A 107,543-nucleotide genomic window follows, 5' to 3' on the forward strand; every position below is an offset into this window, starting at 1 on the left:
ACCCCCAGACCATCACATTGCCTCCACCATGCTTGACAGATGGCGTCAAGCACTCTTCCAGAATATTTTCATTTTTTTCTGCTTCTCACGAATGTTCTTCTTTGTGATCCGAACACCTCAAACTTAGATTCGTCTGTCCATAAAACTTTTTTCCAAACTTCCTCTGTTTGTGTTCTTTTGTCATCTTATTCTTTTATTTTTATTGGCCAGTCTGAGATATGGCTTTTTCTTTGCAACTCTGACTAGAAGGCCAGCATCCCGGAGTCGCCTCTTCACTGTTGACGTTGAGACTGGTGTTTTACGGGTACTATTTAATGAAGCTGCCAGTTGAGGACTTGTGATGCGTCTGTTTCTCAAACTAGACACTCTAATGTACTTGTCCTCTTGCTCAGTTGTGCACCATGTTATCCCATTCCTCTTTCTATTCTGGTTAGAGACCGTTTGCGCTGTTCTGTGAAGGGAGTAGGACACAGCGTTGTACGAGATCTTCAGTTTCTTGACAATTTCTCGCATGGAATAATAGCCTTCATTTCTCAGAACAAGAATAGACTGATGAGTTTCAGAAGAAAGGTCTTTGTTTCTGGCCATTTTGAGCCTGTAATCGAACCCACAAATGCTGAAGCGCCAAATACTCAACTAGTCTAAAGAAGGACTGTTTTATTGCTTCTTTAATCAGGACAACTGTTTTCAGCCATGCTAACATATTTTATTTATTTAACTAGGCAAGTCAGTTAAGAACAAATTCTTATTTTCAATGACAGCCTAGGACCAGTGGGTTAACTGCCTGTTCAGGGGCAGAACGACAGATTTGTACCTTGTCAGCTCGGTTACTTCCGGTTACTAGTCCAACGCTCTAACCACTATGCTACCCTGCCACCATAATTGCAAAAGGGTTTTCTAATGATCAATTAACATTTTAAAATGATAAACTTGGACTAGCTAACACAATGTACCATTGGAACACAGAGGAGTGATGGTTGCTGATAATGGGCCTCTGCAAGCCCATGTAGATATTCCATTAAAAATCAGCCATTCCAGCTACAATAGTCATCTACAACATTAACACTGTATTTCTGATCAATTTGATATTATTTTAATAGCCAAAAAATGTGCTTTTCTTTGAAAAACAAGGACATTTCTAATGGTAAACTTTTTGAACGGTAGTGAATATATATATACAGTGCCTTGCGAAAGTATTTGGCCCCATTGAACTTTGCGACCTTTTGCCACATTTCAGGCTTCAAACATAAAGATATAAAACTGTATTTTTTTGTGAAGAATCAACAACAAGTGGGACACAATCATGAAGTGGAACGACATTTATTGGATATTTCAAACTTTTTTATCAAATCAAAAACTGAAAAATTGGGCGTGCAAAATTATTCAGCCCCCTTAAGTTAATACTTTGTAGCGCCACCTTTTGCTGCGATTACAGCTGCAAGTCGCTTGGGGTATGTCTCTATCAGTTTTGCACATCGAGAGACTGACATTTTTTCCCATTCCTCCTTGCAAAACAGCTCGAGCTCAGTGAGGTTGGATGGAGAGCATGTGTGAACAGCAGTTTTCAGTTCTTTCCACAGATTCTCGATTGGATTCACGTCTGGACTTTGACTTGGCCATTCTAACACCTGGATATGTTTATTTTTGAACCATTCCATTGTAGATTTTGCTTTATGTTTTGGATCATTGTCTTGTTGGAAGACAAATCTCCGTCCCAGTCTCAGGTCTTTTGCAGACTCCATCAGGTTTTCTTCCAGAATGGTCCTGTATTTGGCTCCATCCATCTTCCCATCAATTTTAACCATCTTCCCTGTCCCTGCTGAAGAAAAGCAGGCCCAAACCATGATGCTGCCACCACCATGTTTGACAGTGGGGATGGTGTGTTCAGGGTGATGAGCTGTGTTGCTTTTACGCCAAACATAACGTTTTGCATTGTTGCCAAAAAGTTCAATTTTGGTTTCATCTGACCAGAGCACCTTCTTCCACATGTTTGGTGTGTCTCCCAGGTGGCTTGTGGCAAACTTTAAACAACACTTTTTATGGATATCTTTAAGAAATGGCTTTCTTCTTGCCACTCTTCCATAAAGGCCAGATTTGTGCAATATACGACTGATTGTTGTCCTATGGACAGTCTCCCACCTCAGCTGTAGATCTCTGCAGTTCATCCAGAGTGATCATGGGCCTCTTGGCTGCATCTCTGATCAGTCTTCTCCTTGTATGAGCTGAAAGTTTAGAGGGACGGCCAGGTCTTGGTAGATTTGCAGTGGTCTGATACTCCTTCCATTTAAATATTATCGCTTGCACAGTACTCCTTGGGATGTTTAAAGCTTGGGAAATATTTTTGTATCCAAATCCGGCTTTTAAACTTCTTCACAACAGTATCTCGGACCTGCCTGGTGTGTTCCTTGTTCTTCATGATGCTCTCTGCGCTTTTAACGGACCTCTGAGACTATCACAGTGCAGGTGCATTTGTACGGAGACTTGATTACACACAGGTGGATTGTATTTATCATCATTAGTCATTTAGGTCAACATTGGATCATTCAGAGATCCTCACTGAACTTCTGGAGAGAGTTTGCTGCACTGAAAGTCAAGGGGCTGAATAATTTTGCAATTTTTCAGTTTTTGATTTGTTAAAAAAGTTAGAAATATCCAATAAATGTCGTTCTACTTCATGATTGTGTCCCACTTGTTGTTGATTCTTCACAAAAAAATACAGTTTTATATCTTTATGTTTGAAGCCTGAAATGTGGCAAAAGGTCGCAAAGTTCAAGGGGGCCGAATACTTTCGCAAGGCACTGTATATATTTTACTGCAACCGCCAAGCACAGGAGGATTCAGGAGTCTGCTCCTGCCTGCTGCCACTCTGCTTTTCGTCAGATGGGGGGAGTAGAGGAGGTAGGGGGCACACGATGGTAACTGGGGGGGTAAATGATTCATAAAAAACGACAAATAAAAACTGCATAATACATCAATTGTGTGAGTCAGGGGCTGGGCCCAATCCTAAAGGGGGCCCAACCATAGGAGCCCACTGTCAATGTTCAAAATACAACAGAGAGCATAATTTTGCCACATAGGATCAATAGTTTCTAAAAACTTACTGTGGATACAATTTGATCACAAGTACATGTAGGCAACTGCTAAAATAAACACCCACATAGTGTCTTAAAAAGGGTGTTTGGCCACCACAAGCTGCCAGAACAGCTTCAATGTGCCTTGGCATAGAGTCTACAAGTGGACCTAAACCATGCCAGGAAAATGCACCCCACACCATAACATATTATTTCTCTCCCTCACTTACTCAAGTGTTTCCTTTATTTTGGCAGTTACCGGTTGCCTACAGTCAGAAAGGCTGCAATTTGGCCAGCATGCTAACAAAACATACAATTTGTTTCATTGTGGCAATAGACATATAATCAATCCATAGACGGCTTCAGATCTTCTAACCCTGGCAATTGGACTATTGAATTCAAAGGTACACTCGCAATGGCTGCCAGTCAAGACTTGAATGGGAACTGCCATCTATGTGTTACATGTCTATGGTTGTTTGCAGCTGTCTGTTTGCAATCGTGGGAAAAACGTTCCATTTGGAAAGCAAATGCTTATTGCTGAAAAGAGAGGACTTATCTGTTTTAGGTACAAATAGAAACAGCAGCACTGTTTTTCAAAGTATTTCATCTTGACATGGGCTATTTTCAAGATAAGCACAACATCCATCACCGTCAGAAATAGCCAAATAATGTTTTACTATCTTCTACATTGTAGACTAATAGTGAAGACATCAATACTATGAAATGACAGCTTTGCACATGCTTGACATTCTCTCAACCAGCTTCATGAGGTAGTCACCTGGAATGCATTTCAATTAACAGGTGTGCCTTGTTAAAAGTTCATTTGTGGAAATTATTTCCTTCAGTTGTGTTGTGACAAGGTAGGGGTGGTATACAGAAGATATCCCTATTTGGTAAAACACCAAGGCCATATTTTGGCAAGAACAGCTCAAATAAGCACAGAGAAATGACAGTCCATCATTACTTTAAGACATGAAGGTCAGTCAGTCATGAAGGTCAGTTGATGGAAAAAAACCATCAAGCGCTATGATTTAATGCAGGGAAACTTAAATCAGTTTTACCTAATTTCTATCAGCATGTTAAACGCGCAACCAGAGGAGAAAAACATCCAGACCAACTTTATTCCACACACAAAGATGCGTACAAAGCTCTCCCTCGCCCTCCATTTGGCAAATCTGACCATAATTATATCCTCCTGATTCCTGCTTACAAGCAAAAATTAAAGCAAGAAGCACCAGTGACTCTGTCAATAAAAAAGTGGTCAGATGAAGCAAATGCTAAACTACAGGACTGTTTTGCTATCACAGACTGGAATATGTTCCGGGATTCTTCCGATGGCATTGAGGAGTACACCAGATCAGTCACTGGCTTCATCAATAAGTGCATTGAGAACTGCGTCCCCACAGTGACTGTACGTACATACCCCAACCAGAAGCCATGGATTACGGGCTAAATTCGCACTGAGCAAAAGGGTAGAGCTGCCGCTTTCAAGGAGCGGGACTCTAACCCGGAAGCTTCTAAGAAATATTGCTATGCCCTCCGACGAACCATCAAAGAGGCAAAGTGTTAATACAGAACTAAGATTGAATCGTACTACACCGTCTCTGACAGGGCCTGCAAACTATTACAGACTACAAAGGGAAGCACAGCCGAGAGCTGCCCAGTGACACGAGCCTACCAGACAAGCTAAATAACTTCTGTGCTTGCTTCGAGGCAAGTAACACTGAGACATGCATGAGAGCATCAGCTGCTCCCGGAAGACTGTGTGATCACGCTCTCTGCAGCCGGTGTGAGTAAGACCGTTAAACAGGTCAACATTCACAAGGCCGCAGGGCCAGACGGATTACCAGGACGTGTACTCCGAGCATGCGCTGACCAACTGGCAAGTGTCTTCACTGACATTTTCAACCTCTCCCTGTCTGAGGCTGAAATACCAACATGTTTCAAGCAGACCACCATAGTCCCTGTGCCCAAGGACACTAAGGTAACCTGTCTAAATGACTACCGACCCGTAGCACTCACATCTGTAGCCGTGAAATGCTTTGAAAGGCTGTTCATGGCTCACATCAACACCATTATCCCAGAAACCCTAGACCCATTCCAATTTGCATACCGCACCAACAGATCCACAGATGATGCAATCTCTATTGCACTCCACACTGCCCTTTCACACCTGGAAAAAATGACACCTATGTGAGAATGCTATTCATTGACTACAGCTCAGCGTTCAACACCATAGTGCCCTCAATGCTCATCACTAAGCTAAGGTCCCTGGGACTAAACACCTCTCTCTGCAACTGGATCCTGGACTTCCTGAAGGGCCACCCCCAGGTGGTAAGGGTAAGTAACAATACATCCGTCACACTGATCCTCAACACAGGGGCCCATCAGGGGGTGAGTGCTCTGTCCCCTCCTCTACTCCCTGTTCATGACTGAATGGCCAGGCATGACTCCAACAGCATCATTGAGTTTGCCGATGACACAACAGTGGTAGGTCTGATCACCAACAACGATGTGACAGCCTATAGGGAGGAGGTCAGAGACCTGACCGTGTGGTGCAAGGACAACAACCTCGCCCTCAACGTGGTCAAGACAAAGGAGATGATTGTGGACTACAGAAAAAGGAAGACCGAGCACGCCCCCATTCTCATCGACAGGGCTGTAGTGGAGCAGGTTGAGAGCTTCAAGTTTCTTTGTTGTCCACATCACCAACAAACTAACATGGTCCAAGCACACCAAGACAGTTGTGAAGAGGGCACGACAAAACCTATTCCCCCTCAGGAGAATGAAAAGATTTGGTATGGGTCCTCAGATCCTCAAAAAGGTTTTACAGCTGCAACATCGAGAGCATATTGTTGGGTTGCATCACTGCCTGGTACGGCACTACAGAGGGTAGTGGGTACGGCCCAATACTTCCCCAGGGCCAAGCTTCCTGCCGTCTAGGACCACTACACCAAGCGGTGTCAGAGGAAGGCCCTAAAAATTGTCAAAAACTCCAGCCACCCTAGTCATACACTGTTCTCACTGTTACTGCACGGCAAGCGGTACCCTATGCGCCAAGTCTAGGTCCAAGAGGCTCCTAAATAGTGCTCTTTAATAATTTGTTATTCTTATCTCTTACTTTTTTGAGGGGGTATTTTCTTAAAACGGCATTGTTGGTTAAGGGCTTGTAAGCATTTCACTTTAATGTCTACACCTGTTGTATTTGGCGCGTGTGACGAATACAATTTGATTTGATGAAACTGGCTCATGAAGACTGCCACAGGAAAGGAAGACTCAGAGTTACCTCTGATGCTGTGGATAAGTTCATTAGAGTTAAATGCATCTCAGATTGCAGCCCAAATAAATGCTTCACAGAGTTCATGTAACGGACACATCACAACATAAACTGTTCAGAGGAGACTGTGTGAATCAGGCCTTCATGGTCGAATTGCTGCAAAGAAACGACTACTAATGGACACCATTAAGAAGAAGGCACAGCTGTCAATTTTTTGGTCCTTAAATTAAACTGGTATACTTTTTTATTTATCACAATTTTCTTGAACTAGATTAATGCTTCTTACTTTAAAAAAAAAGTGATGCAGTCGGTCTCTCCTTTACTTTTAGCCAAGAGAGACTGGCATGCAAAGTACTGATATTAGCCCTCTGATTACAGTGAAGAACAAGACAATAACCGCTCAAATGGCATGTTTTTAATGTTTCATGCTGAAATAAGTGCATAAATTCGATTTCAGTGTTCCCAGTTGTTTTGAATGCAGCATTTCTGTTACGAACTAGACCTCTACATCATTACTACTAGCACTACTTTATTTGCCAGATACTCTACATGCCCACGTGCTGGATAGGCCAAGCACAAAGAGGGACTGATTGAACAGCCAATGGAAAGGTAAAAAGCAAGAGAAAGAATGAGTGGGAGAGAGCAGCTCAGCTAGCACAGTGGATCTGGGCCGATTCCGACTGAGAGTCAGACTCGGCCTACATCATGTGGGCCGCTTTAGGCAGTATTACTTATGGCTATGATGTGGGGATTGAGCTCAGGATTCGGAGTTATCTGGCCCAAATGTATTACTTGGGTCTCGGGCCGATTGGTGCTCCTCTCTGGCAGATGATTACACGGGTTATTTATTTTTCCATATTTTCTCATTGCTTCTGTGATCAAAAAATACGATTAACATTTAAATTAAATTCTTTATGAGTCCTGTTAAAGTTGTATTTTAGTATTTTGATACTTTGTGCAAGGCATTTGATAAGCATTAAAAACAAATGTTGACGAAGCCTCCTGAGTGGCGCTGCGGTCTAAGACACTGCATCGCAGTGCAAACTGCGTTGCCACAGATGCTAGTTTGATTCCAGTGCCGGCCGCAACTAGGAGACCCATGAGACGAAGCACAATTGACCCAGCGTCGTCCGATTTAGGGGAGGGTTTGGCCAGCCGGGATGTCCTCGTCCCATTGCTCTGTAGCAACTCCTGTGCCTGCGGTCACCAGGTGTACAGTGTTTCCTCCGACATAACCTTTTTTTTGTGGATGGGTATAATTTGTATGCATAAAAAGTATAATCGTAATATTTAAAATGACTAAATTGGTTAATTTAGTATAGATGTATTTACATTTGCATCAGGCCGCTTCTGGGGGGATTCTGGTAAGATTCCGGCAAAGTCGGCTGAATTCCTGTAGACGGAAATGGCCAAGTGTACTTGGGCCAATTCTGGGAAGACATTAATTTTGATTCCCGAGTCCGACACCCGATGCCGGGCCAATTCAATCAATTCCAGCCCCGTTTATGGGCCGATTCCTCATTGCTAGCTGGGAGGGTTGTACACCAAAGTTATACATAGTCAAATTCAATACTTAAATTCCAAAATGCTGACATTTAATGATAACAAATTGCATTACCCTCCCATGGATGGAATACAAAAAATACTAAACCCTTCCCCTGAGTGAAATTGAAAAAACAAAAACACGACCCTCCACCATTTCCCTCTGGGTAATAATTGGGCAAATTTCGACCGATCCCTAAGAGGCAATCAGACTCATCGTGCACGGTTACATGTACACAATAGTGCGATTACTGTGATGGATAGTCAGGTTAATATAATAGCTCGTTTAAAACATGCTTTGCAAGAATAATGACTTCCCTAATAATCCTGTTTACATGGACACATCTGAAATCACAGTAACCATATTAGTTTTTACTAAGAATATTTGATTCTGTGTTAATTTAAAGTTTGAATGTGAAAACTATTTATAAGATGCATACTTTCAGTTTTTCTGAACTAACTTCACTCGCGCGTACAGTGTTGTGCACATGCGCAGATCAGATACACCGCTGGAACGTCGATTAAACTGTTTACATGTCCTAATAATTCGAAATATTTCTCAGAAAACTTTTTTTTAAAAATCGGCGCATGCTTACTTCGATTATGACCGTACGCCGATTAAGATGAGCAGAGTAAGGTTTTTACATGACTAATGCCATACTTAGCTTTCTGCCATAATCCGTTTAATATTGAATTATTAGTGTGCATGTAAATGTACACATTGGCTTCTATCTAAAAGGTCTGAGTGCTTTGATAGTGAAATGGCCAATGCATTTGCAAGGACTTTTCCTAACACCACTTATTTGCATCACATGGCATCCTCCATTTAGCTTGTCCCACAAACTAACAATGGTCCACGAAGATGCACGCTTGACTTTGTAGGTTTGAATCCTTTAATCAACCATTTAAATGTGACAAAAAAAGGAACATTTTGGATCAATATGGGAAGACCACTGAGTCAATCTTTACATCATTGACTGTTTTAACGTGTCTAGTCAGTGAAGCGTGAAACATAACATTACAATCCCCTGCTTGCTTCGCTTTATGTACCACAGTTAAGGGGATGAAAATGAATGTAGCCTAGTTATATACATATGATGCTTTAGGTTGTTATATTGGTTCACATGCGCTAGATTATTGATGGCTCGCTACCTTCACAATACCGGCCCATGTCTAATAATGGATTATAGTGAGCCTATTTCTCTTTCAGTTTTTGTACACCTGTGGAGTTGGTGATAAATGACATGCAGTTTAATTATTTCTGTATATTTTTATTTTACGTTCTACAGTCTGTCTGTATTTTTTGTGGGGGGAAAATTGTCATTACTTTGTTCTCCCATTTACAAAAAATATACAGTCTACATAGTTCAGTAATTGGGACAGCAACTGAAAAATGCATGATGACATGGGCAACTCAATAATCACTCATTACCATCCTAGATCTCTAAACATCAAATAGAACATCAAAACATGATTTTCATTAAAGGTTATTTAATAAATTGAATATATTTAAATTTAGTTTTGGCATTTGTGTGTGTGTGTGTGTGTGTGTCTGTATGGCAAGAACAATGTTCATTATCAGACCATAATAAAAAAAAATACTAAAGTCAATCAGAAGGTTGAGGCTTTCAATCAAAGAGCAAACAATGCTTCTACATAGTCCATTCATTCATTTAGGACCCCGCGGAAAACCTCATCGTTTGAACTTGATAAAGGCAAGTGGGGGTCTGGGTTTTTTGACGTCAACTGAATTTGATTATTTTCAACGGGTCAAGATGGCGGAGGAGAGCAGGTTGAAGCATCGGAATCACTCTCCGCAAAATTGCAAAAACAGCATTTTCGGCGAAGGTATTATTTGTCCTTAGGTAGTAAATGATATCGAAACATGAATACAATTAGGTTGTTTTGTGGGATTGACGATAATAGCCCTGTTATTTTCATTCTGAGCTAACGTTGTCATGGACGAGGGAATGCTATCGAGTTCCAGTGTAGAGCATCCCATCCCATTATTCGTTTCCTACTCAACATCACCTTTACATTTTGCGAAGAAAAAAATGAATTAACATTAACGTCTTGATTGTGTCAAACTAAATATGATATCCAAAATGTCTCGGTCAAACAAAGTCAAATCTAGCTAGCAGTTAATAATAAGTTAGCGCTACACAATAAGCTGGGTGTTCCTTTTTGTAATGCTAGCTAGCTAATTGATGTTAGCTGGCTGACCATTTTTTTTGTCTTACTTGTTAGTTTTAGTAAATCCAGCTAATCTAATTGTTTTGTTATCTAGCGATCTACCCATTAGCCAACATTGGTACCGTGCAGTATGTGAAGGCATGATCCACCTTATGTCAAAGCTAACGGTACTCTTCAGGTGTCAATGCCATTATTAGATAGCTACTACTGTTAGCTATCGTGAGCTTGTAAACGTTGAGACTGCTAGCTAACTAGTATTATTGCCTAGTTTAAAATGATCTGCCTAAGGACAGGATGACACGAGTTGCATAAGTTTTTTGTGTAGCTAGCTAATTTAGGTGGATAGCTTACTAACCTGTTAAAGGTTTATTAGAAGGTAAAGAGGCCAAGGACCCTATGCTCTAACGTTAGTCTACTGCAGTTAGTCTACTGTCTTGCCTACTTGGAATTCATTTGGCCAGCTAGACGTTAGTTAGCTGCTATAGTTGCTGGTCTTCTCTCTTACGCAACCTCTCAAGAGGATTAGCTAGCTAATTTGCCTAGCCAGTTGATCATCGATGTTGGAATACTGTGCGTACTTGTGATACTTTAGCTTGCCAACTACTGTATCATTAACTGTTTCAATACTGACTGCATACAAACAAGCATTGAAGTAGGCCATTACACTTTCACTGCTTCCACTAAGCCCTAGAGAACAAGTTTGTTTACTTGCAGCAGCTGTTCCTGCTGCTTTGCTGCACAAGTCTAGGGTCTATTCTACATGGTGTGTTTTCGAACATTGACCTAGCCAGTCATATCATGGGATTGCATGGTTGAATGGAGGAGGGGGGGGGGGCTCGAGCTCATGTTTTAAAGGGATACTCCCCCATAGTCCGATGAACTCGTGGATACCATTTTTATCTGTGTCCAGTATGAAGAAGTTAGAGGTAGTTTTGTGAGCCAATGCTAACTAGCGTTGGCTAGCAGATACCCATAGACTTCCAGTCATTGTGATAATGTTAGCTAGTAATTGTAATAGTGACTTCCTTCAAACTAACATGTATTTATATTTTAAAATATATATGGTATCCAAAAGTTCATCTGACTCTGGGGAAGTAGATTAAGGGCCTCATTGCCAAAATCCTGAACTATCCCTTTAAATTGTTTCTGCTAATTTGGACTTCTTAATTTGGACTTCTTGAAATGAGCCAAGGTCAGAGGTGTAGGAATTAAAACCTCATGGAATTGTTAGGAATAGAAATGCTCCTTTACAAGGAGAGAACTGTCTGACCATCCATCCAAGCATGGGAGATTAAGAGGATGGCAATAGCAAAGCTATTATTGGGATATTTTGCCTCTGTCTAAGAAGTAGGCTAAGCCTTGTCCGAGGCTTGCGCTAGGATGGACCATAGGGCAGGAGCCCATTTCCTGTTTCTATAGGCAACTTGAGGCTACAGTCTTCTGTCTGGCTGTCCAATAAAAATGTTCCCTATCCAATTTTTCTCCCCATTTCCACCTTTAAGACCTAGGCCAAGCTTTTGCACCTATTGGCTAACATTTTATGAGCTAGCTAGCTTAGTTGGCATAGGCATTTAGCCTAGCTTACTCTCTCAACCAACATACCTCCCCTGCAGTAATGACAGAGTATGCTTTAATTTGTGTGCTTAGACTGTCTACTGACTAGCAATAAATTGTACTTGACTGAGGCGAGTTCCAGGTGTGCAAGTTGCATCACTGCAAGGCACAGACTCTTAAAAAGGGAGTCCCGTCATCATCCTAACATGGCATGTATCTCTGACACGGCTGTCTCAGTGGACAACTGCTGACGGAAGAGATCTCTGGCTCTAGGATGGCTTGCTTTCTCTCTCTTTCTCTGAGGACCTGAGCATTAGGACCATGCCTCAGGACTACCTGGCCTGATGACTCCTTGCTGTCCCCAGTCCACCTGGTCATGCTACTGCTCCAGTTTCAACTGTTCTGCCTGCGGCTATGTAACCCTGACCTGTTGACTTGACGTGCTACCTTGTCCTGGACCTGCTGTTTTGGACTCTCTCTACCGCCCCAGCTCTCTCTAACTCTGAATGATCGGCTATGAAAAGCCAACTGACATTTATTCCTAAGGTGCTGACCTGTTGCACAACCTGTGATTATTATCTGACCCTGCTGGTCATCTATGAACGTTTGAACATCTTGGCCATGTTCAGTTATAATCTCCACCCGGCACAGCCAGAAGAGGACTGGCCACTCCTCAGAGCCTGGTTCCTCTCTAGGTTTCTTCCTATGTAACGGCCTTTTTAGGGTGTTTTTCCTATCCACCGTGCTTTTACATCTGCATTGCTTGCTGTTTGGGGTTTTAGGCTGGGTTTCTGTACAGTGCTTTGTGACATCGGCTGATGAAAAAGGGCTCTATAAATGCATTTTATTGACTAGGATCAGCTTCCCCTCTCATCCTAACCTTAACCATTAGTAGGGAAAATAGAAAACTGAACGAGAGCAATGTCTGCAACTTTGGCCTACACTGGTATCTTCGCATGCATCTGAACAGAGTGCCAGAGAACATTGGCCTAAGTGAACAACATTTCAGGGTCTAGGTTAGCTCCATTTGACCTATGGTTTCGTTTGGATTAACAGATTAACGTCCCTACCCCATTGACGTTTAACTTTTAAAGTGGGTAAGATTAGTGTTTAGGGTAGGGATGTCCCAATAATGCATCATAGCTAACATATTAAGAATGGTTGATTCCTCTAGACTGTTGGCAGGGAGTCATGCCAGCACATCTGAAGTGCCATTGAACTCTAGCCTAGATCGTTTTTTCCTTCTTTTTTTCTCTCTGATGTTGAGATGTAATACGGGTTATAGGTCTCATCTTGCCCAATATCTTGCTTCATGTTTATGGTATTTGATTATGGGTTTCTCAGATTTGTGGCGACGACTGCTGTTCAGTAGTTGCGCAGCACCCTAGAGTTTACTGCCACCACTGTATCCCTCCTGTCCTTTTTCTCCCCACCTTGACAACTCTCTCTGGTGTTGATGTGTTTTGATTGATGCCCTTTGGATAAAGGGCTTGGGGCACGCTTCCAAAGCTCACAAAACCAGTCCCGCTCTACACTAGGTTTGTCACGATTCACTGATTCAAATGTTTACGCTAAGACATTTGGATCGGTCCCAAAACCGATCCAAATGTAGCATGCATTTGTCAGAAAATCGATTTTTGAATGTTATAATTCACCGATTCACTTTCTATTGCTCATTACTTTTCTACCTTCCGAAAAGTCCTCCCCGTTTTGTGATAACTGATCGGTCCTCTCCTTCAGTATCGCACTAAGCATGTAACTGTGCTGACAGTCATTGATCTAAAAGTCATTTTGCATGCCAAACAACCCCAGGGATGATCAGTAGCCTAGTCAAACTGTGCCCAGTTTTGCACGCTGACCAACGTACTGTAGTTGGCCGGTTCCTGATCTTGCACATCTTCAGCATTTAATGCTAAAATGGCTTGCGCAATATTTGTCTTTATTAGTGACAACCTATGTTAATGATCTATGCTCTGTTGAACATTGTGTAGTAAGCTACCGTAGACACAACTCTCATCTGGCTATAGGCTACCTGCTGAACAGGCCTTCATTTTATTTTGATTGTTCAGGTTCACCATCAGCAATAGTTTTGGTAGTTTTGCATTAAGCAATCTGTGTATATAGTCATTTTTAGATATACAGGGTAACGTTGACCTTTTTTCACAACTTAAACAGCAATCACTTTGCAAGGCACTCTGCATGGCCAAAGCAGCAGGGCGAGAAAGTAAGCTCACTAAACTTCCAAACGGTCAAAACAATTTGATTTTGAGAGGGGGTGAAATCCAAGTTGCGCTATATATTCATTGGCTATGTCATAGCTTTTTTTGTAAATGATAAATATTCATACACTACTAGCTCAAACACTTAATCTGCCAAAATGAGAAGTTAATTAGTGGGTGATTTCAGAACCAAAATGGAGCAACAAAAAAAGACTAAATTGCTCCCCCTAATCTGACAGTGGTAGTGTGGTGGTAGATGCCTAATCTCCTTTTATGGCTCAGATCAGGTGCCTAGATGGTTCCTACGCTATAATCATACATAATTCACGATACACACATACACCATAGACCTACATAATTTATACACACAGATTCAGCTCATGAGCTGCATCAGCAGCCAATTAAATAATAATAACAAAAATACATTTGAATGGAAAATGAATGTTTACGCAACGTGTTAGTGCATCGACTAGGTTTTTCTCTAATCGCACCGAATCATTTCAAATTAAAACGTCTCGTTCCTGTATCAGAGCCCATGTATCTAGATGCATATCAAATCGTCTTGAAGGGGAATGATGCACGTCCCTAATCTACACCGACCAATAGAACACCTGGACTTCTTCAAATCCCTCTTAACCCTTTACACTCGTACCCGCATAGGGGCTGAAAATTGCATATTTGGAGACTGATCTTTTTTTTGTCTTTTTTTTTTGTGTGGGTTTTGACTGACTGCCGTTCTGAACTTGAGCACCGCACGAGACAAGTTGTTCCCGTCCTTCCCACTATTTGGGCGACTTTTGCAAATGTTTTGTTGTCTGAGGGAAATTCTGTACATTTAAGAGAACTGTATTTTGAAAGATGAGATGTTGAAGATTAGGCTATAATACTACATGCCACTGATGTCATTTCGGCCAAACACCCGAGAGTCCAAATGTGCACTTCACATTTCCGTATAATGAAACTTGTCATATACAGTGTCAGTGTTTATGATCGACTAGTTCCGGCGCCGACAGAGATGGCCTCCTCGCTACGCGTTCCTAGGAAACTATGCAGTTTTTTTTTTTTTTTTATGTGTTATTTCTTACATTAGTACCCCAGGTCATCTTAGGTTTCATTACATACAGTCGAGAAGAACTACTGAATATAAGATCAGCATCAACTCACCATCAGTACGACCAAGAATATGTTTTCCGCGACGCGGATCCTATGTTCTGCCTTACAAACAGGTCAACGGAATTGATTCCAGGCAGCGACCCCAAAAAACGACTTCGTAAAAGAGGGAAATGTAGCGGTCTTCTGGTCAGACTCCGGACACGGGCACATCGTGCACCACTCCCTAGCATTCTTCTCGCCAATGTCCAGTCTCTTGACAACAAGGTTGATGAAATCCGAGCAAGGGTAGCATTCCAGAGGGATGCACATCAGAGACTGTAACGTTCTCTGCTTCACGGAAACATGGCTCACTGGAGAGACGCTATCCGGGGCGGTGCAGCCAACGGGTTTCTCCACGCATCGCGCCGACAGAAACAAACATCTTTCTGGTAAGAAGAGTGGCGGGGGCGTATGCCTCATGACTAACGAGACATGGTGTGATGAAGGAAACATACAGGAACTCAAATCCTTCTGTTCACCTGATTTAGAATTCCTCACAATCAAATGTAGACCACATTATCTACCAAGAGAATTCTCTTCGATTATAATCACAGCCATATATATCCCCCCCAAGCAGACACATCGATGGCTCTGAACAAACTTTATTTAACTCTTTGCAAACTGGAAACCATTTATCCGGAGGCTGCATTCATTGTAGCTGGGGATTTTAACAAAGCTAATCTGAAAACAAGACTCCCTAAATTTTATCAGCATATCGATTGCGCAACCAGGGGTGGTAAAACCTTGGATCATTGTTACTCTAACTTCCGCAACGCATATAAGGCCCTGCCCCGCCCCCCTTTCGGAAAAGCTGACCACGACTCCATTTTGTTGATCCCTGCCTACAGACAGAAACTTAAACAAGAGGCTCCCACGCTGAGGTGTGTCCAACGCTGGTCCGACCAAGCTGACTCCACACTCCAAGACTGCTTCCATCACGTGGACTGGGACATGTTTCGTATTGCGTCAGATAACAATATTGACGAATACACTGATTCAGTGTGCGAGTTCATTAGAACGTGCGTTGAAGATGTCGTTCCGATAGCAACGATAAAAACATTCCCTAACCAGAAACCGTGGATTGATGGCAGCATTCGCGTGAAACTGAAAGCGCGAACCACTGCTTTTAATCAGGGCAAGGTGTCTGGTAACATGACCGAATACAAACAGTGCAGCTATTCCCTCCGCAAGGCTATCAAACAAGCTAAGCGTCAGTACAAAGTAGAATCTCAATTCAACGGCTCAGACACAAGAGGCATGTGGCAGGGTCTACAGTCAATCACGGACTACAAGAAGAAACCCAGCCCAGTCACGGACCAGGATGTCTTGCTCCCAGACAGAATAAATAACTTTTTTGCCCGCTTTGAGGACATTACAGTGCCACTGACACGGCCTGCAACGAAAACATGCGGTCTCTCCTTCACTGCAGCCGAGGTGAGTAAGACGTTTAAATGTGTTAACCCTCGCAAGGCTGCAGACCCAGACGGCATCCCCAGCCGCGCCCTCAGAGCATGCGCAGACCAGCTGGCCGGTGTGTTTACGGACATATTCAATCAATCCCTATACCAGTCTGCTGTTCCCACATGCTTCAAGAGGGCCACCATTGTTCCTGTTCCCAAGAAAGCTAAGGTAACTGAGCTAAACGACTACCGCCCCGTAGCACTCACTTCCGTCATCATGAAGTGCTTTGAGAGACTAGTCAAGGACCATATCACCTCCACCCTACCTGACACCCTAGACCCACTCCAATTTGCTTACCGCCCAAATAGGTGATGCAATCTCAACCACACTGCACACTGCCCTAACCCATCTCGACAAGAGGAATACCTATGTGAGAATGCTGTTCATCGACTACAGCTCGGCATTCAACACCATAGTACCCTCCAAGCTCGTCATCAAGCTCGAGACCCTGGGTCTCGACCCCGCCCTGTGCAACTGGGTACTGGACTTCCTAACGGGCCGCCCCCAGGTTGTTGCCTACCCTCACCACATCTCCTCCCCACTGATCCTCAACACGGGGGCCCCACAAGGGTGCATTCTGAGCCCTCTCCTGTACTCCCTGTTCACCCACGACTGCGTGGCCACGCACGCCTCCAACTCAATCATCAAGTTTGCGGACGACACAACAGTGGTAGGCTTGATTACCAACAACGACGAGACGGCCTACAGGGAGGAGGTGAGGGCCCTCGGAGTGTGGTGTCAGGAAAATAACCTCACACTCAACGTCAACAAAACTAAGGAGATGATTGTGGACTTCAGGAAACAGCAGAGGGAACACCCCCCTATCCACATCGATGGAACAGTAGTGGAGAGGGTAGCAAGTTTTAAGTTCCTCGGCATACACATCACAGACAAACTGAATTGGTCCACTCACACAGACAGCGTCGTGAAGAAGGCGCAGCAGCGCCTCTTCAACCTCAGGAGGCTGAAGAAATTCGGCTTGTCACCAAAAGCACTCACAAACTTCTACAGATGCACAATCGAGAGCATCCTGGCGGGCTGTATCACCGCCTGGTACGGCAACTGCTCCGCCCACAACCGTAAGGCTCTCCAGAGGGTAGTGAGGTCTGCACAACGCATCACCGGGGGCAAACTACCTGCCCTCCAGGACACCTACACCACCCGATGTTACAGGAAGGCCATAAATATCATCAAGGACATCAACCACCCGAGCCACTGCCTGTTCACCCCGCTATCATCCAGAAGGCGAGGTCAGTACAGGTGCATCAAAGCTGGGACCGAGAGACTGAAAAACAGCTTCCATCTCAATGCCATCAGACTGTTAAACAGCCACCACTAACATTGAGTGGCTGCTGCCAACACACTGACATTGACACTGACCCAACTCCAGCCACTTTAATAATGGGAATTGATGGGAAATGATGTAAATATATCACTAGCCACTTTAAACAATGCTACCTTATATAATGTTACTTACCCTACATTATTCATCTCATATGCATACGTATATACTGTACTCTATATCATCGACTGCATCCTTATGTAATACATGTATCACTAGCCACTTTAACTATGTCACTTTGTTTACTTTGTCTACATACTCATCTCATATGTATATACTGTACTCGATACCATCTACTGTATGCTGCCCTGTACCATCACTCATTCATATATCCTTATGTACATATTCTTTATCCCCTTACACTGTGTATAAGACAGTAGTTTTGGAATTGTTAGTTAGATTACTTGTTGGTTATTACTGCTTTGTCGGAACTAGAAGCACAAGCATTTCGCTACACTCTCATTAACATCTGCTAACCATGTGTATGTGACAAATAAAATTTGATTTGATTTATGTTTGATGGACAGTTACATGATGACATGGCGTCATACCCTGGGTGGTTCTGAACAGTGAGCTTGTTTTTCACTTTGTCTATTGTAAGGAACATTTGCCACAGAACACATCTGAATGCTAGGGCTGGGAATGGCCAGGGACCTCACAATATCACCGTGATACTTTTGTGCCGATACGTTAAGTTTTGAGATTCTATACGGTGATTTCTATTGCAACGTACTAAACAGGCTATTGATCACGATGTGTCTGCTGCAGAGGGACTAGGGAACCATGAGAACATCAGTCATGGAAATAAGTGTTGGAAACCAATTGGTTCTCTATTTAAAAAGATGGCAATAAGCTATCAAGGAAGTATACTGGAGTTTTGGTGAAGATACAGCCAACTAGTGCAAAAAATAATACTGCAATATTATCAAAACGATATGATGTATGTTCAAATAATGTAAATAATTGCGTAAATGGTAATTGCGTGAGGGTGGGGCTGCAGGCGTTGTTCCGAACAAAACCAATGTGCTTGCTGTAGTTCCTCAATGGCACCGCTAGGAGAGCTCAAAAAAGCACCTTCTAGTTGACTCTTCTTTTGTCACCCATCTTGGCTGGTCCCCTGACGTTTGGCATGATGACACGTTGGTATATGAGTAAAGCGCTCTAAATAATGCAGAAAGTCGTCCTCAGCCATGAGAACTCGCTCTCATCCTGTACTTAGTCAAATCGTTCATCGCTCGCTCCTCCCAGCAGCATTGACCTTCAGCTGCTAATTTGGCCAAAGGCGCTTTTATCCTCCTAGGTGGTTTGTTCTACTATTAGAACCAATGGGTTCACCAGTTTTATGAAACTGTGTCGAATCCCATCTCAAATCTCCTTCCCTCTGCTAACCCTTTTCAGTCCATCTTCCAAATCCCTTTATAATCTGAAAGCCATATTGCCCAGCCAGCTATGGCATAGGCCTAAACCCATTCAGTCCTTTCAGATCTCTGAAGGTGGAGTAGACTGCGACGGAGGCTAGTGAGTAGGCTTTCAAGTTTGGAATGCAGCCTAGCCAGATGGAGACATTGTGATTGGTCATCCTCTGGCCGTTACTCTAGATTAGGTTTCCGGGAGGGCTGCCGTGTGTGCTGGCTTCTGTTCCATTCCAGTTGTAACAATGCGACTCCAGGTGCGTTTAGCTAGTGCTGGTCACGAACAAAGGCCTGTGCACACTTTGAACCCTCCACGGCTGTGGATGCCCATTCTGGTGCTGCGCTAGGTGTCGGCCTATGCCTCTACAGACATTTTCCGGCCACAGGATTCTCCATTGAATGTGCTTTTTAGTCCAAGTTTAGGTTTGTCGGAGTTGTCCTGCTGTGCTCTGGTCTGAGACTTATGCGTTTTGATTGATTGACTTGGTCTGAGACTAGTATTTATTTTAAGCTTAATAGATGCCCATTGAGGTGCCCAGTCAAGCACCCCTATTGCCCATATTAAGTATATACAATGGGTCCGGTCATGGTGGTCAAATCCCCCCCCCCCCCATCAGTCATGGTCAGTCAAGGCCATGGATATGATGAACAGTTGCGAGTTGTGTAGATGTCTATCAAGTTGTTCAATTAGCATAGCAATTAGCACATGACTGGTTGCTTTGCCTTTAAACCCCCTTAAATGTCGCACTCATGTTGTGCTGATCCTATTGAAACGACGGGGGCTTTATTTGTCTTGTGTTCTCCCTGACTGGCTGCAGTGTCATCTACTGTAATGTGATGAGGGTGGCTGCGTGTGCCCCTCATTATGCCCCCCCCCCCCAATGGGCTAACTGTCCTTGAAAGGACAGGGGGAACCAAACCAGAGCCCACAGACTTTATTAATGAAACAATTGGGCTGGGGAGGCCGAGTTGATGTCCCGCTGGCAGGGCTGCACAGTCTGCCTGCTAGGTGTGTGTGTGTTCTAACTGCTCTAACCAATGTTTGTTTCTTACCCATTCGCAAACTTGTCAACCCAGTTCCGGCCACTTTGTTTTTTGTTTCCTGTTTCAGTGAGTGTGTGGTACAGACAGTATTCTTTCAGCTCTGTTTCACCCAAAGAGCAGCTCAACTATTCAGAGAACATCAGTATATATTGTAGTTCAACTTCATTGAATTGCATCCATCAGATGAATCATGACTAGATAATCATGAGGAGGCCTAAATGACTACTGCTCTTTTATCATTTGACTTTACATTTACATTTTTGTCATTTAGCAGACGCTCTTATCCAGAGCGACTTACAAATTGGTGCGTTCACCTTAAGACATCCAGTGGAACAGCCACTTTACAATAGTGCATCTAAATCTTTTAAGGGGGGTGAGAAGGATTACTTTATCCTATCCTAGGTATTCCTGAAAGAGGTGGGGTTTCAGGTGTCTCCGGGAGGTGGTGATTGACTCCGCTGTCGTGAGGGAGTTTGTTCCACCATTGGGGGGCCAGAGCAGCGAACAGTTTTGACTGGGCTGCGCGGGAACTGTACTTCCTCAGTGGTAGGGAGGCGAGCAGGCCAGAGGTGGATGAACGCAGTGCCCTTGTTTGGGTGTAGGGCCTGATCAGAGCCTGGAGGTACTGAGGTGCCGTTCCCCTCACAGCTCCGTAGGCAAGCACCATGGTCTTGTAGCGGATGCGAGCTTCAACTGGAAGCCAGTGGAGAGAGCGGAGGAGCGGGGTGACGTGAGAGAACTTGGGAAGGTTGAACACCAGACGGGCTGCGGCGTTCTGGATGAGTTGTAGGAGTTTAATGGCACAGGCAGGAGCCCAGCCAACAGCGAGTTGCAGTAATCCAGACGGGAGATGACAAGTGCCTGGATTAGGACCTGCGCTGCTTCCTGTGTGAGGCAGGGTCGTACTCTGCGGATGTTGTAGAGCATGAACCTACAAGAACGGGCCACCGCCTTGATGTTAGTTGAGAACGACAGGGTGTTGTCCAGGATCACGCCAAGGTTCTTAGCGCTCTGGGAGGAGGACACAATGGAGTTGTCAACCGTGATGGCGAGATCATGGAACGGGCAGTCCTTCCCGGGAGGAAGAGCAGCTCCGTCTTGCCGAGGTTCAGCTTGAGGTGGTGATCCGTCATCCACACTGATATGTCTGCAAGACATGCAGAGATGCGATCGCCACCTGGTCATCAGAAGGGGAAAGGAGAAGATTAATTGTGTGTCGTCTGCATAGCAATGATAGGAGAGACCATGTGAGGTTATGACAGAGCCAAGTGACTTGGTGTATAGCGAGAATAGGAGAGGGCCTAGAACAGAGCCCTGGGGACGCCAGTGGTGAGAGCGCGTGGTGAGGAGACGGATTCTCGCCACGCCACCTGGTAGGAGCGACCTGTCAGGTAGGACGCAATCCAAGCGTGGGCCGCGCCGGAGATGCCCAACTCGGAGAGGGTGGAGAGGAGGATCTGATGGTTCACAGTATCGAAGGCAGCCGATAGGTCTAGAAGGATGAGAGCAGAGGAGAGAGAGTTAGCTTTAGCAGTGCGGAGGGCCTCCGTGATACAGAGAAGAGCAGTCTCAGTTGAATGACTAGTCTTGAAACCTGACTGATTTGGATCAAGAAGGTCATTCTGAGAGAGATAGCGGGAGAGCTGGCCAAGGACGGCACGTTCAAGAGTTTTGGAGAGAAAAGAAAGAAGGGATACTGGTCTGTAGTTGTTGACATCGGAGGGATCGAGTGTAGGTTTTTTCAGAAGGGGTGCAACTCTCGCTCTCTTGAAGACAGAAGGGACGTAGCCAGCGGTCAGGGATGAGTTGATGAGCGAGGTGAGGTAAGGGAGAAGGTCTCCGGAAATGGTCTGGAGAAGAGAGGAGGGAATAGGGTCAAGCGGGCAGGTTGTTGGGCGGCCGGCCGTCACAAGACGCGAGATTTCATCTGGAGAGAGAGGGGAGAAAGAGGTCAGAGCACAGGGTAGGGCAGTGTGAGCAGAACCAGCGGTGTCGTTTGACTTAGCAAACGAGGATCGGATGTCGTCGACCTTCTTTTCAAAATGGTTGACGAAGTCATCTGCAGAGAGGGAGGAGGGGGAGGATTCAGGAGGGAGGAGAAGGTGGCAAAGAGCTTCCTAGGGTTAGAGGCAGATGCTTGGACTTTAGAGTGGTAGAAAGTGGCTTTAGCAGCAGAGACAGAAGAGGAAAATGTAGAGAGGAGGGAGTGAAAGGATGCCAGGTCCGCAGGGAGGCGAGTTTTCCTCCATTTCCGCTCGGCTGCCCGGAGCCCTGTTCTGTGAGCTCGCAATGAGTCGTCGAGCCACGGAGCAGGAGGGGAGGACCGAGCCGGCCTGGAGGATAGGGGACATAGAGAATCAAGGGATGCAGAAAGGGAGGAGAGGAGGGTTGAGGAGGCAGAATCAGGAGATAGGTTGGAGAAGGTTTGAGCAGAGGGAAGAGATGATAGGATGGAAGAGGAGAGAGTAGCGGGGGAGAGAGAGCGAAGATTGGGACGGCGCGATACCATCCGAGTAGGGGCAGTGTGGGAAGTGTTGGATGAGAGCAAGAGGGAAACGGATACAAGGTAGTGGTCGGAGACTTGGAGGGGAGTTGCAAGTGAGGTTAGTGGAAGAACAGCATCTAGTAAAGATGAGGTCGAGCGTATTGCCTGCCTTGTGAGTAGAGGGGGAAGGTGAGAGGGTGAGGTCAAAAGAGGAGAGGAGTGGAAAGAAGGAGGCAGAGAGGAATGAGTCAAAGGTAGACGTGGGGAGGTTAAAGTCGCCCAGAACTGTGAGAGGTGAGCCGTCCTCAGGAAAGGAGCTTATCAAGGCATCAAGCTCATTGATGAACTCTCCGAGGGAACCTGGAGGGCGATAAATGATAAGGATGTTAAGTTTGAAAGGGCTGGTAACTGTGACAGCATGGAATTCAAAGGAGGCGATAGACAGATGGGTAAGGGGAGAAAGAGAGAATGGGAGAGATGAGGATCCCGGTGCCACCACCCCGCTGACCAGAAGCTCTCGGGGTGTGCGAGAACACGTGGGCGGACGAAGAGAGAGCAGTAGGAGTAGCAGTGTTATCTGTGGTGATCCATGTTTCCGTCAGTGCCAAGAAGTCGAGGGACTTGAATGTTGTTGCTTTGGCATGCTGACGTGTCTGAAGTCAAGAACTTTTGACATCAAAACTTGTGACTTATGACTGGGACCCATTATTTTTATGACTGCAGTCTGCTGTTTCTGATGTTTTAAAGAGAAGGCTCCGACAAATTAAACTATTTTCATCTCTTTCAAGAACCTTACTGGTGTGATCGGAGTTGGCGTAACTACCTCCGACCATAGACTACCTGTCTAAACCACACCGTAGAGAAATGGGAAGCAGACAGACACCAACTCGCTGCTAGCTAACACTCCAAACATTTTGAGAACAAAACCCTTTGACATCCGGGCATCTTGATCGCCTTCACTGCAGAGTACAGGGGTTCCTTCTTTTAAAAGTTGCGAGCTCACACCACGGCACTTAGAGGTACCCAGCATCACTGCTTCATTGCTCCAGACCACCACAAGGGGGAGTTGGAGCACTCGTTATGCTTTTGGGTCCCAAGGTTTTTATATATCCAATCATATCGAGTGGTTCCAATGATAAATTTGATGCGAGCCACCCTTCCATGGTGACATTCTTCAGCAAAGATGGCTGACAAAACATTACGGAAGCAAATTTAAGTAATTATAACGTCATAACGAGTCAAGCAAAAAATGTACAATTGAGAGGAATGTTAGTTAACCTCATAGTCCGACCAAACCCGTATGCGGTAGCGTAACTACAGCCTCAAGCTCATTAGCATAACGCAACGTTAGCGATTTCTAAGATTTCTAAAAATCGCAAATGAAATGAAATAAATATGCCTGTTCTCAAGCTTATCCTTTTCTTAACAATCCTGTCGTCTCAGATTTTCAAAATATGCTTTAGAACCAGAGAAAATCACTAATTTGTGTAAGAGTGGTGATAGCTAGCTTAGCATTAGCGTTAGCATTTAGCACGCAACATATTCACAAAAACCAGCCAAGGAATCAAATAAAATAATTTACCTTTGAAGAACTTCAGATGTTTCAATGAGGAGACTCTCAGTTACATAGCAGATGTCCAGTTTTTCCTGAAAGATTCTTGTGTAGGACACATCGTTCCCTTTTGTTACTATGCATATGGCTACCGAAACTAACCGAAAATTCAGTCACCTACATGTCGAACTTTTTTCCGAATTAACTCCATAATATCGACTGAAACATGGAAAACGTTGTTTGAATCAATCCTGAAGGTGGTTTGTCATATTTCTCTCCATTGAAAGCACCGTCCTTGTAGCCTGGTTTGTTCTGAGATTTGAATGGAAAAATACCGGGACCTGACTTTTGCGCACCGATTGCCACGCAGACACCAAGCGGGACACCTGGTAAATGTAGTCCCTTATGGTCAATCTTCCAATGATATGCCTACAAATACGTCACAATGCTGCAGAGACCTTGGGGAAACAAGATAAAGTGTCCGTTCATTCCTGTCGCATTCACAGCCATATAAGGCGATCATGGAAAACGTAGCCTCAGAAATCCTGTGCATTTCCTGGTCGGTCATACATCTTGGTTTTGCCCGAAGCATTTGTTCTAAGGGACTCACAGTGAAAATCTTTGCATTTCTGGAAACGTAAGACTGTCTTCTTTCCAAAACTATCAATTCCAAGCATATTCGAGCATCTTTTCGTGACAAAATATTGCGCTTAAAACGGGCACGTCTTTTTATCCAAAAATGAAATACTGCCCCTAGAGTCTTAAGAGGTTAATGTAGAGACAAACGATTGTGCATTTTTTTTCGCCATAAATTTACAAGTTGCTATTTGGCAAGTTTCAGCCATATCCAATACCGGGAGTATCAAACTCCATTCTTTGAATGATGCTGTGTCTGCCAAGTTCTGTTGTGAGAAGAAGAATGGAAATGTCAGGGTGAACAGAAGACCTGACGAACCCGCCACGTATGTTAACTCTGCCTGTCGGAGTTGTAGTTCCAGAGCTCACAGTTGTGCCTGGCATGGATTGTGACTCTAGGGCCGCCCGGACCGTTTTGCTGTTCTGCTATTCCAAGGATGTGTAACCAAAGAGAGAACACGAGTGGGCACAGAATACATAGCCTTCCCGCTGTGGACGTCTATTTCAGCACCGTTTCGCGCTGCTCTGAGACAAGCATGGAGAAACGAATGTTCAAATATAATATTATTAAGATATGTGTTGACTGAATTTAAGCAAGTGATATCTGCTAAATAATCAAGTTGGGTTTCTCCAGAAATAAATAATTCTAAATGATAAACTGGCTTTATTTACAAATTAGTGAGTGTCTCATCCCATGTTCAAGAATTAACCTGGAGTAAGCGAGAAAAGGGCAACTGAAAACGAAATCTCCAATATCGTTACTTTTTAAACAAAGCGATTATTATTAATTAATTTAGAATTATATAAAAGCCCCTTTAGGATCTGTGAGAATATCAGAGAACATCTAACGGAAAATGCCCTTTAGATGTTAATATAGTCCTCCAATCCTTTAAATGTAACTATTGTAATCATTGAGAAAAATATTTTTAGATATACTGTTAAATGGTGTAGGTCTTATTTAAAGAGCATATTGAAGTTAGAAGCAAAAGCCTACAAATATTTTAGCATGTTTCGTGCTCCTCTAAGACAAGCATGGGGACTGGTCTTGATAAATCAATGAGATTTTAATTTTCACTTAATCTCTGTTTTGGGTATTGTTTAGACAAGAATTAGAACATGAGGGTTCCCGAAATGTTATGTTCTTAGTGTAACCTTTTTTATTTAGCTAGGCAAGTCTGTTAAGAACAAATTCTTATTTACAAGGGCAGCCTACTCCTCCGTCCTGTTGTACAGCGCCATATTTTCCATTCCCATCCTAACGGAAACCCTGATGGTTTCGTTTTTCTTTGACTAGAAACACCATAATGTTAAGCCAAATTACTTCAAATCAATCCCATATACGACGTGATTACAAAAGGTTTTAAATTCTCTGGTAATGCCGATACAGAAGACTATCAAATGCTTCTCAAAGATGCCCTCTGGTGGTCAAACTAGCAATGACATGCATTCACAGAAAAAATGGCTGACAAATAGATAACATGCTGCAGCAGCCCGCAAGTTGTGCCGCAGTATAACGCAACTTAAAGGAGGAACCACTGTACCTTTGTTTTAAAGGATACTATAGTTCCAAGATTTGGCCTAGTTCCAGTAATCCAAGATTTAGGTTTAACATGGCTACAGATTATTTTAACATTGTTGAATGGAAAAAGATGGCGTAATGGATTAATATGCCCTGAAAATGAAGTTAAAGTAACACAGTTGAATTTATATTGTCGTGAACTAGTAGGCACATGCAGGTATCTGTGTGCAATATCCACTTTATCTAACCAGTAACCACTTTCAGGTTTGAAAATGTTTAACAAACTCTGATTTGAGGATGGACATTCTCTATGAATTGAGGATCTTCCCTTTAACGATTCTACACATCTCTACCAGGTGAGCATGGGGTGGAGGGTGTGCCTCATAAGATGAGCCCTGAGGAAGAGGAGGTCCTGTTGTCGGAGGAAGAGGCCTTGTCGGCCAGGCCGGTCCAGATCGTTGTGGCTCACGAGGACGACCACGCCTTTGAGCTCGACGAGGCGGCGCTGGAGCGCATCCTGCTGCAGGAGCATGTACGCGACCTCAACGTGGTGGTGGTGTCGGTGGCCGGTGCCTTCCGCAAGGGCAAGTCCTTCCTGCTGGACTTCATGCTGCGCTTCATGTACAACCAGGTGAGGTTATACACTGTCTTTCCTTGTACAGGCTACATGAGGGGCCTAAAATCAGGGCCTAAAATTTACTTTTTGGTCCACCAGTCACTGTGGCAGGTAAATCTACCAGCCAGATTTAGTTTGACCAGCCAAAATGTTTTTTTCTCTGAAATGACACAACCCATTAAAATGGCTGCGCGTGCTTTGTAATGTTACTAAAAAAGATGTATTACTAGTAAGTAATGTGGTATATTTCATATCTTTGTGACCCTGCGGTTTTTTTTAAACCAAAAATATCAGATGAGACAAATGTTCACAGGTTACCTTGGTAATGTGACTTTCTGCCTGTGAGATTGAGTCTGACTAGTAGCTGTTTTCTTCTCTTCCCTAGCAGTTGAAATTCAAACATTTGAAAAACAACCTACCTAACAATGTAAATAGCCAAGAAACACAAGGACAAAGTCTCACTTCAGTAGACTTTAGTTTCAAGTAAATTAGACCTTTTATGCCTGTGCCAGCGCTCGCACTGAAGCCCTGACCACCCGCCAACGTGACTGGTGAAATTCACATCTTACTACCCGCCAATGTCAAAATCTAGATGGGTAGGGTTATCCTTGTCTCATCGCGCACTAACGACTCCTGTGGCGGGCCGGGCGCAGTGCACGCTAACCAGGTCACCAGGTGCACGGTGTTTCCTCCGACACATTGGTGCGGCTGGCTTCCGGGTTGGATGCGCGCTGTGTTAAGAAGCAGTGCGGCTTGGTTGGGTTGTGTTTCGGGGGACGCAAGGCTTTCGACCTTCGTCTCTCCCATGCCCGTTCGGGAGTTGTAGCGACGAGACGACAGTAACTACTAACAATTGGGATAAAAGGGGGTAAAATAAAAATGTTTAAAAAACAGACACTAACAGGATAGAAGTGATTTCTTATTTAAGTATTAATTGCTAACTATTAATATCAAACAAATCAGGTAAATATGTAATTTCTCTCAACACACCGGCCTATATGTATAACCAGGACTGTTATACATGTGACCTAGAACCAGGGGAGAGGATACACACAGGCTTATGTAGTATATGTACATAGGCATGCATCGTTACATGTAGAATTAGTTGTAGAATTAGTCCTTATTAAGGATTCCAGCTACTCTTCCTGGGGACCAGCAACATTAACCTCTTAGTATGGAAATCCCGTTAACAGCCCTACTTCATTTCTCAAAAGAGAAACATCGAACAATTTCTAGACTGTTGACATCTAGTGGAAGCCATAGGAACTGCAGTCTGGGCCCTAATAAATCAGGTCTCCCATAGAAAACCATTGGAAAACAGTGACCTCAATTTTTTTTTTCCTGGCTGGATTGTGCTCTACAACCAGTTCTGTTATACTCACAGACATTATTTTAACAGTTTTAGAAACTTCATAGTGTTTTCTATCCAATACTACCAATTATATGCATATCCTAGCTTTTGGGCCTGAGTAGCAGGCAGTTTACCTTGGGTACGCTTTCCATCTGGACGTGAAAATACTGCCCCCTATCCGGGATCAAATTCGACAACATCTGGTGTAATCGGAGCGCGCCAAATTGAAAATACAAAATCGTAATATTAAACATTCATAAAAATACAAGTGTCTTATATTGCTTAAAAGCTTAATTTCTTGTTAATCCCGCCGCTTTGTCAGATTTCAAAAAGGCTTTACTGCAAAAGCATACCATGCGATTATCTGCCAACAGCGCCCCTCGTACAAAAGCATTAAACACATTTTCCAAACAAGCAGTGGCGTCAGAAATGGCGATAAAATAAATCACTTACCTTTGAAGATTCTTCCTCTGTTTGCAATCCCAAGGGTCTCAGCTACACATCAAATGGTCGTTTTGATCGATAAAGTCCTTCTTTATATCCCAAAAAAGTCAGTTTAGTTGGCGCACTTGATTCAGTACAATGGAATCCCAAACGTTACCAATAAACTTTGTCCAAACAAGTCGAACAACGTTTCTGATCAATCCTCAGGTACCCTAATATGTAAATAAACAATACAATTTAAGACGGAATATAGTATATTCATTGCCGGAGATAAATAACGAAGTGCGCGCCCTCATCCACACGCGACACAATACTACAGTCAAAATGGGAGCCACCTAGACTAACAAATTCTAGCTCATTAAAAAAAAGAAAAACAGCCTGAAACTCTTTCTAAAGACTGACATCTAGTGGAAGCACTAGGAACTGCAATCTGATTCTCCCAAAAACAAGGATTTGAATGGGCAGACACCTCAAACTAAAAAAGATTTCCGGATGGATTCTCCTTGGGTTTTTGCCTGCCATATCAGTTCTGTTATAATCACAGACCGCTTCTTGGCCTGAGTAACAGGCAGTTTACTTTGGGCATGTCAGTCATCCGAATTTCTGAATACTGCCCCCGGCCCTCAAGAAGTTAAGGCAAATACAATTTAAAACACTTTTCACAACACATTAAGTGGCCACATGCGTGTTTTTGTGCAGCCTATACTGACCACACACCTGCTCTGACCCACCAGGTATGGAAATACACAGGTTAGAATGCAAACACAGTGGCCCTCAACCTGCCAGTCTGGAACATACTAGAATATGAGGCAGGGTTCAACATGAACTCTCGCCTGTTTTTTGTTGTTGATAGTAAACTCATGCTTTTGTAGATAGACGCCAGTAGATTTCCAAGTAGAAATTCACTTGACCAGTAGACTTCTGGCCTACTTGCCCCGACCGGAGAGAACCCATTGTCAAACCCTCGTGAGAACGGGAGCACAACTCATGTCACATGTCTGGTGAACTTTGTGAGTCTGAGTGCTTTATGACCTGTGGTGTTTCGCCGCATTGAAGAGCTATTTTCTGCAGATGCGCTGTGAAATGATCCAGTATCACTTATTGAAAATATTGCCTGTTGGGCTACCTGGCGGTGCTTTGGGCTACCTGGCGGTACTTTGGGACATCTGCTAACATGAAGTGTCCTTTGAAATTCAGTACACTATTGGCCCTGCTAGAACATTTTTACATGGACTTCAAACAGCTCATTAGATTAAATCACACAACCAACCAGAAATACTTATCTTGAGTTTGAAAAATATGAGGACAATGTTTTCAATCAGTGAAACTAAGAGCTGTGGGGAATTAATTCACTCTATTCATTGGATGCTTAGGGAGTAAACTTATCAGGATTTCTGCCATAACTTGCTAAATCTGTTTGCTGTTCATAACTTGTTTAGGGGGGGGGGGGACTAATCCATTTGAGCTGTGCTTAAAGCAGATTTTGAGCAGCACAATGCTTGGGACTGTGGCCCGCTTTTGCAAGAACTTTATTCCAGGCATAAAGGCTGCTTTTGTGTGTGTGGCCCTCAAGGTTTGAGCAGGGAATGCCATCAATATGCCACTCGGGTATGCTAACAAACAGGAGGGCCTGGGTTAGGGTTGTTCAATATGAGAGTAGGGTCCAGAGAAAAAATATCTAGCTTCTAGACACTTCAAGGATATCTGGAATACATCTGATGGGTCTAAGCAGGTACTGTAGTATTTCTTGCCCTCTAATCAAATCAAATCAAATCAAATTTATTTATATAGCCCTTCGTACATCAGCTGATATCTCAAAGTGCTGTACAGAAACCCAGCCTAAAACCCCAAACAGCAAACAATGCAGGTGTAAAAGCACGGTAGGCTTGGTAGGGCCTTGACCATATTGCTCACTTATACTGTTCAGGTTTACATTAATTGTCTCGGGGAAATGGCTAGAGGTTGTTTCTGGGCAGGGCCTGTGAGGACTGTTTCAGCCAACGAGAGTCGTGGTACTGTAGCTACATGGCTCATATGATTGCCTATCTCCTGCTTTGATGTGTCCTCTTCCTCTTCAGACATCTTGCTCCTGGCTGGGTGGGCACGAGGAGCCACTGACGGGCTTCACCTGGCGGGGGGGCTGCGAGAGGGAGACCACAGGCATCCTGGCCTGGAGCGAGGTGTTTGTGGTGGACAAGCCAGACGGGAGCAAGGTAAATACGAAGTCTCTTTTCCCTTGGAAGGGCACACGTTTTCTCCCAACTAAGGTTTGAATTGTTAAGACTTTGCACTCCAAAATCAAAGTTTGTTTGATATTTTCAGACCGCTAAAACAATCAAGATGAGTCCATATCAAACACCACCAGTAAAATGTGGAAATGTTATGCCGTTTGTTGTCTCGATTCATTTTGGATTGCGGCATATAGCTGGTTTTCCAAAACAGATTTACGAACTTTGATTTTGGAGTGCAATGTCCCTTTAAAAGACACGATTTAAGATTTCCAGTTGTCCATTGGTTAATTCAACTGATTTAATACCCCTTGATTTGGTAAAGAATGCGACTTCACTGATTTATCCTTTCCCTGCAGGTTGCTGTTCTTCTAATCGACACACAGGGGGCTTTCGACAGCCAATCGACCATCAAAGATTGTGCGACGCTGTTTGCGTTGAGCACCATGACCAGCTCTGTACAGGTATGACGTTCCCCCTCACAGTATTGTGTACCCTTTATATTAAGGTGTTCACTGCTCAAAGAAGTAGGGGAGATCTACAATGTGTGTATGTTTAATTGCCAGTATTGAACAAACAGTAGGGAACTGGGTGATTCTAGGCTGTTTGGATGAGGAATGCCACTCTACCTATCCCCCTTTTCGCCAGTAAGTATCTGGATTGAAAAATTGGCTTTTTTCCCCCGAGACTTGGTGCATGTTATTGCATGCTAAATAAACAGTTGAAGTTATACTGTCATGTGCTAGTTCTAGACTGTGATTGAATACCAGACTTTCCCTTCTCCCTGTACCAACTTTTCAATTCATGCAAAACAGTGATTGAAAATGTGATCTATGTAGACTTCAGGTTGATGTTTTGTCACCCGTTAGGTTTACAACTTGTCTCAGAATGTGCAGGAAGACGACCTTCAACATCTCCAGGTTTGTGTTTGTGTCCATGTTTAAGTCCCCCTTCCAGAACAATCCAATCTTCAACACTGCCTTGGACGTTGAACTCCACAAACAACTTGAAAAGGATCTTTACTTTGAGGTTATCACAGCCCTCCGGGGGGGGGGAAATGTCTACATGATGCTCCTTTGATGATCAACCACGCAGTTGGAACTATTGTACTTAAGTGGGTCACAATTAGAGCGCCTGTACGGAAGTATATAGCTGCTTTCTCCCTTGTTAAAGATATGGACGTTTGAAATGCTAAGTGAACGTCACATTTTGACTTGAAATGTGACTGTACCCCTTTTGACTCGAGCACCCCTAGAAGCAAAAGTTATTTATACATGGATGTGTATATGTAGCCTCTTTTAAAACCTACTCGACAGACGACTCTGAAATGAAGCGTGTTACTAACATTACTATCCTATTAGACGCCAACAGTCCTCTGCAAGACGGCTCCTTGTTATTAATAGATCGACTGACTGTTGTCCTTTTTGACAAGAACGTGGAGTATTACTCTGCTTTATGCCTGACGTTTTGTTTTTCCCCTACCTAGCTCTTTACTGAATATGGGAGGCTGGCCTTGGAAGAAATCTACGAGAAACCATTTCAGGTATAATCGCATTTCTCTGCTGCCTTTCCTGAATGAATGGCATGCAATGTCTTTCTTATTGGATAATAATGACGAGATTTTTAAGTAATTGAGATGGAGCTAATGGGCATCTCTAGAGTCTTATTCAATATGGCTGCCATTACTTGACATTTTGTGAAAAATCAATAGTCATGTAGTATCTTGTTTTAATATTTATTACTTGACTTCCACAACAGACTTTAATGTTTCTTATAAGAGACTGGAGCTACCCTTACGAGCATTCTTACGGCTTAGAGGGAGGGAAGAGTTTCCTGGAGAAGAGATTACAAGTACGTATGTTTTTCACTTGCTCCATTCTAAGAAAATAAGAGCTTTAACATCTGACATTTCAGGAACTAAAGCACTTACACACGTTCTAATTTTGCATCTGCTGTTCAAACAGCCTGGTGTCCTATGCTTGTGCAGTCTTGCCAACTCCTATGGTCATTGGCACGACAACGACCAGTAGTAGGCTATACAGCACATGGAGAGGTGATTCTAGCTACAAGGCTGCGCACTTGGGTTCTGAAGGAATAGATGCCAACACTCTGACAGCTATGCTGCCTTCGTCAGGGTTTTTAGCGCAGACAGATCTGAGACCAGGCCAATTCGAACTATATTTGTCCAACCATTTACTTGAATCAGCAAGGATATCTCCACTGTATGCAGGTGAAACAGAACCAGCACGAGGAGCTGCAGAATGTCAGGAAGCACATCCACTCCTGCTTCTCGAACATAGGCTGCTTCCTCCTGCCACACCCCGGCCTCAAGGTGGCCACCAACCCCAACTTTGATGGCAGACTCACAGGTACGCTGTCGCAAAAGGTTGCTCAATTACCCTTGTGGAAAGATTGCACACCTGTCTCTGAGAGCATGAACAGCGCCATTGAGGGCTGTCTCTATTATTAAGTAGTCAATTTCCTCTTCTACTTCTGAGTGTGTTGACAGTTGATGGCGCTGCCCATGTTAAAACAGGCTTTAGTCAATGTACCCACTAGCCAACTCTGTCAATTCCATATAAACCAGCCCCTACCCCAAGGCACTCCTGTCAATCTGAAGTGATTGGATGGGTCTAATCACTATGGTAAAATGTCTACCTAGCCAATCAGAAGGTACGGTGAAGCTATTACCATAATGCTATATCAATCATCTCAGATATCCAGGTGTGCCTAGGGAAGATTGCAGACTTGTATTTTTGGATATTAGAGGAAAAGTGCTATATAAATGCCATCTATTACAATACGAAGGTCACCTTTTCAAAGTTCTAAAACAACACATTTGCCTTTTATATAGTTGCATTTAAGGTCTGGTGGTGTTTTTAAAAGGAAAATGTCCAGACCTTTAATAAGAAATGCATTTCCCACTTGTCTCCCCCTCTAGATATTGATGACGATTTCAAGACTGAGCTCGTCAACCTAGTGCCCATCTTGTTGTCCCCGGAGAACTTGGTGGAGAAAGAAATCGGAGGATCCAAAGTGACGTGCCGAGACCTTGTACAGTATTTTAAAGTAAGTTGATTGTTTCAAGCATTCCTTCTGAGCTTATACCTTGCCATCATTAGCCGGCCAGTTACTCAACCCTGCACCTTAGAGGATGCTGCCCTATGGACATAGACGTGGAATCACTGGTCACTTTAATAATGCTTGCATACTGTTTTACTCCTTTTGTATGAAGATACTGTATTCTAGTCGATGCCACTCCGACATTGCTCGTTCTAATAGTTATATATTTCTTAATTCCATTCTTTTACTTTGCGATTCGTGTGTATTGTTGGATACTACTGCACTGTTGGAGCTAGGAACTCAAGCATTTCACTACACCCTCAATAACATCTGCTAAATATGTGTATGTTACAATAACATTTTATTTACTCTATACCTCAACTTTTATATACCCTTTTTTCCTCAATTAATATTCTTCTTCTGAAACAAATGTTGCTTGTTTATTTTTTTCGGCACAGGCATACATGAAAATATACCAAGGGGAGGAGCTGCCTCATCCCAAGTCAATGTTACAGGTAGTTCACTCTCCAGATAGTCAATGATCAATTCCCCTAACAAATAACTGGATTGTGTTCAGTAGGCACAAAATGGAATAGAATAGTTTGAGACCGGGGGTAAAACGGGGAGGCACTACCTGAATTGATCCAATTAGAAAGCTTGTTTTCTGTTGCAAAATGTTCTTGTAAATATAGCCCTGAAAGATTCTCATGTTTTCACTTGTAGTTGACCAAATGTATTGTGCCATGAACATTCTTTGCATCCCGATGCCTTTTGATACCATTTTAAGTTACTTAGTTAATGAGAGATTATCAAACTATATGCTTTTACTCATGAGTGTGGGGAGTTGTGCCCATTTCTGTCCTATGAAGTCATTTCTGACCAATATTTGTCTATTTAGAGGGCCCGTTTGGCTCAAGAATACCTCCAGAGGCAACACTCATTCCATATAGGCTCTTTAAAACTTTGAGTCGAATTTCATGTGAATGTAGGAGAACGTTGATGTACCAAAGGAACCTAATCTCAGGACGGCTGTGTTTTCCCCTCTGCTTTCTCCCGCTGTCACCTAGGCAACGGCTGAAGCCAACAACCTCGCAGCTGTTGCAGGAGCAAAAGACATTTACAACAAAGGCATGGAGCAGGTAATTGAACAATTACTTTCTGTTTTAAGCATCCAATTTAGCATCTGACTGACTAATAAAAGCAGTCGACGCGTTTTCATCTGTGTTGATGAGTTGTGGCGTGTGTTACTAGCTACATTTTTACTCAAGATTGATTTAGTCGAAAAGCTTTTTTGTTTAGTTTTTTTTGTTGTCCATTTAACCATCAATCTTCATTAGACGGCTCTAAATAAACTCTGGAAATAGCTCTGTTTTTGCTCTCAGCAAAGTTGTCCTCCTAGCTCCTACATCTAGCTATGCGCTGGCTCCTTGTAGATCTGAAAGGATTTGGTTGATTTAGTCCCGTGTATAGCACTCTTGTGTAGTCTGGTGTGCTGATGTTCACATTTACGTTGTTTCTTCTGTATTGATCTATACTGACCAAAAATAGAAATGCAACAATTGTTATGATTTTACTGAGTTCATAAGGTAAACAGTCAAATGAAATAAACTCATAAGATCCTAATCTATAGATTTTACATGGGTGGAACTGCGAGGGCATAGGCCCACCCACTGGGGAGCTAGGCCCAGCCAATCAGAATGAGCTTTTCCCCATTTAAAATACTTTATTACAGACAGAAATACTCCTCAGTTTCATCAGCTGTTCGGGTGGCTGGTCTGACTCCCACAGGTGAAGAAGCTGGATGTGGAGGTCCTGGGCTGGCGTGGTTACACGTGGTCTGCGGGTTGTGAGGACGGTTGAACGTACTGCCAAATTCTCTAAAACAATGTTGGAGGCTGCTTATGGTAGAGAAATAACCATGAAATTCACCGGCAACAGCTCTGGTGGACATTCCTGCACTCAGCATGCCAAATGCACGCTCCCTCAACTCAGCTCAGCTCCCTGAGATGTATGTGATGCTGTTGTGACAAACTGCACATTTTAGTGGCCTTTTATTGTCCCCAGCACAAGGTGCAACTGTGTAATGATTATTGCTGTTTAATCCTCTTCTTGATATGCCACGCCTGTCAGGTGGATGGATTATTTTGGCAAAGGAGAAATACTCACTAACAGGGATGTAAACTAATTTGTGCATGAAATTAAGTGAAATAAGCTTTGGTTGGAACATTTCTGAGTTCTTCTATTTCAGCTCCATGAAACATGGGACCAACACAACATGTTGCTTTTTATATTTTAGTTCAGTGTACACTACCGGTCCAAGTTTTTAGAACACCTACTCATTCAAGCTTTAAAAAAAAAAAAAAGATTTTCTACATTGTAGAATAATAGTGAAGACATCAAAACTATGAAATAACGTAGTAACCAAAGTGTTAAACAAATCCAAATATATTTGAGATTCTTCACATAGCCACCCTTTGCCTTGATGACAGCTTTGCACAGTCTTGGCATTCTCTCAACCAGCTTCATGAGGTAGTCCCCTGGTATGCCTTTCAATTAACCTCTTGACGCACCCATCCCGTTACCGGGATCATTTTCGTCATCATCCGCTGAATTGCAGAGCGCCAAATTCAAATTAAATTTTCATGAAATCACAAGTGCAATATAGCAAAACACAGCTTAGCTTGTTGTTAATCCATCCACCTGGCGTGTCAGATTTCAAAAAAGCTTTTCGGCGAAAGTATACCAACCGTTTATGTAAGGACATCTCTCTCAGCAGACAAAACATTAGAAGCAGCCAAGTAGATGGGTCACGGAAGTCAGAAAAGCAATAAAATGAATCGCTTACCTTTGATCTTCGGATGTTTGCACTCATGAGACTCCCAGTTACACAATAAATGTTCCTTTTGTTCCATAAAGATTATTTTTATATCGAAAATACCTCCATTTGGTTGGCGTGTTCAGTAATCCACAGGCTCGCACGGTCACGACCGGGCAGATGAAAATTCCAAATAGTATCCGTAAAGTTCGTAGAAACATGTCAAACGTTTTTATAATCAATCCTCAGGTTATTTTTACAATATATAATCGATAATATTTCAACCGGAACTGTAGCTTCTTCAATAGGAGAGAGAGTGAGAAAATGTCTGCTCCAAGCTGTTGCGCATGCAAAACGCTGCTGGCACCCAGCCATACAATGACGTGATGTGATCTTTCTCGCTCATTTTTCAAAATAAAAGCCTGAAACTATGTCTAAAGACAGTTCACACCATGGGGAAGCCATGGGAAAAGGAATCTGGTTGATATCCCTTTTAAATGGCGCGAAGGCAGGCAATGGAACAGAGCTTTCAGGAAAAACAGCGTGTTCGCCTGCAATATCAGTTCTGTTATACTCACAGACAATATTTTGACAGTTTTGGAAACTTTAGTGTTTTCTATCCTAATCCGACGATTATATGCATATTCTAGATTCTGGGCCTGAGAAATAGGCAGTTTCATTTGGGTATGTTTTTCATCAAAATACTGCCCCCTACACTCAACAGGTTAATTCATTTGGAATTCCTTTCCTTAATGAGTTTGAGTCACATCACAACTGACTGACAAGGTAGGAGTGGTATACAGAAGATGGCCCCATTTGGTGAACAGCCAAAATAAGCGAAGAGAAATGACAGTCCGTTACTTTAAGACATGAATGTCAATCAATACAGAAAATGTCAAGAACTTTTAAAGTTTCTTCAAGTGCAGTCGCAACAACCATCAAGCGCTATGATGAAACTGGTTCTCATGAGGACCGCCACAGGAAAGGAAGACCCAGAGTTACCTCTGCTGCAGAGAATAAGTTCATTAGTTACCAGCCTCAGAAATTGCACCCCAAATAAATCCTTCAGAGTTCAATTAACAGACCAATCTCAGCATCAACTGTTCAGAGGAGACTGTGTGAATCAGGCCTTCATGGTCAAATTGCTGCATAGAAACCACTACTAAAGGACACCAATAAGAGGTAGAAACTTTCTTGGGCCAAGAAACACGAGCAATGGATATTAGACCTCTCTGCCTCCTTCTTTCCACTCCTCTCCTCTTTTGACCTCACCCTCTCACCTTCCCCCTCTACTCACAAGGCAGGCAATACGCTCGACCTCATCTTTACTAGATGCTGTTCTTCCACTAACCTCACTGCAACTCCCCTCCAAGTCTCCGACCACTACCTTGTATCCTTTTCCCTCTTGCTCTCATCCAACACTTCCCACACTGCCCCTACTCGGATGGTATCACGCCGTCCCAATCTTCGCTCTCTCTCCCCCGCTACTCTCTCCTCTTCCATCCTATCATCTCTTCCCTCTGCTCAAACCTTCTCCAACCTATCTCCTGATTCTGCCTCCTCAACCCTCCTCTCCTCCCTTTCTGCATCCCTTGATTCTCTATGTCCCCTATCCTCCAGGCCGGCTCGGTCCTCCCCTCCCGCTCCGTGGCTCGACGACTAATTGCGAGCTCACAGAACAGGGCTCCGGGCAGCCGAGCGGAAATGGAGGAAAACTCGCCTCCCTGCGGACCTGGCATCCTTTCACTCCCTCCTCTCTACATTTTCCTCTTCTGTCTCTGCTGCTAAAGCCACTTTCTACCACTCTAAAGTCCAAGCATCTGCCTCTAACCCTAGGAAGCTCTTTGCCACCTTCTCCTCCCTCCTGAATCCTCCTCCCCCTCCTCCCTCTCTGCAGATGACTTCGTCAACCATTTTGAAAAGAAGGTCGACGACATCCGATCCTCGTTTGCTAAGTCAAACGACACCGCTGGTTCTGCTCACACTGCCCTACCCTGTGCTCTGACCTCTTTCTCCCCTCTCTCTCCAGATGAAATCTCGCGTCTTGTGACGGCCGGCCGCCCAACAACCTGCCCGCTTGACCCTATTCCCTCCTCTCTTCTCCAGACCATTTCCGGAGACCTTCTCCCTTACCTCACCTCGCTCATCAACTCATCCCTGACCGCTGGCTACGTCCCTTCTGTCTTCAAGAGAGCGAGAGTTGCACCCCTTCTGAAAAAACCTAAACTCGATCCCTCCGATGTCAACAACTACAGACCAGTATCCCTTCTTTCTTTTCTCTCAAACTCTTGAACGTGCCGTCCTTGGCCAGCTCTCCCGCTATCTCTCTCAGAATGACCTTCTTGATCCAAATCAGTCAGGTTTCAAGACTAGTCATTCAACTGAGACTGCTCTTCTCTGTATCACGGAGGCCCTCCGCACTGCTAAAGCTAACTCTCTCTCCTCTGCTCTCATCCTTCTAGACCTATCGGCTGCCTTCGATACTGTGAACCATCAGATCCTCCTCTCCACCCTCTCCGAGTTGGGCATCTCCGGCGCGGCCCACGCTGGATTGCGTCCTACCTGACAGGTCGCTCCTACCAGGTGGCGTGGCGAGAATCTGTCTCCTCACCACGCGCTCTCACCACTGGCGTCCCCCAGGGCTCTGTTCTAGGCCCTCTCCTATTCTCGCTATACACCAAGTCACTTGGCTCTGTCATAACCTCACATGGTCTCTCCTATCATTGCTATGCAGACGACACACAATTAATCTTCTCCTTTCCCCCTTCTGATGACCAGGTGGCGAATCGCATCTCTGCATGTCTGGCAGACATATCAGTGTGGATGACGGATCACCACCTCAAGCTGAACCTCGGCAAGACGGAGCTGCTCTTCCTCCCGGGAAGGACTCCCCGTTCCATGATCTCGCCATCACGGTTGACAACTCCATTGTGTCCTCCTCCCAGAGCGCTAAGAACCTTGGCGTGATCCTGGACAACACCCTGTCGTTCTCAACTAACATCATGGCGGTGGCCCGTTCTTGTAGGTTCATGCTCTACAACATCCGCAGAGTACGACCCTGCCTCACACAGGAAGCAGCGCAGGTCCTAATCCAGGCACTTGTCATCTCCCGTCTGGATTACTGCAACTCGCTGTTGGCTGGGCTCCCTGCCTGTGCCATTAAACCCCTACAACTCATCCAGAACGCCGCAGCCCGTCTGGTGTTCAACCTTCCCAAGTTCTCTCACGTCACCCCGCTCCTCCGCTCTCTCCACTGGCTTCCAGTTGAAGCTCGCATCCGCTACAAGACCATGGTGCTTGCCTACGGAGCTGTGAGGGGAACGGCACCTCAGTACCTCCAGGCTCTGATCAGGCCCTACACCCAAACAAGGGCACTGCGTTCATCCACCTCTGGCCTGCTCGCCTCCCTACCACTGAGGAAGTACAGTTCCCGCGCAGCCCAGTCAAAACTGTTCGCTGCTCTGGCCCCCCAATGGTGGAACAAACTCCCTCACGACGCCAGGACAGCGGAGTCAATCACCACCTTCCGGAGACACCTGAAACCCCACCTCTTTCAGGAATACCTAGGATAGGATAAAGTAATCCTTCTCACCCCCCTTAAAAGATTTAGATGCACTATTGTAAAGTGGCTGTTCCACTGGATGTCTTAAGGTGAACGCACCAATTTGTAAGTCGCTCTGGATAAGAGCGTCTGCTAAATGACGTAAATGTAAATGTGGAAATTTGTACTTTGGTCTGGAGTCCAAATTGGAGATTTTTGGTTCCATCCGCCGTGTCTGAGACGCGGTGTGGGTGAACGGATGATTTCTGCATATGTTTTTCCCACTTTAAAGCATGGAGGTTGTGTGGGGTTGCTTTGCTGGTGACACTGTCTGATTTAATTTAGAATTCAAGGCACACCTAACCAGCATGGCTACTGCAGCGATACGCCATCCCATCTGGTTTGCACTTCGTGGGGTTATCATTTGTTTTTCAACAGGACAATGACCCAACACACACCTCCAGGCCATGTAATGGCTATTTTACCAAGAAGGAGAGTGATGTAGTGCTGCATCACATGACCTGGCCTCCACAATCCCCAGACGTCAACCAAATTGAGATGGTTTGGGATGAGTCGGACCGCAGAGTAAAGGAAAAGCAGCCAACAAGTGCTCAGCACATGTGGGAACTCCTTCAAGACTGTTGGTAAAGTTTTCCAGGTGAAGCTGTTTGAAAGAATGCCAAGAATGTGCAAAGCTCAAGGCAAAGTGTGGCTACTTTGAAGAATATTTTTGAAATATATTTTGATTTTTTTCTTTTTTGGTTACTACATGATTCCATGTTATTTCATAGTTTTGATATCTTCACTATTATTCTACAATGTAGAAAATAATACAAAATAAACAAACCCTTGAATGAGCGAGTAGGTGTTCTAAAACTTTTGACCGGTATTGTATTTATCCCACATCTGAGTGGCAAGGAGACGTGTCTAGACTTAGAGGGTAGGGGTTGACTTGCGATTGGAATTGCGTGTATGATTTAATTGCCATTAAATTGTCTTGCATCTGTCAGATGCCCAGTCCATATGTGCTTATAAAACACTGAATATTCAATAAGTAAATGAGTTGCAGTATGTTTGTCCCTCATGGCGAACTCTCCTTTCTCCCAGGTGTGCGGAGGCGACAAGCCCTACATGGCCCCCGATCAACTGGAGTGCGGCCACGCGAACCTGCTGAAGGTGGCGGTCAAACACTTCCGCTCGGTCAAGAAAATGGGCGGCGAGGACTTCTGCCGGTGCTACCAGGAGCAGCTGGAAGCAGAGCTGGACGAGGCCTTCACTAACTTCATCAAACACAACGATGGCAAGAACATCTTCTACGCTGCGCGCACGCCCGCCACGCTCTTCGCCGTCATGTTCGCCATGTACGTGGCGTCGCTGGTCACAGGCTTCCTGGGTATCAACACAGTGGCCACGGTGTGTAATCTCATAATGGGCGTGGCACTGGCTGCGCTCTGCCTTTGGGCCTATGTGAAGTATTCCGGCGAGTTCCGCGAGGTGGGCAGTGTCATCGACCAGGTGGCCGAGACCCTGTGGGAGCAGGTGGGTGACCCGGGAGTGGAGGGTGGGGGGGCAAGAAATGACTGCCGCACGTCTGTTGATCAGTCAGAATATTATGCATGTTCTGTTTCTCTTGCTCGGGCTCTTTCACTCCTATTTGACCAACTCTTATGCCTCTTCTCTTTTCTTTTCCTCCCTTTCGCTCTTTCTTTCTACCCCCTCACTCTCTTCCCTTTTCTTTCCCTGTCTCACACCATGTTCCTCTCCTGCTTACTCTTTTACAGAGAGCGTTTGCTCCCAAGCTCTTTGTCCTGTTCTTTTCCTAACCTGTTTGAATGTGACCGAATGTGATTCTCTTTCCTCCCCCTCAAACCAGAATCTTCCCAAATCAAGTTTATTTTCCTCATCAGCCTCTCTTCCCTTTCCTTGTTCCCCATCTGCCTTTGTCTCTCTGGTTGCACCCTGATTCTTTACCCTTTCTCCAGATGTGTGCGCCCGCCATGGATTTAAAATAAATGTATTGGTGTAAGCGTTGGCTTGAGGGAATTTCAACCATTGTTAAATCCATGAGAGGGAGGGTGCAAGTGCACACTTTGGAAGGAGGGAAAGATAATTGGGACACCTCCCTCACTACTTTCCCCACTAATTAGTCTTCCCTCTTTTTGTCTTTAAAAAAAAACTTTGTGCTTGCCACAGAGGACGCCACGAAAGGTAAGAGGTGGACAGAGGGGAAAAGGGCTCTTTTCTGAGGCAGAAATAACTTCAAACGTCACTACTAATGTCATTAACACGTTCCACAATACTTTCCTTGCCTTGTTTTCAGATCTTTTCCAAACTCTTTGAGGTGGCGAGGAGTCGAGTCCAGTTGGATTCCTTGATAACGGCCCAGAGAACGAGACTGGCCTCGAACAACAATGTCAAGAAGAAAAACTAGCACCTGCCCCCCCCCCCCCCCCCCGCTTGGTTTCAAGTGTCCATTTTTAGGACCATATATAAATGTTTTCTTTTTTGATAGCTCATGGTCCCCATGCCATGCTGGTTTAGTATTTAAAAACTGCATTTTATACCTGGTTTGCACCACAAATGTGGAATACAGGTTGGCACCTTCATGGTTGATTTCTCATATGTTGTGGGGTTTAAGGTGGGTAGGGTGACATCGGGAGTGTGTGCGCTCTCATGATAAGCTGTCACCATTTCCATTTTTGGTATGGATGAATGTACGAACAAACAAATGAAGCTTGCTTTCCTTTCTTTGCTCCTTCTCTCCACCTCCAGTTGTTGGTTTTATCCTCCTTTCCCCCTCCCTTTTCATCTGACGTCTTCCCCTCCTTTTCTTTCCCACCACTCTTGTCTCTCTCCCCAAGTGTTGAAGCCTCTGGGCGATAACTATATGGAGGATAACATTAGGCTGAGTGTGGTCAACAGTCTCTGCTTGTCTGAGCGAGCCGTTGTCACAGCACGGCAAGTTAGAGTAAATGGGAGACCCACTGCCCACATTAACAGTGTCAACTCGCCCGTAGAACCAAAGTTTACAGCTTTACCCTCTGTAATTGGTCCTAGCCGCTCGTCACTTAACTTGGGCACCCAATGAGAAGGTGGCATTACGAGCGGTTGGCAGTGTGGAGAAGGATGAGCCCGCCTCCTTTTCTTTGATCAGACTGCTGATTGGATGTCTTGTGAGATGCATCTTCCCCCCCTCCAGCCAATGGAAACTGATTATTGTTATAGTGACAGGACATTTTGTGGTAGTTTTATTTAAGCGGGGCCAATTTACAGCTCAGTAGTTTTATTAGTGGTTGTCTGGGACATGCAGCGTTTAGAGGACTATTTAAGCTACAATGTACTCCTTGTCTTTAAGATCTTTCTCGTTTTCCATCCTACTTGTCTGAGTGAATGGATATTAATCAATGTAAGAACAACCACTGCTCTCTTTCACTAACACTTGTCATTGACGTTTTGCGACTACACAGTTACACACCGATCGAGGTATAGCTAGTTGTAGCCTGCCTATTAGTTCAGCGTCACTCTCCCACCTCCCACCACATCTCTCAACCAGCTGCTCTTAAGGTGAATCATTTTGTATTTCTATTGAAGTATTAGAATTATTATTCTTATTCTGTTGCAATTATTCCATCCAGACCATTACCGCCAATGTGTGCTGTTTTGTACAGTTTTTATTTTATTTTATTATTTTTTTTACTCATCCCTAATGGGGCATGTGTACGAAATATACATATATAAATACATTTTCTATACCTTTTTTGTAGCTGGGAGAACAATGGTTTCGTGGTAGGCCACTGTGCAGTTTACTGTATTTAAATGAATGCTTTCATGATTTATGTATGTCCAATAAATTCATTTTTATATACATTTGTAAAGTAATCTACATTGAGCACTGCAATTCCACCCCTGCTGGCAAAGAATGTTTGTAAACTTAATTTTCTTCTGTTGCAGTTTAAAGTTATTATCGTTAATTTATTTTTCAAGACGAGATTAAAACACTACAGTATATGAAGTAATGCTTGATTGGTTTGTTTGTACAAACGGAGGCCCTTTTTTTGCTAAAGGAAATAAAATGTAGGCAATTTCCTTTTTTGGCATCAGACCTGCCTAATTATCATTTGGAACCGTTTTTGTTTTAATAGGCAAAATTACACTTAACATCTGACTCCAGCATGATCCGTTCTTGCAATTGGTAGAAATTTTAGATTTAGATATAATTTATCAAGCAGTAGTTTGGGATGTAGTGAACTACTTTTTCAAATTGACTTTATAAAGTTTGTTTATGCAATGTTTACCCAGACATTTGTCTTCACAACACTTGTAATTTATGTGCAGAAAAACTCCATTGTATCACAACCGTTGTACGCACAGGAGGCTGGTGGGCTATACTATAGAAGGATGAGCTCATTGTAAGGGCTGGCATGGCATTAATGGAACTGCGTCAAATGTGGTTTTATACTATTCCAGCCACTACAGTGTGCCCATCCTACTATAGCTCCTCCCACCAGCCTCCACTGGTTGTACGTCATTTGTACAACTTGGCTATACCGGGGCAAGAATATTGGGGAAATGAAATTGTCTTGAATTGTGGATTCATTGTGTAACGTATAGTGAGGAAATTGATAATGGTCTCTAACTCCTCTAGTTCCACAATGAGACAGGGTGCAGGACAGGCAGCAGACTGTTAGCCATCCTGCCATGTTAGTGGAGTCTGCCACTAGCACAGTCTGTGTAGTCAGCTCCGCTATCCCTATTGAGACTGTCTGTGCCTCAATCTAGGTTGGGCAAAACTAAACATGGCGGTGTTCCCCTTAGCAATCTCACTAGAATAAAGACCTAATCCATTCCTGTCATTGAAAGAGCTTGTGATATCTCGCATCTCAAAATAGGGCTACTTAATGTTAGATCCCTCACTTCCAAGGCAGTCATAGCCACTGAACTAATCACTGATCATAACCTTGATGTGATTGGCCTGACTGAAACATGGCTCAAGCCTGATGAATTGATTGTGTTAAATGAGGTCTCCTGGTTACACGAGTGACCATATCCTGCAAAAGCAGAGGTGTTGCTAACATTTATAACAAATTATAGCTACTGATTATGGGCCTCCAGGGCCGTTTACAGCGTTCCTGACTGAGTGGTTTGAATTCCTATCGGAATTTGTAGTCATGGCAGATAATCCCATTTTTGGTGACTTCTTTATTCCGATGGGAAGTCCACAGACCTACTCCAAAAAGCTTTCAGAGCCATCGTCGACTCTGGGTTTGTCCAACATGTCTCCGGACCTATACATTGCCACAGTGATTCCCTGGATTTAGTTGTGTCCTGTGGATCTAAATGTTTTTCCTAATAATCCTGGACTATCGGACCACCATTTTATTATGTTTGCAATCGCAAACCAATCATCTGCTCAGACCCCAACCAAGGATTATCCCAAGCAGCGCTATAAATTCTCAGACAACCAGAGATTCCTAGATATTCTTCCAGACTCCATCTACCCAAGGATGTCGGATTACAAAAATCTGTTAACCACCTGAGGATCCAAATTAAACCTTGTGTAATACCCTAGATGCAGTCGCACCCCTAAAAACCAACGTTTGTCACAAGACATGAGCTCCCTGGTATACAGAAAATACTCGAGCCCGGAATCAAGCTTCCAGAAAATTGGAATGGAAATGATGCTAAACCAAACTGGAAAGCTTGGAAAGACTGTACCGTGCAAAATCGAAGAACCCTCACTGCTGCTCGATCAACCTATTTTTCTAACCTAATTGAGAATAAGAACAATCCAAAATGTATTTTTGATACTGTTGCAAAGCTAACAAAAAAGTAGCATTCTCCAGGAGATGATGGCCTTCACTTCAGCAGTGATGAATTCATAAACTTCTTTGACGAAAAGATCATAATCATTAGAAAGTGAATTACGGACTCATTTTAATCTGCGTATTTCTACAAGCTCAGTTGTCCTAAGTCTGCACAGAACTGCCAGGACCTATAGTTCTCCCTCTCCTAGAGGACCTGAGCCCTAGGACCATGCCTCATGACTAATTGGCCTGATGACTCCTGGCTGCCCACAGTCCACCTGTTTGTGCTGCAGCTCCAGTTTCAACTGTCCTGCCTGCGACTATGAAACCCTGGCCTCTTCACAGGGCGTGCTACCTTGTCCCGGACCTGGTGTTTTTGACTATCTCTCTCCCGCACTTGCTGTCTTGACCTCTGAATGATCAGCTATGAAAAGCCAACAGAAATTTACATCTGGCACCCTCTACAACCACTGTGATTATTACTTGACCCTGCTGGTCATCTATGAATGTTTGAACATCTTGAACAGTCTGGCCTTAATGGCCATGTACTCTTAATTGCTGTTTGAGGTTTTAGGCTGGGTTTCTGTCACTTTGTGACATCTGCTGATGTAAAAAGGCCTTTATAAATAAATATATTTGAATTGATTTGTGCAAAATTCATGTATCATAGTCATTTGGAGAATGTTTATGTGTAATCTCAGCTGACACTTCAGTCTTGGATACACAGTTGCTTCCAAATATATTGGCACCCCTTTCTATTTCCCTAAAAAATAAGTTGAAGAAAAAAACTTTTCTCCACACCTTGTTATTGAACTTTAAATAACAAGGTGTTATTAAACTTACGTTTAGAATTTTGATTGAGAAAATAAAGACAAATAGCATGGACTAAATTATTGTCCCTCTGGCACTCATACTTGGTTGCACAGCCTTTGGCCAAGATAACTGTCAACAAATGTTTCTTGGAACCATCAATGAACTTGCTGCACCTTTCTACTGGCAATTTTGCCCACTCTTCAGGAGAAAACTGCTCTAATTCTTCAATGTTTGAGGGGTGCCCTCCACCAACTGCTATTTTCAGCTTTCACCACAGATAATGGATGTGATTTAGGCCTGGACTCTTCACTGGTCCCTCCAGAACAGTCCAGTGTTTCTTCAACCATTCCAGGTTGCTTTTGATGCTTGTTTGGGATTGTTATCCTTCTGGACGATCCACAACCTTCAAACAGAGACCGTTTCGTTTTTTTTAGCCCAACTCGCTTAACAGCTAGGCTACCTGCTACCTCTAACGTCAATGGTGAATGTTTAATCCAACTCTGTTTACCTTAAAAAACGTATCACTTCAATAGCTACCTTCAGGACTGTCTGGAAACTGAATGATTCCACAACCCTCCTTGGCCTTGGTCAAGTACCTTTTTATCCCACAAGGGGAGTACCCCCTCTCCTGGTGAGGAATAATAAGCCATTTCTATCACCTACCTAGGAAAGTATTCAGATCCCTTCCCCTTTCCCACATTTTGTTACGTTACAGCCTTACTCTAAAATTGACTAAACATGTTTCCCGTCATCAATCTATATACAATACCCTATAATGACAAAGCGAAAACAGGTTCTTAGCAAATGTAGCTAATTTATTTACATAAGTATTCAGACCCTTTGCTATGAGACTCAAAATTGACCTCCGGTGCATCATGTTTCCATTGATTATCCTTGGGATGTTTCTAGAACTTGATTGGAGTACACCTCTGGTAAATTGGACATGATTTGGAAAGGCACACCTGTTTAGATAAGGTCCCACAGTTGATTGTGCATGTCAGAGCACAATCAACTGCCATGAACCAAGCCATGAGGTCGAAGGAATTGTCCGTACAGCTCCGAGACAGGATTGTGTCGAGGCACAAGGTACTAAACGATATCATAACCGCCATCGATAAAAGACTGTACTGTGCAGCCGTCTTCATTGACCTGGCAAGGCTTTTGACTCTGTCAATCAGCGTATTCTTATCGGCAGACTCAACAGCCTTCGTTTCTCAAACGACTGCCTCGTCTGGTTCACCAACTGCTTCTCAGATAGAGTTCAGTGTGTCAAATCGGAGGGCCTGTTGTCCTCTGGCAGTTTCTATGGGGGTACAACAGGGTTCAATTCTTGGGCTGACTCTCTTCTCTATATACAGTGGGGCAAAAAAGTATTTAGTCAGCCACCAATTGTGCAAGTTCTCCCACTTAAAAAGATGAGAGGCCTGTAATTTATCATAGGTACACTTCAACTATGACAGACAAAATGAGAAAAAAAATCCAGAAAATCACATTGTAGGATTTTTAATGAATTTATTTGCAAATTATGGTGGAAAATAAGTATTTGGTCAATAACAAAAGTTTATCTCAATACTTTGTTATATACCCTTTGTTGGCAATGACAGAGGTCAAACGTTTTCTGTAAGTCTTCATAAGGTTTTCACACACTGTTGCTGGCATTTTGGCCCATTCCTCCATGCAGATCTCCTCTAGAGCAGTGATGTTTTGGGGCTGTTGCTGGGCAACACGGACTTTCAACTCCCTCCAAAGATTTTCTATGGGGTTGAGATCTGGAGACTGGCTAGGCCACTCCAGGACCTTGAAGTGCTTCTTACGAAGCCACTCCTTCGTTGCCCAGGCGGTGTGTTTGGGATCATTGTCATGCTGAAAGACCCAGCCACGTTTCATCTTCAATGCCCTTGCTGACGGAAGGAGGTTTTCACTCAAAATCTCACGATACATGGCCCCATTCATTCCTTCCTTTACACGGATCAGTCGTCCTGGTCCCTTTGCAGTAAAACAGCCACAAAGCATGATGTTTCCACCCCCATGCTTCACAGTAGGTATGGTGTTCTTTGGATGCAACTCAGCATTCTTTGTCCTCCAAACACGACGAGTTGAGTTTTTACCATAAAGTTATATTTTGGTTTCATCTGACCAAATGACATTCTCCCAATCTTCTTCTGGATCATCCAAATGCTCTCTAGCAAACTTCAGATGGGCCTGGACATGTACGGGCTTAAGCAGGGGGACACGTCTGGCACTGCAGGATTTGAGTCCCTGGCGGCGTAGTGTGTTACTGATGGTAGGCTTTGTTACTTTGGTCCCAGCTCTCTGCAGGTCATTCACTAGGTCCCCCCGTGTGGTTCTGGGATTTTTGCTCACCGTTCTTGTGATCATTTTGACCCCACGGGGTGAGATCTTGCGTGGAGCCCCAGATCGAGGGAGATTATCAGTGGTCTTGTATGTCTTCCATTTCCTAATAATTGCTCCCACAGTTGATTTCTTCAAACCAAGCTGCTTACCTATTGCAGATTCAGTCTTCCCAGCCTGGTGCAGGTCTACAATTTTGTTTCTGGTGTCCTTTGACAGCTCTTTGGTCTTGGCCATAGTGGAGTTTGGAGTGTGACTGTTTGAGGTTGTGGACAGGTGTATTTTATACTGATAACAAGTTCAAACAGGTGCCATTAATACAGGTAACGAGTGGAGGACAGAGAAGCCTCTTAAAGAAGTTACAGGTCTGTGAGGGCCAGAAATCTTGCTTGTTTGTAGGTGACCAAATACTTATTTTCCATAATTTGCAAATAAATTAAAAATCCTACGTGATTTTCTGGATTTGTTTTTCCTAATTTGGTCTGTCATAGTTGAAGTGTACCTATGATGAAAATTACAGGCCTCTCATCTTTTTAAGTGGGAGAACTTGCACAATTGGTGGCTGACTAAATACTTTTTTGCCCCACTGGATGTCAGTGTTCTGCCATGGCCAGCAAAGAGCCCAGATCTCAAATCCATTGAGCACATCTGGGACCTGTTGGATCAGAGGGTGAGGGCTAGGGCCATTCCCCACAGAAATGTCCGGGAACTTGCAGGTGCCTTGGTGGAAGAGTGGGGTAACATTTCACAGCAAGAACGGTCAAATCTGGTGCAGTCCATGAGGAGATGCACTGCAGTACTTAATGCAGCTGCTGGCCAAAGGCCAGGGACACATTCAATTTGTTAGTCACATGTGTGTGTGGAACTTGTTCAGTTTGTCTCAGTTGTTGAATCTTATGTTCATACAAATATTTACACGTTAAGTTTGCTGAAAATAAACGCAGTTGACAGTGGGGACTTTTTTTGATGAGTTTAGTTTCCTACATGGCAACTTTGTGAATTTTCCTGTTCCGCAAGTATTTGGTCACTGAGGTGACACACTGAAATGAGAGTCCTGAGACAAAACCAGTTAAGAACCACTGCCCTATAAATTCATCAACTTTTCTAGTATCTACTACAACAGTACTAGACTCAGCTTTACCAACTCCCATCACCCCAGTCACAGCCACCTCCGCATCACATGCACCCCCATTAATCATCATCAATGACATAAAACGGATCTGGTAAATAAACTCCATATGAAACCATGGCCATATTTCAATCCAAGGCACTTTAGAGCAGTGCATTGGACAGTCAATTAAGCATTTTAACAGGTAATCAACGCTTGATCTGACAGTCGCAGGGATCCATGAAAGGAATCACTGCAAACGTCTGGGAAATTGCATTTAAATTACACCTTTGTCAGCTGTCCAACGCACTGCTCTATAACGCATATTGGATTGAATCCTGGCATGACTGACAGTTGCACCCGGAGGCCTATGGAAGTCTAAAAGGTGTGATTGTAAAGTAATTTAACTTATAAATATATCTCATGGTTTTAGTTCATCCATCATTCCCCATCAGAAGACAATGTAATTGAAAAATACTATACCCTCATAACATGGTTAAAATTATACTTTGATAGTAATAGCTCTTTCTATGAATTTGAAAGTGGTTACATATCTCCTGCCCAATCCCTCAACTGTTTAACAAAACAAAATGGTTGTGTTGCGAATTTCGTTAATTTCAAATCCCGGATTGCCCCTTTAAAAAAACAGGGAAAAGAAATCAACTGGCTTTCAAATGGGAAACAAAATGTTCTTTATTTACAAAACAACTGGAAGGTTGCAGTAGGCATTTCCCTAAGAATACAATAGTAAAGGTTGTTCCAAAGCTACTATTAAAAACAAAACAAATGAGACAAGAATTCCAACAGTAAATAAAAGGGGTCCAAAGTGTAATCAAAGCGGTCTCTCCACTTCAGTCACCACCGCCTTAGATCAGGTCAGCCACTGAGGAGAAAATATTTGATGTTAATAACAGCCATCTAATGTCAATGCCCATTTTGTAAAAGAACCCCAAGTCTTTATGGCCCTAAATCTGGAAACCCAGTATGTGGTTGAAACAAAATGTACATTTAGTTCCTCGAACCACCAAAACATCAATACTAAACATATCAACATTGTCAATTAAATATTCAGGCAGAAGATTAACAAATGCTAATTTACCGTTCATTGGCATTTCATCGATCTGTGTGGAATAGTACTGCTCAATGTCACGGAGAATACGGATGTCGTCGTTCTTCACAAAGTTGATGGCCACACCCTTGCGGCCATAACGACCCGATCGGCCAATCCTATGAAGAGAGGAGAGGTTGAAGGACAAAAACGCCAGTAAATGTTTGCCCTGACAAGCCGATTTTTGCTTGATCCGGCTATGCCGGCCAGAAGCTCCTGGAAAGAGATTGGGGAGGTAGAGGATAGATGCGGTAAAGAGGTCAATGGATTGGCCTATATTCAACCAATCTGATCTAAGTGGATGTGTCAAATCTGTTGTGATGCATTTTTAACAGGATCACAGCGTGGTTATTAAAAACCAATGTGGATATATTTGGCTGTTTTCGCTGCATAACATTTAGAAGTTGTCCCTTTCCAAGTTTAGAAAACGCGACTGCTAAATGCTAACTCCTGTTTGTATAAGCTGGTAGCATAGCTAGTATACAGAAATCTGTGGTAGTAGTCAGTCTTTTTTTCTTCTTAAAAAACAAACTAATGGAGTTGATTGATGACAAGAACATGTACTTGGGTTGATATTCAAAAAGGATTATACTCTTTTTACTTAAAATAGTATGAAATACACAAACTGCCTAAATGTAGGCACGTTTCTCTGGGAGGCAATGGGGGAGATTCAGGTGCGAAAACAGTGCAGCCTTTTTTACTTAATGCCATCTTGGCTGAGCTCCTATGTTAAGCACCGGGAAACGGACTCCAAACATCTGAAGAGGTAAGGTCTTGTCTTTTCGTTTAGCCAGTTGCTCGCAATTAGCTGGACGGCTTTGAATCACTACAAGTGGTACCCTGGAGACCAATTTATTGCATGCGTATGACAGCTCGCCGAAGCATAAGAAGTATGAATGCTCTGACTTCTGCAGAATCTGCTTCGCTGCAACCACTGCAAATGTCGGATTGACCCCAATTTAAAAAATAAATGCAAAAATGGGCTTTTAGTGTAAAGAGAAACAGCACAAAACGTACTGGACCCCTGCCACTCTCTGGGCTTTACTGTGGCACTGGAATGGAACCCACAGCTCACTGAGGACTGAGCCAGGTTACGAACAGTGCAAAAATATGATTTTCCCCCGACTTCACGGTTGACCGAATAGCCACATTGCATACTTAATATCGCTTAGTTTCTACAGTTGTTCTGGGCAGCCAGACGTACCTGTGGATGTACAGCTCTCTGTTGTTGGGCAGGTCGTAGTTGATGATGAGGGACACCTGGGGCACATCCAGACCTCGGGCCCACACATCAGTTGAGATAAGCACTCGGCTATTGGGGATGGGGGGGGGGAAGAGGAGAGATCCATGTTAGGACAAACCAAGGTCGTATTCACCTGGAACCGAACGGGCTCAAACTAGGAAAGACTATCTGAAATTTGCAACAAAAAAAACAACCCAAGTCAACCCCTGGGAGATTTAAAAGAACAACGCGTAGACTTGTTCCCAGAGAGTAAACAGAGAAACGGCACAAGACGTACCGGACCCCTGCCACCCTCTGGGCTTTACTGTGGCACTGGAATGGAACCCAAAGCTCACACTGAGGACTGAGCCAGGTTACGAACAGTGCAATGAAGAACGTCCGTTTAAGTGTTCTAGTCCACTAGTACGCTTTATCTAGTGTGGGAAACTGTCCGGTATTGTATAGGAAAGACCACATTCTATATCAGGTGGACCAGAAAGAATCCACACGATACAGTACATTGTCATGTAATAGGATCTAAATGTTTCTCCCGCTAAGAGACTCAACCAACTGCCCAAACAACTAAGCTAAACTAAGCTGTCTCTGGCATCACAAGATGGAGACGACTCTAGATTACACAGCTACATGTGCAAATTGTTGATTGCACCCTTTATAAACAGTTTTTTTAAAATGAGTATAAGACCAGCTTCTACTTTATCATAGAAGTATCACACAGTAACTACTGACACGGGAGCACATTCACTATTGATCAATATGGACCCAGTGGTCATACACACAAAATTAAAAAAATAAGCAGAAACACTCAAATCTTATTGAATAGCCTTCAAAGTTTCATTGGGCTGCTAAAAACACACTATTTCATCATTATTACCTGGCACCGGACCGGAACTCTTTCATGATGGACTCCCTCTCCTTCTGGGGCATGTCTCCATGCATGGAGGAAACGGTGAAGTTGGCTTCCCTCATCTTCTCAGTCAGCCAGTCAACCTATTGCACGCAGAGCGAGGACAGATAGAGGCTCAGGCCAAACTCATGACAATGCATTTTAGGGATCATGCTAAAAAATTATCCCTGAAATTTAGGGAATCGGGTGCCATTTAGGACTTGTCATGTTCCCAGAGCGTGAACAGAGCAACGGTACAAGACGTACCGGACCCCTGCCACCCTCTGGGCTTTACTGTGGCACTGGAATGGAACCCACAGCTCACACTGAGGACTGAGCCAGGTTACGAACAGTGCAAAGGAAGATTTTCTTGACATTCGTCGGTGTGATGGGCAAGATCAACGAGAGGTTGTCAAACTAACAATGTCAAAGCATGTTGGCCCCCGGGGAGACCTCTTCTTTCAGTTTAATTTCATAAAAATCGATTTTTAAAAATCATAATAATTACAATGGTGGGCATTTGAAAGAATGTATTTTGTTATGATACACAACTGAAAAACTAAACGTAACATATCTTCACTGTGCTTGACATATTCCACAAACAAACATCTTCGTGTTGGGACATTGCTTACAAATTACCTGCTAAATTACCTGCTAAATAGTTGCATAAAAAAAAAATAGTCAAGTACACATTACTGATTGAATACAAACCTTCAATGGCGTACTCCTGACCATCCCCATTTCTTACCAGTACATATAGGCAAAGGGAGACAGTACTCACTAGGAGGAAAAACATACAATAACTATAAACAGCTGCCAACAACCCAAGTAGTTTTTCCTGGGCACAGATCTAGGGTCAGCTTCCCCTCCTCTAATCCTAACCGTAACTATTATTGGGGGAAATGCAAAACTAACCGAAAATCAGCGTTTAGGGGCAACTAGGTTTAAGTTGTGTACAGACCTTCCGCTTGGTGTTGCAGAAGATGACAGCCTGCGTGATGGTGAGGGTGTCATACAGGTCACACAGGGTGTCAAACTTCCACTCCTCCCTCTCTACTGCCACGAAGAACTGCTTGATGCCCTCCAGAGTCAACTCATCACTGGGAGAGGGAAAGGGAAGAGGGGTTAACTAGGTATTGGATTTCTTCTGCTGCTAGAGGAACACATATAAAGGCTTTTTCCAGTGAGTGCAGGTCTTGCTATTCCAGTTAACTCTGTTCTTCCCATATAAATATTTTCTAGGCAGGGTGCAAAGGCCCCAAAAAGAACATACCTTTATAAAAAAAATAATAATAATAATAATTTTTAAAAAGGAGAGCAGTATGTAGTTTGCCATGACAGGGGGTTTTGGTTCATGTTCCCAGAGAGTGAACAGAGAAACGGTACAAGACGTACCGGACCCCTGCCACCCTCTGGGCTTTACTGTGGCACTGGAATGGAACCCACAGCTCACACTGAGAACTGAGCCAGGTTACGAACAGTGCCAAAAAGAAAGATTTCCTTGACTCGCCTATATAATAGTCAGAAATACTTCTATATAAGACAGAATATTTCGTCCTTCTCTTCTGAAAGGTCCCACAGGAAAGGTGGAGGGCATTTATCGATTTTAGCATGGTTGATTCTCTGATGACTATATGAGGGTTTGTATTCAGACTAAGTATATGTATTCAGACTAAGCTGGTCCCAAATCCCTCCCTCGCCTGCTACCCTGGGGCGGCAGGGTAGCCTAGTGGTTAGAGCGTTGGACTAGTAACCGGAAGGTTGCAAGTTCAAATCCCCGAGCTGACAAGGTACAAATCTGTCGTTCTGCCCCTGAACAGGCAGTTAACCCACTGTTCCTAGGCCGTCATTGAAAATAAGAATTTGTTCTTAACTGACTTGCCTAGTAAAATAAAGGTAAAATAAAATAAATAAGCCCTGGATGATTACAGATGTGTAGGGTCTGGATTACATATAAGCAGTTCAGGGGTGGAGCATCCACTATATTGCTTCCATCTTACAAGACCTGCAGAAACTAAGGGTTAGGGCCATGGGGTAGAGAGCAATTTAGGACCAGCTGATTCCCCCCCCGCCATATAAATTACACAATGCTGCCCTCTAGAATACACAACTTGAACAAGTCTAACTCCAGGAACAAGGTAGCCTGGTCATCATTCTCAAAACAGCGATCAGGCTGGTTCCACTAGGCTAGAAACCCGGGGTGGTACTTCCTAATATATACAGCCGAGTATCGCTTGACTCACCGTTTGACCAGGATGCGGATGGGGTCGGTCATGAACTTGTTGGTCATCTCCAGGATCTCGTGGGGCAGGGTGGCGCTGATCAGACACACCTGGGTGGCGGGGGGCAGGTACCGGTACACGTCGTAGATCTGCTCTTTGAAACCTGCCGGACGGTTAAGGGAAAGCTATTCAGTAACCCCTTCATATTACACTAGGCTTCCAGGGAAAAGTCACGCAGACCGTCAAAACGACTTTCCTGTGCAAAAGTGTCTGAGCCCAAGTGTCCCTGCCTGCCGTGGGATGCAGACAGGTAGGGATAGTAGGAAACTTGTTGATGTGTGCAGGGGGAACGACAAAGCGGCACTGAACAAGCTGCACTGTAACTTATCCTGCTTTACCATGAGACCTCGTTGTTGTTGTTTAGGAGAGAGCAGAAACACAAACAACTGGCAGACGTCTTTCGCGTCATCTCAGTAATGCACAATAGCGTGTCTGGCTTACCCTTGTTGAGCATTTCGTCTGCTTCGTCCAGCACCAGCATCTTGATGGCACGCGTCCTCAAACTCCTCCTGCGGATCATATCTAAAGAACAGAGAGAGGGAGAGCAGTGCCTGCATTAGTCAGCCTGCTGTGGGAAAATGGAGGCTACTCAACTCATACACGACCCTTGCGGTGACTACAGTGAGCCTAATTCATGATTGTCTACTCATGCATACTTTCTAGTTACCTTTCTTTGAAATTAAATGTTCTGGCATCAGGTAAATTGTAAAAAATTTGAGATCGGGAGATTGTAGTGGGACCTTAAGTCATTGATTTACCATCCTTCTTTCCCCTGTGTGTTACAGGGGGGGGGGGGGTCATGTTACCAGAGAGTGAACAAAGAAACGGTACAAGACGTACTGGACCCCTGCCACTCTCTGGGATTTACTGTGGCACTGGAATGGAACCCAAAGCTCACACTGAGGACTGAGCCAGGTTACGAACAGTGCAAAAATGATTATTTTCTTTACTTTTGGGGCGGCAGGTAGCCTAGTGGTTAGAGCTTTAGGCCAGTAACCCGAAAGGTTGCGGGATCGAATTCTCGAGCTGACAAGGTAAAAATCTGTTGTTCCGTCCCTGAACAAGGCAGTTAACCCACTGGTCCCCGGTATGGCGTCATTGTAAATAAGAATTTGTTCTTAACTGACTTGCCTAGTTAAATAAAAAATATATACTGTTGTCCTGTGTATGCAGAGTAGCCTCATTACATAAGGTACAAACAGTTTCAAGGAAGGATCAGACTGAACCCACGAAGTGAAACAATTTTGAAACAGCGAAATTCAGTTTTGATCCTGTGACAGAATTCTGATATTAAATGTCTAGTCTGCTTAGCTGGGCAGACACAGACATTCATACCTGTGGTTGGGAGATAGATACTAGAAGGTTAGGGTCCAGGGAACTCACCAAACACTCTCCCAGGGGTCCCTGCTACTACATGCTGGCCATAGTCCAGTTTGCGGATGTCCTCACCCACGTTTGTCCCGCCGATGCAGGAATGACACTGGACGTTCATGTAGTCACCGAGGGCTAGGAGCACCTGGGAGGGGTTTAACATCTGAATATTAGGAGATAATGGCTGTGTCCCAATTTTCTACCAGTGTTGCACATTCCCAGGCATGGATTTAACAATGGTGGAACCCCCCCAGCCAAGGCTTTCACCAATCCAATCCTTTGCCAGTGTTCTGATCTGGGCAGCATTCAGTCGGCATAGAACAGGAGAAACCGTTTTGAAACTGAGAGGTACTATCTGAACATAAATAAATAATAAACACTTGTTCCCATTGCACAGCGTTTTGAAGTATTTGCTACAGTGTTACCAAATGAACAGGACCCGAACCTGTCCCAATGAAAACAAAGTGTTTCTATACATGTTGCTACTGTGTGCCCTACTGAACACAACCCTCATCTTCCAAAGCAATTTTTCCCCAGTACATCAGAAGACACTTGATATTCAGTCACATACCTTCTGTATCTGTCCAGCCAACTCTCTGGTGGGAGCCAGGATCAGTGCTTGGGTTTCACGCACCTGTTACAAAACAAAAAAAGAATCACATTTTGCTCATGCTGTCCAAACTCCACATATTCAGAGTGCGCGAAAATTTCACAACACAAAATGTTGTTGGATGATCCAAAACTGCTATGTGATGATAACAGCACATCAGTACCTACAACCGGGCTTGTATTCGTGTAGCCTCTCAGAGTAAGAGTTCTGATCTAGGATCTCATCCTACGTGTCATATAAAACGATTCATTATGATCTAAAAGGAACGGATACTAGATCAGCACTCCTACTCTGAGACGCCCTAGTCTGCACATACCGACAACCTTACTCAAATACCTGAATGTCAAGACACTGCAGCACTGATACGCAAAACGTGGCAGTCTTTCCTGTTCCCGACTGAGACCTAAAAGAAAGAAAGGTGTTGCAGAACAGAGAAAGATGGTATTCAACAGCCACAATAAAACATTTGAACAAGGGCCCAAAAGACTAAATGTTTTGCAACATAATCCGACTAATGAATACACCCCTGGTGAATAGCCAAAGTTCCAAACATTTAACTATAGATTTAGTCTGTAGCTCTGGACGTTGTGGTTCTCTAGCATAAACAGTCACGACTTACTGTGCAATGACATCTCTACCCTTGATGATCTGTTTAATTGCTCTTTGTTGGATTGCGGAAGGCTTCTCGAAACCTAACAATAAGAAATAAAAGATGGTTAATTATGTAGGCCCACGACACTCTTTCCAGTGAAATATTTTAATAAACATTACATGGTCAAAGGATTACATGAATAGTAACTGGGAAATATAGCTGGTAGTACTGATTATTTTATCTGTTGTGCAGACAGTGTCAAAGTGTTTTAGCACTGGCTAGATCAGATGGCGCTACAAGAAGAGCAAAATGCTCACACAAAAATATTAAATCAACAAGTGAGGAAAATGCAACATGTACTAAATCCTAAATGGGGTGGAGTATGCCAGTTAGCTAATATCAGCTAACGTTAGTGAGTTAGCTCGGTTTAACGAAGCTAATTAACTAGCTAACGTTGGCAAGGTAGTTGGCTAACTAATGAAAAACAAAAACAGCATTCTGTCTTTTTTTCCATTACAATACTCGCAGTATGTGTTTGTTCTGGGTGTGCAACTGAGTCATGAAGCACAGAAAATGTGTCCAAATAACTTACTTGGGTAGTTGCATACATGGGCCCACTGTACCAAACCCCGGACCTACCGTATGCGTAGATCCCACGGAGGAGATCCTCTCGTAGGCCCATTGTGTCGAAGGTAGGAGTAACATCGACCTCCTCGCTGGTCTCAAACTCGATCTTGGTCATGTCTTCCTCTTTCAATAGACGCCTCGTGCGTGGTACGGTGGCTACTTCCATGGCTTTTGTGAGCGTTTTCACAAAATAAGAAGGAAATCGACAACTTCACCAACTCGAGTTCTGCTGCGGGAAGTAGAAAAAAGACCGCCGCATGCGTCGCTTTAGTGACGCCGAAAGCAAGAGACAATCATTTGCATGACGAGTAAAAGTGTACCAAAGACTTTTTAGAAGTAAATCAAGATAGACCACCACGTGTCGTTTCCAATGGAAACAAATGAGTCAGAGTGAGCAGAACAAACAAGGAGTTGGGCAGAGCCAAGCACCCGCTAGCGATATCATATAGGCGTTCTAGTATGTATCTGCATATTTCCGTTACGGAAGACCTACTCTGTGAATTGCCCGTGTGCAATAACTCAATTATACTCTGTACTCCTTCTAAACAGCGCGATTTTTAAAAACGTTTGAAAAGGGTACAGTCTACAAAACGTAGTCCATTCTGTTCATAACATATTATAGTTTACGAACATAAAACTATATTGAGATCGAATGTTTAATCGATGAGAAAATGTGCAGAATTTCGGCCAAACTACATCCCCTCCCATATTGAGTGGAGATGCCAACCGGATGCTTCACATTTATACATCCAGTGAAATATCTGTCTCATTGTTCTATGCAGAAATCGCTCCGCCATTTCCTGGTTGCTAACTAGGAACATATGCCGCGTTCACGGACTAGTCGAGACAAAGAAAACTTGAAACATTTCTGATTTGCTAACTGGTTGAACACAGCAAGTGTATAGTTACACCCAGTTAGCAAATCAGAAAAGTCAGAGTTTCGTAGTTCTGACTAGCACAGGAACGTGGCAATACAGAGAAGGAACGGTCAGATGCTTCATAATAGCTCGGAAGTGAAGCCGCACTAGGAGCCACATTTGAAATGGAATAAATTGAATACATGGAGCAGGTTGGAAAAAAATTGCATTATTACACAGTTAAACACTTCGGAAGGTCTGTCATCACCATTCATTTAATACATTAAATATATACATCAGACGGTATTGGGGAGCAATTTCATAATTTTTTTCACGGTTACATTTCCAATTTCAATCTTATAGCAACCAACCCTATGCTTGGTATGACTGTTATGGGTAGAGCAGACCATTCGATACACGCTTAATTTACATATTTATACACCCAAAATTCTAATTTCATCCCTTCCATGTATGTTTATTGGAGTTCCAATCCAAACACCCTCCATTTTATCTTGGTTCAATTTAGCTCCAGCGACTTCTTTGTATAAATTAAAATTATTGTTTCATCTATTCAACTCATCTTGATTTCTGATTATGACAGACACATCATCGGCATAAGCAAGTGCGACAATGGGCTGTCTAGAGCTGGTGATAGTACCTTGAATACGTAGATATTCTTTAATTCGCGTTAGAAGAGGGCTAGTAGCTATTACATGGAAGGCTGTGCTAAGTGGGCAACCCTGCTTCACCCCCCCCCCCTTTCAATTTCAAAAGGTTCGGTCAGGAAACCATTTACATTAACTTGGACAATAGATCGGCTTATAGTAATTTAATCACATCAATTAATGGACTTGGGAACCCATAACATTTCATGACAAACCGTCAATATTCACATGAAACATCATTAAAAGCATTTTTCTCAACAAGACACAAAATGTAGAAATCACATTCAGATGTGGATGTAGTAATATCTTTCAAATCAAATGTATTTATATAGCCCTTCTTAAATCAGCTGAATCAGTGCTGTACAGAAACCTAGCTTAAAACCCCAAACAGCAAGCAATGCAGGTGTAGAAGCACGGTGGCTAGGAAAAACTCCCTAGAAAGGCCAAAACCTAGGAAGAAACCTAGAGAGGAACCAGGCTTTGAGGGGTGGCCAGTCCTCTTCTGGCTGTGCAGGGTGGAGATTATAACAGAACATGGCCAGATGTTCAAATGTTCATAAATAACCAGCATGGTCAAATAATAATAATCACAGTAGTTGTCGAGGGTGCAGCAAGTCAGCACCTCAGGAGTAAATGTCAGTTGGCTTTTCATAGCCGTTCATTAAGAGTATCTCTACCGCTCCTGCTGTCTCTAGAAAGTTGAAAACAGCAGGTCTGGGACAGGTAGCACGTCCGGTGAACAGGTCAGGGTTCCATAGCCACAGGCAGAACAGTTGAAATTGGAGCAGCAGCACGGACAGGTGGACTGGGGACAGCAAGGAGTCATCATGCCAGGTAGTCCTGAGGCATGGTCCTAGGGCTCAGGTCCTCCGAGCCATACAGATGTTGTCCCACATGAAACGCCCTTTGCTCTTTTTCTATTATGGTATCAAGAACCCCATTTATTCTGTTAATTATTATTTTTGCTAAGATCTTAATAGTCTAAATGTATTAATGACAGTCAATGGCATGTATTCATGGATGCCAAGGGAAACCAGGCTTCCACAAAAAAAAATGTGCCCCCAAAAAATAAATGTATCCTTCGTCTCTCTGTGTTTCATAATTTTCCTTCAGCGCCCTTCTGTCTCTGTATGTGTAGCCCATCTATCTGATGCTATCTGGTCAAAAAGAGTATGACATTGTTGCCGCCCATAGCATTGAATGCAAGTGAAGCCAGCGAGCATCATTGAGCAAAACAGTGAGCTCAACTGGGAATGGTCCTGGCTCACCAAAAAAACAAAAGGTGGAAGCCAGTTTGGATTTAGCTTCACACCAATCACATCACATCAAAAGCCAAACATCATAAATAAGAACATTTTGAATTGTTGCATCTCGTTCTGTTGTTGTCCTCCGGTGGCTAGATAGCTAGCAATCTTCTTTTTTTTAATTCCTTTCTTTTACTTTTAGATTTGTGTGTATTGTTAGATATTACTGCAGTGTTGGAGCTAGGAACACAAGCATTTCCTTACACCTGCAATAACATCCGCTAAACATGTGTATGCGACCAATAACATTTGATTTGATGTGATTCTCTATACTGGCCAATGATTATAATTGCGATTCTGATACAACCATATATTCATACATTGTTCCACTGGCCTGAGAGGATGGAAATTCAATATGTACAGTACCAGTCAAAAGTTGACACACCTACTAATTCCATAAAAAATACAACTATTTTCTACAATGTACAATAATAGTGAAGATATCAAAACTATGAAATAACACATATAGAATCATGTAGTAACAAAAAAAAAGTGTTAAACAAATCAAAATATATTTTATATTTGAGATTCTTCAAAGTAGCCACTCTTTGCCTTGATGACAGCGTTGCACACGCTTGGCATTCTCTCAACCAGCTTCATAAGGTTGTCACCTGGAATACATTTCAATTAACAGGTATGCCTTTTTTAAAGTTAATTTGTGGATTTCTTTCCTTCTTAATGCGTTTAAGCCAATCAGTTGTGTTGTGAAAAAGTAGGGGTGGTATACAGAAGATAGCCCTATATGGTAAAATACCAAGTCCATATTATGGCAAGAACAGCTCAAATAAGCAAAGAGAAATGACAGTCCATTTTAGACAATACAGAACATTTCAATTACTTTGGAAGTGGAGTCGCAAAAACCATCAAGCGCTATGATGAAACTAGCTCTCATGAGGACCGCCACAGGAAAGGAAGACCCAGAGTTACATCTGCTGCAGAGGATAAGTTCACTAGAGTTAACTACACCTCAGATTGCAGCCCAAATAAATGCTTCACAGAGTTTAAGTAACAGACACATTTCAACATCAACTGTTCAGAGGAGACTGCGTGAATCAGACCTTCATGGTCGAACTGCTGCAAAGTAACCACTACTAGGGGCGGCAGGTAGCTTGGTGGGTAGGAGTGTTGAGCCAGTAACTGAAAGGTTGCTGGATCGAATCCCCAAGCTGACAAGGTACAAATCTGTCGTTCTGCCCCTGAGCAAGGCAGTTACCCACTGTTCCCCAGGCGCCGATGACGTGGATGTCGATTAAGGCAGTCCTCGCATCTCTCTGATTCAGAGGGGTTGAGTGAAATGCATAAGACACATTTCAGTTGAATGCATTCAGTTGACTAGGTATCCCTCTTTCCCCTAAAGGACACAAATAATAAGATACTTGCTTGGGCCAAAAAAACATGAGCAATGAACATTAAGACCAGTGGAAATCTGTGCTTTGGTCTGATGAATCCAAATTTGAGATTTTTGGTTCCAACCGCCATGTCTTTCAGATGCGCAGAGTAGGTGAACGGATGATCTCCGCATGTGTGGTTCCCACCGTGAAGCATGGAAGAGGTTTTGGGGGTGCTTTCCTTGTGACACTGTGATTTATCTAGAATTCAAGGCACACTTAACCAGCATGGCTACCACAGCATTCTGCAGCAATACGCCATCCCATCTGGTTTGAGCTTATTGGGACGATCATTTATTTTCCAACAGGACAAGTACCCAAAACACACCTACAGGCTGCGTAAGGGCTATTTGACCAATGAGAGTGATGGAGTGCTGCATCAGATGACCTGGCCTCAACCCAATTGAGATGGTTTGTGATGAGTTGGACCACAGAGTGAAGGAAAAGCAGCCAACAAGTGCTCAGCATATGTGGTAACTCCTTCAAGACTGTTGGAAAAGCATTCCTCATGAAGCTGGTTGAGAGAATGCCAAGAGTGTGCAAAGCTGTCATCAAGGCAAAGTGTGTCTACTTTGAAGACTATAACATATATTTTGATTTGTTTAACACTTTTTTTGGTGACTACATGATTCCATGTGTGTTATTTCAGTTTGTCTTCACTATTAGTCTACAATGTAGTTTTTTAAAACTTGAGTAGGTGTTTCCAAACTTTTGACTGGTACTGTAGCTAGATGTTAACTAGCTTGCTCTTTATTGTACATTAAATAAAATTAGACGAGCGAGCAAGCATTTTAGCCAGGTAGCTTAGGAGAAGGAGGATGGTATTGGCGTTTCTCTACAAGTAGGGTGAGTCAACATGTTTTTCTACATAGGCACCCACACAAACACACACAGAACATGGACAGCCACATGATATTTAGCTTACGTTGATTGGACTAAATTGTTTTTGGTATATTTTAGTTGTCACTGTATTAGACTAAGCATAAGCGATTTGATAATGTTGAAATGGTACTGGATTAGTGGAGGCAGCTCCTGTTTTCTTTGAAACTAGTGATCTAAATCAATAGTTGTTTAGTAGTCCGAACATGTGGGAAACATTAACTTGATTGACCATGCCGTCGGTCATATTACTGTGCTACATGCAATATGCTTTGTGGACTCCTCCAAATAGAGATTTCTCTCCGGTTTTATGATGAAACTAAGGCGTTCAATTTATTTTGCCACTGTCTTATTGTTTCTGGTTTATGCCTTGATCACACCTACAGTATTTTTGTGTTTTGGTACACCAGAAGTACCATAACGCTCTGATCCCACCAACAGCATTATTGCGTTTTGGTACACCAGAAGTACCATAACGCTCTGATCCCACCAACAGCATTATTGCGTTTTGGTACACCAGAAGTACCATAACGCTCTGATCCCACCAACAGCATTATTGAGCAAAATGATAAGCAGCATCATCTGGATATGTGTGCAATAAAAGTTCAACATTCACCTTCTGCTACCATTTCTGTCAAGCTGAATAAATCCAACCTATGCACCACACAGAAAGCACTGAAACTGCTTCTGCAAGGAAAGGCTGCAAGGCAAATTCAGTGTTGCATTGGAATTTAATGTACTTAAAGTGTACAAATTATTTATTTAACTAGGCAAGTCCGTTAAGAACAAATTCTTAAATAACCAAGACGACGCTGGGCCAATTGTGCGCTGCCCTATGGGACACCAGATCACGGCCGGTTGTGATACAGCCTGGAATCGAACCAGGGTCTGTAGTGCCACCTCTAGATACAGTGCCCTAGACCGCTGCGCCACTCGGGAGCCCATATTATAGTCATTGTTTTTCAGTTAGTTTCATACAGGAAGCGGGGAAATATTGGTGACCAACTACAAACATTTTTATTCATACATTTAAATTGAAGAATATATATTTGACATAGGTGACAATGGTTAACAGTCAAAAATCATCTCAGAAGATGTTCAAGTGGTAGAGAATGTGGGCATAAAGCTGTGTGTCTTTGTTCAGGCAAGCCAAGTGATAGACAGTGGTGCTTGCCCTTCAAGGATTCGCACAAAAGTAAAATTAACATTATTACCTATTAAAACAGTTTGATGTTGTTGCTTTTCCCTCATGAAGGCAATGGTTGAGCCCAAGAGAACCACACCGATAAATACTGACTTGATGATTTCCTCTTTAAAAACCACACTCGTGCAGTTCTACTAACACCCAACATGCAGAGCAGATTTCTAAAATATGGCCTAAACAGATTTTGATATGATAGTTTTTCTTCCATTTGGTGCCTAAGGAACACAACACAGATAGTTAAATCTTCAAAATCCTGGAATATGTCTACGACAATCTAGACGGGCATAGGGTATGATACTGTAAGTAGGTACTAAAACAATGTCCTTCAATATTGAAATCGTAACCAGCATCCTGAAAACACCCCCTTACAATTGGGGTAATAGTTCAGTAGTTGATGGGAAATACAGTACTATCTATGCAGCAACACAGCAAGTGCTGTAGATTTACAGAGAGAATAGAAAAAGTGCCTGCGTCAGTCTTCCAGATGAACTTTGTGATGTTCTAAAATAATTCCTTCACCTACAGCATGATAGGGCATTACCTAAACCAGTGGTGGTACCCTGCCAGTGTACAAGAGCAAGTCAGTGTATCGGCCCACTCTAGCACAGCATAGAAGTGTAGCACAGTCAAGCTACATGGCATAGTCAGTGCAGAGTCATAGATGTACAAATATGTGAATCTGACATAAGCTTGATTTTGAAAAGTAATGCTTTGTTTCTGTGTGTATATATACAGTTGAAGTCAGAAGTTTACATACTTAGATTGGAGTCATTAAAACTTGTTTTTCAACCACTCCATACATTTCATGTTTACAAACTATAGTTTTGGCAAGTCGGTTAGGACATTACTTTGTGCATGACACAAGTAATTTTTCCAACAATTGCTTACAGACAGATTATTTCACTTACAATTCACTGTATCACAATTCCAGTGGGTCAGAAGTTTACATACACTAAGTTGACTGTGCCTTTAAACAGCTTGGAAAATTCCAGAAAATGTCATGGCTTTAGAAGCTTCTGATAAATGATGTAAATTAGCCGGAGTCAATTGGAGGTGTACCTGTGGATGTATTTCAACGCCTACCTTCAAACTCAGTGCCTCTTCGCTTGACATCATGGGAAAAGGCAAAGAAATCAGCCAAGACCTCAGAAAACAATTGTAGACCTCCACAAGTCTGGTTTATCCTTGGGAGCTATTTCCAAACGCCTGAAGGTAGCACGTTCATCTGTACAAACAATAGTACGCAAGTATAAACACCATGGGAACACGTGGTCCTACCGCTCAGGAAGGAGACAATCTCTAGGAGACCGAGCACAACGCACATTGGTGCGAAAAGTGCCAATCAATCCCAGAACAACAGCAAAGGACCTTGTGAAGATGCTGGAGGAAACGGGTACAAAAGTATCTATATCCACAGTAAAAACGAGTCCTATATCAACATAACCCGAAAGGTCGCTCAGCAAGGAAGAAGCCACTGCTCCAAAACCGCCATAAAGAAGCCAGACTACGGTTTTCAACTACACATGGGGACAAAGATTGTAATTTTAGGAGAAATGTCCTCTGGTCTAATGAAACAAAAATATAACTGTTTGGCCATAATGACCATCATTATGTTTTGGAGGAAAAAGGGGGAGACTTGCAAGCCCGAAGAACACCATCCCAACCGTGAAGCACGGGGGTGGCAACATGTTGTTGGGGTGCATTGCTGTAGGAGGGACTGGTGCACTTCACAAAATAGAAGGCATCATGAGGAGAGAAAATGATGTGGATATATTGAAGCAACATCTCAAGAAATCAGTAAGGAAGTTAAATGAGTCTTCCAAATGGACAATGACCCCAAGCCATGGCAAAACGGCTCAAGGACAACAACGTCAAGGTATTGGAGTGGCCATAAAAAAGCCCTGACCTCAATCCTATAGAGAATTTGTGGGCAGAACTGAACAAGCGTGTGCGAGCAAGGAGGCTTACAAACCTGACTCGGTTACACCAGCTCTGTCAGGAGGAATGGGCCAACATTCACCCAACTTATTGTGGGAAGCTTGTGGAAGGCTACTTAAAACATTTGACCCAAGTTAAACAATTTAAAAGGAAATGCTACCAAATACTAATTTAGTGTATGTAAACTTCTGACCCACTGGGAATGTGATGAAATAAATTACTCTTACGCTGACATTTCACATTCTTAAAATAAAGTGGTGATCCTAACCGACCTAAAACAGGGCATTTTTACTAGGATTAAATGTCAGGGATTGTGAAAAACTGAGTTTAAATGTATTTGGCTAAGGTGTATGTAAACTTCCGACTTCAACTATATATATGTATTTAACTGTAGCATTATCAGCGAGTAGATACTGGCATCAATTGCACATTTCCCCCCAGAAATGAAATAAAAATATGATTACCCTAATGACAGCAACTGGTATTGTAAAGTTATCATTCATATGCCAACATAAGAAAAATATAAGTAATCAACATTAGGATACACAGGGGGCTTAAAAGAGAATACACTCGTAAGAAAAACAATATCAAAACCTCTTCAGTTCAAATACATACAACCGGTATGTGCACACACTACATGTCTCCGATTGAAATGTGAAGCTGTAGCCTCAGCAATATGTGGATATGTCAAGCCAAGAAACTCTTGCAAAGAAAGAAAAGAAAAGACAAATATACAAAGTAAAATGGCAGCACCACACCTCAATTCTCTGTAAAACCATTGTAAGTGTGTGCATATTCTTACAAGGTTTATTTTTAAAAAACAAAATGATTGCGGTGAAAAGGCAGTAATAAATAGGGGGTGGCAGTCTGTTGGCAAGGCGTCAGTGATCCCCTGGCGTGGCGTGTGTGCATTCAAATGTGTGTCTTGGTAAAGCAGTCTATATGTGGGCGGGTCAATCGTCCTTTGAGTGATGGGCGTCCAGGTTGACCACTTGAAGCTCTGTGAGGTTGCTGCTGCTTGACTGCTGACCAATCAGCATCTACAGGTCAAAATGAGAGGGATTAGGTGACATTAATGTTGAGGTGACAGTAATGACAGTAGAGTTGTGGTGACAGAGGGACATGCGTGTCATTACCGGGTGGAGCTGCACTGCCGACACAGGGATCTGAACTGTCCCAGGATGTCCTGTGAGGAACACCTGCGATACAGCACCTGGGGGAATCCAATAAATGAATCGCGCATATACAATCCAGTAGGGTTGGCCGCGATCACGATAGTATCATCTATTGAGGATGATTGACAGCCATCGTTGACAGTGACAACATCATGACAGACGAGACTAAGCTATTTCAACTTGACTGCATGCCACCATGCAGTAAAGAGCAGAGTCAGGCAGCACAGAGCAGGGGTAGTGCATGGGTGACATTCTGAGAAAATTGCCTATATTCCTATTTGTTATAGCCCATTTCAATAAATGTTATATTTACAGAATGCAAGAGCACAATGTAGACAGAGCTAAGAGTTTCACCGAAGCAGCACAAAATGTCTGGTTAGAATGTCTACTCTCAAATGTCAGATGATCTGACACTTTTAGTGCCTCGAAATGGAGGGGGTCTATGTACAAAAAGTGCTGTAATTTCTAAACGGTTCACCCAGCATGGATGAAAATACCTGCAAATTATTATTGACAATCTGCATTTTAACCTCAGTCATTGTGTCATTTCAAATCCAAATTCTGGAGTACAGAGCCAAATCAACAAAAAAGTTGACAAAAGTTGTGAACCAATACTTTTGGAGCTCACTGTATATCAGTGCCCTGTTAGGCCAGCTGTGGTGTCTGGACTCTGATTGGCTCACCGGGGTCATGGGACTGCGTATGGGCTGTCTGTGGGAAGGTGTTGAGCACGGTCAGACTGCCGTCGCCCAACGAGGTCGTAGGTGTGGCGTACATGACAGTGTGGGCGCCGGGGTACATCATGTGACCACCCATGGATGAGGGCACCGAGGACGTGACGATGGTGGTGGGGAGGCTCACTGGAGCAGGGAGACAGGACAACACGGGCAATGAGATGTGCATATCAATATTCTGTAAGGTGCATTTATACAATTATCAATGGTGACTTCAACATGTAGAACAGGTCATAGTGAAAACGAAAACTGTTAATAAAAAGGCAACTAAGGCCAAAAATAGAGCCTGCATATCACTTGTACTGCAAGTACATGACATTTCTTTGACACTTCTCAGTGTAACAAATGACCACATACATACCACAATCAAGCATTTAATACAATTAGTTACCTTTGGTTTTCAGATGGAATACTGTTGTTTGATCTCCCCACCTTCATGCCTTTCACATTTCTATATCCACCCTTCCAGTGGGATCAACATTATCCACATTTATGGTATCAAAACTATCCTAATCGGTACCTTTGAGTTTGGAAAAACTGTTTCACCACCAAATCTCTATTATAGAAGGTGGTCCAGACAACTTTGTGATTTCACGTTTTTGAGAAACACAAAAAGGGAATATAACATTGCGGATAAAGTTAGGAATGAGAATTTCATTTGTACAACCTCTAAAGCTGCCGCGGTCATCTCCCTCTTCAAAAGGGGGAGACACTCCAGACCAAAACTGTTACAGTCCTATATCCATCCTACCCTGCCTTTCTAAGGTCTTCGAAAGGCAAGTTAAACAGATCACCAACCATTTCAAATCCCACTGTACCTTCTCCGCTATGCAATCTGGTTTCCGAGCTGGTCATGGGTGCACCTCAGCCACGCTCAAGGTCCTAAACGATATCATAATCACCATCGACAAAAGACAATACTGTGCAGTCGTATTCATCAACCTGGCTAAGGCTTTCAACTCTGTCAATCACCACATTCTTATAGGCAGACTCAACAGCCTTGGTTTCTCAAATGACTGCCTCGCCTGGTTCACCAACTACTTCTCAGATAGAGTTCAGTGTGTCAAATCGGAGGGCCTGTTGTCCAGACCTCAGGCAGTCTCTATGGTGGTGCCACAGGGTTCAATTCTCTGGCTGACTCTTTTCTCTGTATACATCAATGTCGCCGCTCTTGCGGCTGGTGATTCTCTGATCCACTTCTACACAGACGACACCATTCTGTATACTTCTGGCCCATTTTTGGACACTGTTAACTAGCCTCCAGACGAGCTTCAATGCCATTGCAACACTCCTTCCGTTGCCTCCAACTGATCTTAAATGCAAGTAAAACTAAGTGGATGCTCTTCAAACTATTTCTGCCCGCACCCACCTCCCCGACTAGCATCACTACTCTGGATGCTTCTGACATAGAATATATGTGGACAACTACAAATACTAGGTGTCTGGTTAGACTGTAAACTCTCCTTCCAGACTCATATTAAGCATCTCCAATCCAAAGTTAAATCTAGAATTGGCTTCCTATTTCGCAACAAAGCATCCTTCACTCATGTTGCCAAACACACTCTCGTAAAACTGACTATCCTACCGATCCTTGACTTTGGCGATGTCATTTACAAAATAGCCTCCAACACCCTACTCAGTAAATTGGATGCAGTCTATCACAGTGCCATCTGTTTCGTCACCAAAGCCCCATATATTAACCACCACTGCGACCTGTATGCTCTCGTTGGCTGGCCCTCGCTTTATATTCGTTGCCAAACCCACTGGCTCCAGGTCATCTATAAGTCCTTATTAGGTAAAGCCCCGCATTATCTCAGCTCACTGGTCACCATAGCAGCACCCATCCATAGCACATGCTCCAGCAGGTATATTTCGCTGGTCACCCCCAAAGCCAATTCCTCCTTTCCTTTCAGTTCTCTGCTGCCAATGACTGGAACAAATTGCAAAAGAAAATCACTGAAGCTGGAGACTTATATCTCCCTCACTAACTTTAAGCATCAGCTATCAGAGCATCTTATTGCACCTGTACATAGCCCATCTGTAAATAGCCCATCCAACTACCTCATCCCCATATTGTTACTTATTTTATTTAAATAAAACTAATCTCTACTTGCACATTCATCTTCTGCACATCTATCACTCCAGTGTTCATTTGCGAAATTGTAATTATTTCGCCACTACGGCCTATTTATTGCCTTTACATCCCTAATCTTTCTCAAAAACATGTGAAATCACAACAAGGTGTCTGGACCCTTCTATAACATGTCATTTACATCAAAATAGGGATTTGGTTGTAAAAAAAAGGAAACTTCTCCTTTAAATAATTTTAACGATGTGTATGAACCCTGGATGACTGACAGGGAGAGCTGTATTGAAGCCACAACCCAGCCATGTTGGTTGCTTTAGAAATGCATTAATTAAATGTCAACATTCATTTGACAAGTATATTCTATTAGACACCTTAATGCATACTTTTAAAATTATATTATGTGAACTGAACATTTTAAAACCTTCCGTTGGTCAATACATAGTATCAGCAATCCAGTGTTTATATATACACACATCATTGGTTAATCTTGATTAAAAAAAGGTCAGATTGGATTACCAAATCCCAATCCAAATGATCAGAATCATTTTAGTTTTTCTGTTTTGAAATACCAAAATCGAACATTTAATCCAATCCGATTGCCGAAATCAGAAAAGTTTTGAAAAACTGGGCCCAATAGCAAGAGGGTTTACTCCATCAAAATCTGTCAACGATAAGCAGACCATCTGCCTTCCCGCCATTGGGACGACTCCCATTGTTAGGGCGGAGACAAGACCATCTCAATATTATATACAGTATTTCTGCCTATGTGAACAAGCAATTACCATAATGTTCATACCTGTCCAGTCCTTTCAAAACTACAGGAATGCCTAGTGAGGAAGAGCTAGAGCCTAGAGGTCGATTTCAGATTAAATTGTCACTGAGAAGTAGCACTCATGTCAGTCTCTCTATTGTCCCCTCTAGCAGGGCTACTGCCCTGCTGCACCAGTCATTCCAGACCCTCCTCCTTGGGATTGGGTCCATCAAGGAGCCCATTTCATTATTACATCAACTTGTAAACAGACCGCTGCTTGTTGCATTTGAGAGTGGGGTAAATAGCCTACTAGTCATCATATAGCAATTTAACATAATACTAATAATATTATCGCAGTGCTGCCCCCCCCCCCCTTCAAATCACATTGGCATAACAGTAAAATGGCTCATAAGCACAGACAGGCTGCTGTGAGAGTGTATAGTTGTTGTTGTTTACCTGTGGAGCTGCTTGTGATGTGGGAGAGGTCACTGTGGCTCACAGAGCTCTGCTGACTGCTGGGGTGAACCTGAATGGCCTGCAGCTGCTGGCCCATCCCTCCACCTGAGAAAGACGCACACATACCTAGATTGAGAATATTAATTTTCCATTCAACCATTCTGCTATTTTTGCACACTCATTATAGAGGTCAAGTTTGCATGTTACCTCGGCTAGGTACATCACTACAGTTGGGTGGTAAATATGAACGGGTTAGTTATGAGTGTGTACCAGTGAAGTGGACCACTTAAGTGGCTGAGCAAGGGTTAACTGACCGAAAAGTAACACAGAATCCCCGTCTATACAGCTGTTATATATGCTATTTACAAATTAAGTACTTGGGATATTCCTACTGACAATTTTAAAGAATGTGCACAGCTGTTAGCCTACTTTCACTACAGTTCATGAAGATGAACACCAAGTGAGATATAAAACTGACACAAGCAATGTTCCATCTAAGCTGCACGCGTCCGCTGACAGAAGCACGAGACTCAACTTTCTAGAGTTTTCCCTGTTCGTTAACACTATCAATGTTTCCCTTTACTGTGGCAATTGTGATCGAATCAACGCAATATTAGTCACTTTTAATGCAACATACCGAAACAAAAACTATGCAAGACTTTGAATGCAAAACTAACTACGTAAGAGATTCTGTTGTAGGCAGAATGGCATTGACACACGGCTCAGCCCATACTCTACACAGACCGGTGCAGATATCCACAATCAGAGTTGCAGTAGGCCTGAATGCAAATATACCATTGCCATACAGTAGATGGATCTGGGAAATTTACATTGGACTGTGTTTACAGCATGAGCGATTGTGAGTAGATGTGCTTGTTTTGAGATCAAAGCAAGAGCTGCATGTAGCCATGTTTTCACATTTTGTTCATATCCTTTGCTAGTTAGTGAGTTATTAGCCCAGTTATAGATAATTTATAGTCAGCAAAAAGGTAGTGATTGCTTCCTACAAGAATACAAAAAAGTGTACCTTTCTAAACATATTCTTAAAAGGGGTAGAGTTATATTGTGAGACAGGCTTGAATAAGTTTAGTAGCCAATAGGCAGAGGGGAGCATAATTTGTCTGATTCTCTGTAATAATGGTATGGGAATAATAATGCATTTTATTTTGTAAAGTGCATTATTGCATCAAACACCACAACAATATTCAGTCACCTCCTCGTCTGAAGGACAAGTGGATAAACAGGTTAATGCCAAACCATGCAGCGTCTCATTGAATGTAGGCCTACATTGAACACCACCCATTGGCTGCTACTGAAGGCTGAATGATAGCTGTTCTATCACTGTGCTAGAAGTTTATGGGATGCATTTTCTCCATTGTTTTTGATGGTAGGCCACTCTGGTAGGCCTACTTTATGCTCAAATAGCCACAGTAGCCTACTTGGCCACTTAAAATTAACTTAAAGTAGCTATAGCCTCAGTGTTCACAGTAACTGCAAGCTGGATGTTTTCACAACGTTCAAGTGCAGAAAAAACAAAAACATTGGACACAAGTGTGGAACTTTTTCAACTCCCGCTTTTCCCCCCATTCGCTAAGACAACTGATAAAACCCTGGAGGGGGTTATTTTTAACCCTGCTCAAAAAATAACGTGGCTTTGTCCACATATGCAAGCCGACTCCCCATCTTTTCTATTTCTTGTGATAACAGCGGTGCTACACACAATCAGTAACAGCCTTAATGCGCGCCCCCACACACACCCTCATTCAGTAACAAACACTGACGAGTGAACAGACTAAAATATCCTCTCTCCTATATTCCTGTCCCCCATCTACACAATGACTGCTACTCCTCCCACTCGTCACTAAAATATAGCTCCCGTTTACCCTTCCATGAGTCCTTATTATCCATCCTTATTGCCTCCCTTTGTCCCGTCAACAAATGAGGCCTCTCCTGTGACTGTTTGCAAGCAGAGCACCATATTTAAACCTCATAAGAGGTTCATTCAAACCTGCTATCTCACTGCATTGTAAATGTTAGTTTTTTGTTGTTGCCTTTATCAATATGTAAAGAGAAACTTAAGCCCAGGAAAAGACACTGATGCAACATACAGAGAGAGACAGAGATGCATAGAGGGACAGTGAGGCAAAGGCAAACCTAATAAAGGACACTAACAGGCATGAGACACAGTTCTGAACAGCGACAAGAGATGGCTACAGAGAAATGACTGGGATTCTAGATGCAAACAAACCGGGCTCAATTTGAAGACACACGACACAATCTTAGAGTGAGAGATGCATGCAGACAGAGAGCGATAAACCCTAAATCCCAAGTCAACCCCTTGGTGTAGATCGGAGAAGATCGGATGTGTGTAGCAATAGTGGTAGCTCCATCATGCCCTCTGATAGGTATGGCAGAATAACAAAATTGGTTAAGCTGTACACTTAAGGTGGCTGCGGTCACACAGAGAATAAATGAATCATTGAAGATTATTTATGTTGTGCAGACCATTTCATTAAAAAGGCAGAAGTGTTGCCATATTGCTTGCCAAAAGTGTAGATAGGGGTTGATTTGCAATTCAAGGAGAGTTGATGCTTGGAAGTGTCGCGGCATGGAAACAAAACGCGGCGGGGTGAAGAAGCCCCTGACCTGTGAGCGAGACAGTTGCAGGTAGGCGGAGCAGGGTGGTCTGCTGGCCCTGCTGTGAATGCCCTGCGGTAGCGGTGGTGATGCTGGTCTGGGCCAAGGGGCCCTGGAGGGCCTGCAGGTGACTGAGAGGAATGGTGTGCGTGCCAGGGGGAAGCGTTGCGCCTAGAGGACGCGCAGAGAAAATTAGCGGTGCACAGGTCTCTCGCAGTGGAACCGGCACATAGACCAAGAAAACTCAAAAACACATAACACAGTGAGAAGGACCAAGATAGAGGGAAAATGGACACAGCCACACAAACAAAACAGCCACATAACACAGCATGACTGGCAAAACATACTCAAACACAGTCAGACATAACACAGCCTCACAGACAGAACAAAGCCTCAGACAAAATACAGACAGCTTCACAGAAAAAGAGTGTTACAGAAAAAAACACAGCCAGACAAAGTCACAGACAACAAAACACTGTCAAAACACAGCCAAAAAAAAACAGAGGAAAACATTTTTTATTGGGGTGCAATATTCTCAAAAACTATATATATACAAAAAAAAAAAAAAAAGACAATTCTGAAGCAAGGGAACAATTCAGGGGGGTGAACAGAAGTAAACAAAGTTGGGTTCAACATGGAGGGGGTAAATGATAAGGCAAAGAAAGTGGGATAAAAAAATTAAAAAAACAGGATACCCCCCTTCACTCACCGGACATGAGGGTGAACCCTCCGGGTAGCATGACGCTCGTTGACGTGGCCGAGGTCTTCAGCACCGTGCCGTTGGCACTGCTGGTGGCACTGTGAGTATTGATGCCCGCCGAGACCTGCCAGCAGGTGGCAGGGATGCTGTTCTGCAAGTGCATGGCCACAGAGGAGGAGGAAGTGGAGGATGAGGAGGTCGACGTGGGTTGGGTGTTGACACCGGCAGGCAGATTGGCCATGGTGAACGTCGGCTTCATCATGTCCTGAGAAATGGAGAAAGCAGAATAATATTTACGATATTGATCTGTTAACAGTGCATTTGAAGAGAGTCTACTTACATAGCTTATGATACGTAGATAATTTGATAGCCAAATTTATACAGATAAGGGGATGTACCAACCAAATGTATTTGCTTTTTCTCATGCCAAAAAACAATGCAGATAAATTATGCGCTCTGTCCATCTCAGTCAGCACAGTTGGAGTGTTTTTAGATTTGACAAGTTGCTGATACAAGTCAAGGATTTCATTGAAGGGCTAAGCTTCAACTCCTGGACACAAGTAGTTTGTGAGCAAGCTGGCATGCTAACTATCTTTATGAAAATCAAGCAAAGCAAATTTGAGTCTGGGGATGGGAGGGGAGAGACAGGGATGATGAGATGAGATTCAATTTCGAACAAACAACGCTGGGAAATAAGACTCCTCGCCTGAGTTGGCAAACTATCAAAGAAAATAGTTAAATATGCTCATGTAGCTCACCAAGATCAAAGTCAAATAGCTCGCTTGCTTTGGTAGCAATTGTCAAGTAAAAAATATATACTGTCCGTAAAATGTATGTAGTATGTATAAACTGAAATTAGAAGCCTAAATAGTGTTGTCCATTAGTTTACTCCAATTAGGGGAGGGAGGGTAGAGTTAGTAAATAATCAAATGAAAATATATTTAAGATAATATACCGTGCATTCGAAAAGTATTCGAACCCCTTCCTTTTTCCACATTGTTTCGTTACAGCCTTATTTTAACATGGATTAAATGAAGTGTTCCTCATCAATCTACACACAATACACCATAACGACAAATCAGAAACTAAGAGCAAACCAGATGGGAGGCGTATCGCTGCAGAATGCTGTGGTAGCCATACTGGTTAAGTGTGCCTACAATTCTAAATAAATCACAGTGTCACCAGCAAAGCACCTCCACACCTCCTCCTCCATGTTTCACGGTGTGAACCCCACATGTGGAGATCATCCGTTGACCTACACTGCATCTCACAATGACAAATCTAAAATGTGGACTCAGACCAAAAGGACAGATTTCTTGGCCCAAGAAAGTCTCTTCTTATTGATGCCCTTTAGAAGTGATTTCTTCACCGCAATTTGACCACGGAGGCCTGATTCACACAGTCTGCTCTGAACAGTTGATGTTGAAATGTTTCTTATTTGAACTCTGAAGCATTTGTTTGGGTTGCAATTTCTGGGGCTGGTAACTCTAATGAACTTATCCTCTGCAGCAGAGGTAACTCTGGGTCTTCCTTTCCTGTGGCGGTCTTCATGAGAGCCAGTTCCATCATAGCTCTTGATGGGTTTTTGCAACTGCACTTGAAGAAATATTCAAAGTTCTTGAAATTTCAAAATTTACTTTAAGACATGGTCAGTCATGATGGACTGTCATTTCTCTGTTTATTTGAGCCGTTGTTGCCATAATATGGTCTTGGTATTTTACCAAATAAAGCTATATTCTGTATACAACCTCCATCTTGTCACAACACAGCTGATGCATTCAGTTGTGAAATGCATTTTCTTCTTAACAATGCACACCTGTTAATTGAAATGCATTCCAGGTGACTATCTCGTGAAGCTGGTTGACAGAATGCCAAGAGTGTGCAAAGCTGTCAAGGCAAAGGGTGGCTACTTTGAAGAATCTCAAATATATTTTGATTTGTTTAACACTTTATTTTTGGTTACATATGATTCCATACGTGTTATTTCAATGTTTTGATGTCTTCACTATTATTCTACGATGTAGAAAATAGTAAAAATAAAGAAAAACCCTGGAATGAGTAGGTGTGTTCAAACGTTTGACTGGTACGCACAGACATTTTTAAATATATGGGGGATTGGAAATGAATCAATCTATCTGCAATATTAAAGCCGATTTACCCCTAAAAAATGTATAAAATGCAACATGGAGTGTTGGTCCCATGTTTCATGAGCTGAAATACAAGATACATTTTTTTCCAAACGCACAAAAAGCTTATTTCTCAAATGTTGGGCACAAGTTTGTTTTCATACATGTTGGTGAGCATTTCTATAAGTATTTCTGAGTAATAAAACTATTTTATGGGGGAAAACTTTGATTGGCTGGGCCTGGCTCCCCAGGCCCACCCATGGCGGTGCCACTACAGTCATATAAAATCTATAGATTAGGGCTTAATGAATTTATTTAAATTGACTGACTTCTTATGAACAGTAACTCAGTAAAATCTTTGAAACTGTTGCATGTTGCATTATATTTTGTTTCAGTATAGTGTAGATCAGGGGTGTCAAACTCATTCCATGGAGACCCAAGTGTCTGCAGGTTTTTCTTTCTTTTTTCATTAAATTAAGCCCTAGACAACCAGGTGGGGAGTTCCTTACTAATTAGTGACCTTAATTCTTCAATCAAGTTCAAGGGAGGAGAAAAAACCCAAAGACACACGGCCGTCTGTGGTGTAGAGAATCATTGTACCATCTAAACCGATGCGAATTATATTTTCCATAACCAAAAATATTGTATTTTAAGCTGCTGTACAAAACTTTAACCTCTACGGGATGGGCATCTCTAAACCGGGACCGTTGTTGCTAACGTGCGCTAATGTGACTAGAATGACGCTGTATACAACAACCAACGTTCCAGGACATAGACATATGGGCAGAAAGCTTAAATTACTGTTAATCTAAATTCAGTGTCCAATTAACAGTAGCTATTACAGTGAAAAAAAGACCATGTTATTGTTTGAGGAGTGCACAACAACAAAACATTTTTTTTATCACGGCAACAGGTTTGATACATTCCCCTCTGAAGGTAAATAATGTGCTTCCATTCAGTAATCTTGCTCTGATTTGTCATCCTGAGGATCCCAGACAAACTGTAGCATAGTTGTGTTTGATAAAATACATTTTTATGTTCAAATGTAGGACCTGGGATCTACAGTTTGACCCCACACCAATCCTGCTCAGACATCTAGATGTGTGAAAGTGTATAAGCTAATTATCCATTATGTATGACATTCCTGGGAGTGTGTCAACTTAATTTTGCATTTTTGTATGTTCTCTATAGTTATGTACTTAAATGTATAAATTCAACACATTTGGGCAAACTCCTGGCAGACTTAATACATAATAGTGCGCAGTAATGTAATTCTTCAGTCTGAAACTTTGCACACATCTAAATTACAGCTAGACTCCCACCTTAAAGTATGGCCTTGCATCTCAAAGATGATTGGGGGGGGGGAATTCAGGTTTTTTTGTTTGTATTATCTTCTACAAGAGCTAAGGTGTTAAATTCTCCTACATTAAATTTCACATTTCCACACACTTCAAAGTGTTTTCTTTCAAATGGTATCAGGAATATGCATATCCTTGCTTCAGGTCTTGAGCTACAGGCACTTAGATTTGGGTATGTCATTTTAGGCAAACATTTCATCCTTGAGGTTTTTAACTTAAGTAAAAAAAAGACACACAAAAAACGTAAGTACAGCAAGCATAGAAATAGCGCATATAAAACAGATCTACTGCTTCATAGACTTGCTTTCAATGAGAATGACAGATTTATAACACACATTTCTATGTGAATTTGGCCAGGTCACCCAAACGTGACATATTGCAGCTTTAAATGAATCAAGTTTTAAATTAGATGAAAAGGAGACTGGAGTGCCACTTTAATAGTTGCCATGTACTTTCTGAGCTTGCATTGGGTGTATTCACTGTCAACTGCACTGTTAACGTGTGTCCCGTTTGTAGCGCATCGGAGAGCAAAATGCAGATGTGTGCCGCAGTCCTACTCAGATGTGACTGTTTGGCTTAGTAATAAACAAAAACCTCAACAAAAGATCATGCAAAGGGGAAACTTGTACAGCAATACTTGGGCAGTAGGCTGGCTGGCTGGCTTCTAGTCAACTGCAGGACATGTCAAGTGTGCCGACAGCAATGCTGCATTCAGCCGCACGCACCTTTGTTCCAGCAGCGCTAAAAATTAACGTTTGAAGCGCTTATGGTAATGTCAAAATAACATTCGTTAGTGGTGAAACTTATTTCTATTGAATATACAGTCAGAAACCTAATTAAATTATCAATGATTCACATACACACAACAAAAAACATACAAAATATATATATATTTTTTTTAAAGAAAACAATATTGAATATAAGGTACAGCATGTAAAATGGACCTGTATCAAACTCTCAACGATGGGACATTTTAACCATGGCTGTTTTTGGGGGCCCACAGGGAGGTACTACTTCAGGGGTGCAAACTCATTCCACAGAGGGCCGAGTGTCTAAGTTATTTTGTTTTTCCCCTTTCAATTAAAACCTAGACAACCAGGTGAGGGGAGTTCCTTACTAATTACAAGGTAGGAACGAAAACCCGCAGACACTCGGGCCTCCGTGGAATGAGTTTGACACATATACTACCTGAATGTGTCCAATTAGAACAAAAATAGTTGCTTCCTGGTTTGCAAAACGTTTTGCTACGGTGTGCCCTACTGAACAAAATCCTGTTGGGGAATGGGGTGTTTGAGTTAGTACGTACTAACATATTGAACAGACTCAACTGACCGCATTAATTGTCTTGCATTCATTATTGTGCATTCTAGTCTAGGGCACTTGGTTTCCTTTTCTTTCTAGAGGACATCTACAGCCTGTATTTATTTTTAATTTTTAATCCCAGGCCCCCGTCCCCTCAGGAGGCCTTTTGGTAGGCTGTCATTGTAAATAAGAATGTGTTCTTAACTGACTTGCCTAGTTAAATAAAGCTTTTTCTTTTTTAAAGCCTATTTGAACAAGTTATCCCTCTGAGCATAAGTCCATTTCCTCCTCCAAAAACAGTTGCTGAACGAGTCTCTTCCAAAAGAGAGGGGACAAAACTAGTAAACAAACAACCCGGGGTCTCGCGGCTCACCTCCTGTCAGGGAATACCACCACCTCACGAGCTCACAGCCGGTCTCTTTACCGAGAGTAAAGCAAACAATGAAAACCTAGGTTACAAGTGTTATGCCCTACTAAGTTTGCGTTGGATGGCCTGTTTCTTGTTATGACACCGACTGTGGGCGTCTGTCTGGCTGTGGTCTGATTGATTGAGTCCAGAACCCCAGCCAAGCCCACTTTTGCTCCTGAATAGCGTCCCTGTCCATCTGTATTTCAGTGTTCCTGTGACAACAGCTTCCTTGCACCAGCGTGCGGCTCTACCTCGTCGTCTGTACTGTCTATCAGTGCTTTGCACAACACGACAGAGGTGACTAGTCAGACAACCCTTTAACCTCATTTAAAAAGGAATTTCCTCTCCAGAGTGAACAGTGAGGATTCTTCCCACCACATCAGCTGTGAGCCGAAGTAGTACCGTGGTTCATCAACAACCAATTATATTTCAAAGCAAGTCTGGCTCTTGGTTGAGTAAAGAAGCTTAATGAGCAGAAAAATCCCCCGAATCCTAGCCACAAACACTGATAATCTAACACAGAATTAGTTTCCATTTAATCAAACCGCGCATCATGATGACATGATTTGTTGTCACTGGTCATAAGCTTCACTGCTCTAAAATGGGGGTCAATGGGCCAGTCATTAATACAAAAATATTGATGTGAACTTGTGTAGCTCACGCTATAATTCCAAAGTGAAAGTGTAGGCCTGTGCCTGGTAAATGAAGCCAACTACATGACCATCCGAGGAAGCGACCATTTCTTCCCCTCTGCATTAAACCAGGTGAGAGATGAAACTTTGACCTCAAGTGGACAATAAGGCTCAAGACTAGCCCAACGAAGGCCCTTTTTATTTACTCAAGCAAAAGATTTCGCTTCGGGTAGGTGTACGTCGCTGAACCTCCTCACATAGAGCTCACCATGTTTCCTTGAAAATCACGGTCTCCAACCAACTCTGAAAACAGCTGCAGCTTATATGGAATGCAAGCAGCCATCTGCCAAGAGAGGAACTAGAGGAAACCATCCCATATATGGACAAAGAGGCCAAATCTTATTTTTATCAATCTGCTGTGAAGCATTTCAGATGTGTTTATTTTTCATATGCTCATGAATAACAGTGAAGTCTAAGGAGACTTAACAGTTAACCCATCGGTCAGCTTTGGTTAAAGGACCCTGTAGTGATGTCAACCGTTTAAGCAATATTATATCCTGTGAGGTTGAACTATGACTTTGATCCAACGATTTGTTGTTGTTGCGTAAATAAATCAAAATTGGTGGCTACAAAAGTTCTCTGGCTTAAAGTTTGTTCTCCCACACATTTAACCAGAATAAGACGGTGAAGCTACCACTGGCGAGTGCCTTTAATTCTAACACAGTCTGAGATTAAGACAGCCAACACCCTTTTCAAGGGATGCTGAATGCAACTACAAGTTATGACATTCTACACTGGTTTTCTTTCCGGCACTGCATAGTAACCTAGCAAACCTCTTCGGTTCTGAAGCCTGTGCCCATTTCCCAACAGGAGAAAGAATGAACAGCGCAACAATACACCTCTTCCACATTATTATTATGCACAGTAGGCCAAAGAGTGACATGTTTGTTAATCTATTACTTTGAAAATCACCTCCATGCAACTGCTATGCTAAAATCACCATATAAAGACAGCATTCGGCAACTCGATGCGTGGTAAGCCAGGTGCTCTGAAGCAGCTATCCGTTGCGTTAATCCCAGGAGACTGTCTAACCACCTCACCTTGGTGGGCTCCGCGCAGCCGTCACCCTCCGACACCTGGTAGGTGAGGTCCGTCTCCTCGAAGCCTGTGGCGCTCATGCGCTGGTCGGTGGACGGGTCGTTGCGGGGCGGCGAATCGGGCGAGTTGAGGCACGTCTGGATGAGCGCCTTGCCCGTCTCACTGGTAATCATGGGCTGGAGCTTGCGCGTGGCAAACGTGTAGACGTGGCCCGTCTCGCTGGCCACCAGGAGGAGGACCTGGGTGCCCGTTAGAGTGGAGAGCTCGTAGGCCTGGGGGAGTGGGAAGAGGGATGAGAGAGCGCCAGGCATTAAATCAAACTTAATGTAGCCCTTTCCACCCACTGTCCCTGTCATCCCATATACGGGTTGAAAAATGTTTGTCATTGATAAGTGCCTACATTGGAACGCAGTGCCTGTAGAGTAACATGTTATACATGGTACAGAGCTCAGGTTCACCACTTCACAGCGCTGTATGGGTTGACTGACAGCTGTTCTAAACTTGACCATGTGTGCAACAACAAGATGCCCCCCATCCTTCCGGCTAAACTGGGCTACTTTTGCACATTTGTTGTCTGAGTGAGGGAAATGCTGTAAATCGAGAGGAGTCTATGTGTTCTGAAAGATGAGACATTGAGGGTTATAATAAATATCGCTTTGATGTGTGCTTCACATTTCCATATTTGAAGACATACATTTACAGTATCAAGCTTTACGAGCGCTGTTTGATCCACAGTTACAAGGACGATGTGTTATACCCTGGGTTGTCCTGAACACAATGAGCTTATGTTTGTCGTATTGTGAAGACAATTAGACGCGAACACGTACTTAAATTCACTAATTCTATATGCACCAAAATTACAATCTGTTTCTCTGAAGTGCCTTTTGAAAGCCTAAGACTGAGATCGTATTTTATAACGTGGCTAGCCATGTTGGCAATAGAATAAGCTTTCAAATTATGCCCACCTGACCCAGATTGCGATATATAAATGTAAACAGCAATGGTATGACGGTGGGGACACAGAGCTGTGTTCAAAAATAAAAAACTACAAGTGTGCTTGCCTCAGTTCCTCAATGGTAAAGCTAGGAGAGCTCAAAAAAAAAGCACCTTATAGTTGAAAGTTCTTTCCTTGAGTCAAACGTGCATTGAAATGAATAGTTAACGTTGCGTTATGGTAATGAGCTTGAGGCTGTATTCACGATCCCGGATCCGGGATGGCTCGCCGCAAGAAGTTAACCTGTTGCGACGAGCCATCCCGGATCCGGGATCGTGAATACAGCCTCAAGCTCATTACCATAACGCAACGTTAACTATTCATGAAAATCGCAAATGAAATGAAATCAATATGCTAGCTCTCAAGCTTAGATTTTTGTTAAGAACACTGTCCTCTCAGATTTTCAAAATATGCTTCTCAACCATAGCAAAACAAGCATTTGTGTAACAGTATTGATAGCTAGCGTAGCATTTAGCGTAGCATTTAGCGTAGCATTCAGCAGGCAACATTTTCACAAAAACCAGAAAAACATTCAAATAAAATCAATTACCTTTGAAGAACTTCAGATGTTTTCAATGAGGAGACTCAGTTAGATAGCAAATGTTCAGTTTTTACAAAAAGATGATTTGTTTAGGACAAATCGCTCCGTTTTCTGCTTCACATTTAGCTACGAAAAAAAGCTGTATCCAGGATTGTGTATATCTATCCGCAAGCTCATTAGCATAACGCAACGTTAACTATTCATGAAAATCGCAAATGAAATGAAATAAATCTATTTGCTCTCAAGCTTAGCCTTTTGTTAACAACACTGTCATCTCAGATTTTCAAAAATATGCTTCTCAACCATAGCTACACAAGCATTTGTGTAACAGTATTGATAGCCTAGCATAGGATTATGCCTGACATTCAGCAAGCAACATTTTCACAAAAACCAGAAAAACATTCAAATAAAATCATTTACCTTTGAAGAACTTCAGATGTTTTCAATGAGGAGACTCTCAGTTAGATAGCAAATGTTCAGTTTTTACAAAAAGATTGTGTTGACAAATCGCTCCGTTTTCTCCATTACGTTTGGGTAAGAAAAAAAACAAAAATTAAGTCATTAAAACGCGAACTTTTTTCCAAATTAACACCATAATATTGACAGAAACATGGCAAACCAATGTTTAGAATCAATCCTCAAGGTGTTTTTCACATATCTATCAACGATAAATCCATCGTGGCAGTTGACTTTCTCTTCTGAAGAAATGGAACGGCGCATGGACCTAAAGATTACGCAATAATTTTGACACAGGACACCGGGCCTGGTAAATGTAGTCTCTTATGGTCAATCTTCCAATGATATGCCTACAAATACGTCACAATGCTGCAGACACCTTGGAGAAACGACACAAAAGGGCTGGCACATTTACAGCCATATAAGGAGACATTGGAACACAGCGCCTTCAGAATCTGGGGCATTTCCTGTATGAAACTTCATCTTGGTTTCGCCTGTAGCATTAGTTCTGGGGCACTCACAGATAATATCTTTGCAGTTTTGGAAACGTCAGAGTTTTTTCTTTCCAAAGCTGTCAATTACATGCATAGTCAAGCATCTTTTCGTGACAAAATATCTTGTTTAAAACGGGAACGTTTTTTATCCAAAAATTAAGAGCGCCCCCTATCTCGAAGAAGTTAACTGACTTGCCTAGTTAAATAAAAGGCATGTATAAAAAAAATAATAATCGTAAATCGGCGCCCAAAAATACCGATTTCCGATTGTTATGAAAACTTGAAATCGGCCCCAATTAGGCGGTGTCAGCGGAAAGCCCATAAAATTGTCAGAGACTCCAGTCACCCAAGTTATAGACCATTTTCTCTGCTACCGCACGACAAGCGGTAGCAGAGCGCCAGGTCTAGGTCTAAAAGGCTCCTTAACAGCTTCTACCCCAAGCCATAAGACTGCTGAACAATTAATAAAATCGCCACCGGACAATTTACATTGACACCCCCCTTCCCTTTTGTACATTGCTGCTACTCGCTGTTTATTATCTATGCATTGTCACTTCACCCCCACCTACATGTACAAATGACCTCAACTTAACCTGTATCCCCGCACTGACTCGGTACCGGTGGCCCCTGTATATGGCCTCATTATTGTGCTACTTTTTTATTTTAGTCCACGTGTTAAAAAATGTCTAGCTCTTCTTGAACTGCACTGTTGGTTAAGGGTTTATAAGTAAGCATTTCACAGTGAAGTCTACACTTGTTGTATTCGGCCATGTGACAAATAAAGTTTGATTTGATATAAATGCAAAACCATTCATACAAACTCCTGAGCAACACTAACAGTTCCCTTTACCTGTAGACAGTCACTCATAACTGGCTTCATTGAGCTCTACACAGCCCAAATCATTTCCCTAATTTATGACAAGTTTTTCCTTTTTCTAACCAGCTTAATCCCGAAATCAAAATGACAGTACATTGATATTCAATGCAAACATTCTACAAATGTGCTCTGACAACACTTTTGGCACAAACACACAGAATTCCTTAGCACTGATGCAATGTGGTGTGGCAGCAAGCACATCTTCTAACTAACAAGTATTTATTGATATTGGAGAGAACAATGAACGTGGTCTCTGGGCTGTGGTCCTACAAGTGGAGAGAGTCAGGCTAGTGATTATTGGGAGAGTAAGAGGTAAATGTTTCTGAACGAGCGCATTAGTTGCTTAGAGCAGTGCAAGGCCACGTTCAGATGGCAAACGTTGTGGATAATTGCAAATAGAAATGTCATGAATAGAACTAACGGGATTCCTTACTTAGAATGTCAGAAGGTCATGTTTGTTCCACACAGGCTATTAGTACCACGACCCAGTGCCCTACTTAATGCAGCCTAGACCAAGCTTCCTTCCAACAGGCATAGCTATTTCTTAAAAGCTTTTAACAGGATCTCGTTGAGCACAAGCTGTTGTTTCTAAGGGGAACCCCACAGCCATGCATAACATTGTGCCTGTGTACGCAGCAGGAAGCATGGCTCTAACAAGCTCAGAGCTCCCAGGCACTATTGTAGTAAGAGGGGAGGGGCTCTTTTTTGGCAGCAGCCATTGGCCAGTTGGCTGTGTATGCTATTCAATGAATTCAAGCACTTTATGGTGCTCATAAAACTGGAACGACATCAGAAAGCAACCAGTGTTAGTTAGAAAACAAGGCTACAAAGACAGGAAGTGGCAAATGATAGGAAGGAGAATATAGAGTTGAAGAGATTGAGCGAGTTAGGCCTAGCTCTCCTGTATCCTCCACTTTGCAGCAACACTTTCTGTAGGTTGTCATTTGTGCGGACACCCACCCACACACCAACCCTGGGCTGGCAGGTAACGCTCTTAACCTAGTGGTTAAGAGCGTTGGGCCAGTAACAAAGATCGCTGGTTCGAATCCCCAAACCAGCTTGGTGGAAAGATCTGCCGTTCACCCTTGAGCAACACAACTTCTCTCTGGGCCCTGATGATGTCAATTACGGCAGCTGCCTGCACCTCTCTGATGCAGAGGGGTTGGGATAAATGTGGAAGACACATTTTGGTTGAATGCATTCAGTTGTCCAACTGACTAGGTATCCCCTTTCCCACACAGTATATGCACAAGTGGCATTGCATCATTGCAGAGGGGAAGGAACCTTGTGGTTGCCTAGGCGCCTACACAGTATCGCTCTGTAAGGAGGGGGGGGCGTTGGCAGTGCACCATGGAGGAGCAGTGATGGCTCAAAGATGTGGCACATCAAAGTAGCACCTTACTCCATCTTCCACATTGCAGTCTGATTTTCCAAGCGATCCAAAGCCTCCTGGGGTAGCAGGTAGCCTGTTGCGTACACAGGCACACCCCCAAATACAACTGCTCCCCGGGCGCCGTGGATGTAGATTTAGGCAGATTTAGGCAGCCTCCTACAACTCTCTGAATCAGAGGAGATGGGTTAAAAGTGGAAGACACATTTCAGTTGAATGCATTCAGTTGTGCAACTGACTGACTTACTTAGGTAGCCCCTTTCATTGCCTGTTTTGTAAAAAGAGGTTATCAAACGTTTTTTTGCCCCTCCCTGCTGCATACAGCATACCTGGGTACGAAAATCTGTTAAGTATCCCTGCCCTGAGTGGGATTGTTTAACTCCTGAAGGCCTTCGCAGACTGTACATAAGAATTGGTCTTAAGAGTATTGCGTTACACTGTGCAATATTAGCAAATTAAAATATTGATATCAACCTGGCCAGATTGTATGATTTGCTTCGGTTCTGTCGTCACATTCGGCGGTTATCTTGCGAGGCTACGTCAACTGCAGCGGTGTATTTGATCTGCACATGTGCCGGCAGCACCAGTCTCACTCAATGCTCAGGCACGAGTGAATGGAGTTCAGAAAATAACATCTTACAAATAGTTCACATAAACTTTATATGTCCGAACTCAGAATCAAAATAGGCTTCCTCAAAATAACATGGTTGCTGTGGAAGAATGTTGTGCATTTACAGTGGGGCAAAAAAGTATTTAGTCAGCCACCAATTGTGCAAGTTATCCCACTTAAAAAGATGACGCCTGTAATGTTCATCATAGGTACACTTCAACTATGACAGACAAAATGAGAAAAAGAAAATCCAGAAAATCACATTGTAGGATTTTTTATGAATTTATTTGCAAATTATGGTGGAAAATAAGTATTTGGTCAATAACAAAAGTGGACATTTTGTCTTTGCAAAGGCCTTAATGTAATCTACTCATAGTACAGTTTAGGTAGCCTAACAGATAACTGGCCAAGTTCCCTGAGCTTAAAGCCCCTTTGAGTAGGAAACATGAATTCCCAGCCTAAATACCTCCCTGCTTCTCAAACCAAATGATCTCCTTCACCACACACTTACTAGCCTGCGAACAAAGGTTGAGAGCTTCAAGTTCCTTGTGTGCAAATCACTAAAGGACTTAAAATTGTCCAAATGGCGACAGCTCCTCTTCCCCCTCAGGAAGTTGAAAAGGTTTGGCATGGGCCCTCAAATTCTCAAAAAGTTACACATTAAGAGCATCTTGACTGGCTGCATAAGGTTTCTGGATCGAAGCCCTGAGATGACAAGGTAAAAATCTGTCGTTCTGCCCGTGAACAAGACAGTTAACCCACTGTTCCCTGGTAGGCCGTCATTGTAAATAAGAATTTGTTCTTAACTGACTTGCCTAGTTAAATAAAGATTTAAAAAATAATCATTGCTTTGTATGGCAACAGCACCGCCCTCAATCGCATGGCACTACAGAGGGTAGTGCAGACAGCCCAGCACATCACTGGGACAGAGCACCCTGCCATCCAGGACCTTTTATCAGGTGGTGTGAAAGGAAGACCTAGGGAAATCATTAAAGACTCCAGCCACCAAAGCCAAAGACTTGTCTCCGCATCAAGTCTGACACCAACAGACTTCAGAACAGCTTCTATCCCCATGGCATAAGACTGCTAAATAGCACTGACACTCCAGCACACACATTTATACTGACTCTACACTAGAGGTCGACCGACTGATTTTTCAACGCCGATACCGATTATTGGAGGACCCAAAAAAGCCAATACCAATTAAATCGGCTGATATTTATTTATACACATTTGTAATAATGACAATTACAACAATACTGAATTAACACTTATTTTAACTTAAATTGGTCTCAAATAAATAATGAAACATGTTCAATTTGGTTTAAATAATGCAAAAACAAAGTGTTGGAGAAGAAAGTAAAAGTGCAATATGTGCCATGTAAGAAAGCTAATGTTTAAGTTCCTTGCTCAGAACATGAGAACATATGAAAGTTGGTGGTTCCTTTTAACATGAGTCTTCAATATTCCCAGGTAAGAAGCTTTAGGTTGCAGATATTATCGGAATATTTACCTCTATACCATTTGTATTTCATATACCTTTGACTATTGGATGTTCTTATAGTCACTATAGTATTGCCAGCCTAATCTCGGGAGTAGATAGGCTTGAAGTCAAAAACAGCGCAATGCTTGAAGCACAGCAAAGAGCTGCTGGCAAACATAGGAAAGTGCTGTTTGAATGAATGCTTACGAGCCTGCTGCTGCCTACCACTGCTCAGTCAGACTGCTCTATCAAATCATAGACTTAATTATAATAAACACACAGAAATATGAGCCTTAGGTCATTAATTGTTAAATCCAGAAACTATAATTTCGAAAACAAAACGTTTTATTTATTTCAGTAAAATACAGAACCGTTCCGTATTTTATCTAACGAGTGGCATCCATCCCTAAGTCTAAATATATACAATAAATTCATGTTAGCAGGCAATATTAACTAAATATGCAGGTTTAAAAATATATACTTGTGTGTTGATTTTAAGAAAGGCGTTGATGTTTATGGTTAGGTACACATCGGTGCAACGACAGTGCTTTTTTCACGAATGCACTTGTTAAAGCATCACCTGTTTGGCAAAGTAGGCTGTGATTCGATGATAAATTAACAGGCACCATATCGATTATATGCAACGCAGGACAAGCTAGATAAACTAGTAATATCCTCAACCACGTGTAGTTAACTAGTGATTATGTTAAGATTGATTGTTTTTTTTACAAGATAAGTTTAATGCTAGCTAGCAACTTACCTTGCCTCCTTGCTGCACTCACGTAACAGGTGGTCAGCCTGCCACGCAGTCTCCCCGTGGAGTGCAATGTAATCGGAGTCCAAAAATGCAGATTACCGATTGTTATGAAAACTTGAAACCGGCCCTGCCGATTAATTGATCGACCTTACACTACACACACAATCATTTACACTCCTGCTACTCTGTTTATCATATATCCTGATGCCTAGTCACCTTACCCGTATGCATACCTAACTCTGTCACTCCAGTATCCCTGCATATTGTAAATATGTTATTGGAACTGTCCCTGTATACAGCTTCTTACTTTTGCATGTTTTTGTTCTACCTTGTTATTTTGTAGAGCTTGCAAGAAAGGCATTTCCGTGCACTTGTGACATTAAAAACTTGACCACAGCCCTGAGGAACACATGCATGCTGCTGCTGTAGTCCCATTTGACAGACTTATCTAGGATGAGGTTATCGCCCTACACATGATGACCCAACCTAAATGCAAATAGTGTCATACCTAACCAAACAGGCCAGATCAAACAATATTTGAGCTGCCTTGAAAAGAAAGTGGCTTTGGCAGCAAGTATTTGCATGCTCAGGTTTTTACTGGGCTATAACTTGGGGAGGTGATTGCTGGAATGCATTAAAATGTTCTTCTCGCCAGTCTCTATTGATCCTCTGTAGAAGCTGAATTGTTCTACAAAGCTAATCAAGTCCTGGAACTATATAGCAGCTCATGAAAAGTAGCTACTCTGGACAGCCTAATCAAGAACCCTGCATGAAAACATTGTTTTATCAATATCATCTATAATGGGGCCATTGAACTCAAATGAGTTCGCTGTAAGTTACCACATAAAATAATTATACTTGGCAGATAGAACTCAATCTCTATTGATGGTGTTAAATCAGGTTTCCTGGAAAGGTGTCCCGCAGGGGGTCGATTCTGGGCCCTTGTATGCCGATGATACTGTTGCTTATGCTATTGGCCCCTCGGTTGACCAGGCTCTCTGAATCACAGTCTGCCTTTATTGTATTACAGAAAAACTTTGTCAAATTAGTAGTGAATGCATCTATAAGTAAGTATATGTGGTTTTCTAGAGCGCATAAAAATATGTCTGATTTAAGCATATGTACTTTGGATGGTGTCCATATAGATAGTGTCCGTGCTTAAAATGATCTTAGCATCTGGATAGATGAAAAGCTATCTTTTAAAAAGCATATTGATGAGTTAGTTAAGAAGCTCAGAATTTAGTTTCTATAGAAATAGGTCCTGCCTCTCGCTAAATAGTAGAAGGCAGATTACGACCGACGGGGCGTAGACTGAACAGACTATGGCGACATCACCTATATGAATGCAGCTACCACTTCATTAAAGCAGTTAGATGCAGTTTATCATAGTGCTTTATTACATTATTATTCTTGTACCATATTTGTTGAACAATCTTCAAAATGTGATGTTCTGGTGCTTCTAGCGCAATTCAGAAAGCTGATTGAGGACCTCATTACTGATGAATGCGTTTGTTTTTTATGACCGTGTTTTTCCTTTCTGCTTGCATTTTGATGTGCATTTTCCTGTAATTTATGCAATTCAGAGACCTTGGTCTCAGTATGACTCAGTGATAAAAAAAATATTTAAAAAACAGGTTAAATCAATTAGTTAGCTGTCAGGTCATCACTAGTTACCATAGCCCCCGTCTATTTTTACAATTTCTCTTAAAATTGATTTTAAACCTAAGCACACTGCTAACCTTATGCCTAACCTTAAATTAAGACCAAATAGCACATTTCTGTTTTTATGAATGTTTACCATAGCGTCAACACTTGTGGCTGTGAAATGGAACGTCTGCGCAGGTGTGGGAGCATGAGCACAGGTTGGCAGCATGTCTGCAATGAAAACAGAGAGATAGATGACTGACAACTAACCTTCTTCATAATGCCAGTCTTCCTCTTGCTAAAAGTTGTGTACCGCCGAAGTTTGTTGTCTATAAATTCCATTTTGATCTTGACTCGTCCGCGGGTTTTCTTGCCTGGCTTTGCCCCTGTTGCACCTCCCGTGACACCACCATAACCTCCCGGGGGTTGCCCCATAGACGTCGTCGATGCAGCGACTTCCATCTCAGCTCTCTCTCGTTTCACCCCTCTTCGGTCCCCGGCTGAACCCATGGTATCATCATCATCCCCGGAGTCGGACTCTGGTTCAGAGCCGCTGTACACCACCTCGGCTGAGTATTCTCTGATTCGGTCGTCAAACCTTCCACCTTCGGCACCACTCATGTTCGTTCCTGGGTTATTAACTTGCAGAGCGGTCAACCCAGTCCCATTTCCAGGTCGTGCGCCCCCTGCTCTTGTACCTAATCCTGCCCCGTTTCCCCCCAACATTCCGAACCTGTCCCCCAGGCCTTCAAACCTCTCGCGCCGCCGCGGTCGATGGACCCACTGGGTTTATGCGTAAATGAGCGATGTTGTGATCGAACAGAAATTATTCAAAAACTGTCCATTCCTCAATTTGTTGGTGCAAATTGTCGTGAAATCCAACTAACCGAGAGATAGCTAGCTAGTTAAATGGCATTTAGCTAACGACTTTATCAACAAGTAAAGCCTAGCTAGCTAGCTATATAGTGCTGTTGCGTGTTCTCTGTGAGCTTTAGGAAACACGGTCAAATGAATTAGCACAGATTAGTGTAAACGAAAGAAATTGTCCATGGCATATAATTTACCATAACTGTGCAAAGTTGTAGTTAAAAGTTGTTTCCGCCTACAACTAATCAATCAAACCCAACCCCCTACTCTTCTCCACATAAGGACATTTCGATTTACACCCATTGGTATTACTCCGCGATCACATATAGTTCACAACGAAAACGCTTGACCATTCCCAGTCTCTCTTCCAAAATAGATCATTTATGCTATTAACATCTGCAAATAGTCTCCCTTTGAAAATACATTTTAGATGTACAAGAGCAACACCTTTAGCGCGCATGAATTATATCTTGGGAAACGTTCTTTCGAGATCTACTTTCCGCCATATACAGCCATACATTTCCTTTTATGGTGTTGTCGCTCCTTATTTGGTGAGTCATAGCTCCAAACAGAGAGGAAGAGAAGAAGCGAGAGCATTTACTCCGCTCAAAATCTGTCTGCGTGAGATCAGCCCTTTTTGTATAAAGGTCCATGACAGTGTCGAATTGCGTGAAGCTTATTTGAGCGAATAGAAGTCTCGTCATGGTTAGGCCGTTACAATGTACTAATGTACATTAGTAAATTGGATGCACATGGCATTCCGGCAACTTTGAGAAAAACTACGTGGTTGTACATGTTATTATCACGCGTATATGCCCTCTCATTTTCTAGAATGGTCCCACCTGATCTCGCCTGCCTTCAATCATTGAGGACATGCATTTCCATTGTTAAGAGAGGACACTCGGTTATCTTGGCAATATAATAGATCATCTTTGCCCTTACAGGTTGTGATTGGACGAAAATGCATCCACATAGTTTCGTCATTGAAAAGAGACAAAATGAGTGTTTAATTGGATAAAAGTTATTTGAAAAATGTTCCCCCAGTGACATTTGAATAGTTTTACCCGTAAACTACCAACTTTTCTTGTGTTCTGAAAATAGGACGTCAAGTCAAATACACCCCAGTGTAAATGTGATGATAAATTCTCGAGCATTTTTAATCACAGCAATACTTTTTATTTACTCATATTGGAACAGTAAATAAAACGACATACAGCATTTGTCAACAGTGTTGGACCCATATCGATTCTTATTCCATATTTGGGACACCATGTGAATTCAAAGGAAAACAACCATGCAACATGAAGTATTCCAAATGTATCTTTTTACGAGTTGTCTTGAAGAGATTCATCAAACAGATTCAGTTTCACTAAAGACTGTAGACTTTGCTGTAGCCACAAGGTGGCGGTATAAGTATGATTTCCACAGTCAGGGAAGTTGTAAGGCAAGCCACGTTTATTTATTGTTCAGGCTTATGCAAGGCAAACTTTGCATGTAACCATACATACAACAAAACAACTGTTATAGCACTCATGCTGCATTTTGATGCAACATGCAAACACTTTCTCCAGCACTGGTTCCAAACGAGATGTGCATTCCAGGGGGTTGGTAGCACCTTAATTGGGAGGACAGGCTCATTGTAGTGGATGAACCGGAATGAGTGGAATGGTATTAAATACATCAAACAATTGGTTTCATGTGTTTAATGATATTCCATTTGCTCGGTTCTAGCCATTATTATGAACTGCCCTCCCCTCAGCAGCCTCCACTTGTGCATTGTCATTCTACCACAAGACATGCTGCCTTAATGCCTTAAGAACATGGTGTGACCTACAACCTCATGCACCAAGTTCATAAAAACACGTTGTCTCGTATTCAATTCTAACCTACTCTACCTGACAGACAATCATACAGCACATGACCAAAAGTATGTGGACACCTGCTTGTCGAACATCTCATTCCAAAATCATGCCCATTAATATGGAGTTGGTCCCCCCTTTGCTGCTATAATAGCCCCTACTCTTCTGGGATGGATTTCCACTAGATGTTGGAACATTGCTGCGGGGACTTGCTTGCATTTAGCCACAAGAGTATTAGTGATGTCGGAAACTGATGTTAGGCGATTAGGCCTGGCTCGCAGTTGGGTGTTTCAATTCATACCAAAAGGTGTTTGATGGGGTTGATGTCAGGGCTCTGTGCAGGACAGTCAAGTTCTTCCAACACCAATCTCGACAAAGCATCACCCTTTGTGAACGGGGGAATTGTCATGCTGAAACAGGAAAGGGCCTTCCCCCAAACTGTTGCCACAAAGTTGGAAGCACAGAATCGTCTAAAATGTCATTGTATGCTGTAGTGTTAAGATTTCCCTTCACTGGAAATAAGGGGTCTAGCCCGAACCATGAAAAACATCCCCAGACCACTGTTCCTCCTCCACCAAATTTTACTGTTGGCACTATGCAATGGGGTAGGTAGCGTTCTCCTGGAATTCGCCAAACCCAGATTTATCCGTCGGACTGCCAGATGGTAAAGTGTGATTCATCACTCCAGAGTAAGTGTTTCCACTGCTCCAGAGTTCACTCCAGACAACGCTTGGCATTATGCATGATGAAGCTTGTGTGCGGTTGCTCGGCCATGAAAACCCATTTCATGAAATTCCTGACGAAGTTCTTGTGCTGATGTTGCTTCCAGAGGCAGTTTGGAACCACTTCGGGAATGAGCCGTTGTTGCTCCTAGACGTTTCCACTTCACAGCACTTACAGCTGACCTGTTCAGCTCTAGTGGGGAAGACATTTTATGAACTTACTTGTTTGAAAGGTGGCATCCTATGATGGGGCCATGTTGAAAGTCACTGAGCTCTTCAGTATGGGCCATTCTACTGCCAGTGTTTGTCTATAGAGATTGAATGGCTGTGTGCTCGATTTTTATTTTTACACCTGTCAGCAACGGGTGTGGCTGAAATTGTCAAATCCACTAATTTGAAGGGGTGTCCACATACTTTTGAATATATAACGTACCTGTTCACGCAATATTATTTATTTTTTTATTTTATTTTATGTTTGGACATACCTACTCATTCCAGGGTTTTTCTTTGTTTTTACTATTTTATACATTGTAGAATAATCAAAACTATGAAATAACACATATGGAATCATGTAGTAACCAAAAAAGGATGTTAAACAAATATAAATATATTTTAGATTCTTCAAAGTAGCCACCCTTTGCCTTGATGACAGCTTTGCACACTCTTGATGAAAACCTACTCGAGTGCTCAGGACCTCAGACTGGAGCGAAAGTTCACCTTCCAACAGGACAAAGACCCTAAGCACACTACCAAGACAACGCAGGTGTGGTTTTGGGACAAGTCTCTGAATGTCCTTGAGTGGCCCAGCCAGAACCCGGACTTGAACCCGATCGAACATCTTTAGAAAGACCTGAAAATAGCTGTGCAGAAACGCTCCCCATCCAACCTGACAGAGTTTGAGAGGATCTGCAGAGAAGAATGGGAGAAACTCCACAAATACAGGTGTGCCAAGCTTGTATCGTCATAACAAGTAGACTCAAGGCTGTAATCGCTGCCAAAGGTGCTTCAACAAAGTACTGAGTAAAGGGTCTGAATACTTATGTAATGTGATATTTCCGTTTTTTATTTTTAATACATTTGCAAACATTTCTAAAAACCTGTTTTTGCTTTGTCATTATGGGATATTGTGTGTAGATTGATAAGGGGAAAAACTATTTCATCATTTTTAGAATAAAGCCGTAAGGTAACAAAATGTGGAAAAAGTCAAGGGGTCTGAATACTTTCCGAATCCACTGTATCTGTAAAGTCCCTCAGTCGAGCAGTGAATTTTGAGCACAGATTCAACCAGAAAGACCATGGAAGTTTTCCAACGGTTCGCAAAGAATGGCACCTATTTGTAGATGTGTAAAAAAAAATATCAGACATTGAATATCCCTTTGAGCATGGTGCAGTTATTAATTACACTTTGGATGGTTTGTCAATACACAGAGTCACTACAAAGATACAGGCATCCTTCAGTAACTCTATTGACAGAGAGGAAGGACACCGCTCAGGGATTTAACCATGAGGCCAATGGTGATTATAAAACAGTTGCAAAGTTTAATGGCTGTGTGATAGGATAAAACTGAGGATGGATCAACAACATTGTAGTTACTCCACAATACTAACTTAAATGACAGAGTGAAAAGAAGGAAGCCTGTACATGATACAAATATTCCCAAACATGCATCCTGTTTGCAACAAGGCACTAAAGTAATACTGCAAAACATGTGTCCTGAATACAAAGCGTTATGATTGGGGAAAATCCAACACAACACATCACTAAGTACCATTCTTCATATTTTTAAGCATGGTGGTGGCTGTATCATTTTTTGGGTATTGTCATCGGATAAGAATAAACAGAATAGAGCTAAGCATAGGCAACATCTTAGTGGAAAACTTGGTTCAGTTTGCTTTCCAACAGACACCTTTCAGCAGGACAAAATCCTAAAAAACAAGGCCAAATATACACTGGAGTTGCTTACCAAAACGACATTGAATGTTCCTGAGTGGTTTTGCCTAGAAATCGGCTTGAAAATCTATGGCAAGGCTTGAAAATGGCTATCTAGCAATGATCAACAGCCAACTTGAAGAATTTAAAAAAGAATAATGGGCAAATATTGTACAATTCAGGTACAGAAAGCTCTTAGCGAGACTTACCCAGAAAGACTCACTGATGTAAACGCTGCAAAGGGTGTATTAACTCAGGGGGTTGAATACTTATCTAATCAAGTGTTTTATTTTCCTTTTAAAAATGTATATATTTTTTTACAAGTGTTAGAATTCTACAAGTGTTAGAGTCGTTGACAAAAAAGTACAATTAAATCAATTTGTATCCCACTTTGTAACACAACAAAATGTGCTGAAAAGGGTGTGAATACTTTTGGAAGGCACTGTATCTGCCATGATGTCAACCGGCGTATCTGTGACGATCTGTAGGGGGAAGGCCACTAGTAGTCCGTCGGGGGCCTGGGTGAGAAGGCCGGTCCCAGGCCTGTCAACTGCTGCCCCAACATCTACTGCTGACTCACCATCAGCATCAGCAGGTCAGGGCTGGAGGTGTCGGGGTAGTCTGCTGTACTAAAGTCTGGACTGCTGGGAGGCCAAAGTGCGAAGGGGCTGCCCGGGTCATCGTTCAGGCCTTCGGCCTTCATTTACTCTTTAGTTTACTGCTCCTTGAGGATCATCTTATTCTGCAGCTGGGACTTCTCTATGGCTGGAGATCAGCTTGCACTCTGTCTCTTTCACAATGGACTCCAAGGGCTGGTACGGGTGGAAGGGACTGTCTGCAATGACAGGGTTATCCTGTAGGGGGCACTGCCTCTGCTTGGAGCCACCTGAGACAGCCACACAGGACAACACAACTAGTTAGTTACAAGGTTGTACCATCTAGTATTACAGTAATCATTATAACGCTTTGATGCCTTGTGTAGTCTACTGGTGTTAGGTTGTCTTCTTGGTCAGGGAATTAACAAAGTTAGACCTATATTTACTGTTGGGCTGACCTTTTGTGATGACGGGTGCAGGTGTTGTAATGTTAGAAGAGACTCTGTCTGGCTCCACAATGGCCAGAGCTTGGAACTCATAAGATGTAAGGAGATATTACAAAAGTATAGTTGGTATCAATATTTGGTATCAACTTGGTGTCAATACAACTCCATCCAGACAAATAAACAAACATGTTTGTAGAAGTACAGTAGTTATTTGTCTGTTAGTAACTAGCGGTCCCTACCTGAGAGGTGTCATGGGAGGGGATAGGTCCTGCGCGGGGACCGACAGGATGTTGTTGGGTTAGTTGAGGAGGTAGGACACCACAATGGTGTGACCACCCTTAGCACCTCCTTCTCCTCTTCACTCACTTTCCTTCCGTGTCCTCCTCGTCGCTGCTGGACGATTCTAATATCTCGTTCATGTCCATCTTCCAACTGTCAGGGACCACCTTGATTTTGAGGAAATGCACTGCCCCATTCAGTACTGGGAATAGCCAGAGCAAGTCAAGAGTTACAGATTAATTTAATCTCAATTCAGTTGAATGAGACATTTGATTTCCCCATAAGAATGGCCATTCAGTTCCTGAACTAAAATGGAATTGTGAGTGCCGAGTTCCCTAGGTGAGCCCTCCTTAGGTTTACTCGACAGGAACTCAGGCTTAGAGATGCTGTCGATGTTAACTTCATGGATCTCCTTTCATGCAACAGTGTGACTGAAAATATACAACACGCAATAACATCTAAATGCATGCGCATTCAGCTAAAAATGTTACCAATTGTAAGACTTTATTAGCAAAAAATACATGCATATTTACATTGGCCTTGGCTAGAACCGGGCCCAAAAAATCAAACAAGACATAGTATTTGTTAACTGACCACAATTTCTTCATAACTATTTGACACAAAAGTAGGATACACAATGCTGACACTTTGGATTCTGCAAATGAGCCCGCCAAACATTGGTCCTTCTTGACTTTCATTAGAGGGGTTCTGTCCCCCTCCCATTCATGTCTCTGCAAGACAAACAGGAGCGAGTAAAACAGACACATGGAAACATATGAGCGTATTCAAGCAGTCATGCATCTAAACAACACCCAGCCTACGATCTAAATGGCATCCTATTCCCTATGACAAGGGTGTCAAACACCCAGCCTACGCTCTAAATGGCACCCTATTCCCTATGACAAGGGTGTCAAACTGAATCAGCACACAGGCCATAGTGAAAAAACACAACAAATTTGCAGGCCAGACATTAGGTCTATTAGGTCTGTTTTTACAAAACAACATGCATACAATTGCCACCCAAACTGGCCATTGTTTAGTTAGAAAAAAAGATAGACCTTTATGCCTACTTATGTACATACTGTAGGATACTGTATAGAGCAATTTAGCATATTAAAACAAAAGAAGAGATAAATAATGTGTCCAGCCTTTGCTGCTAGATGTGCATAATATGCTGTGACTCTAATCAAAACTCAAAATAACCTAAATGTAGCTAGGTCGTTGAAACATTTAAACATAAAACATGTTTATTGTTTTTATGGATTGCATGGATGGATCACTGTTACGGATACAGTTATCCTGTGTGTGTGTTTCTTTTCTCTCCTTCTCCCCTCACAGGTGAAAATCATCACTCCCCAATCAGTCAACAATCAATCATCAATCAGAAGACACACCTCTTCCTACTTCCTATCCTATCACAGTTCCTTCCCCATGGTTTAAAAACCCCATCATTTGTTTGTTCTAGAGCTCAAACTCTCTGTAAATGCCATGTCTGTAGGTCTCTGTGTTTCACTCTCGCTTTGTGTCTTAACCTTTCTTTTGTTTAAGCACCTCATAGCACTTTGTCATCACCTGTGAGTATTGTTTTTGGGTTATGGTGTTTGTTGCTGGTGGGAAAAGGGGGAAACCAAGACAAGTCGCCCATGGGCATACACTACCCGTAGGTGAACTTTGTTAAATACACTAGTTAGAACTGGGCGGACCACCCACTGTATTTTTGGTTAGTTAGTTGTTGTTAAAGTAGGCTAGTCTAGCTTAGGGGTGTTTTTGAATACTTATTGTTTCTTTTCTTGGGTCCAGCTCAGCCCCTTTTCCTGCTCCCCCCATTACCGTGTGTTTATAAATAAACCTAGAGTTTGACGGTAGATTTCTGTTGTCGTGGTTATTTCGTGCACACTTTTACTTTGTCACAATAATAATTTGCATGAGTTATGTTACGGGTCTCATTACCATCCCCCCCCTAGACTGTCGGGCCAAAAGGGATTCGTAACAATCACCAACCTGGTCTCAGAGCATTTCGGATTTACATACAGAATAATACGGAATATTTAATTTAGTATGATATTTTATTACAGTTTGGTACTGTATGGTTACATAAGACAGATGGTTACCGTGCTTCTACACCTGCATTGCTTGCTGTTTGGGGTTTTAGGCTGGGTTTCTGTACAGCACTTTGATATATCAGCCTATGTAAGAAGGGCTATATAAATACATTTGATTTGATTTACTTAAGGCAAAAACAAAGTAGGGTGGTTGGTTGGGGTGGATGTGTGGGAGTACAATGCTAACGTCTAGCAACCCAAAGGTTGCGAGTTCAAATCTCATCATGGACATCTATAGTGTTTTAGCTAATTAGCAACTTTTCAACTACTTACTACTTTTTAGCTACTTTGCAACTACTTAGCATGTTAGCTAACACTTCCCCTAACCCTAACCTTAACCCTTTTAGCTAACCCCTCACCTAACGCTAACCTTAACCCATGTAGCTAACCCTTTCCCCAATGACTTAGCAAACGTAAGCCACTTAGCTAGAATTCGTAACATATTATACATTTTTCAAATTCGTAATATTTGTATGTTTTTCAAATTTGTAACATATGTTACAAATTCAAAATTTGGATTATATCATACGAAATGGGTGATGAACATTCACAAATGAATACATACCGTTTTTTCTGTTTTGATTCATTGTCAAGTTTAAAAACCGAAGCCAGACTGCAACATTTTAGTAGCCTAGCCAGGACTGTGGCATGTGTCTATGTACACTTTCCCTCCGCTGCGAGCTGTTAACTGGACATACAAAAGCGGCGTAATTGACGTTGAATTCAAAGATGCAAGCGCATCAGGAGATGGCTCAACTGTTGACTCATTTATACTCGCTTGTGTGTCCTATTGTCATTAAGTAGTCATTTATACCCATGTGTGAATCCTTTATTTTACAATATGTTGACAAGCAAGATTACATTTTCTGTAGGCTACAGCAATGAATCTTCAGAAGCTTAACTTGGCATGGACGTTAAGCCTATAACCCTTTAAACTTTTGGCCCGGTAGGAGATTTGGTCAGTGCCATTAGTAATGATATGATATATCCCACTGGCTGGCTCTAGTGTGTGTGTGTCTGGGAAGTGTGTGGCAATGCACTACTGTTTGGCGTGCATCACGTTGGCAGTGCTTGCTGTGGCAGCTCATCGCGGGGCAGTATGGAAGCAGGCCAAAATGAATTGACAACCCTAATCATTCCACGGGCAGGATAGAATTGTTTCACAGGCAGTTTCAGCCCACAGGCCTTGTGTTTGACGCATACCCTATAAAGTGCACTACTTTTGACCAGAGCCCTGAGTGCCCTGGTAAAAAGTAATGCACTATGAAGGGAATATGGTGAGATTTGGGAGGCACACCCACACTTATGCAAACGTGTGAACAACTCATGCAAAAAGGATGTGAATTGACATGAACTGTGCTTCATAGAGATGAGGCCAGAGGGTGAGGTCTCACCAGGTCAGCCCCCATCTGCAGCAGCACCTCAGCCACATCCGTTCTCACAAGCGTACGTCAGCGCCGTATATCCTGTCACCGTTGTGGCATGGACATTGGCTCCTGAGGACAAGAGCACATGTGTCAAATTACACACAGAGGGTTGTATGTGTGATCAGGTTAACAAAGCAAAACTTTGGAGGTTTCGGTGATAGCCAAGTGAATTTGGAGGTTTCGGTGATAGCCAAGTGAATTTCGATAATGGATGAATTGATGATGAGCGAATCTCAAATAGAGATTAGTAGTTTGGTTTGAGAGATCCGAACAGAGAGGCAGTCCAGTTAGGAGAGGTTCTGCTCACCTACTGTACATCCAGCAGGTATTCAGCTCAAGATGTTGAGCAGCCCAGCTCGATGTCGGCCCCAGCAGTTGATGTTGGCAGTTGCAGAAAACAGAGACAATAGAGGGAGGATTCAAGATCGTTTTGCAGGGAACACACTTTTAAAGGAGCACTAATCTATTCCCACTGTTGGCTATTGACCCCAGAAAAATGATTTCAAATGGATTTGGAAAAGCCAGCTTGTCAACTCAATAAGATCAGGAGCTTAACTGTATCTGAATATAATCAATTTTGTTTTCCGAATGCGGGGTTTTGTATTTTGCCTCGACACTGAGCTTGGACATGGAAGGTCAAATCTCAAAAACAGAAGTACTGGCTTAATTCCCAGAGAGAAAGAGAGGGAGGGAGAGAGAGAAGGCCATACCTTGTGCCAAAAGCAGCGCCACCATCTCCTCGTGCAGACTCTATGAGTGGAATGTATCCCTCATCGTTGACCTCCTCCAGTTTGGCGCCCCTCTCCATCAGCAGGGCAGCCAGCTCGTCAGGGGTCGATGCACGACAGGGGTCACCATCACAGCCATACTGCGGCTTGTTCAATTTAAAGGGATACTTTGGGATTTTGGCAATGCCCAATCCGTTCAGATCTGATTACACTTCCACATCCCTTCTAGCCATCACCCTGCAAGATGGACCGTATAGCTCACCAGGACGGCCCCACCAGGGGGAGCCCACGAGTGTATGTTGAACTGGACGCGGAAGTTGAACGAGAAAGTTATGTCCCAGGGCTCCAAGACAGACGGTATAGGTCACCTGGATGTCGAACGAGTGAGACGTCCGCATCTACCTCAGAGCTATAGCTGCCTCTCACAGGTTGCTGACAATGCCTAAATTATGAGGCCTCCTTTCAAGTGAACAAACTTCTCACACTGACAAATTTCTCACACTGATGAGACATGCATTAATTGTCTACATTCGTTTTTGACAAGTATATTCTATTACAGATTCCTTGACGCATACTTTTAAAATTATATTGAACTGAACATTACATTTTTTTAATAAACATATTCACTCAACAAACATATTCCTTGAAATATATTTTTAGGAGAGTACTAATATTACTGTCCCCACTACAACAAATAAATACTTAAATACATGTCATTTTGTCCTTGAAACATTTGATTGAAATACTGTAGAATTCCATTCATTCCTATGGAGGACTGCACATTCTGGGGAGTGCCAATATGGCGGCCGGTGGTTTCAAAGCCTCTTATTGGTCATTACATAGCATTGGAAAAATCAAGGGTTGATACACGTCATTGGACGGACAGTGCCTACAGAACGTCTGCACCGTCTTGAACTTCTTTTAAAATGTTGTTGCGTTACAAAGTGGGATTAAAACTGATTCAATTGTCTTTTTTTTGTCAACAATCTACACAAAATACTCTGTAACGTCAAAGTGGAAGAACAATTATATACATATTTTTAAAGATGATTGAAACATAAAACACTAATATACCTTGATTAGATAAGTATTCACCCCCTTCAGTCAATACATGTTAGAAACACCTTTGGCAATATTTGCCCATTCTTCTTTTCAAAATTCTTCACACTCTGTCAAGGTGTTGGGGATCATGACTATACAGCAATTGTCAAGTCTTGCCATAGATTTACAAGCAGATTTAAGTCCAAACTGTAACTTGGCCACTCGGGAACATTCACTGTCCTCTTGGTAAGCAACTCGAGTGTAGATCTGGCTGTGTGTTGCAGGTTATTGTCCTGCTGAAAGGTGAATTCCTCTCCCAACCAAGGCAGCATCTACTCTTCCTGAGGTCCAGCAAAATTAAGGCAGTTATACAATTTGAAAAACATTACAATAAATTCACAGATTTCACAACACTGCTCTTAGCTCCATCCCGTTTCTTTTCATTCTGAAAAACTCCCCAGTCTTTGCCGATGTCAAGCATACCCATACCATAATGCAGCCACCTGTAAGCGATTGGGTGCAGAGTTATAGCGGAGTCAGGCGCAGGACACAGGTATTGAGTAACATAACTGAGTTTACTCAAAATATCAAGCAAAATTCCAAATAGGAACAAAAAACACGAGCACCAAACACAACCACTAATGACATTAACAATCACGGACAGAACAGGAATGTATGCCAGAGGGTTAAATAAGGAACGTGATATGTAATAGCAACCAGGTGTGTGTGTGTAATACAGACAAAACAAAACGAAACTGAAACATGGATCGATGGTGACTAGAAAGCCGGTGACGTCGACCGCCGAACACCACCCGAACAAGGAGAAGGGCCAACTTCAGCAGAAGTCGTGACACCACCACCATGCTTGAAAATGAGGAGACAGTGACATGTTGTGTTGTACTTGCCCCAAACATAAGGCTTTGCATTCAGGCCAAAAAGTGTATTACTTTGACGTGTTTTTGTTGTTGTTGCAGTATTACTTGAGAGCCTTGTTGCATACAAGATGCATGTTTTGGAATATATTTATTCTTCTTTTGACTCTGTCATTTAGGTCATTATTTTAAAGTCACTATAATGTTGATGAACCATCCTCAGTTTTCTCTCATCACAGGCATTGAACTCTGTAGCTGTTTTAAAATCATCAATGGCATCATGGTGACATCCTTAATTAAGCAGTTTCCTTCCTGTCATGCAGCTTAGTTCAGAAGGACAACTGCATCGGAATAATTATTAACAGAATAATTATTCACTTGACCATGCTTTAAAGATATATTCAATGTCTGATTTGTTATTGTTACCCATCTACCAATCACTGCCCTTCTTTATGAGATTTTCAAAAAAGTCCATAGTCTTTGTAGTTGGTGGTGAGGGTAGGCAACAACATCTCCACCCCGCTGACCCTCAACACTGGGGCCCCACAAGGGTGCGTTCTGAGCCCTCTCCTGTACTCCCTGTTCACCCACGACTGTGTGGCCACGCACACCTCCAACTCAATCATCAAGTTTGCGGACGACACAACAGTGGTAGGCTTGATTACCAACAACGACGAGACGGCCTACAGGGAGGAGGTGAGGGCCCTCGGAGTGTGGTGTCAGGAAAATAACCTCACACTCAACGTCAACAAATCTAAGGAGATGATTGTGGACTTCAGGAAACAGCAGAGGGAACAGCCCCCTATCCACATCGATGGAACAGTAGGGAGAGGGTAGCAAGTTTTAAGTTCCTCGGCATACACATCACAGACAAACTGAATTGGTCCACCCACACAGACAGCATCGTGAAGAAGGCGCAGCAGGGCCTCTTCAACCTCAGGAGGCTGAAGAAATTTGGCTTGTCACCAAAAGCACTCACAAACTTCTACAGATGCACAATCGAGAGCATCCTGGCGGGCTGTATCACCGCCTGGTACGGCAACTGCTCCGCCCACAACCGTAAGGCTCTCCAGAGGGTAGTGAGGTCTGCACAACGCATCACCGGGGGCAAACTACCTGCCCTCCAGGACACCTACACCACCCGATGTTACAGGAAGGCCATAAAGATCATCAAGGACAACAACCACCCGAGCCACTGCCTGTTCACCCCGCTATCATCCAGAAGGCGAGGTCAGTACAGGTGCATCAAAGCTGGGACCGAGAGACTGAAAAACAGCTTCTATCTCAAGGCCATCAGACTGTTAAACAGCCACCACTAACATTGAGTGGCTGCTGCCAACACACTGACTCAACTCCAGCCACTTTAATAATGGGAATTGATGGGAAATGATGTAAAATATATAAAATATAACAATGCTACCTAATATAATGTTTATATACCCTACATTATTCATCTCATATGTATACGTATATACTGTACTCTATATCATCTACTGCATCTTTATGTAATACATGTATTACTAGCCACTTTAACTATGCCACTTTGTTTACATACTCATCTCATATGTATATACTGTACTCGATACCATCTACTGTATCTTGCCTATGCCGCTCTGTACCATCACTCATTCATATATCTTTATGTACATATTCTTTATCCCCTTACACTTGTGTGTATAAGATAGTAGTTTTGGAATTGTTAGTTAGATTACTTGTTGGTTATTACTGCATTGTCGGAACTAGAAGCACAAGCATTTCGCTACACTCGCATTAACATCTGCTAACCATGTGTATGTGACAAATAAAATTGGATTTGATTTGATTTAAATTCAATACTTGACTGAGGGAACATACAGATGTTGTATGTATGCAGGACTAAGGAAGGGGGAGTCATTCAAAAATAATGTCAATCCCTATTATTTCACACAGAGTGAGTCCATATCACTTATGTGATTTGTTAAGCCAAACTTTGCTTCTGAACTAATTTAGGCTTGCCTAAACAAGGGTGTGAATACTTAGTTATATAGTTATATATTGTTTATACATTTTCACTTTGACTTTGAGTATTTTGGGTAGATCAATGAAAAAAAAATACAATTTAATCTATTTCAATCCAACTTTGTAACTAAAAAAAATGATAAAAAATGTCAAGTGGGTGCAGACTTTCCATAGGTACTGTAACTATCTAACCACACACACTAAAGTGCAGTACTACATTTTAGATTTTTTTTTAAAGCATTGGGGTTTCTTTGAACTACGTATATCCATTAGTTGGTTGGAAATGACCCTTGATTTACTACAAAACTATAAAAAGACAGAATGCACACATACTGTGTGTGTCACGCCCTGACCGTAGAGAGCGTTATATTTCTCTATTTTGGTTTGGTCAGGGTGTGATTTGGGTGAACAGTCTATG

The 107,543-nt window shown here is 42.7% G+C and overlaps 3 protein-coding genes, 1 long non-coding RNA gene and 4 other non-coding genes across 13 annotated transcripts; 1 reads left to right on the top strand and 7 right to left on the bottom strand.

Moving 5' to 3' along the window:
- Positions 1–9,634: 9,634 nt before the first annotated feature.
- Positions 9,635–42,953, top strand: LOC115142674 (atlastin-2-like). Of its 3 annotated transcripts, none has more exons than XR_003865537.2 (14): positions 9,635–9,738; positions 26,816–27,090; positions 30,949–31,083; positions 31,458–31,562; positions 31,968–32,018; positions 32,585–32,641; positions 32,857–32,949; positions 33,329–33,467; positions 34,040–34,167; positions 34,620–34,676; positions 35,229–35,300; positions 41,625–42,056; positions 42,299–42,725; positions 42,838–42,953. XR_003865537.2 is itself a non-coding variant. In XM_029682315.2 (14 exons), the coding sequence occupies exons 1-14, from the start codon at positions 9,666–9,668 to the stop codon at positions 42,946–42,948; spliced, it is 1,743 nt and encodes a 580-aa protein (XP_029538175.1). In that variant the 5' UTR covers positions 9,635–9,665; the 3' UTR covers positions 42,949–42,953. The 3 variants fall into 3 exon arrangements, 2 of the variants coding, with proteins under 2 accessions (XP_029538175.1, XP_029538176.1); XM_029682315.2 differs by having other exon boundaries at positions 42,711–42,725; XM_029682316.2 differs by lacking the exon at positions 42,299–42,725.
- Positions 42,954–51,258: 8,305 nt separating this feature from the next.
- On the bottom strand, positions 51,259–59,569 carry LOC115142675 (eukaryotic initiation factor 4A-III). Its single transcript, XM_029682318.2, has 12 exons — positions 59,323–59,569; positions 58,711–58,783; positions 58,428–58,494; positions 58,053–58,115; positions 57,494–57,626; positions 56,552–56,632; positions 56,072–56,213; positions 54,790–54,928; positions 53,817–53,932; positions 52,907–53,014; positions 51,694–51,821; positions 51,259–51,477 (listed from the first exon to the last, which is right to left on the bottom strand). The coding sequence occupies exons 1-12, from the start codon at positions 59,474–59,476 to the stop codon at positions 51,461–51,463; spliced, it is 1,221 nt and encodes a 406-aa protein (XP_029538178.1). The 5' UTR covers positions 59,477–59,569; the 3' UTR covers positions 51,259–51,460.
- LOC115143821 (small nucleolar RNA SNORA54) lies at positions 53,180–53,313 on the bottom strand. Its single transcript, XR_003865717.1, has one exon. It is a non-coding gene; the product is annotated as a small nucleolar RNA SNORA54 (small nucleolar RNA).
- Positions 54,053–54,186, bottom strand: LOC115143823 (small nucleolar RNA SNORA54). The gene has a single exon (XR_003865719.1). It is a non-coding gene; the product is annotated as a small nucleolar RNA SNORA54 (small nucleolar RNA).
- Positions 55,181–55,314, bottom strand: LOC115143822 (small nucleolar RNA SNORA54). Its single transcript, XR_003865718.1, has one exon. It is a non-coding gene; the product is annotated as a small nucleolar RNA SNORA54 (small nucleolar RNA).
- LOC115143820 (small nucleolar RNA SNORA54) lies at positions 56,908–57,041 on the bottom strand. The gene has a single exon (XR_003865716.1). It is a non-coding gene; the product is annotated as a small nucleolar RNA SNORA54 (small nucleolar RNA).
- A 5,832-nt stretch (positions 59,570–65,401) lies between the features above and the next one.
- LOC115142676 (serum response factor-like) lies at positions 65,402–93,430 on the bottom strand. Of its 4 annotated transcripts, none has more exons than XM_029682319.2 (8): positions 92,529–93,430; positions 83,015–83,284; positions 76,097–76,352; positions 75,397–75,558; positions 72,751–72,855; positions 69,404–69,580; positions 68,682–68,758; positions 65,402–68,585 (listed from the first exon to the last, which is right to left on the bottom strand). In XM_029682319.2, exons 1-8 carry the CDS (start codon positions 92,982–92,984, stop codon positions 68,499–68,501), a joined length of 1,590 nt encoding a protein of 529 aa, XP_029538179.1. In that variant the 5' UTR covers positions 92,985–93,430; the 3' UTR covers positions 65,402–68,498. The 4 variants fall into 4 exon arrangements, with proteins under 4 accessions (XP_029538179.1, XP_064857672.1, XP_029538180.1 ...); XM_065001600.1 differs by lacking the exon at positions 92,529–93,430 and adding an exon at positions 92,413–92,514; XM_029682320.2 differs by lacking the exon at positions 75,397–75,558 and having other exon boundaries at positions 72,751–72,876; positions 92,529–93,424.
- A 3,789-nt stretch (positions 93,431–97,219) lies between these two features.
- On the bottom strand, positions 97,220–101,760 carry LOC115143589 (uncharacterized). The gene is made up of 3 exons (XR_003865658.2): positions 101,625–101,760; positions 98,691–99,688; positions 97,220–98,522 (listed from the first exon to the last, which is right to left on the bottom strand). It is a non-coding gene; the product is annotated as an uncharacterized LOC115143589 (long non-coding RNA).
- Positions 101,761–107,543: the final 5,783 nt, after the last annotated feature.

This window comes from Oncorhynchus nerka, linkage group LG15 (assembly GCF_034236695.1).
Source record: "Oncorhynchus nerka isolate Pitt River linkage group LG15, Oner_Uvic_2.0, whole genome shotgun sequence".
Taxonomy (NCBI): Eukaryota; Metazoa; Chordata; class Actinopteri; order Salmoniformes; family Salmonidae; genus Oncorhynchus; species Oncorhynchus nerka.

What these genes read in the sequence shown, in the direction of transcription:
- LOC115142675 (XM_029682318.2), bottom strand. Translation starts at nt 59,476, where the DNA reads ATGGAAGTAGCCACCGTACCACGCACGAGGCGTCTATTGAAAGAGGAA. An exon ending in GACCCCTGGGAGAGTGTTTG is followed by an intron (nt 56,633 to 57,493) that starts GTGAGTTCCCTG and finishes TCTGTTCTTTAG; the next exon opens with ATATGATCCGCAGGAGGAGT. An exon ending in TCTGCAACACCAAGCGGAAG is followed by an intron (nt 53,933 to 54,789) that starts GTCTGTACACAA and finishes TGCGTGCAATAG; the next exon opens with GTTGACTGGCTGACTGAGAA.
- LOC115142674 (XM_029682315.2), top strand. Translation starts at nt 9,666, where the DNA reads ATGGCGGAGGAGAGCAGGTTGAAGCATCGGAATCACTCTCCGCAAAAT. An exon ending in CCATGACCAGCTCTGTACAG is followed by an intron (nt 31,563 to 31,967) that starts GTATGACGTTCC and finishes GTCACCCGTTAG; the next exon opens with GTTTACAACTTGTCTCAGAA. An exon ending in CTTTGATGGCAGACTCACAG is followed by an intron (nt 33,468 to 34,039) that starts GTACGCTGTCGC and finishes CTCCCCCTCTAG; the next exon opens with ATATTGATGACGATTTCAAG.
- LOC115142676 (XM_029682319.2), bottom strand. Translation starts at nt 92,984, where the DNA reads ATGTTGGGGGGAAACGGGGCAGGATTAGGTACAAGAGCAGGGGGCGCA. An exon ending in AGGGTTCACCCTCATGTCCG is followed by an intron (nt 75,559 to 76,096) that starts GTGAGTGAAGGG and finishes CGCGTCCTCTAG; the next exon opens with GCGCAACGCTTCCCCCTGGC. An exon ending in TGCAACTGTCTCGCTCACAG is followed by an intron (nt 72,856 to 75,396) that starts GTCAGGGGCTTC and finishes CGTCTTTCTCAG; the next exon opens with GTGGAGGGATGGGCCAGCAG.